The 136,243-nt window shown below is 38.7% G+C and overlaps 7 protein-coding genes, 1 long non-coding RNA gene and 2 pseudogenes across 11 annotated transcripts; 2 read left to right on the top strand and 8 right to left on the bottom strand.

The window, feature by feature from the left end:
* Positions 1 to 3,702: 3,702 nt before the first annotated feature.
* LOC143857610 (ethylene-responsive transcription factor ERF109 pseudogene) lies at positions 3,703 to 4,320 on the bottom strand (annotated as a pseudogene).
* A 4,818-nt stretch (positions 4,321 to 9,138) lies between these two features.
* On the bottom strand, positions 9,139 to 9,684 carry LOC143857609 (ethylene-responsive transcription factor ERF109 pseudogene; annotated as a pseudogene).
* A 26,485-nt stretch (positions 9,685 to 36,169) lies between these two features.
* LOC143858177 (heat shock factor protein HSF24-like) lies at positions 36,170 to 40,745 on the bottom strand. The gene is made up of 2 exons (XM_077368816.1): positions 40,059 to 40,745; positions 36,170 to 37,111 (listed from the first exon to the last, which is right to left on the bottom strand). The coding sequence occupies exons 1-2, from the start codon at positions 40,260 to 40,262 to the stop codon at positions 36,536 to 36,538; spliced, it is 780 nt and encodes a 259-aa protein (XP_077224931.1). The 5' UTR covers positions 40,263 to 40,745; the 3' UTR covers positions 36,170 to 36,535.
* Positions 40,746 to 46,628: 5,883 nt separating this feature from the next.
* LOC143858145 (cold-regulated protein 27-like) lies at positions 46,629 to 64,079 on the bottom strand. The gene is made up of 6 exons (XM_077368777.1): positions 63,857 to 64,079; positions 61,493 to 61,699; positions 61,100 to 61,400; positions 48,391 to 48,512; positions 48,191 to 48,274; positions 46,629 to 46,931 (listed from the first exon to the last, which is right to left on the bottom strand). Exons 1-6 carry the CDS (start codon positions 63,962 to 63,964, stop codon positions 46,644 to 46,646), a joined length of 1,110 nt encoding a protein of 369 aa, XP_077224892.1. The 5' UTR covers positions 63,965 to 64,079; the 3' UTR covers positions 46,629 to 46,643.
* Positions 64,080 to 80,796: 16,717 nt separating this feature from the next.
* LOC143857780 (abscisic acid 8'-hydroxylase 4-like) lies at positions 80,797 to 84,340 on the top strand. Its single transcript, XM_077368262.1, has 9 exons — positions 80,797 to 81,133; positions 81,246 to 81,567; positions 81,991 to 82,140; positions 82,225 to 82,473; positions 82,625 to 82,714; positions 83,100 to 83,178; positions 83,275 to 83,381; positions 83,474 to 83,592; positions 84,086 to 84,340. Exons 1-9 carry the CDS (start codon positions 80,943 to 80,945, stop codon positions 84,213 to 84,215), a joined length of 1,437 nt encoding a protein of 478 aa, XP_077224377.1. The 5' UTR covers positions 80,797 to 80,942; the 3' UTR covers positions 84,216 to 84,340.
* Positions 84,341 to 87,566: 3,226 nt separating this feature from the next.
* Positions 87,567 to 100,097, bottom strand: LOC143857781 (thioredoxin-like 4, chloroplastic). Of its 3 annotated transcripts, XR_013238763.1 has the most exons (5): positions 99,901 to 100,097; positions 96,761 to 97,357; positions 93,675 to 93,728; positions 87,985 to 88,242; positions 87,723 to 87,852 (listed from the first exon to the last, which is right to left on the bottom strand). XR_013238763.1 is itself a non-coding variant. In XM_077368263.1 (4 exons), exons 2-4 carry the CDS (start codon positions 97,232 to 97,234, stop codon positions 87,734 to 87,736), a joined length of 651 nt encoding a protein of 216 aa, XP_077224378.1. In that variant the 5' UTR covers positions 97,235 to 97,357; positions 99,901 to 100,094; the 3' UTR covers positions 87,567 to 87,733. The 3 variants fall into 3 exon arrangements, 2 of the variants coding, with proteins under 2 accessions (XP_077224378.1, XP_077224379.1); XM_077368263.1 differs by lacking the exon at positions 87,985 to 88,242 and having other exon boundaries at positions 87,567 to 87,856; positions 99,901 to 100,094; XM_077368264.1 differs by lacking the exons at positions 87,985 to 88,242; positions 93,675 to 93,728 and having other exon boundaries at positions 87,567 to 87,856; positions 99,901 to 100,095.
* LOC143857782 (uncharacterized) lies at positions 88,758 to 89,729 on the top strand. The gene is made up of 2 exons (XR_013238765.1): positions 88,758 to 89,337; positions 89,480 to 89,729. It is a non-coding gene; the product is annotated as an uncharacterized LOC143857782 (long non-coding RNA).
* Positions 100,098 to 102,149: 2,052 nt separating the features above from the next.
* Positions 102,150 to 109,049, bottom strand: LOC143858327 (putative jasmonic acid carboxyl methyltransferase 1). Of its 2 annotated transcripts, XM_077368981.1 has the most exons (5): positions 108,837 to 108,987; positions 105,862 to 106,050; positions 103,774 to 104,178; positions 102,761 to 103,033; positions 102,150 to 102,621 (listed from the first exon to the last, which is right to left on the bottom strand). In XM_077368981.1, the coding sequence occupies exons 2-5, from the start codon at positions 105,937 to 105,939 to the stop codon at positions 102,310 to 102,312; spliced, it is 1,068 nt and encodes a 355-aa protein (XP_077225096.1). In that variant the 5' UTR covers positions 105,940 to 106,050; positions 108,837 to 108,987; the 3' UTR covers positions 102,150 to 102,309. The 2 variants fall into 2 exon arrangements, with proteins under 2 accessions (XP_077225096.1, XP_077225097.1); XM_077368982.1 differs by lacking the exon at positions 105,862 to 106,050 and having other exon boundaries at positions 108,837 to 109,049.
* A 7,752-nt stretch (positions 109,050 to 116,801) lies between these two features.
* LOC143858031 (putative jasmonic acid carboxyl methyltransferase 1) lies at positions 116,802 to 118,926 on the bottom strand. Its single transcript, XM_077368618.1, has 4 exons — positions 118,338 to 118,926; positions 117,830 to 118,234; positions 117,315 to 117,581; positions 116,802 to 117,199 (listed from the first exon to the last, which is right to left on the bottom strand). Exons 1-4 carry the CDS (start codon positions 118,410 to 118,412, stop codon positions 116,885 to 116,887), a joined length of 1,062 nt encoding a protein of 353 aa, XP_077224733.1. The 5' UTR covers positions 118,413 to 118,926; the 3' UTR covers positions 116,802 to 116,884.
* Positions 118,927 to 120,902: 1,976 nt separating this feature from the next.
* Positions 120,903 to 129,548, bottom strand: LOC143857909 (putative jasmonic acid carboxyl methyltransferase 1). The gene is made up of 4 exons (XM_077368441.1): positions 129,391 to 129,548; positions 127,373 to 127,777; positions 121,490 to 121,762; positions 120,903 to 121,330 (listed from the first exon to the last, which is right to left on the bottom strand). The coding sequence occupies exons 1-4, from the start codon at positions 129,463 to 129,465 to the stop codon at positions 121,010 to 121,012; spliced, it is 1,074 nt and encodes a 357-aa protein (XP_077224556.1). The 5' UTR covers positions 129,466 to 129,548; the 3' UTR covers positions 120,903 to 121,009.
* Between the last annotated feature and the right edge of the window lie 6,695 nt (positions 129,549 to 136,243).

Raw genomic sequence — 136,243 nt, 5'->3', positions numbered from 1 at the left:
CCATTTGGTGAATGTGAAGTTTGTATATGGAAGCAAGAGCAATCAAGACTCTAATGGTAGAAATCCTAGCAACGGGTGCATATGTATCAAAATAATCAATTCCGGGTTTTTGAGTAAACTCTTTGGCAACTAACCTAGCTTTAAACTTTTCTATAGTTCCATCTACTTTGATCTTCTTTTTGAAGATCCACTTACACCCAATAGGTTTAGATCCAGGTGGTAGATCAACTAAATACCAAGTCTTATTACCCATAATAGAATCCATTTCGTCATTAATTGCTTCTTTCCAAAAAGCGACATCCTGTGACTTTATGGCTTCCGTATAGGTTTGAGGGTCACTTTCTACATTTAAATCTAACATTATAGAAGATTTGAGTTTTTCTCTTGTCCCTTCTACTAGGTAAGTAACAAAGTCAGGACCAAAACTCTTTTCACTTCTATCTCTTTTACTTCTTCTTATTTCACTAGGTTCACCATCTTTTGTTTGTGGTTCTAAAGAAAGTTCCACAGTATTACTAGGCTGAACTTCTTTTGGAATTGAAGTGAACCTATTCTCATAGAAGAAGGCATCTCTAGATTCAATTATTGTATTAATTTGTAGAAAATCATTAGGTTCTATAACTAGAAACCTATATGCCTTACTATGGCTAGCATATCCTAAAAAAATACACTCTATACCCTTCTCACCTAATTTTCTTAATTTAGGTTTAGGAACTTTAACAATGGCTCTACAACCCCAAACTTTAAGATAATTCAAGTTTGGTTTTCTTTTCTTCCAAAGCTCATAAGGGGTTACATTATTCTTTTTACTTGGTACCCTATTCAATATGTAACAAGCAGTAAGTAATGCTTCACCCCAAAAACTTTTATTCAAACCAGAATTAACAAGCACAGCATTAACCATTTCAGTTAAAGTTCTATTTTTTCTTTCTGCTACACCATTTTGCTGTGGTGTATAAGGGGCAGAAGTTTCATGAACTATGCCCACTGATTCACAGAAAAGAGGGAAATGGTATTCACCACCCCTATCAGATCTAAGGCATTTAATGCATGTTTCACATTGGTTTTCTACTTCTGTTTTATAAACCTTAAATTTTTCCAACACTTCATCTTTATGACTAAGTAAATATACATAGCAAAATTTAGTAAAATCATCTATAAAAGTAACAAAATACTTTTTACCTCCCTTCGTAGGAACACTATGTATATCGCATACATCGCTATGTACAAGGTCTAACAGATTAGAAGTTCTATCTACTGAGGGAAATGGTTTAGTTATTAATTTAGTTTGCATACATATTTTGCATTTATCTACTAAATCAATTTCACATTTTAGAATTAAATCTAACTTAACCATATCATGCATTTTCCTAGTATTAACATGTCCTAAACGATTATGCCATAAAGATAAAGAGTCAACAACATAAGCAAAGACATTCACTTTATTGATATTGAGTTTAAACATCCCTTCATACATATATCCCTTTCCAACAAAGGTACCCCCCTTAGAAAGAATGAATTTGTCAGATTCAAATACGGACTGGATTTCTTTGAAAAAGTAGTGAACGTGGACTTTCTTGTGGTTGTCAATGTCATTCTTTTACTCTATGGAAAGCTTCTGGAGGGTAAGGTGGGGACATGGCATGTGTTTGTTCCTTTCTCGCCCTGATGTTCTAGACAAAGTTCCTTCACAGACATTATATTATTGTACAATTGATAGCAGTGGATTCTCTGTCATGTAGGGGCATCATAGTCATTCCGATCTAACTTAGGGTCATCTCGGTCTAACTCCAGTTTAACCCAATAGTTCCGGAATGACCTAGTGTTCGACTGGAACGACCGTGAGTTAGTCTAAGATGATGACAATTCAAACCGAGATGATCTCGAGTGAGACTGAGATGACGGTGAGTCAAGCCTAATCAACCCCAACTTTTCCCGAAAGGACCTGACGCTTCAATTGCCAATGTCATTTCTTCTAGATTTTGCAAGACCAAATTTCTTCGCCCAAGTATTTCATCTTCTCAACTTCGATTGCATACATTTCTTAATCCAATTTTGTATTCTACATCTTTTTCGTCGATTTGAAGAGAAAAAAAATTGAAATAAATCACACCTAATCATTTTACTGTAGTGAAGACTCCGACGAACTGTATGATGGTCTAGTAAAGGTGGTGGCAGTCACGGCCATGGTTTAAAATTTCGGTTTCGGTACCGGTTTTGGACCCCTGAAATTTCAAAATTTCGGCCAAGGTGGTGGCAGTCACGGCCATGGTTTAAAATTTCGGTTTCGGTACCGGTTTTGGACCCCTGAAATTTCAAAATTTCGGCCGAAATCCGGCGAAACAAAGGAAAGAATATTTTATTTAATATTAAATTTCGGTGAAATATTAAATTAATTTAAAAATAGGCTTTTTCGGTGAAATTATGGAAAAATCAAAATTTCGGCCTAAATAAAATACCGTTTCGGGTTTTCGTGATTTCGGTGTCGGTCTCCACCGAAATCCAAAATTTTAGATTTCGGTCGAAATTTAAAACCATGGTCACGGCAACAATGGTCTTTTCCAAGGACGATGTCAAACTACTATGGCTAGGGCTAAAGATGAAGCTGGCGCCAATGGAAGAGGAGACATTTGGAGAAGAAGAAGAGTAACCAGTGCACGAGGCTCCCACCATTACGGGGTCTAGGGAGGGCTAGTTGTACGCAACCTTAACCCTAGTTTGCAAAGTGGCTGTTTCCGCGAATCGAAGTTGTGACCACCAGGTCACAATTGAGCACCCTTAACGCTGCGCCAAGGCTCGCAGGCAAAAAAAAAAAAAAAAAAAAAACTTTATTTTTATTCTTTATATGCACTTGACGGCAAAAAAGTCTTTTGGATGGTACCAACTGAATTTCAACCACCATCCGTTGATAATTTTAGAAATTTGAATTGGGTCATTTTCCCACTATTAAAACATGATTGTGGTGATATAATCATTTCCCTTTAAAAAATTACCAAATGCCTTAAACTAAAAGGAAAAAAAAAACAGAACAATCCAGGTGTTACCTGCTAGTGAAAATTCCAAAGCAACACTTTTCCAAAGCATAAACGGCTTCTAAATAGCACGTGATTCAGGCCAGCAAGATTATATTTTAATATATTTGTAGCACACACGGCTTGTACTCGCATTATAGCTCTGTGGTGGACCTGCCTTCTGTCCCCATGACCCAAAACATCTCAACCAAAGATAATTCTGTCATCTTTGGCTCTTTGCAATTGGGTGGACCCCTGTGCCCCAAAACATCCCAACCAGAGATTTTATACGGTGTTCCCACGTGTGTGTGTGAAGTCCAGTATTTTTCAAAACGTACAGTAGGGCCTACATATGATTATCCTAAAAAAAATCTCTCTCTCTCTCTGTTTTTTCAGAAAGGTTTGGCAACTTACATAAATACTTAAAAGAATGAAGAATTGTATTGATTTTATTGTATATATTGAATGAATATTTGTTATCATAGGTGAAACAGTTCTCAAAATGGAAGGTCTAACATGGTCATGGAGGTCGATTGCTCATTCCACAAGTAAAACTATAAAAGCACTAGTTGTAGTGACAGACTGACAGTCGCACTGGAATGAGGAAATTACCCCATTTCCATTATCATCCAATCCTCAGATTCCTCTAATCCAGGCAACTCCCATGGATCATTCTCTTGTTGGTTTTCAACTATCCCCAACTCGGCCTCGCCAAATTCGGAAAATTGGAGTGTTCATGAGACCATTCCTGCTGTTCTGGAGTTGGGTTTTGAGGGAAATCAAAATTGAGCTTGGCACGGGCGCCCCGGAATTCGATTGCCGCCTTGTCATAAGCCCGAGCCGCGTCCTCTGCTGTTTTAAATGTGCCCAACCAAACTCGAGCCGCTCTACGTGGGTCCCTTATTTCTGCTGCCCATTTACCCCACGGCCTCTGTCGGACCCCCCTATACTTCTTCTTTTTCTTACTAGCCTTTGTCTGATTATTTTCCACTTGGGGCACGAAAAAATCGCACCCCAAACAACCTTCTATACCGCAATATTGACAAGTGTAGGAGGGAAAGAGAGAAAGAGTACTAGTCTCTTCTGTGGTGGAGGCAGGGGAAGTAGAAGTAGAATTTCTTGCATTCTCATTCTGAGATGATTGGAATGGGATTCTGTCGGCATCGCCAGAGATTACCTTGATAAAAGCCGATACCATGATCTCCGTTTCGCGCTCGCCGGAATATGGGGAGGGGAGAAGAGTAGGGCTTGATGTGTGCAGTGAAGAACTTATGATTCTTTTGGAGGATTTTGCATTTGTTTCTGCCATGGAGAGCGGTGTGTGGAAGGAGAGGGAATGAGAGGGAATTATAAAGGGGTGCTGATGTGGAGTGCCAGCTGTGTAACTGCGAAGTCGCGCACGTGACGTTTCATTGTGCCAACAGTTTTGGGCTTACTACAATCGATTCTTTTCATTTTCTGCCAAAATAAGTGATTCCGTGTTTTTGGCTTGTTAGGTTTTACTATTATATTGTCTTTTACTATCTAACCAACTGTAAAAGGTTATCAATTCCCCAAAAAATCTCTCTAACCCAATTAAACAAGTAGACAAAAGGTCAAGACATGGTAGTGCCAATTTCAATAGCTTATAGATGTTATAGATATATGGGGTTTCAAGGGGAAAGGAATTTCCAATAAAATTTTTTTGGAAAGAACGTGTACGAAAACGGAAATAATTACAGGGGCAGAGCTACATGTAGCATAAGGGGGGCAGTTGCCCCCGTTGAGTTGGGCCAAATATTTAATAGGCCCAACTCAATTGGGCCCCAGCCCCTTTAAAATTTGAAGGCCTGCCCCCTTTAATGTATAAGCCTGTATAAGCTTGCCGCCTTGCCCTCCTATACATAAATCCTGGCTCCGCCATTGGAAAGAAACATGTTTAGTATATATATTATAGGGGAATTGCTAGCATCCATCGCAAAAAGATTTTCGCGGCTGGTCTGTCGCACTTCAGACTAGTCACCTCTTGAATGGAGACAACAGCTTTTTGTTTTCATTCGCAAGGTGATTTTACTTATTTTTTCCCAACTACCCCCTCCCAACAATTATATTTGGAGGTACTTTAGGGATTACACATGTTTTTACAAAAATAAGCCCCCCAACAACTATATTTTGGGGGTATTTTGGTAACTCATTATATTACAAGTCTTATAAATATCCCTCCCCCTCCCTTCATTTCTTACCCTCAATTACTCTCTTATTACTCTCACTCTTATTGCTCTCTCTTTTATATTACTCTCTCTAATTATATCAAATTATCTAATCATTCCCTCTTATTACTCTCTAATCCTTCTCTCCGTTACTCACTTCGATTAGCGATTAAGATGAAGGAATTAGGGAGGTGCTTAAAAACTTGCGGTAATTAGTATTCAAGAAGGTGCTTAACAACTCCGTGGGCGATTCAAGCAAAGTTGAGGTATTTAGAATTTATTTTTTAAAATTTCTTATAGCCCATCTTTGTAATTTTTTTAAAATGACCGGTTCAAGTGACCACTATTTTCAACCAAATGAAATCATGGGAAATGATGAATTACTGGAGGCTTGTGTAGAACCTTGAAATGATGATACATATACTCTAGAGTCTGAATATCCAATTGCTCCTGAACCTACCGAAGGACCTTGTAGCTAGTGGGAGTCAAGCTCCTAGTACTAAAACGTCTAGAGGTAGGATTTCACAAGTAGGGAAGTTATTTACCATTGAAGAAAAGAAGGATTCTCAGGGAGTTTTAGAAGATAGGGCTATTTGTAACAAGGCACTTGGCAAGGCATTCCGCTGTTTGTAGTGCAAAGCATGGGTCATTAGACCCTAAACAAACCCAATTAAGCCTCACTTCTAGTTCATTAGGAACTTTTTCTTATTCTCAAGATAGGAATAGGAGAGAACTAGCATCATACATCATACAAGATGAGCAACCATTTATTATGTCCGAAAGTAAAAGATTTGAAAAATATATTCCAAAAGCTCTAAATCTAGCTTTTAAAAAAGTGACTAGAAATACTATAAAATCATATTCTTTTAAATTATTTATTGAAAGCAAAGAACAATTGATTTCAAGTTTTGAAAATTTTAATGGAAAAATTGCACTTACTTCTGATATTTGGACTAGTAAACCAAATGAAGGCTATATTTGTGTAACAAGACATTATATTAATTCGAACTGGATGTTTGAAAAAAGAATAATTAGTTTTACTCAATCAAAATTCCCGCATAATGATCATTCTATATCAAAATTTATATTATCTACTATTCACGATTTTAAAATTCAAAATAAAATTTTTTCTATTAGCTTCGATAATGCTAGTAATAATATGAGAGACTTTTGATGTTTTGACATGGTGAAAGAAAATGAAAAAAGTTATCCAATACTATCCGCCATGGTACATGTTCTAGTAACCCCCTAGGTGTCCACAGTAGCATCGGAGTCTGCTTTTAGTGCAGGTAACAGGGTCTTAGATGACACACGGAGCAGAATGTCACAAAAACAGTAGAGGTATGCGCGTGCCTCAAGAACTGGTTGGAAGCAGATGATAGAGGACAAGACAGAAGAGAAGATGACTCAACCGACTCACCTGAAGAAATATGAAGATTCGATTTATTAAGTCGTTAATTTCTACTTGTACTTCACAATGTATTTATACTTCATTTTTTTCTTTTTTCTTGTATGTTGGTGGGTTAGAGGCAACGTTCTATGTCCTCCTCTAATAATTTTCTATATTAATAAAATTTTAAGGTGCCTCCTGGGTTCCTAGATAAATATTCTGGGCACAACCGATCTTTGTTTTTAAATTACTTGCAATTTGACATACAAATTTTTTGTAAATGACTTGCAAATTTTTTCAATTTTTTCCAACAAGTGCATTCTCAGAATTCAGAGAAAAATTTCAGTAGAAAAAAACGTATTCTCTGAATTCCGAGAATTTTCTCCGAATTCCAAGAATGCACTTATTTGAAAAAAAAAAAACCGTTACGTGCCGACACGGCACGGCAAGGCACGCCACTAGTGGGCCGCAGGCCATGCTGTGCCTAACCCCCACCCTTTGGCGTGCCAGCACGGCACGGCCAGTGACCAAATCGTGTCGTGCCGGCACGGCCGACTGGCCACCCTAGGCCGAGAATTTTCGTGCCGTGCCGTCTCGTTTGCCACCTTGAGTATAGCCTATATACAGTCTACCCCAAAAATCGTTTGGGATTTGCTAGCGTCCATCGCACCGCGAAATGCCTTCTGCGATGGTCGCTAGCACTTCCCTTTTGGGCACAATCTATTTACGTTGTTGGTCATAAAATGGACGGTTTATAAATAATTTGGAAACCGAATATTTTGGAAACCTCTATAAATCAATGTTGAGATTATCCTATGGAAATAATTTTTGGGCACAATCTATTTACATAGTTGTCCATCAAATGGACGGTTTAGATCATCCTACGGGGCACAATCTACTTTCGTTGCTGGCCATCAAATGGACGGTTTGGACATCTTACTGGACTATACGGCTTACACTATCCCGTAATTGGAAAAGCGGGGACAAAATTGTCATTTCGTCAATAAAAATGGAGCTGCGGTATAATTGTATAATTGCTTAAAGCAACTTTCCTAAGGAAGGGTGGCATGCTTTTATTGGCCCACATAAAGGGGGTGAATGATCGTCCTCAGACCCCGACTTGAGCGAAGTTTGGTTCTTTCTCGTGGCTGTTAATGTCTACTCTTTCCTTTTCTGTCTATGTAAGTGACTCCCATATTTTGGCTTTTTAAGCTTCTGGATGAGGGGGGGGGGGGAGGGAGACATGTGTTAATTAATTCCTTTCTCTCTTTCTTGCTCTAGATAACTTATAACTTATAACTTTTCATTGCTGTATATTTTATACCGATGAATTCTTTGTCCCATAGTGGGGCATCTATTTGCAAATGGGGACCATTTTTCGTGTAGAAAAATATCACTAGTAGGTGACCCATATGGTCTTGATCCTAAGGACATGTCATCCAAAGCATTCTGGTTGGTTGTACAATTTGTCGGATAAAGTATCTGCCCTCGATAAGTGAAACTATTTCTACGTCTATCTAGCAACCATTCGTCGAACTGTTTTCAAAATCTTTTTTTGTTTGTTTCAATGAAAGTTAGGGTAAACTCAGCTAAGCTCGGGGTCGGTTTGGAGAACTCGAGGTTGTTTCGGTAAAACTCGGGGTCATTCCGGTTTGACTCGGGATCATTACGGTCTGACTCCATACCATCTCAATCTGACTCGGGGTCATTCTAGAGCAACCTCAAGTTCGACTGGAAAGACCCCGAGTTCGATTGAGATGAGCAATGGCCATGAGTTAGACAAAGTTGATGCTAATTCTGACATAGAGGACCCCGAGTCAGGCCGAGATGATCCCAACTTTAAAAAAAGATACCCATTATTAAAACATGGTTTTGCTGAAAATCATTTCCCTTTAAAAAAAATACAAACATGCCTTTAAAGAAAAGAAAATAAAAAACAGAAAAATCCAAGTGTTACCTTCTACCAAATTTCCAAACAAAGCGTCAACGGCTTCTAAATAGCACAAGATTCAGTAACCGAGATTATATTTTTATTTATTATATTTTTAGCACACACGATTTGTACGTGCATTATTGCTCTAGTGGTGCACCAAAGTATGGTGGACCTGCCTTTGACCGGCATCCGTAAGGACCCACTTTGTAAGTTGGTTTAAATTCAGAGATTTTATATGTCGTGCTCGCGTGAAGTCTAGTATTTTTCAAATTGTACATCGGAACCCACTTCAGAGGATGTTCCAAACCGTTCATTTATTGGGCCACCACATAAATAGGCTGCACCTCATATCCATACGATGATCCTAACCCTCTGATCTCTAGAGGGAAAAAAATCACATTATTCTCTCTGGGTTTTAAAAGGTTTCCCACATAAAACCAACTTACAAAAATACTTAAAAAAAAATGAAGAATTCTATTGATTTGATTGTATAAAATAAAATGAATGAAGAATTGTTCCCATAAGTGAAACAGTACTAAAAAATGAAGCTCTGTCATGGAGGTTGATAGCACATTCCTGAACGAAAAACCAGTAGTAGTAGTAGTAGTGACAGTATCATTTGAAGGAGGAAATTCTCCTACTTCCATTACCATGATCATTCTCTTGTTGGTTTTCGAGTATCCCCAACTCAGGCCCCGCCACAAAATTGGAGTGTTCATAATGCCATTGCTGCTGTTCTGGACGTGGGTTTTGAGGGAAATCAAAATTGAGCTTGGCACGGGCGCCCCGGAATTCGATTGCCGCCTTGTCATAAGCCCGAGCAGCGTCCTCCGCTGTGTTAAATGTGCCCAACCAAACTCGAGGCGCTCTACGTGGGTCCCTTATTTCCGCGGCCCATTTTCCCCACGGCCGCTGTCGGACGCCCTTATACTTCTTCTTCTTATTATTATCAGTCTTTGTCTGATTATTTTCAGCGAAAAAATGGCACCCCAAACAACCTTCTATACCGCAAAATTGACAAGTGTAGGAGGGAAAGGAAGAAAGACTAGTCTCTTCTGTGGTGGAGGCAGGGGAAGAAGTAGTTGCAATCTCATTAAGAGGTGATTGGAATGGGATTCCGTCAGCATTGCCGGAGATTACTCGGATAAAGGCGGATACCATGATTTCTGTCTCTCGCGCTCCCCTGAAAATGGGGAGGGGAGAAGAGTAGGGTTTGATGTGTGTAGTGAAGAATTTCTGATCCTTTTGGAGGATTTTGGTTATGTTTCTGCCATGGAGAGGCGTGTGGAATAAGGACGAATAAGTGTCGTGTCTTATAAGGGGGTGCTGATGTGTAGTGCCAGCTGTGTAACTACTGTCCTACGCGGACTGGATTTCTTTGAAAAAGTAGTGCACGTGGACTTTCTTGTGGTTGTCAATGTCATTCTTTTACTCTATGGAAAGCTTCTGGAGGGTAAGGTGGGGACATGGCATGTGTTTGTTCCTTTCTCGCCCTGATGTTCTAGACAAAGTTCCTACACTGACATTTTATTATTGTACAATTGATAGCAGTGGATTCTCTGTCATGTAGGGGCATCATAGTCATTCCGATCTAACTTAGGGTCATCTCAGTCTAACTCCAGTTTAACCCAATAGTTCCGGAATGACCTAGTGTTCAACTGGAACGACCGTGAGTTAGTCTAAGATGATGACAATTCAAACCGAGATGACCTCGAGTGAGACTGAGATGACGGTGAGTCAAGCCTAATCAACCCCAACTTTTCCCGAAAAGACCTGACGCTTCAATTGCAAACGTCATTTCTTCTAGATTTTGCAAGACCAAATTTCTTCGCTCAAGTATTTCATCTTCTCAACTTCGATTGCATACATTTCTTAATCCAATTTTGTATTCTACATCTTTTTCGTCGATTTGAAGAGAAAAAAAATTGAAATAAATCACACCTAATCATTTTACTGTAGTGAAGACTCCGACGAACTGTATGATGGTCTAGTAAAGGTGGTGGCAGTCACTGCCATGGTTTAAAATTTCGGTTTCGGTACCTGTTTTGGACCCCTGAAATTTCAAAATTTCGGCCGAAATCCGGCGAAACAAAGGAAAGAATATTTTATTTAATATTAAATTTCGGTAATTTCGGTTGAAATTTCTGTGAAATATTAAATTAATTTAAAAATAGGTTTTTTCGGTGAAATTATGGAAAAATCAAAAATTCAGCCTAAATAAAATACCGTTTCGGGTTTTCGTGATTTCGGTGTTGGTCTCCACCGAAATCCGAAATTTTAGATTTCGGTCGAAATTTAAAACCATGGGCACGGCAACAATGGTCTTTTCCAAGGACGATGTCAAACTACTATGGCTAGGGCTAAAGATGAAGCTGGCGCCAATGGAAGAGGATACATTTGGAGGAGAAGAAGAGTAACCAGTGCACGAGGCTCCCACCATTACGGGGTCTAGGGAGGGCTAGTTGTACGCAACCTTAACCCTGGTTTGCAAAGTGGCTGTTTCCGCGAATCGAAGTTGTGACCACCAGGTCACAATGGAGCACCCTTAACGCTGCGCCAAGGCTCGCAGGCAAAAAAATAAAAAAAATAAAAAAAACTTTATTTTTATTCTTTATATGCACTTTGACGGCAAAAAAGTCATGTGTTAAACATTTCCCTTAAAAAAATTACCAAATGCCTTAAACTAAAAGGAAAAAAAAACAGAACAATCCAGGTGTTACCTGCTAGTGAAAATTCCAAAGCAACACATTTCCAAAGCATCAACGGCTTCTAAATAGCACGTGATTCAGGCCGCAAGATTATATTTTTATATATTTGTAGTACACACGGCTTGTACTCGCATTATAGCTCTGTAGTGGACCAAAGTATGGTGGACCTGCCTTTGACCGGTATCCTTAAGAGCCCACTTTTGTCCCCATGACCCAAAACATCTCAACCAAAGATAATTCTGTCATCTTTGGCTCTTTGCAATTGGGTGGACCCCTGTGCCCCAAAACATCCCAACCAGAGATTTTATACGGTGTTCCCACGTGTGTGTGTGTGAAGTCCAGTATTTTTCAAAACGTACAGTAGGGCCTACATATGATTATCCTAAAAAAAATCACTCTCTCTCTCTCTCTCTCTCTCTCTCTCTCTCTCTCTCTCTCTGTTTTTTCAGAAAGGTTTGGCAACTTACATAAATACTTAAAAGAATGAAGAATTGTACTGATTTCATTGTATATATTGAATGAATATTTGTTATCATAGGTGAAACAGTTCTCAAAATGGAAGGTCTAACATGGTCATGGAGGTCGATTGCTCATTCCACAAGTAAAACTATAAAAGCACTAGTTGTAGTGACAGACTGACAGTCGCACTGGAATGAGGAAATTACCCCATTTCCATTATCATCCAATCCTCAGATTCCTCTAATCCAGGCAACTCCCATGGATCATTCTCTTGTTGGTTTTCAACTATCCCCAACTCGGCCCCGCCAAATTCAGAAAATTGGAGTGTTCGTGAGACCATTCCTGCTGTTCTGGAGTTGGGTTTTGAGGGAAATCAAAATTGAGCTTGGCACGGGCGCCCCGGAATTCGATTGCCGCCTTGTCATAAGCCCGAGCCGCGTCCTCTGCTGTTTTAAATGTGCCCAACCAAACTCGAGCCGCTCTACGTGGGTCCCTTATTTCCGCTGCCCATTTACCCCACGGCCTCTGTCGGACCCCCCTATACTTCTTCTTTTTCTTATTAGCCTTTGTCTGATTATTTTCCACTTGGGGCGCGAAAAAATCGCACCCCAAACAACCTTCTATACCGCAATATTGACAAGTGTAGGAGGGAAAGAGAGAAAGAGTACTAGTCTCTTCTGTGGTGGAGGCAGGGGAAGTAGAAGTAGAATTTCTTGCATTCTCATTCTGAGATGATTGGAATGGGATTCTGTCGGCATCGCCGGAGATTACCTTGATAAAAGCCGATACCATGATCTCCGTTTCGCGCTCGCCGGAAAATGGGGAGGGGAGAAGAGTAGGGTTTGATGTGTGCAGTGAAGAACTTATGATTCTTTTGGAGGATTTTGCATTTGTTTCTGCCATGGAGAGAGGTGTGTGGAAGGAGAGGGAATGAGAGGGAATTATAAAGGGGTGCTGATGTGGAGTGCCAGCTGTGTAACTGCTATCCTACGCGGACTGGACTTTTTTTCGGTAATGCTTAGAAGAAGTCGCGCACGTGACTTTTCATTGTGCCAACAGTTTTGGGCTTACTACAATCGATTCTTTTCATTTTCCATCAAAATAAGTGATTCCATGTTTTTGGCTTGGTAGGTTTTTGGACGGTTTTTGTGGAACAAGAGGAAATTCCTTTGTCGTATTCATGTTCTAGAAAAAAGTGTCTACATTGATATTTCATGGTGTGGATTTAATAGAGTAGTCATAGTGAAAAGGAAGTATATATGCCCTCCTTTTCTTTCCCTTTCTCGTGCCACGCCCTCTTTTTAGTTTTTACACTGCAAGGGGTGTTCCGGAGAGATAAAGGGTTGTAAATAAATATATGTCACTGATATTCGCAATAACATGTTTTGATAATTACAGTTCATCACCTTGTCTTTTACTATCTAACCAACTGTTAAAGGTTATCAATTCCCCAAAAAATCTCTCTAAGCCAATTAAACAAGTAGACAAAAGGTGAGCTGGTGTAATTATCAAGAGATGGTAGTGCCAATTTCAATAGCTTATATATGTTATAGATATATGGGGTTTCAAGGGGAAAGGATTTTCCAATAAAAAAAATTTGGAAAGAAAGTGGATGAAAACGGAAAGAATTACAGGGCAGAGCTACATGTAGCATAAGGTTGGGCCAAATATTTAATAGGCCCAACTCAATTGGGCTCCAGCCCCTTTAAAATTTGAAGGCCTGCCCCCCTTTAATGTATAAGCCTGTATAAGCTTGCCGCCTTGCCCTCCTATACATAAATCCTGGCTCCGCCATTGGAAAGAAACATGTTTAGTATATATATTATAGGGGAATTGCTAGCATCCATCGCAAAAGGCTTTTCGCGGCTGGTCTGTCGCACTTCAGACTAGTCACCTCTTGAATGGAGACAACAGCTTTTTGTCTTCATTCGCAAGGTGATTTTACTTATTTTTTCCCAAATACCTCCTCCCAACAATTATATTTGGAGGTACTTTAGGGATTACACATGTTTTTCAAAAATAAGCCCCCCAACAACTATATTTTGGGGGTATTTTGGTAACTCATTATATTACAAGTCTTATAAATATCCCTCCCATTCCCTTCATTTCTTACCCTCAATTACTCTCTTATTACTCTCACTCTTATTGCTCTCTCTTTCATATTACTCTCTCTAATTATATCAAATTATCTAATCCTTCCCTCTTATTACTCTCTAATCTTTCTCTCCGTTACTCACTTCGATTAGCGATTAAGATGAAGGAATTAAGGAGGTGCTTAAAAACTTGCGGTAATTAGTATTCAAGAAGGTGCTTAACAACTCCGTGGGCGATTCAAGCAAAGTTGAGGTATTTAGAATTTAGTTTTTAAAATTTCTTATAGCCCATCTTTGTAATTTTTTTAAAATGACCAGTTCAAGTGACCACTATTTTCAACCAAATGAAATCATGGGAAATGATGAATTACTGGAGGCTTGTGTAGAACCTTGAAATGACGATACATATACTCTAGAGTCTGAATATCCAATTGCTCCTGAACCTACCGAAGGACCTTGTAGCTAGTGGGAGTCAAGCTCCTAGTACTAAAACGTCTAGAGGTAGGATTTCACAAGTAGGGAAGTTCTTCACCATTGAAGAAAAGAAGGATTCTCATGGAGTTTTAGAAGATAGGGCTATTTGTAACAGGGCACTTGACAAGGCATTCCGCTGTTTGTAGTGCAAAGCATGGGTCATTAGACCCTAAACAAACCTAATATGAGAGAACTAGCATCATACATCATACAAGATGAGCAACCATTTATTATGTCAGAAAGTAAAAGATTTGAAAAATATATTCCAAAAGCTCTAAATCTAGCTTTTAAAAAAGTGACTAGAAATACTATAAAATCATATTCTTTTAAATTATTTATTGAAAGCAAAGAACAATTGATTTCAAGTTTTGAAAATTTTAATGGAAAAATTGCACTTCTGATATTTGGACTAGTAAACCAAACGAAGGCTATATTTGTGTAACAAGACATTATATTAATTCGAACTGGATGTTTGAAAAAAGAATAATTAATTTCACTCAATTAAAATTCCCGCATAATGATCATTCTATATCAAAATTTATATTATCTACTATTCACGATTTTAAAATTCAAAATAAAATTTTTTCTATTACCTTCGATAATGCTAGTAATAATATGAGAGACTTCTGATGTTTTGACATGGTGGAAAGAAAATGAAAAAAGTTATCAAATACTATCCGCCATGGTACGTGATCTACTAACCCCCCCGGTGTCCACAGTAGCATCAGAGTCTGCTTTTAGTGCAGGTAACAGGGTCTTAGATGAGACACGGAGCAAAATGTCACAAAAACAATAGAGGTATGCGCGTGCCTCAAGAACTGGTTGGAAGCAGATGATAGAGGACAAGGCAGAAGAGAAGATGACTCAACTGACTCACCTGAAGAAATATGAAGATTCGATTTTTTAAGTCGTTAATTTCTACTTGTACTTCACAATGTATTTATACTTCATTTTTTTCTTTTTTTCTTGTATGTTGGTGGGTTAGAGGCAACGTTCTATGTCCTCCTCTAATAATTTTCTATATTAATAAAATTTTAAGGTGCCTCCCGGGTTCCTAGATAAATATTCCGGGCACAACCGATCTTTGTTTTTAAATTACTTGCAATTTGACATGCAAATTTTTTGTAAATGACTTGCAATTTTTTTCAATTTTTTCCAACAAGTGCATTCTCAGAATTCAGAGAAAAATTTCAGTAGAAAAAAACATATTCTCTGAATTCCGAGAATTTTCTCCGAATTCCAAGAATGCACTTATTTGAAAAAAAAAACCGTTACGTGCCGGCACGGCACGGCAAGGCACGCCACGAGTGGGCCGCGGGCCGTGCTGTGCCTAACCCCCACCCTTTGGCGTGCCAGCACGGCACGACCAGTGACCAAATCGTGTCGTGTCGGCACGGCCCACTAGCCACCCTAGGCCGAGAATTTTTGTGCCGTGCCGTCTCGTTTGCCACCTTGAGTATAGCCTATATACATTCTACCCCAAAAATCGTTTGGGATTTGCTAGCGTCCATCGCACCACGAAATGCCTTCTGCGATGGTCGCTAGCACTTCCCTTTTGGGCACAATCTATTTACGTTGTTGGTCATAAAATGGACGGTTTATAAATAATTTGGAAACCGGATATTTTGGAAACCTCTATAAATCAATGTTGAGATTATCCTATGGAAATAATGGAAATAATTTTTGGGCACAATCTATTTACATAGTTGTCCATCAAATGGACGGTTTAGATCATCCTTAGGGGGGGCACAATCTACTTTCGTTGCTGGCCATCAAATGGACGGTTTGGACATCTTACTGGACTATACGGCTTACACTATCCCGTAATTGAACGGCTTGTATCATCCAATAATGTGGGCCCCAATGAATCTTTTGGTGTACTTACATGTAGACATGTAGTGCAGAAACTGTGAAAAAAATTAGTTTTAAATTCAGAGATTTTATACGGTGTTCCCACGTGTGTGTGTGAAGTCCAGTATTTTTCAAAACGTACAGACATCATAGGCTGATTCACACCGATCATTTGTTGGGCCACCACAAAACGTACAGACATCTCCATATGATTATCCTAAAAAAAATCACTCTCTCTCTCTCTCTCTCTCTCTCTCTCTCTCTCTCTCTTTTCTCATAAAGGTTTGGCAACTTACATAAATACTTAAAAGAATGAAGAATTGTACTGATTTCATTGTATATATTGAATGAATATTTGTTATCATAGGTGAAACAGTTCTCAAAATGGAAGGTCTAACATGGTCATGGAGGTCGATTGCTCATTCCACAAGTAAAACTATAAAAGCACTAGTTGTAGTGACAGACTGACAGTCGCACTGGAATGAGGAAATTACCCCATTTCCATTATCATCCAATCCTCAGATTCCTCTAATCCAGGCAACTCCCATGGATCATTCTCTTGTTGGTTTTCAACTATCCCCAACTCGGCCTCGCCAAATTCGGAAAATTGGAGTGTTCATGAGACCATTCCTGCTGTTCTGGAGTTGGGTTTTGAGGGAAATCAAAATTGAGCTTGGCACGGGGGCCCCGGAATTCGATTGCCGCCTTGTCATAAGCCCGAGCCGCGTCCTCTGCTGTTTTAAATGTGCCCAACCAAACTCGAGCCGCTCTACGTGGGTCCCTTATTTCCGCTGCCCATTTACCCCACGGCCTCTGTCGGACCCCCCTATACTTCTTCTTTTTCTTATTAGCCTTTGTCTGATTATTTTCCACTTGGGGCGCGAAAAAATCGCACCCCAAACAACCTTCTATACCGCAAAATTGACAAGTGTAGGAGGGAAAGAGAGAAAGAGTACTAGTCTCTTCTGTGGTGGAGGCAGGGGAAGTAGAAGTAGAATTTCTTGCATTCTCATTCTGAGATGATTGGAATGGGATTCTGTCGGCATCGCCGGAGATTACCTTGATAAAAGCCGATATCATGATCTCCGTTTCGCGCTCGCCGGAAAATGGGGAGGGGAGAAGAGTAGGGTTTGATGTGTGCAGTGAAGAACTTACGATTCTTTTGGAGGATTTTGCATTTGTTTCTGCCATGGAGAGAGGTGTGTGGAAGGAGAGGGAATGAGAGGGAATTATAAAGGGGTGCTGATGTGGAGTGCCAGCTGTGTGACTGCTATCCTACGCGGACTGGACTCTTTTTTGGTAGTGCTTAGAAGAAGTCGCGCACGTGACTTTTCATTGTGCCTAGGGGTGTAAACGGATCGAATTCGAATCGGATAGTGCTATATCCGAATTCGAATTCGTTTACAAAATTCAGTATCCGAATTCGCATCCGAATTCGACGGATAATTAAAATTTGTTACCAAATTCACATCCGACAGATATTATTCGAATACGGATATTATCCGTATCCGTTTATCCGGGGATTCAAATCCAAATTAATAAACAGATATCCGAATTCGAACATATCCCGTTTATCTGGATTCAAATCCAAATTCATAAACAGATATCCAAATTCGAACATATCCGAAATCATAAACGTACATCCGAATTTGAATGTATCCGTTTATCCAGATTGAAATCCATAAACGGATATCCGAATTTAAATCCGCAAAAAATTTTTATAAGGGCAGCAAACAGCTACCACCGTTTGCTTTGTTTTACTTACACATTAGTTTAAGACGATTTTATCATTAAACCCCGGCCCATATTTATACCCACAGCTCCACACAAGTTTTCACCTCTCTCCCGATGTGGGACTAAATTTGCAAAACAGTAGTGTTGTCTGTTGAAGATAACATAATTTTAATAACAGTAGTGTGGGCCATACCATAATTTTAATAAAGTGAGAGTGCGCCCGTATGACAGTAGTGTTGATAACATTTTCATTTTTTTTTATTTTATAATAATTTGCTACCAAGCTTCTCCTCTTGGAAAGTAGCAATGGTGGTGCAAAGATGCGCCGATTGGCAATTCGTGCTAGCAAAAATGTAAAAACGTAATCATTACACACAAAAAAGTAAAATAGTAAAGTATAAAGTTTTAAATGAAACATTACCAATAAAATATTTAAGGTTATGACAATTACTGAAAGAAACACTTACTTAGAATAATTATTACAATCCAATAATCCAATAATCCACAAATAGATTGTGCCTAAACAATCATTCCCATACATATTATAGAATCCTCTAGATCAGAGGGTTGGGACCTAAGATTATTCTATGGAAATGATAAGTTGGGCACAACCCTATTTCCATTGTGGCCCATCAAATGGACGGTTTGGATGGACCGTACAGTACATTTTGATTAATACTGGACTATATGCTTACACCATATAAAATCCATATTTCTTGTTACCAGATGTGACTGTATGGCCAACCAATGGATGGTGTAGATCTGATAGACCCAACAAATGGACTTATTAATGAAGGGAAGGATTTTCTTCAAAAGGAAAAATGTTATCTTTCTTGTCAGTATGGGTGGGATTGCATTTGAAGCGGATATGGCTAGACATCAATTCATAAGCACACAGACTTTGAGAAAAAGTACAGCACCTTAGTTTCTGTTAAATTTACAAAATTTTCCGGGTTACCCGCACCCACCTTTTTGCTCTATAATTCTCTAGAAACTATGCCATCTTCTTTCAATCACCAGCATCCATTTGTTTTTTTCATCCTACAGGCCACATTTGTTGCTTCATAAAGAAGCCATGTCAAACTCCAAGAATGCCCTTAAAATGAGAGATTACTTCCTTTCCTACCTAAAACACTTTTTGTTTTTGTTTTTTTTCTAAAAAGAAAATTTACTCTTCTTTTAGAAACAAAAGATAGTGTGTCATTACTAAAAATAAATATTAATGATATTATTAATAATAAATAAATAAAATTTACTTCTCGGATTCGGATGTTAAACGGATCGGATATACCATTTACCAGATTCGCATCCGCTAAGAGCCGGATATCTCATAAACGGATTCGGATAATATCCGCTTGAAACGGATCCGGATAATATTCGCTTTAAACGGATTCGGATGCGGACGGTAATCGAATTTTCGAATATCCATTTACACCCCTAATTGTGCCAACTGTTTTGGGCTTACTACAATCGATTCTTTTCATTTTCTGCCAAAATAAGTGATTCCGTGTTTTTGGCTTGTTAGGTGTTTGGACGGTTTTTGTGGAACAAGAGGAAATTCCTTTGTCGCATTCATGTTCTAGGAAAAAAGTGTCTACATTGATACTTCATGGTGTGGATTTAATAGAGTCGGTGTAAAGGAAGTGATGTATATGCCCTCCTTTTCACTGATATTCGCAATAACATGTTTTGATAATTACAGTTCATACCTTGTCTTTTACTATCTAACCAACCGTAAAAGGTTATCAATTCCCCAAAAAATCTCTCTAACCCAATTAAACAAGTAGACAAAAGGTGAGCTGGTGTAATTATCAAGACATGGTAGTGCCAATTTCAATATCTTATATATGTTATAGATATATGGGGTTTCAAGGGGAAAGGATTTTCCAATAAAAAAAATTTGGAAAGAAAGTGGATGAAAACGGAAAGAATTACAGGGGCAGAGGTACATGTAGCATAAGGGGGGCAGTTGCCCCTGTTGAGTTGGGCCAAATATTTAATAGGCCCAGTTCAATTGGGCCCCAGCCCCTTTAAAATTTGAAGGCCTGCCCCTTTTAATGTATAAGCTTGTATAAGCTTGCCGCCTCGCCCTCCTATACAAAAATCCTGGCTCCGCCATTGGAAAGAAACATGTTTAGTATATATATTATAGGGGAATTGCTAGCATCCATCGCAAAATGCTTTTCGCGGCTGGTCTGTTTCGCACTTCAGACTAGCCACCTCTTGAATGGAGACAACAGCTTTTTGTCTTCATTCGCAAGGTGGCTGGTCTGACGTGGGACAGACCAGCTGCGAAAAGCCTTTTGCGATGGACCTTAGCAAATCTCATATTATAGATAGATAGATAGATAGATTGGGTTTTTGTGAAATAAGCCTTTTACTTTTGTTTATTTGCAAAAAAAGAGTCTTCTAGTTTGACAATTTGCAAAAAGTTATCATATTAGAAGGAATTTTGCAAATGGGGTTGACGGGCCTACTGTACCTGAAGCTTCTCAAGCTTGAGCATTTACTTTTCTTGTTAAAAAGCAACATATTGGGGCTAACGTGGGATCCTGACCTATTGGTTTTGGTAAATATCTAATTCGCTCTCTCACTAGAAAGGTAATTTTTGGAGGAGAAACTATGCGTTTTTTGGATCTTCGCACTTCCTGGTTGGAACCTCTAAGGGGTCCCAATGGTTTGGACTTGAGTAGACTGAAAAAAAGACATATCATCGTGGCAAGAACGACGTTTGGATGAATATATGACTCATGCTACTTTATGTTCTTTAAATTCTGCGTGTGGCGGAGCTACAAAGATCAATGCAGTTAATTATGTATCTCCTAGAAGTTGGTTAGCTACCTCTCATTTTGTTGTAGATTTCTTCCTATTCGCAGGTCATTCGTGGCATATGTGGTAAGGGCATTCGTGGCATATGTGGTAAGGGCCCGTGCACCTGCAACAAGATTTGAAAAAGGAATCGATCAAGATTTTGAACCTGTTATTTCTATGACCCCTCTTAACCGATATTGGAGATAAAATGCATGATATGAATCAAATTTATTCCATTAGACTTATTAGGTAGGATAAGGTCATACTTAAAAAGTATTCCTTTTTTTTTTCTTTTTTTTTTCTTTTTCAACTCATTTATCTTTATTTATCTATTTTTCTTTTGATTTTTTCCTTTTTTCTGGCTCGACTATCCCACCTAGGCCTGCTATTCCCTTTTATGACACCAGGCGGGGCCAAACCAATAAAGAAACAAATCGATTCAATGAGCAAAATGAGAGAGGGGGATTCAAACCCTCTATAGTTTGTTCAGAACTATATTGGTTTTCAAGACCGGAGCTATCAACCACTCAGCTTCTCTCCGAAGGACATTCTCTATTTTATTCCTCCAAATAGAACATGGCCATATGAGTTGACTTGTAGAAACATCGCAAGTGCGAATCTATCTTTCGATGTATCTATCTGTCTATCGAGATCTATGCATGATGCAGCTCATGCCCATTTTTTAAGTTACACAAAAATTTCCCATCGACTACATGTCTGAATAAAAGCCGATACCATGATCTCCGTTTCGTGCTTGCCGGAAAATGGGGAGGGGAGAAGAGTAGGGAAAATAATCGATTCTTTTCATTTTCTGTCAAAATAAGTGATTCCGTGTTTTGGGTTGCTAGGTTTTTGGACGGTTTGTTGGAAGTTGGAACGAGAGGAAATTCCTTTGTCGTATTCATGTTCTAGAAAAAGTGTCTACATTGATATTTCATGGTGTACATTTAATAGAGTAGTAATAGGGTCGGTGTAAAGGAAGTGATGTATATGCCCTCCTTTTCTTTCCCGTGCCACGTCCTCGTTTTAGTTTTCACACTGCAAGGGGTGTTCCGGAGAAAAAAAAGGTTGTAAATAAAAATATATCACTGATATTCGCAATAACATGTTTTGATAATTGCAGTTGATCACCTTGTCTTTTACTATCTAACCAACTGTAAAAGGTTATCACAATTCCCCAAAAAATCTCTCTAAGCCCATTAAAAAAGTAGACAAAAGGCGAGCTAGTGTAATTATCAAGACATGGTATTGCCAATTTCAATAGCTTATATATGTTATAGATATATGGGGTTCAAGGGGAAAAGATTTTCCAATAAAATTTTTTTGGAAAGAAAGTGGATGAAAAGGAAAGAAACATGTTTAGTATATATATATATATATATATATATATATATATATATATATAGAGAGAGAGAGAGAGAGAGAGATATAGAGAGAGAGAGAGAACATTTCCTACACACTTGTGTAGGTAAGTTACCTACACACTAGCTTAAAATACAGTGGGGGCCCACATTGTTTGGGTGATCCAAACCATTCATTTGAATGGTCCTCACATAGATAGGGTGTCCACAAAAAATCAGATCTATAGGATCATCCCAACCATTCAAACTATGGAGGCAAAAAATGGACTAATTTGTGAAGGTTTATACACGTCCATTTTACCTCCACAAATCGTAGGGTTGGGATGATCCTGTGGATCTGATTTTTTGTGGACACCCTATCTCTGTGAGGACCATTCAAATGAATGGTTTGGATCACCCAAATAATGTGGGCCCCCACTGTATTTTAAGCTAGTGTGTAGGTAACTTATCTACACAAGTGTGTAGGAAATGATCTCTCTCTCTCTCTCTCTCTCTCTCTCTATATATATATATATATATATATATATATATATATATATATAGGAAAAATTATATGGTGCAAGGCCTTACAACAATAAGGCCCTTCTACGGTGGAAGTACCAACCTTGATATTTGATCCAACGGCAGCTTCTCAAAAAGTGAGTTGCGCTGTTGGATCAAATATCAAGGGTGGTACTCCTACCGTATTGTTGTAAGGCCTTACACCATATAAAAAAGTCAGATAGATAGATTGAGCTTTTGTGAAATAAGTCTTTTACTTTCGTTTATTTGCAAAAAGAGTCTACTAATTTGAAAATTTGCAAGAAGTCGTCACATTAGAAGGAATAAATGGGGTTGACGGGCCTACTGTACCTGAAGCTTCTCAAGCGTAAGCATTTACTTTTCTAGGTAGAAACCAACGTATTGGGGCTAACATGGGATCCTCTCAAGGACCTATAGGTTTTGGTAAATATCTAATGCGCCGACAAGAAAGGTAACTTTTGGAGGAGAAACTATGCGTTTTTTGGATCTTTGTGCTCCCTGGTTGAAACCTCTAGGTCCCAATGGTATGGACTTGAGTAGACTGAAAAAAGACATGCAATCTTGGCAAGAATGATGTTCAGATGAATATATGACTCATGCTCCTTTAGGTTTCTGCGGGTGGCATAGCTACAAAGATCAATGCAGTTAATTATGTATCTCCTAGAAGTTGGTTAGCTACCTCTCATTTTGTTCTAGAATTCTTCCTATTCGCGGGTCATTCGTGGCATATGTGGGAAGGGCCCGTGCCGCTGCAACAGGATTTGAAAAAGGAATCGATCAAGATTTCGAGCCTGTTACTATAACCCCTCTTAACTGATAAAGGAGATAAAATGCATGAAGTATGAATCAATTTTATTCCATTAGACTTATTAGGTAGGATCAGGTTATACTTAAAATAGTATTCCTTTTTTCTTTCTTTCTTTTTTCTTTTTCAACTCATTTATCTTTATTTATCTATTTTCCTTTGATTTTTTCTTTTTTCTGGCTTGACTATCCCACCTAGCCCCGCTATTCCCTTTTATGACACCAGGCCGGGCCAAACCAATAACAAAACAAATCGATTCAATGAGCAAAAGGAGAGAGAGAGGGATTCGAACCCTCTGTAGTTTGTTCAGAACTATACTGGTTTTCAAGACCGGAGCTATCAACCACTCGGCCTTATCTTCGAAAGACAATCTCTACTTTATTCCTCCAAATAAAACATGGCCATATGAGTTGATTTGTTGAAACATCGCAGGTGCAAATCTATATTTCGACGTATCTATTTGTCTATCGAGATATATGCATGATGCCGCACATGCTCATTTTTTAAGTTAATAAAAATTTCCCATCGACTATATGTCCGAATAAGTTGAAAGAGTTCACAAAAGGACCTATCAAAGATTTGGATGTTATTTGCAGTGGTGTATGTTAATTGCAAACTAAATATACGCACGTGCCGTGGTGTATGTTATTGCAGATGACATAGTATCAATTGACGAAACCAAAGCAGGAGTTAATGCTAAGTTAGAGTTATGAAGAACTACTTTGGAATCCAAAGGTTTTAGACTGAGCACGACTAAGACAAAGCATATGGAGTGCAACTTTAGTAATGTAAAGAGGCGGGTCGAGGATGTGGTAAATATGACTGGATATGAGTAGAGGTGGTTATTCAGTTATAACCGAACCGAAATAACTGAAATTTGATAACCGAAATAATTTCGGTTGTCAAATTTCGGTAACCGAAACTGAACCAAAAATTTTAAAAACCGAACCGATTAAAAATTCGGTTATAGTGGGAGAAAAAGAGGGAAAAAGCAAAATCTTGGTTCGATCGGAGGGCTAGGATCATCCAATTGAAATGATTTTTTGACCACAACCTAATTAAGTTGTGATCAATCAAATGGACGGTTTTGATCATCCTACGGAGTGCCCATATAGCACTTTTTTTGAAAAAATAATTGGTTTTATCATAATTTCGGTTAACCGAATTTTTTTTGAGATAACCGAAACCGAATAACCGAATTTCAAAAAAAGAAAGAAACCGAAACCGAACCGAAAAGAAAAAAAAACCGAACCGAACCGACCGAACCAATTCGGTTATGTTCGGTTCGGTTATTCGGTTTTAACTGAATAATGAACACCCCGAGACATGAGGTACCTAAGAGGGATATCTTTCGCTATTTTGGTTCAATCCTACATAAGGAAGGAGAGATTGAAGAGGGTGTTAAACACAGAATAAGAGCAGGTTGGTTGAAGTGGAAGAATGCTTCAGGAGTTCTGTGCGACCGTAAAATACCTACCAAGTTGAAGGGAAAGTTTTATAAGACAACTGTGAGCCTAGCCATGTTGTATGGCTCAGAATGTTGGGCCACCAAGAAGCAGCATGTGCATACGATGAGTGTAGAGGAGATGCGAATGCTTAGATGGATGTGCGGCCACATAATGTTAGATCGAATTAAAAATGAAGACATATGTAAAAAGGTGAGGGTGACACCAATTGAGGAGAAGATGAGAGAGCACCGCTTAAGATGGGTTGGGCATATCCAACGTAGGCCTTTAGATGCTCCGGTGAGAAGAAGTGACTTGTGCTAAGTTGATGGAGTAAAAAGAGGTGGGGGCAGACCGAAAACAACTTGGGTAGAAACAGCGAGGAAAGACTTGAGGGCTAGGAACATAACAGAGAACATGATATTGGATAGGATAGAATGGAAGAAAATGACCCATGTAGACGAACCTAACTAGTGTCAGGATTAGACTTAGTCAATTTGAGCCGGGTAGATCCTTTCACCTTCTTCATAATTTTTTTCTAAAAGATTCATTGGCTGACCCCAACTAGTTTGGGACAAAGGCTTAGTTGAGTTAAATTGAGTTGTATTGGGTTGGGGTTGACCATCCTCGACCCGAGGCTTGGGTTGGGTCAAGTTAGGGTCAACCCAATGCTATCTTGGGTTGGGCTAGGGTTGGCAAACCCAACCTAGCATGGCCCGGGATTGCAGCTACAAGTGGGGCCAATGCGCGAGATTTTTTATACGAAACATATTGTAGAGACTGGTGGCAATGGACCGGCAGCATATATTTCCTCCTATTTGAATGATCTAAACCATTCATTTGTTAGTCCCCACCGTAGATACACCATGCCCCAAAATCATTTCCACAGCAAGATCCTAACATTCGGAATATGTTTAGTGTAAAATGGATGGCTCAGAAAGCTCAGTTACGATGGCATATAAGCCTCCACAAATCGAAGGGTTAGGATTAGCCTCTGGAGAAGTTTTTTTGGATGGGAATGCACGCATTTATTCCATTACACAGGTTGAAGCTCGCCATGGATTGGCAATGATCGAAATTCCCGTCAATTGGGCGATCCTGACCCTCCAACGCAGCCATGATACAAAATTTACATCGGGCAATCCTGACCCTCCAACACCAAGCATACATTCCATTATCCACAACAGAATACAAGAAAAACATTTAGAAGTCATTAATGGTTACACTTTGTGAGGTGAAAACACCTCAATCTCATTATCTTGAACACAGAATTACAGAAAGCCATAACACAATTGGGAATTATAACAGAACTGAAAATTCGAAAAGCTAGATGGGGTGGAAGAGAGCAAAACAAGGGGGTCAAAATATCAGTCCCCTGTGCATAAAGCTCATGATTTAAGTCACAGTTCATTTTTTCAATTGCCACATGAACCCAGAAGATGATTTTAACCATTCCATTTGCATGTAAAATTGAAGAAGGAAAAAGAGGCTTGAAGCTTGCTATAACATTGAACCAGAAGAATGTGTTTTCATAAATATTTGATCTTTGAATCCTTCTTACATACTTGAAGTTTAATCAGACTGACTTCTGCCTCAAGAAAAGTGAAGAAAAGTAAAGAAAACAAAATAAAATGAAACTCTGCAACTAAAAGGTTGTGTGAAAGCTTGGTTTTCTTGCTTTCATAGCAAAGTTTACCTCAGAACCTTGATTTCACAGACAAAAAGAATTATACATGGACACCTAATTTACAGATGATTAGTTGGGTTTTGAGGGGAAAAGGGAAAAAAGATATAATTAGATTAGTTAGGCAAATATCAATCCCTGATGATATCAACCTGATAAAATAATCTTCAACTAAATAATCTAAATCTGGGGTCATCAGGCAGGGTATAGAGTGGTTCGATTATCTACCACCTTAATTGTATTTTGTTTCTCTGATGTGTTTTTCTCTTCTTTCTTCTTTCCCTTTGTATTCTGAGGACCATCTCGGTTCCATTTAATTAATATATCTCGCCATTTAAAAAAAAATAAAAAATAAAAAAATCTGAATCCAGATTCGCCTTCCGATGATGAATTTATATCTGCAAATTAGTATTTCCAGACAAAAATTCTGCTCCCAACACTGTTTGGTTGCCGGGTTTTTTTTGTTCCTGGGAGTTATGTGGGAGAGTAAGTTAAATTTTGGTCCCATCCCATGTTTGGTTGCCTTTTAGCACTAGGTTTATTTTAATCCCACTCTTGTAATGATTACTTGTGGGGTGAATTTTTTAATCCCACTTTTGTAATGATTGCCTTTTCATCCCATCCCAAGATAACCCCGGGAACAAAAATAAACTCAGGAACCAAAAATAAGATTGAGAAGAATTTTTTTCTACGCCAACAGTTCAAGCAACCAAACAAAGGTTTTTTTTTTCGCACCATAATCCGGTCAACCAAACATGGGATTTTTATTTTACCAGGATACTTCTAGGACTTTTTTTTTCCCACCTATCTCCCAGGGTATTTTTTTTCTCCCACATAACTCCCAGGAACAAAAAAAACCCGGCAAAATCAATAATATATAAGTTAATAACTAGTCATTCAAAATTTATAGATGTGGCTGAAATGTTTCATTATATAGGCATGCTCATCTCTGATGAATAAGTGCTAACGACAAAATCAAAATTCAAGAAGTTTAGCACATGGTAAGAACAATTATTCGTTAAGAGGATGATCTAAGAAAGGTTGATTTTCACTTATTATCTACAGAAAAAAGTACAGTACCTAATAAAAGGATAATGTAAACATAGTCACAAATATTTGTCTTGGAAATTTCTTGGAAATGGTGTATCTTGAGATATTTTTAGTTTTTTTAACCTTCGGGTTTATATATGGCAAAAAAACTAGGAAAGTAAAATGTTTAAAAGAAGAAAATTATGAAACAAATAATATTGTGAATTTATCGTGATTTTTTGTGATATTTGATTTTTCAGAATCTCGGTAAAATTTCAGGATTTTTCGTTTTATCAAAAAATTACAAAAAATCACAATATTTTCAAAAAATTAGGAGATATTTGTGACTATGAATGTAAATCCAAGACATGGCAGTTGAGGGATATTTGGGCAGTCCTTTGATAGGACTGAAGTTTTGGAAATGTCGTATGAGGACATTTTCATTGTAATTGTAACTGTGCTGGGCCAAATATGCAAACTTCAAAGGAATCGGGTTTTTTTTTTCCTGCAATTTAAAATTTTGAAGGATATAAAACACAACATATTACCTGAAAAAGGTTGTCATGGAGGAACCTGTTCTGGCTCTTCATGACCACACCAAGCCTTATGAAGTACACACGGATGCGTCGGACTTTGCAATAGGAGGAGTTCTAATGCAAGATGGTCATCCCATTGCGTATGAGAGCCGAAAGCTCAACGACGTAGAACGACGGTACACGGTGCAAGAGAAAGAGATGACCGCTGTTGTACATTGCTTAAGAACATGGCGAAATTACTTATTGGGCTCCAAGTTCGTGGTGAAGGCGGACAATGTTGCCACAAGTTACTTTCAGTCCCAGAAGAAGCTAACTCCCAAGCAAGCACGGTGGTAGGACTTCTTAGCAGAATTTGACTACACCCTGGAATACAAGCCAGGGAAAGTGAACTTAGTAGTAGATGCTCTGAGTCGTAAGGCCAAGCTTACTACATTGACTCGTCCCAATTGTCAACTACTAGATCGGGTTGTAGCATGACCCGACGGCCAAGACTATCATCGATTATGCGAAAGAAGGGAAGACGCGACGGTTTTGGCTAAAGGGTGATTTGCTCAACACGAAGGGGGACAGGCTCTATGTTCCTGAATGGGGGAATCTTAGGCGAGACATTCTCAAAGAATGTCATGATACCAAGTGGGTTGGACATCCCGGATTGCACCGGACTGTAGCCCTTGTAGATGACATATTCTATTGGCCTCGGATGCGTGATGATGTGGAGGCCTATGTGAAGACTTGTCATTGGTGCCAACAAGACAAGGTGGAGCACCACTCTCCAGCAGGCTTACTTGAACCACTACCAATACTAGAGTATCCATGGGAAGCATCTCTAAGAACTTCATCACTAAACTGCCAAAGCCAAAGGGTTGTAGTAGCATCATGGTAGTGGTTGACAGATTCTCCAAGTATGGTGTGTTCATACCTGCTCCAACAGAGTGCACAACAGAAAAAGCGGCTAGGCTATTCCTAAAGCACATGATGAAGTATTGGGGAGTTTCTAAATCCATCATTAGTGACCGAGACTCACGCTTCACTGGCCGATTGTGGATGGAACTCTTCAAACTCATGGGAACGAATCTTAAATTCTCTACCAGATACCACCCCCAAACAGATGGGCAAACCGAGTGGGTGAATGCATTGCTGGAGATGTATTTGAGGCACTATGTGAGAGAAAACCAACGAGATTGGACCAAGTTGCTGGATGTTGCCCAATTCTCCTATAACTTGCAGCAAAGCGAATCAACAGGCCATAGTCCGTTCGAGCTTGCCACAGGACAACAACCTCTAACGCCACAAGCGGTTGCTACGGGTTACGCGGGAAGGAGCCCAACTGCTTATAAAATGGCCAAGGGGTGGCATGAACAAGTAGACATCGCACGGTCCTACTTAGAGAAGGCATCTAAGAAAATGAAGAAGTGAGCTGACAAGAAAAGGTGTGTGGTGGAGTACCAAGTGGGTGACCATGTTGTAGTAAAGCTTTTAGCACACCAAAGGTCACATCAGAACCGGCACAAGGGATTGGCAAGGAGATACGAAGGTCCTTATGAGATAACTAAGCGCATAGGCAAAGCCGCTTACCAACTCCAATTGCCGCCTGAGCTAAAGATTCACCCGGTCTTTCATGTTAGTCTTTTAAAACCCTATCATGTCGATGGGGAAGATCCAAGCGGGGTGAGTCTAGGAGATTCCCAACAACCATAGTGGCCTCATATGACAAAGAGGTAGACTACATCCTTGTAGATCGAGAGGTATGAAGATCTGGCATTCCAAAATACAAAGAGTACTTGGTGAAGTGGAAGAACTTACCAGACAGCGAGGCAAGTTGGGAACCTGAGAGCGCGCTACAACAGTTCAAGGATGCGATCAAGAGGTTCAAGGAAGAACGAACGACGAGGGCGTCGCCAGATTAAGTGTGAGAGAATTGTCACAGGAAGAATTCCAAAAACTTTTAGATATATCTAGAATAACGTAGTAGATTCCGGAATGTCCTAGAATGTTCTAAGCATCTCTAGAATTATGTAGAGTGCTCTACAATCTTCTAAACCCTCTAGAATTATGTAGGTTATTCTAGAACCTTCTAGAACTTGGTAAAAGGGTAGAAGGCTCTAGAAGTGAGAATGTGTGAATATTCTAGAAGAGGGTTAGACATTTTGTAAAGAATATACTTGAAATATTCCTAGAATAATCTAGAGAAAGAAGTATGTAGAAAGGGATCTAGAATGATCCCATAAGGCCTATAAAAGGGGAAGAGCCCATCATTTGTGAATAACCTTAGAAAATTGTAAACATTCTTCAACTAATAGAAGCTCTCTTTCTATACTCTTAAGTGTTCTTCTAGCATTCCCCTAGTTGGATAGAAAGCTGACTTGTGCTAAGCATTGGGGTGCTAAGTGCAAGTGCTGCACGGTTTTAGCTAACGAAATTGCTACTCCCGTGACATTCAACAAGATTTTAAAAAAGGAAAGGCAAACCCGAAGACTATTGTGGGAGGACGAGAAACAGTTGGCGATCTTAAGCCTGGAGAATAGGCGCAGAGCTTGGTCGCTGATTCGGATCTGGTGCGAGATAATTTAGAGGTGGAAGATGATCAACGAATTGTGAAGTTAATGAGTCCAGTGGAAATAATAAAAGAAATGGTGTATTGATATCGCCTAATTTAGAGGAATCTGAACACCAAGAGCCAAAGGGCTTTAATGATTTTTTAGCAATTGGAGATGTATTTAAAATCTCATACCAAGAGGATTTAGGAAAGACTAGAGAAATGTTCCTTGCAATGAAGCTAAAGACACAGAGGAGAAAAAAGAAAGAGCCAAGGAGGCTGAAATGGAAGCGGGACTATGAGATTAAAGGACCCTATCTTAAGAGGTGGCTGATTTGATCTGTATCAGTGAGTCCGTGCTTATTGATTTTCGAAGTATCTACTTAAATTGATTTCGTTAGTTGTGGAGCATTGTAATTATTAGTGGAATCCTCTTAGACATGGTTCTTGCTAGGGGTAATTGGTTGGCCTTTGGAGTAATTGGTTATTCCACAAACATAAAAAAAAATGTCACTTCAAGATTCATTCAGAAAAACGGGTTCTCATATCTTTCCTTAGCGGTTTGCGGAGCTCTTTAATGAGATAAGGGGTACTGTAGGCTCCACTAGTGTTTCCTTCTGTCACATTAGCAGATCGTCTAATGGTGTGGCAGATAAGCTTGCTAGGAGTGGAGTTCATTTGGAGTCACCGGAAAAATATGACTGCCTCCCTCTTGAGCTATTTGTTATATTTTCTTTGTTTGTTTGCTTAGCTTTATCTTTTCACTGTATCTTTATCTTGTATTTTTCGACCATCTCGGTTTATTTATTATATCTTTCACTATTAAAAAAAAAAGATTCATTCATAAAAATCAAGTTTTATTTTCTTTGAAAAAAGGATTGATTAAGAAAGAAGAATAGAAGCTATAAATTGTGGACCAAATTAGTGTTTTACAGGTCCAATTTAATACTCATTCACTTATCAACTAAAACACCAATTAAGGATCCAAATCCCTAAACAGTTCAATAACAAAAACCTTGGAAGCTGAAATCCAATCCTTGATAAATCAAATGAATGGTTATAACTGACAAAATCCAGACCTGATAAAACGAAGAAATATATTAAGAATCTCGCGGCAACGAAACCGAACGCGAATAAGATCGCAATGACGGAATCCCGGGTATCGGGGAATTCATTCCGACTCCAGATCGAGTCCATGAAAAATAAAGCGATTTAAGGAGGAGAAGAAACATCAATAACTCAATTGCTGGGAGAGAGAGAGAGAGGGGTTGAAATCGATGGGTGTGTGTAATCAAGAATGTTCCCGGTAATGGATCTGTAGTAGATGTAATCTTAACCTTTTATCTTGTGGGCCCTCTTGTAGATGGACCGTGGCAAAGGGAACGATCCTATCGTTCTCATATTCGACTCTATGCCACCGTTGAAGGGTTAGGATCATTCAATTGTAGAGATTTTTATGTGCAACGTCATAAGGCTTGGGGTACAACTCCGGTCGGGTTTAGCCTAAAAAAAAAGTAAGTTCGGGTTGGGTCGGGTTCGGGTTGATTTTTCCCCACGCAGGTTGAGTTCGGGTAGGGTTCGAGTTCGGGTTGAGGGTTTGCGCAACCCAACCTGAGTGAACCCCGAAATTTCTTATGATTTTTTTGTAGCATAAAAACCCGGGTTGGGTCATTGGGTTCAGGTTGGAAAAAAGGGTTCCTCAGGTTGGGAAAAAAGGTTACTCGGGTCAGGCCGGGTTGGTCAACCGGCACGTTTGGCTATCATGATTTTTTTTCCTTCGAATATTGGCTTATCCAATGGTGAGGGACAGTGGGAGAGGCATAGAAACGAGAGGGACTAAGTGAGGTGAGGGCAAGTAAAAGCCGGAAAAATCAAGAAACAAATACCTTTGCTCAAAATATGATCTACTTTTCCATAATTTTTTAGCCATTTCTCACCCTCATCATATTCATGCCCTCTCAAGTCTCTCCTTCTCCACCTGTCCTACCCTTCTCACTACAAGAAATATGTTTTTCACTGACGTTCATTAAAAATGTCCCTAAATTAGTGTATGCAAGTGGTGAGAGAGGGTAGGGCGGGTCTCCAACGAGAGCCATCACTATTGGGTAAGTCAATATTCGGGCAAAAAAATTCGGCCCGTTTGGTTTGTCGGAAAGATCTTTCCACCAAGCTTTCAAGAGAAAGTTTTTTTTTTCCTTCCTTTCCAGGGAAATCCTTTTCGAAATTAATAGTAAAAAACCAACAATTACTCTAATATAAAAGATCTACTTTACACAAAAATCTTCGAGTTCATACGTAAATAAAAAAAGTACTTTATTAACTATTTTCTTCCTTTATTTTCTGTTTTCTATAGCTTTTGAATGTTGCTTTGTCATTTATTAACAACCCATCCATGCCAAATATTGAAGTGAATTATTAAAATCATATAAGAGATTATTAAATTGTATTGTAGCCAAGATTTTAAATTTTGGTTTCGGAATGCGTTTCGGTCCTCACCGAAACCAAAATTTCATGGAAATCCGACGAAATCTTCCCAACGGCTATTTTATAGGAAATATGATTTAAAATAATGAATTAAAAATCAGATTTCGGGAACATATTAAATAATGAATTAAAATCAGATTTTTTGGAGCTAGTCCTTAAATTTTGGCCCAAAATTTCGGGGAAAATGAAATTTCGACATTTCGGTCGAAATTTTGTAACGTTTCGACTTCACCCAATTTCGGTTTCAGTCTCAACCGAAACCCAAAATTTCCGTCAAAATTTAAAACCTTGATTGTAGCAGATAAACTCATAATACTAATATACTTACAGATACGAATGGTAAGTCTAGGATTTTTTTAGTTTCCTCCAATATATTAAGTCTTTGAGGAACTCTTAGCATGTAAAATTCCTTTGCAAAGAAGTAAAGTAGAAGACTAGAAAGCAGTTTGTAAAAAATTGCTCATAGAATGATAATTTACTCTTTTTTAAAGACGTTGAAGATGATACATTTTCCTCTTACACTTAGAAAATCTGAGAAGAGAAAATAAATTTGAGTTTCTCCTCCTTGAGGTAGAAAATAGGAAGCTTCAATGGCATTCTTATATCTATTCAACTCTATTTTGGCTCGAATGGCACAAATGAACAACAAAGACACATTATTCTCGTGTTTGATTGATCACACTATTAGAGTTTGTTCCATCATGCTAAATTGAAGTGCATGCAATTGTTGCCCCATCCCCTAATTGGTTAAATACATCATGCAATAGGCTATCATATATACGACCAATACAAGTGTGGCTCGCCCGTTGAAGATGACATAACCTAAAATCAGTAGCTTTGTACAATAAGCTCATCTAATAATTGTAGCTTTATACAATATGCCCATTTGATAATTGAACTTAAACGTTGAAAGCTACTAATTTTTTGTAACCATCACTTTGTAAGTCATTGAACGGACAATGGTATCATCAACTTGTACAACTTTCTAGTATTGTCAACTCCATAATAGCCTAGCAAATGAAGGGTTTAGATCACCCTAATGTATTTTGGCAATGTAGTGATATCTTTTGGCCCCTTTCAGAGTCTTGGTTAATTGAGTCATTTCAAGTTTGTTTCATAAGAAGAGATATACGATAACAATGTAATTTTCTGTATCTAACTAACATTTCCTCAAACCATGATGTTAGATCTTCTTTTGGACTTAAGTATATCAAAGATTCACCAAAAAAAAGATTTCTAAATCAAGATTAACGATGGTAGATTCAATCTCAGAACTCCAACATTATGAGTTAACTGTTTATATTGATACACCCAATTATGAAGATAATCCCATATATATACAGTAGATTGGAGATCAAATATGAAAAAAAAAATGCAGACATGTTAAAGAGAAAAAAAGGAGATAAAAATTAACCATATATTCATATGTAGCACAAGCAAAGCAAAAATAACTTGTTTTCCATAAGAATGCAAAATAGCTTACGTGATAGTGTTGTGCTTTTGTAGAAATAATATAATATTTAAGGGAAAGATCAATAGCTTGTTGTGGGACGATAAGTTGCATGCTGATAACAAACTTAGGCATGAAAGAGAACATGCATACGTATAGTAAGACCACAATCCCCTTTTATAAAAATTGTTTTTTTCAACTTGGTTGAACGTGTATTTAAAACTTCTAATGTTAACATGCATATATACAAGAAGACCACAATCCCCATCATCTACTTGTTATTATCCAAGATGTTTTGTGCTACTAGCCTATACTCTAGATTTGATAGTTCAATCTAGAGATTTGCAGTATTTTTTCTACAGTATGCAGTATACAGATGATTTGCAGTCTGTCAAATTTAATATGTCTTCATTCACCACTTGAAAACAAATGATCGCCACAATAGCATCTTTGCAAAGACGGACTCCAAACACACCCACTTAAAAACTAAAATAAAGAAGTGCCGTTACTCCAAAGACAACATGAAAACATCTCCTCTGCAGAGACAATGTGAACATAATTGATCGCAACTTTTTTCTAAGGGGTCTTATTTATTCCGGCAGTGAGAATAGATTTCGTGCAAGATTCAGGCTATAAGTTGGAGATATTGCAATATCCCTTGAGCAGAGTTTGAAAATGGAGGTCCAGACAAGATTCAGGCAATCTTGGAGATTCTTGGCGTTCATAATTACAGGCAACTTCCGGGAGAAAAAACAGATTTCGTTTGAGAGAGGGAGAGAGAGAGAGAGAGAGAGAGAGAGAGAGAGAGAGAGATTGTTATTGACATTGAGAACATGCTAAGTTTGTATTTAGGAAGAAACTGTGCTTGAGTTTGAGTTCTCCAGATATTTCTTTCCGTGGGTTTCTGTTGGTGGAAAGGAAAGTTGCGTCCCACGTTTTGAGAGGGAAAGATATTTGGGATTTATGTTAAGTATATAAAAAAAAAAATGGAAAACTCAATCCGTGATGGATTTGCTTTCCTTCTACAAACAAACAACGGAAAGAGGTGGAAACATGAAAAAGGGTTTCCTTTCCATTACTTTCCACCAATTTCTTGCAAAACAAACAGGCTCTAAAGGTGATAATTCATGATTAGTGCATGGCCCCCACTATTTCTACCAATTCTACCGAGGTGCTCTCCAAAGAGAGAAGTGTTCTTGCTAATTTTTTCATACAACAATCCGACAGGTTTTAGATGTTGTAAGAAGACCCCACATTGAAACATGGGCTTGTGCCTTCTTTAACTACCGAATTACCTCATACTCTTCCTCTATTTCGGTCGACCAATTTTCTGATACATCAGCCTTTGGTATGGCCATTGGATTGCTTTTACTAAGGTAAGTGGGTTTGAATTCCCTACATGCTGGAGTTATATGGACCGTTAAAGCGTATCACAAAACAATGTGAGCATGAAATAATTCAAGAGGGATGATTCCAACTTCACAAGTTGGAAATAGAAGCTCATGTATGCTTATGAGAAATTCTTGACTGATAATCATCATCATAAGCCTAACTGAATGCAAAGAAAAGGGATCATTTTAATCACGCGCAGAAAATATGTTTACTAGATGACTAGGGGCTAGAGGCTCAACCCTGATGACTAAATAACACCTACAAACACCTCATTAAAAACACTTACAAACACATCTTTGATGCTCATTACACAATATAAAGTATGTTATAAACACACCTTTGATGTTCATTAAAAACACAATATAAAGTATGACATATACACATCTTTGATGCTCATTAAAAACACAATATAAAGTATGATGATATAAACAATTGTATGTCTTGAGGTACCAAAGCCCATATGAGCTCTAAGTCCATCAACATCTCCTAAGGCCCATCTAAATGATATATAAGACAATTACACTACCCCAAGCACTTCCTTTCTTCTTGTTTAACCACCAACAAGAGTCTTTACTCTTTGGCCATTTCTTTCCTTTGGCTAACAATAACACTAAAAATAGAACCCACCTGCACCACCTTCATATGCAAACCTCTTGGACACCCATCTTCATCTCCTTCAGTGGGCCCACCACACTCTCCTCCTCACGCCCCCTCTTCTTGTTCTTTCTGTCTCCCCCCTCAAACCCTTTTAAACACACACCAAACAACTTAAATTTCTCTTCTTCTTCAATTTCTTCTTCATGATCCGGGTTCGAATCTCCACCGTCCATCATGATCATGTTAATCTTCTCCTGACCCACTTGTTTCGATAAAAATGTCATGAGTTCCTCACATTGCTTTTTGGTCCGACTCAGCTCTAAGCTGAGGAGAATATTGTCTTTTCTCAGCTTCTCATTCTCGTCCGATAAATCGGACACGTGGGTTGTTGTTGTATCGCCCGAAAAGTTGTTTTTCGAAGGCTCGGGTGACGAGGTGGAGGAGGAGACTGACGTGGACGAAGGAGGGTCGCTTGGTTTTGAGATGGAGAGATCCTGAGCCGTCGATGCTGGTGCCATAGCTTTTCGACGGTGGATTTCACAGAGGAGGGTTTTCTCTCCCCTACGGAAGAATTCGTTTGCGAATTCCCATCTGTCCGGCACGACTTTCCGAAAACCCTGCGTAACGTGTCGGGCGATATGGTTAGGTGATGGTGCGTAGTACGCATAGAAGAGTATTTTAGCATGGGAGAGCCCTTTCACTTGATTTTTTGCAAAGGCTCCCTTCACTCTAGCATTCCTCATATTAATTACATATAATTTATTTTACAGCCCCCAAAATTGAATGCAATAAACTGACGAAAATGGGCAAATAAAAGGACAGAGATGCCCTTAAAAATGAAGGGTGATCCGGTAATTTCACTTTATTTAGAAGAAAAGACAAAAAAAAGTCACTGTATTAAAGATGCCGTAACTAATAAGAATTGGGCCCACATAATCTCTCCAACTACAGGGCCCATTTTTTCAGGCTTTTCGATTGGTCAAAGACTTACGACAAGATTCATATGATATCAGCACTCCTTGTTTTTATTATTGGCACTCTAGGCGTCAACCTAAAAAAAGGGGAGGCAGTGAGAAAGTATTCTTTTTCTTGGGTTAAAATAACGAAATTGTTAGACAACTTTATCATAAGTTGGAAGGCTTTAAATAAATTACCAACACCCAAAATTCTTCTTGAACTTCCTCTTTGCATCCTCTTCTTTTTAAATATGGATCTACTTTCCCGAAAGAACAATTTGCACTACCCTAGGAGTGACTTGATCGGACAACGAATAGCTGTGTTTCCTTCTATATACTAGGGCAGTGGGTGTCTCTTTCTATAAGGGATTGTATGCGTTGTTAAAGGCAAGGTTTTAAATTTCGGCCGAGGGGCTTGAAATTTCATTTTTTTCAATTGGAGGGGCTTGAAATTTCGTTTTTTTAAAGGATTAAAAAATTAATTTTTTTCTGAAATTTCGGCGAAATTACCGAAATTTCCTAATTTTCGACCGAAATTGTTATATTTCGCCCATTTCGGATTTCGCTCATTTTGATTTTGGTCTTGGGCGAAATCCAAATTTTCGGTCCGAAATTTAAAACCTTGGTTAAAGGGTAGAATCAGCATATACTTAAAGGGTATTGTGTTTCTCATTTGGAACAAATGTGTTTCTCATTCCATGATAGTGTCAGTCAATTCCTAAGAAACTTTATTTGTCTTTTGAGGGTAGTTTTTGTACAATTCCAAGGCATTTGTGTGACGACCTAGGGTCAGTCAATTTTCACTACTAGGTGTTTTGACCGGTTTTGGAGATGGCACGTATTTCATGTAGAGTTTCAAACAACTAGAAGACTAATTGGCTTATCTCCTTGTCTGCCCACATGGCATACGAGGAAGCTATTAACAAACTACTAGCAAAAAACTACAAAAAATATGGTTTTTTCTTAGTTGAGTCTCACGCTCGTTCCTTCTCCCCCTCTATTCTCTCTCTATACTAGTAATGACACCTCCTACAATCCGTTTATTTTGGTAATGAGACTATGCACCAAGAAACTACTTTAGTTGAAAACCAAACACTATTTAAAACTACTCTACAAGACAATTAATTACGAGGAGACTACTTGGTTTGTCTCTTCCCTGTTGACCATTTAAGTTTTAATTTACCACTATTTTACCAGGTAACTAGGTGCAACCAAACTAACTATGTTTGGTTACACAAACGCTAGGCATTCATTGGAATTTCAAACGCCAATGAATATCGATTCCTTGTTTAATATCCAAATTGCAATGAAATACACTAGACTCCCGAGCATGGTTTAGACATCAGTATTACTTATTTTCCCCTATGTGGCGCCTATGTGCCACTCATGTCCCCCTAATCATCCTCCGATTAACCAAATTCTACCGAGATTGGAAATTTTTGATAGACGAATAGTGGAACAGGTTGTCTTTCTCCTCTTTTTCTCTCTTCCCTATCTCTCACTCTCTATATTGGTAATAACCCCTTTACTATTTCCAATACTCTTCGAAAGGACTGCCGCGCAACCAAACACTACTTACCACTATTCCGCTATTCTCCAAGTGGCAATGCTAGACATCTTCCCTTTTGACTTCTTATTCCACTAGTAAAACGGAATTTTTTGGAGCTACAAAGGGTCATAGAGAAAACAATCATCATTTCCCTCATTAATTTTAGGAATATTTATTTTTTGCTATTTTTCTCCTGCTTCCCGATTTTTAAGATTTTTTATTAAATATTTTATACATGTTCTTTGCTTCTTTATTTTCTCCAAATTTTATGGGGTTTTCTATTTTTTATTTCTTCTCGTTGTCTAATTCCTATTTTAAATATTTTTTTATTAACTTTTCTTCTTCTTTGTCTTCTTGATCATCTCCTTACCAAAAAAAAAAAAAAAAAACCCCCAAAAAATTGGAAATAAGGAGAAACACACACACACACTATTTTAATCTTTTTACCCACAAAACTTAATGTGTTGATAGTTTTTATTTGATACTGCGCCGTGTTGTAAATAGACTTATCATGCGCCCAATATCCAGATGCATGGTGAATAGAATATCCATGCACCCCACGGCTTACTTTAGCGCCATGCCAAACAACGAAGAAATATAAGAGGGGAAACATATTATATCCACCCCAATTTTCAGCGTTCCACCCCTTTTTTGTCGTATTCTCAGAAAAAAATCTGCCTTTCACCCCCTTTCGTATGCCTGAGTTTTTTTATTTATTTCTGAAAAAGTCCAAACTCAGGATGATCCAGACCGTCCATTGATGGGCTACAACGTAAATAGGCTGCACTTGTGCCCAGAAAATCAATTCCATAAGATGATCCTAGCCCTCCGAACTATAGAGGAACTGCACAATATGGAAACCTCTGTGCAGAGTTGGGACCATCTCATGGAAATGAATTTTTGGGCACAACCTTATTTACGTTATGGCCCATCAAATGGACGGTTTGGATCATCCTATGGTGTGGGCCTCCATTTGCCTTGTCCGGAAAAGACAAACTAAATGAGGTGGAAATATCAATTCTCAAAATACAGAAAGAAAAACAAGGAAGGGTAACTTACGTAAGTATTAAGCTGGCGAACAAAGCTTGAGAAATTGTTGTGTTTGAAGTAATTGGGAAGCAAATCTCTTGCCAACTCAACAGGCTTCCAAACAACAAAACTCAGCCCATTTTCATTCCACGATATAATCGGATCCAGATTCGGATCCTCGACAATCTGATAAGTTTTCATCAGAAAAGGTGCAGGAATACATCTACTCGCCATTCTCTCCTTCTCTTAAAAAACCCAGAAAAAATAATACCAGAAAAAGTTTTTTCCGGGGATTTTTTAGAGAGAAAAAACAGAGAAGAGCAAAAGGGCTGTTAAAAATTCCCAACCCCAACAGTAAAACCCACAAACAACCCCGCAATTCATGATCTCACAGAACAAAAATTTTCTCCAGATAATTTGAACCCACTACCATAATTGATAATTCCACCTCCACAAAAAGAGAGAAAATCCTATGAAGGTTGGGTTTGAGAGATTTTGAGGAAGAAAGTGAGAGAAACGTAATATAGGAGAATAGCCGAAAACAATGCTCTGTTTTTCTTTGAACCCGCTTGTGGTTTCTCATGAAGCTTCGATTGGGTTTTGTTCATCCGACAGGTGAGATCTCTACACGTGTCGTGAATCCGGTTTATCTTCCTTCTTCTGCACGATTCTCTTTTCTTTCTTTTCTCCACCTAACTCTCTTTTTGTGCAGAAAGTTGGAATTTTTTTCATGGGGTGGAATTGACTTTGGCACCCCGCTCTTTATTTTTTGTTGTTGTATACATTTTTAACGGAGAGTGAAGGGAAGAGCTTCACGGGAGACGATTGGAGGTGTGAGGCCTAACCAAAACGTTGACCACAAGAGCCTTTGGAAGAAATACAAAAACTGTTTTTTTTTATTTCCAGAAGCTTTGAAGAGTTCTCTTCAGATTCCACTTAAAGAGGCAGTGGTTTGTGAGTGGGGACAGGATTTGATCAAATGGACCCCACAATCCTGAATGGCCAAAATTTAATTTTGATATGGCTCAAGTTTGGGCAACCCGAATTGGGGGTGTTCTTAGTAACAAAGAAAGTTGTACTAGGTGGTCTTTCTATGGTCAGATTGGCATCAAGGATTCAAAGAAGCATGAGGTAGAGAGAAGTTCTTTAGGATATTAGACTGATGTCGGGTAGAGATTTTGATGATCTTGTAGTGGAAGGGGACTCCCTAAATGTTATCAGATGGCTAGATAGGAGATCAACCTGGTTCTGGAGATTTTCAGAGCTAATTGAAGACATTCTAGATCGACCCGGTTGTCCTGTTTCACCATGTTAGGCGGTCGGCAAATGAAGATGCTGACCGATTGATTAGCAAGGAGGGAGCAACTCATGAGGCTTTAGAGACTTTTGATTTCCTTCCCCCAAGCATTGGGAATTCTACGCGTTTGTTTTGTCTTTGCACTTGGCCTATCTATTCATTTTCTTTTGTATTGTCACAACTTTCTTGGTCTGCTCTTCTTTCAATAAAGCTTCATGGTTCAAGGGACCTTCAATCTTTATTCTTTGATGATACCCCTCTACATGTAAACCGTAGCCATATATCATTTCCCTTAAAAAAATACTTATCCGGCAATCCTAATAGGGCAAAGAGTATTTACGTTGGATGGTATACATTAGGAAAAAAAAATTAGAAAAAAAGGACATCAAATATCACTACAATGTGGGGGTGTCAATGGAACCCTAAGATGGATCCAAAACTTCCGAATATTAAATTTGTTCATAGCAACTGGATCCGTGTCCATTGGATCCATATCCGAAGATCCGAAATTAGTTTGGATCATAACCCTACCCGTACCGTAGCCCCAAAATTTGATGGAGCATCATATTCATAGATCCGAATAAAGAATGCCAATGTACAAAAATTTCCTTCATATTTTTTGTTCATTTATGTCTATTCATGAGAAGTATTCCCATAACATTTAAAAACCCTACTTAAAATGATAGCAAACAACATTTCATTTTCATACTTTTTCTTATAGATGAGGATTCATTTAAAAAAGCTACTCGATCAAAACGACAAGACACAACATTTCCTTTTCACTCGTTTCGTTTCGGTGACGATTCTCCTCTCTAAAGTTTCCTTCCTCTTCTCTCCTCTAACCCTAAGCCCTAACTATATAAAACATAAGTATGACCTAGGATATTCCAACGGATGCTCCAATTCGAAACGGATAATGCCCCAATCTAAGAAGGTAGGATCCTAAAAGAACTCCAAAAGGGTCCGGATCCTATATGTGATCCGAATCGATAATGACAGGAGATGGGTGGATCATCCAAAGTAGATCCGTTAACACCCCTACTAAAATGTTGTACTTTTATGAGAATAATATATATATATATATATATATATATATATATATAATCATTGGTTTAGCATTGCCCACCACGAGAATAATTGGATAAGTTTTTCTTAAAATTATCTTGTCCTCTATTTACAAATTTTACATTGGAAATATTTTATCCTAGAACACAAAGGTAACAAGCCTATGCTAGGATAAAATAAACTCCGACTAGCTTTCCCATGGAGAACATCCCCAATGTTATCATGTGTCCTATAAGATAGGGGTGTTTTAGTCATTTTATAAAAATATAAATTCTTTTTATTGTAAACAATAATTAGTTTTGTATTATTGAGACACACATGAATTAGAGATGTACCTAAACTACGTGGCTCATCCCAACACTTCTCCTTTTTTTTTTTTTTAAAAAAAGAAAAACTCAGATCGATATCTTCCGATGCCACCAAAATTAGCCCTTATATGAACAATAAGATATATAAATTTTATTTAGGGAAATGTTATCAGCACTACTGTATTTTGATGATCGCACGCCTCACTTTATTAAAAGTACGGTATGGCCAGCACCGTAGGATGCTCCAAACCGTCCATTAGATGGGCCACATCCTAAATAGGTTGTGCCCCAAAAATCATTTACATATGTTGATCCTAACCCTCCGATCTGAATGTTAGAGGGTTAATCTTAACCCTCTATAGAATGGAGGGTTAGGATCAACCTATGGAAATAATTTTTGGGGCACAAACTATTGAGTCTATGGCCCATCTAATGGACGGTTTGGAACATCCTATGGTGCTGGCCATACCGTACTTTTAATAAAGTGAGGCGTGCGATCACAAAATACAGTAGGGCTGATAACATTTCCCTTTTATTTAATCTTATAGCAAATGGAATAGGAAGGCCTATTAGAAAGCCATTATTTATAGTATTTCTACATTATTTGAAAATAATCATAATATTCACATATAATATTAGAGAAAACGGTTCCTACACATATATGTAGAGAGTTCTCTACACACTAGCTTAAAATATAGTGGGGGCCCACATTGTTTGGGTGATCCAAGCCATCCATTTTAAAGGCCCTCACATAGATAGGGTGTCTACAAAAAATCAGATCCATAGGATCATCCCAACCCTACGATTTGTGGAGGTAAAATGGATGTCTTTAAATCTTTACAAATTAGTCCATTTTTTGCCTCCACAGTTCGAATGGTTAGGATGATCCTATGGATCTGATTTTTTGTGGACACCCTATCTATGTAAGGGCCTTAAAAATGAATGGTTTGGATCACCCAAATAATGTAGCTTCCACTGTATTTTAAGCTAGTGTGTAGATAACTTATCTACACATATGTGTAGTAACCGTTTTCTCATAATATTATATGCAAATAATTTTTAGGAATAATTACATTTACACCCCCTTTAGTTTCTGACACATCCACTTCAACCCCTATAGTTTAAAAAGTGACAAAGACATCCCCTCTAGTTTCGTTTTGTTTAAGGTTTGCCCTCTCAGCTGAAGGTTCGTCCATAGATTGAAGGGTTAGGATGATCCGATGGAGCTGATTTTTTGGGCACACCCTATCTATGTCAGGACCCATCAAATGAACGCTTTGGATTATCCAAATAATGTGGGCCCATACCCGAATCCAAACACTACCAAACGCTTTGGATTCGGGTATGGACCCACATTATTTGGATGATCCAAAGCGTTCATTTGATGGGTCCTGACATAGATAGGGTGTGCCCAAAAAATCAGCTCCATCGGTTCATCCTAACCCTTCAATCTATGGACGAACCTTCAGCTGAGGGGGCAAACCTTAAACAAAACGAAACTAGAGGGGATGTCTTTGTTAATTTTTAAACTATAGGGGTTGAAGTGGATGTGTCAGAAACTAGATGGGGTGTAAATGTAATTATCCCTAATTTTTATTAGTATCCAAAGGGACCCTTATATTGTGAGTGTGACAATTTGGTTTTCAGGTCCATGCCGTTGAGGTCTTTATATATTGTTTAGGGCTGCATTGAATTCAATTAATTTTTAGGAAAGATCTGCCTAACCTGAATCAATTTTTTTATGGTAGTTATTGACTCAGAATATTCATACATTAGAATGTAAAATTTGCACATTTTGAAAAGAAAAGTATTAGCGTGCAAGATTTTTGAATTCTTTTTCATATTTGGGATTCCATTTATCACCCAGCTTTATTTTTGGGTGATGATAAATTCGCACCCTCTGTAGGATAATTCGCGACCCTTTAAAGGAGGGTATGTGGCAGACTTTAACGCTTTTTAATGTCAATTCACGTTAAAGGGGTATGAATTATCCTACTAGGTGGGGCGTGAATTTATCATTGCCCTTTATTTTTTTCCTCTTCCTTGTACTTCCTTCTTAGTCATGTGATCTCAATTCTCTTCATTAAGCATATGGGCTTGACATGATAGAAGACTCTTAAGTTGAGAAAAATTATTTGGGAGAAATATCCCACATGGAATAATTGTTGATTGGAAATCAAGCATATGAGCTTGATAGGAAGCAAAGGGAAAATGTTTGGGAGAAATGTCCAACGCTGAAAACTTTTGTGTGATATTGAAATATATTGCATGGAATAAATGGAACATAAAAGGAATTCACTCGGCCAATGTGGCCATGGGAGATGTTATGATAGCAACCACATTGCCTCAATGTTACAACAATGGGAGTAATCGTCGCGGAATTTGAGGCGCCGGCGAAGCAAGGATGTCATGATCTGGGTCAATGGTGTATATAAACACATCTATGACCCGCGAAAAATATCTTAATAGAAATACTCCGAAATAGCCAACTGAAGCCCTCCCTTAAATCTTCAATCTTCAATCTTCTTCTCAATCGCCACCCATTTTTTGGTTACTTCCACCCTCTCCTCATTTTACACTCTCTAAGGCTTTGTCAGTTTCTTTATTTTAAGTTCATGTTTGGCAACCTAGAAAAAGATTTCCATGGAATAATTGTAGGGCTAGTTGTAACTTGTAAGAGATGGGATGAAAACTCCTAAAAATCAGGAAATAATTAAAAAATCAATTTTAAGTAATTTTCTTTTTTTCAGTATTTTTAAATTTTTTTATGCTCTCTCCACTACTGACAGTCTGACACCCAAGTCTCTCTCACACACTCACAATTGGGCACAAATAAGTCGAAGAAGACATCAAGACAAAGAAGAAAAACCACACAAAAGGGGGAGAAAATTTCTCTTAGATTATTATATTTCAAAATATTACATCACTTGCCTTCAAGTTTTGCTCTCCCATCCCTTTTATAAACAAAACACACAAGTCGTATTCTAAGTTTCTAACTCAAATCAAAATTCTAGTTTATATATTAACTAGAAGAGGAAGTCTAAACTGAAGGGAGCCCTTGCAAAAAAGAGGTGAAAGGGCTCCCCCATTGGCCGCACATCACCATCATGCATTAATAACAGCTGGTGATGTGCGGCCAATGGGGGAGCCCTTTCACCTCTTTTTTCGCAAGGGCTCCCTCCAGTTTAGACTTCCTCTAACTAGAAGAAGAAGTCTAACTTAGAATTCTACTACAACAACCACTTTTCTACCAACAATAAAACAAAACCAAAACAGCCATTCAAAAAAAAAAAAAACACAACCAACCAACCAAACCAAAACAGTCTTAGTTTAACTATATCTAAATAACCTTCAATACCACGCGTTTCCTTCTTTTCCTTGTAAAACAAAACCACCTACCATAAGTCTTAAATTAACAAGAACTTATTCACATCATTAGAGTCAGCACAGACTCTAACAAAATATTCCATGGTTGTCGAACATGACCTAAGCTTTTTCATTGATTTATCGAGTTATACCGACCAAGGAAATAGCTTAAAAGAAAATGTGTTGGTACTTGGTAGTGACCAAAACAAGATGTGGCCATTTACAAATTATAATAATATTGAATTTTCTGAGATATTTTATAATATTGATTTTCAGAGATACTTTCTTCAAATTACCAAATTAGATTGGAGCCTAAACTCTATATTTTTACCTACCATCGTGGCAGTGGTTAGGCCAACCCACAGCTTGCCTAACCAAAAAAGAAAAATAATAATAATAATAATAGGGAAATGATTTCAGCGCTCCATTGTTTTGATAAACATGAGCTCCACTTGTTTGTCGTGTAATATTTAAAGGTCTTTAAGAGCTTCTTGAAAACCGTAATATTCCACTGATAGCCCTTAAATACTACATGATAAAAATTGGAGCGCTTGTTATCAAAACATTGGAGTGCAGAAATCATTTCCCTAATAATAATAATAATATTTTAAAGGAATTTGCTAGCCACCTTCGCGGAAAGCCATTTCCTGCCCGTCCTTTGCATGTGATGAGTGATGACAGCCACCTAGGTGACCCGTCATTGGTCCTGTGAAGAATGCTTAAGTAGGGTAAGACCTCATCATAATACAATGAGGCATCCGCTATTACTAACTGTTGACGTTTCAAAGGAGTATGGATACACATCTGCAGCATAATCAAAGTACAATCAGTGTTGAGAAAACCAGTTGGGCAAAATCTGATCCGATCCTGCAAAAATAAATGGAAAGTAGAAATAAACACAAACTACAAGAATGTACACTGAGATTTTACAATGATTCGGCCAATATGCCTGGATCTGGGATGAGAACACGATCTTCCATTATGAGAAAATAAAATTACAAGAATTACAAAGGGAAAGTTCTACTCCACATCGGTTGGGAGCACAAACACAAAGGTTTCTATTAGTTTGCGAGGTTTTATATGATGTGTAGGTGTGAAGTCCAGTATTTTCCAAAAAGTACAGTGGGGCCCACTTCATAAGATGATCCAAACCATTCATTTGTTGGGCCACAACGTAAATAGGTTGTACCCATTAATCATCTCCCTAGGATGATCTTAACCCTCGATCTATAGATGGACTGCACATTATAAATCATTGTTTGCTCTTCAACCCAAAATTTCAAGATTGCAACGGAGGACACCACGGGTCCACCTTCACTTGATCTAGAACATCCATCTGACGGCACCCATCAGATGGATGTTCTAGATCAACTGAAGGTGGGCCCTGCTGTTCTATGTTGCAATCTTGAAATTTTGGGTTCAATCCCAACTTACCTACAAAAAAATGAATAGAGAACCAGCAAATGACATTGTACTTGGCTGCCACAATGTGGAAGGGAAAGGGAGTGTTCTGACACCATTCAAACCTAGGATTTGAGCTTTAATTTTGATATCACCACCCATGTTCCCAATTTCTGTATTCTTGACATGAAGAGTGAAGAGACCCAAGCTGTTTGGCTTCAAGCTGTTACTGTGGGAATGTGACTGAAGGCAACAAATCCTTATTGCAAAAAGCTAAAAAGACGGCATTCCACAATACTATGAAGTACACAACATACAACATATAAGGAGTGCAATACATGGCCCAGTAAAAATTATAAACTCTTCCTATGTAGCTGACTAGCCTGTTAGGTTTTTAATAACTACCCATATACACATATTATATATATATATATATATATATATATATATATATATATATATATATATATATCACATCCAAGGATTTATAGGAGGACACCAACTATCAGCATCTCTCACAGTGAGATGATTGATATGAAGCAGTGATCAGTTCAACAGTTTTCCTAATAATAGCTCCCAATTGGATTTGTCTCTTGCAGCTTCTCGTAACAACCACGCTCCCATCTGTCGTTACCTGGTTTATATGTCGACCATATCTTCTTCACGGAGAATGTCATTTTGAGATCAGAAATCAGTTTTATTTATAGTGTTTTCTGATTGCTCACCTCTAAACTCTCATCTTTCCTTCTCTGAGAAGCGTAATTCTCATTGGGATTTTCTTTTATTTGAGACTTCTCAAATGGAACAACCTGAAAACACAGTTTAAAAAATAGCAAAAAGTTAGATTTTCCAACACCCACATGATGAAACAATCTTATATTTGCATGTGATGTGTAGAATACAAGTTGTAATATGAACAAATTACTTGATCTTTGCTCGAAACATCAGAAACTGTAGTCCTCGCCCTTCTCTTCCTGCATGGACTGATCAAGTTTTTCCCTTCACCACAGCCAAAACTTTCATCGACAAAGTTTTGATCTGAAACCTCTGCAGAAGCCCAAATAGTTTACCTATTTTAGCTAAAACTGAGCTAGAATTTGACATGATGTAAAGGTCATAGAAGCCCAAATAGGATATCCATTTCAGCAAAAACTGAGCTAGAATTTGACACGATGTAAAATGGTTATAGACTGATATTCCATTTCCCAATTATTATCACAAGCTTCAACATTTACAGAGGACCATCTATTATGGTGATGTACCATATATCCATAGAATGTACTTCACTGACTTTTGAGGAAGCAAAAAGTAGAAATCAGGGAGGATTTTATTTCTAATGCAGCCAAACACTGCAGAAGTGCTGATGTAGGACTTAGGTTACTCATAATCCATGAGAGTTATTTCAATCCACAGCTGAGTCGCATAAGTATATGTAGTTTAGATACTGCGTGAAAGATTACAAGTGTTTATACTGAACAGAACTTACTATATTAGATTTTATCTATGTTTCTTCTTCCTTTGTCCCTTTTTTTGGACGTGTGTGTGTGTGTGTGTGTGTGTGCACTTATGTCGGGCTGCTATGTAATTTATCAAAACGTGCAACAATCCGTTGTTAAAACCATGTCAAAACAGGTTATGACAGAAGTTCCTAAGCAGTTGCATGAAGTCAAGTAACGGTCCAGTAGATTCTACAGGCAATTATCATGTTTCTAAATAGAAAAAGGCAGAAGTTTCTGAGTAGTTGCATGGAGTTATATCTTCCTGACATCAACTAACGACACAGGAGCTTCTACAGGCAATCCACGGTAAGTAAGATGAAGCTGCATTTCATCTTACGTTCTGTTTCTTTCGGCGTAAAATGGCGCATAAAACAAAATTTATGAACTTTTCCACTTAAAAATGGGTGTAAATTATGTTTTTTGCACATTTTACGTTGAAAGACAGAGAACCTTAGAGACGAGAACAAAAGGCATTTGAAACTTTGGCCCACCATATATGTAAGGAGCACTAGGAAAGGTGGCTAGACCCAAAACGTGTTTGCCAGTCAGAGGTCAACCTAAAGAGGGGACACTGGCTGCAGTTTGGACTTTATTGTTAACCCAGTGATGCCAACCTGCCCAAACCATGAGAAAACCGTAGGAATGACTTCTGTGCATGTGGCACAAACTCAACTCAACTCAACTCAACTCAACAAAGCCTTTGTCCCAAACTAGTTGGGGTTGGCTCATCTATGCATGTGGCACAAAAAAAAAAAAAAAAACTAGTTTATGCGGCTGACAACAATTGTCAGCCATTCTCAGTAAGAAAACAATAATGCGAAACAACTTGTTGGAGGGATGAAATTGTACTAGAAATTAAATTTATTAGCTCATTTTCGATAGCATATAAAGAACTGAAACAGATGTAAAAGTATGAAACTACCAGCAATTATAAATGAATCCAAGGGATTCCTGAACATTATAGATATAAATATATAACAATCAAGATGAAGTTCAAAACATTTAATATTCTAATCTTCAGTGACCCTCCCAATTAGTTTGGTGGGAACATTGCGTAGAAGTTGTCTTTTGAAAATGAAGTTCATAGGAAGTCTTAGACTTCAATATATTTTTTCGTCAATTGGAAGTTATAATTGCCCGTTTTCAGGGTTCAGAAGAATGCACATAGCAGAATACATACATGGAGGTTGTCATGCAATTTGTATCTTCCATAGGTCTCCTTAAAGTATTCCAGTTGCAACATCAATCATTGCCTTTATTTTGAATGTGGAAGTGTATCTTGTTTCTTGCTCTTCCAAAGAATTATATTTTTCCCATATGCATAATATATCGTATAGTAGACACAAGTCATTAGGAGACCTTACCAAACCAGCATAGAACCAACTGATATGCCATTCTTGGAGTTCCTCTTGCACATCTTAGAATAGTGGGCACAATTTAGATTAGTTTCATGAGTTCCTTTGGCACATCTTAGAATGTTCTTTGGCAAGGCTTCTAATACCACCATTCCAATCTGGCATAGTAGTTAAGCGGTTAAGCCCTCAAGACCACTGGTTCCCAAAAACAGACTGCCTGAGCCGTCCAAAGGGAAGTTGGAAAAAAAAAGCGGTCGAATGCATTTTCGTTGGATACGGGGTTGGGGTGTTCTATGGTAAGGCTTCTCTTACCACTATTCCGATCTGGCCTAGTAGTTAGCCCTCAAGATCACTGCTTCCCAAAAAACAGACTCTGCCTAAGCTCTCCAAAGGGAAGTTGGAAAAGAAAGTGGTAAAATGCATTTTCATTGGATAAAACTGAGAATATTAGTCAAAGTACTAACAAAGAGTAAGTTTTACCGAGACTAGGAACTAATATAAAAGGAAAGGGATAGAAATTCAAAGATGAAAGTTACTCTTCAGTCTTCAAAGACCAAAAAAGAAATCAAAGGTGAAAGTCTCTACTATTTGGTGTCTTAGATGTAATAGGTGGAACAAAAGAAGATAAAGATGGGACTGGCTTTTCATTTAATTTGAGGCTTGGTATTGATTACCCAAGAGGGATGAGGGTATAGACATGCATGCAATCTTGCTAATAGTACCTATATGATTAATGGAAGACTGGAGACTCAAATTCTTGATTGCATCATATCAAAGGTTTCCTTTAGGGCCCGTTTGGATACCTCATAATTTGTATTTGGATTTGGCATTGAGTTTTGAATACAAAATGAATAGATCCGCCAGCTCATGCTGAGGGAGACAGAGAGGGAAGTGGGTACTTCCTACAGGAGGGGAGAGGTTGAGGAGCAAAGAGGGTCTAGGAAACTGCCAGATTCGTGGATTTCCAATTACTTATTTCCACAGCATTTTTGGAAATCTGATTTTTTTCACTGTCAGTCGCTGATTTGGGCTGCAAATGTGAGAAATCCAAATCAAAATCTTCTCGGCATCCAAACTGGCGCTTAGATTGTTTTTGAATCTTTTGGTACCCACACTCATCCCCTATGATGATAATTTCGTCAAAGTATACCACGACCAAAACTAACCCTCGCTATACATGCTTGACAAGTAGAAAATTGTCATATTTTCTTCTCCTACACCAAATGTTTATGAGAGATTGATGAAGCTTGTCAAATCCTGCTCTTGGAGCCTTCTTGAGCCTGCACAAATAGTTGCTTCTATCTCAACTTCGAAGCCCTCTTGTTATTCCATCTTAACCTCCTACTTGAGGGATCCTTGAAGAAAAGCCTTCTTCAAATCCATAAATATGTTTGTCAGAGCCAAGATAAACCTCACCATAATACTCATTACCACTGGACTAAAAGTCTCCTAATAATCAAGTCTATGCCTCTGATTATACCTCTCAGCCCCACTAATATAGCCTTGGACCTATTGATTGTCCCATCAGGCTATTACTTGAATTTATATACCTATCTAAAGATAATAATATTCACTTCTACCTGTCTATCTACTATATCCCATTTATTTTAGTTGACGGAGCGGAAGCATACCCCGGTGAAGACCTTGAATACACAAGGGGAAAATAAAAAAAAGAACTAAAATAACAATCTTATTCAATGGAAAAAATTGCTCAATACATCAAACGTCCAATATTTATAGAAATAAATCCCTCCTCCTACTCAAACTCCTCTTCTAATTCTATTCAAACTACACCTCTTCTAACCTAACTAGTACTAGGGCTCCTCATCCCTCACTTAACTATAATTCTAACTAATTTAGTTCAGGACTCTAACTTACCAAACTAACTAGAATTTGAAATAGATCGGGAAGTAGAGGTGGATGAAATGACCTCGGCAACTCGATGATGTGTAGTCTCCCTCCTTTCTCTCAAGCCCAATAGTTGGTAGTTCATAAAACTGAGAATCATCAAAGGATACATAGCGTGAGATTAAAATCTTACTAGTAGACAACAAATAGTATATTGACCCCTTATGGACGTCACTGTTGCCTATGAAATCACAGCCTTTGGGAAAAGCTTCCAGCAAGTAGTGGAAAGAACATGAACATAACAGATGTATCGGAGAGAAGATGAGAATAATTAGGAACCATACAAATAAGGAGATGTGTGGAAGATGGCTGCACAAGCCAATGGGAGCATGCTGATAATGTAAAGGTCTCTACCAATAAGTGCTTTCATGCTATTGAATGTAAAATCCAACTTCAGTTATATGTATGTAATCCCTTTCCATTGTTCCCTTTTTGACGGAGTGTGGTGACAAGAAAATTGTGAGGAAGAAATTCTTGAATCCCAGAGGTACACTCGCCTCCTACATCGCTTCACAAAAAAGAGAATGGGCATCATGATGTTTGGTAGCGAGAGCATATATATTAGAGAAGGCAAAAAGGAAATCGGATTTATTTTTTTTGAGAAAATAAATAGTGAAATAATCAACGAAAATGAAAGAAAAATAGAAGCCAGAATGAAAGACAAATTCTACGAGTCCCCAAACATCAGAATGAATTAATATGGAAAATAAAAGAGGACTTTGTACTATTATGGATTGCATTAGAAGTGCACAATTTTTACGAAGTTTACAACTTGTACACATGTATGGCTTGGCTTTCTTATGACTTGGAAACTAAAAAATTGTAAGATACTAGAATTTGTGTGTGCAAGGCAATGATGCCACAGAAATAAGAAGACATGGACGCGGTGAAGACCTAGAGTCCAGATGCAAACTGTGAAGTGGTATGTGGTATAGCTGTGGAATTAGTTAGCAGACAGTGTTTTCAATGAACTGTACATCTAGCAAAGAGCTTTCCCATTCTAAGATTCTCCCCAAGAACAAAATTTGTTGTAAAGATAAAACAACACTGAAATTGGGAAGTAAATTGTGACACATACAAGAGTACACATTGTATGTTAGGGACAACATAAACTAGTGTTTTAAAAGACGTTTTGAGACATACTCCGCAAGGTGCCCCTCAAGGCTAGGCTTGCCAAAAATGCCTCAAAATGTTAAAAAATGCAATTTTTCCCATAAGGCTTGCATCTTTTGTTTCTGAGGCACCCTTAGGCATGAAAGGGATATGTCTTTCACTTGAGGGGTACAACTCAAAAGTATTTTCCTGTGAGGAGCTGATTTCACAGCGCAAACCCTCATTTTTTTATTTTTCACCCTTCTTTTTTTGTTTTTTCTTCTACTAAAATGCCTTTAATAAGTATGCTAACTTAAGTATTAACTATTAAAACAAATTTTAAGATCAACTATGGAAATTTGAGATATTTAGGCGAGTTTTGGTGTTTTAGGAACTTTTTTCACTATACCTCTTTTTCGCGATTACTCTCCAACAGCGGAGGAGCTACATGTAGCAAAAGGGGGGCAGCTGCCCCTGTTGAGTTGGGCCAAACTCCTTAATAGGCCCAACTCAATTGGGCCCAGCCTTATGTATAACCTGCCTCCCTTATGTATAATGCCCCCCCCCCCCCCCCCCCCCCCCCCCCCCCCCCATATATAACCTGCCCCCCTTATGTATATAAATCCTGGCTCCGCCACTGCTCTCCAAGCATTCAACGGAATCAAAATTCATTGCTTCCGGTGGATTTCTATCATCAAAATGAAGCTTGTGATGGTGTAAATTTTTTTCATCATGCACTCCTTACTGTTTCGAGTGAATATTATCTTAGGTTTTTTCTTTATTTATTTATTCATAGCTGTTTTGATAAATTTTGATTTCCTACTTATTCTTGGATACTTTACAATAATCTCAAGGTGTGCTTATATAGAGCACTTACATGATAAACATGGAATGTAATTAAGATAATTATAGAAGGAAATAATCCTAATCAAATCTACTTTCTTAATCTCTCTTGCTTGCCTCTTCTAATCCACTTGGCTAATTTATCTAGTTGCTTCATTTAACCAACTTACCCAATCTACCTCCAAGATGATCCAACGGTGAGATCTTAACCCAATCCAACCATTGGATCCCACATATTCTAACATGCCCCCTCAAACGTATATGGATTGAAAATCGATATACATTTGACAATAATAATAAAAAATCCCCAATACAATAGAATTCCCTAATTACAAATTAATCAAAATAAACCGATTTGATGCACACTTCCAGAAGTCGATGACGAAGAACCTTTGATGAAGACTGATGTTGATCATTGATGATGGTTGCCGAAGAAGATGCCGCTTGACAATTTGTCACGAAGAGGGCTTAAAAGCCAATAGATCATAGCCTCGATGGGGCTAGATTATACTCAAGCGTTGATGGGCGAGTAGATATGGGTCACTATGGACCAATGCCGCAATGGGCAAGAATTGAGTCACTATGGACCAATGCCGCAATGGGCAAGAAATGGGTCACAATGGACCACCAATCCCGGAATGGGCAAGAATTGGGTCACTACGGACCAATGCTGGAATAGGCAACAAAGAAAAAAAAAACAAAGAGATGGGCGGCAATGAATGACACACGGCAACAAACAACAGAAGATTTTAATGACAAATATCGGCGATAACACTTAACTTTTAAAACATTGGGCACTCCTTGAAAAAGAGTGCGCATATATCAAATGCAGGAACTCTTGTAAGGAGTACAATAAAATATGCAAGGGTCAAGACGATGAGAAATTAGAATGAAGGAGGTGCTCGTATCAATTTTGGGGTAGATATTTTTCAAAGGACAAAGATCAATGGTGTGGTGAAATAAAATTGGGGGTGCTGATTTCACACCTTTCCTTCCTTCCTATCTCCCACGTATAAAGGTATCAAGGCAACACAGACAAGTGTCTTTTCGTAGTTGCTGGAGAATTTTTGGCAGATGAAACTTCAGCAGAAGAGGTCACAGCCCTTGAAAATTTAATAAAAAAAAAACGGTGTGGGTCACTTTAATGATTTTCAGAAGGCACTTAGTTTTCCCTCTAAAGCACTGGAACGGAGATGAAAAAACAAGAGCAAGAAAAAGTGTATTTTTTCCTTGATGGAGATGGAACAACAGTAACTCGGCTACAGCCGGATAGGCAAACTATTGCAAGAGAGAAAAGGAAAAAAGAACTTGGACTAATAAAAGAAAATCTAGAGATTTACCAGTACGGGGCGGGGGGGGGGGGGGGGGGGGGGGGCGGGGCGGCCAGATCGACCATCCGTCGGAGAACGGGAGAGGCTAGGCTTGTGGTCAACCCTGGATAGGTGGCTCTGATACCATGATAAATTTTGATTTCCTACTTATTCTTGGATACTTTACAATAATCTCAAGGTGTGCTTATATAGAGCACTTACATGATAAACATGGAATGTAATTAAGATAATTATAGAAGGAAATAATCCTAATCAAATCTTCCTAGTCAAATCTACTTTCCTAATCTCTCTTGCTTGCCTCTTCTAATCCACTTGGCTAATTTATCTAGTTGCTTCATTTAGCCAACTTACCCAATCTACCTCCAAGATGATCCAACGGTGAGATCTTAACCCAATCCAACTGTTGGATCCCACATATTCTAACATGCCCCCTCAAACGTATATGGATTGAAAATCGATATACGTTTGACAATAATAATAAAAAATCCCCAATACAATAGAATTCACCAAATTACAAATGTAATCAAAATCAACCGATTTGATGCACACTTCTAGAAGTCGATGACGAAGATCCTTTGATGAAGACTGATGTTGATCATTGATGATGGTTGCCGAAGAAGATGCCGCTTGACATTTTGTCACGAAGAGGGCTTAAAAGCCAATAGATCATAGCCTCGATGGGGCTAGATTATACTTAAGCCTTGATGGGCGAGTAGATATGGGTCACTATGGATCAATGCCGGAATGGGCAAGAATTGAGTCACTATGGACCAATGCCGGAATGGGCAAGAAATGGGTCACAATGGACCAATGCCGGAATGGGCAAGAATTGGGTCGCTATGGACCAATGCCGGAATAGGCAACAAAGAAAAAAAAAAACAAAGAGATGGGCGGCAATGAATGGCATGCAGCAACAAACAGCAGAAGCTTTTAATGACAAATATCAGTGATAACACGTAACTTTTAAAACATTGGGCACTCCCTGAAAAAGAGTGCGCATATATCAAATGCAGGGACTCTTGTAAGGAGTTCAATAAAATATGCAAGGGCCAAGAGGATGAGAAATTAGAATGAAGGAGGTGCCCATATCAATTTTTGGGTAGATATTTTTCAAAGGACAAAGATCAATGGTGTGGTGAAATAAAATTGGGGGTGCTGATTTCACACCTTTCCTTCCTTCCTATCTACCACGTATAAAGGTATCAAGGCAACACAGACAAGTGTCCTTTCGTAGTTGCTGGAGAATTTTTGGCGGATGAAACTTCAGCAGAAGAGGTCAAAGCCCTTGAAAATTTAATAAATAAAAAAACGTTGTGGGTCACTTTAATGATTTTCAGAAGGCACTTAGTTTGCCCTCCAAAGCACTGGAACAGAGATGAAAAAACAAGAGCAAGAAAAAGTGTATTTTTTTCCTTGATGGAGATGGAACAACAGTAACTTGGCTACGGCCGGACAGGCAAACTATTGCAAGAGAGAAAAGGAAAAAAGAACTTGGGCTAATAAAAGAAAATATAGAGATTTACCGGTACGGGGGGGACGGCCAGATCGGCCATCCGCCGGAGAACGGGAGAGGCTAGGCTTGTGGTCAACCCTGGATGGGTGGCGCTGATACCATGATAAATTTTGATTTCCTACTTATTCTTGGATACTTTACACTAATCTCAATGTGTGCTTATATAGAGCACTTACATGATAAACATGGAATGTAATTAAGATAATTATAGAAGGAAATAATCCTAATCAAATCTACTTTCCTAATCTCTCTTGCTTGCCTCTTCTAATCCACTTGGCTAATTTATCTAGTTGCTTCATTTAGCCAACTTACCCAATCTACCTCCACGATGATCCAACGGTGAGATCTTAACCCAATCCAACCGTTGGATCCCACATATTCTAACATATTCTTCTAAAAGATTTGGTGTTATTGGAATGCATTTAATCTTTTTTATATTAGCATGGGTGATAAGAAGGATTTTGCATGGAGATATGAAAAAGAAGTCGAGTGAAAGGGGAATAGAGGATATATCATTTTTCTTATTAGCCCTCTAAAAAATCATTTGGTGATGACACATTATGGATTAAAACTGTGCACAAAGTGTCCACCCTAAATTATGCAAGAATGCTTAAATGCTTTGAAAATTCATAAAAGTGATAAAGAAAGAAGAAATGAAATTCTTCCAAACATTGGAAGGGTTTTTTGGAGGGGGATGGCCTAAGAGGCGAAGGGACTCTGATTACCGAGACTCCAGTTAGTATTGGTTCTTGTCAAAGATCTATGCCTTGATTCTTTTGTAACTGTCGAGGCTAAAAAAACTACCCTAAAGTCCAGGTGGAAGAAGGAAGAAAGGGTAGAAGTGTGCAAAAAAAATTGAGAGATTTTTCTTTGCAAGTACCATCCCTTTTAATATTGTAAAATGCCCATAATTTGCAGCTATGGTCGAAACGATAGCAGCATATAGTTATAATACCCCTAACCATGCATGAGATGAGGACATGATCCTCAAGGAATGAAGTTAAAAATAATTCTTTTGAAAGAAGTAATGAACAATACACAAAAAATGGCATGATGGAAGACCACAAGAATGAATGGGATAAGTATAGATGTAGTCTCATTTCAGATGGATGGACAGATGGGAAAAATAAATGTTTGATAAATTTCTTGTTAATAGTCCAGAAGAGACATGGTTTTTAAAATTTGATGGTTCTGTCTGCAATAAGGATGGAAATTTGATTTTCAGTCTTATTTATGATGTCATTGAGGAGATTGGAGAGGACAAAGTGGTGTAGGCTATCATTGATAACCATTCTAGCGATGTGAGTGTGGGAAAGAAGTGAAGAGGGAGAGATTATATTGGACTCCCTACACTGCTCATTGCATAGACTTGATGCTAGAGAGCATTGCTAAGCTCAATGTGCATGTTGTGACCATTTGAAAAGGCAAGGCAAGTGACAAAGTAAGTGTGTGTGTGTGTGTGTGTAGGCATGCATGGGTTCTTAACTTGATGAGAACCTATGCAAAGAACTACGAGCTTCTTTATCCTGCGATTGCTAGATTTGCCACCATCTATTGCACACTACGGAACTTATATAAGCAGACACAACTTCTCATATCATAATTTTCCTTTGAGGCTTAAAACAGTAGTTCTTAAGCTTAAAAAGTTGATGGCGTGAAGGTACATGCCATTATATTATTTAATTCTAGATTTTGGTCACATGTACCTTACTGCATTAAGACTACAACGCCATTAGTTAGTGTTATTAGAGAGGTGGATTCAGAGGAGAATTATGCTATGAGCTTTAGTTAAGGAACTGATGGATTCAGCTGAGGAGAAGATTAAATTTAACTGCGGGGGAACAGAAGAAATTATCTTCCTATTTTGAGGAAGATGATGAGAGATGGACAGATCAGTTGCATCCCATACACTCAGGTGGCTACCTATCTAAATACCTAGCTTAGATATTCGACTGAGTTCTCAGAGGTGGATGGAGGTAAATATGGTCTATATAATGTATTGTGGATAGGCTCTTGGGCAGTGGCACAAGAAGCAAACATTGAGGGATGTAGAGCGAGATTTTTATGACAAGGCCGAGGGGGAGTTTGGCATCCGCATGGACATTACAACAAGAAACAACCATTCTCCAGGTACATTTTAGTACTAAGTTTTTACCTTTTACGTATTTACTATTTAATTATTATTTAAATTGATATCTTGTCTTGATTTTTTTATTCATTTGTGTTATTGTTATCTAATTATAAAAAAATGTCAACTACTTAATGTAGCTGACTGGTGGATCTGTTATGGACCTAAGAAACCAGAGCTAACAGCCTTCGCTATCTTCTGGCTGCGAGAGGAATTGGTGTACCATTGATGCAGTAAGTTATTAAATTTAGTATAGTTGTCAATAACTCAATACTCAATATGTCATTCTTTAATTATGGATAAGATTTTTATTATTATTTTACAATGGTTTTAACTTTTGTTTATAGGTCCATAAAAGAGGAATAGACTGGAGCAAGAAAAGTTAAATGCTCTAGTCTATGTTATGTATAATACAAAGCTACGTGCGAGAAGCTTAAGCAGGAAGCAGAACATTGATCAGATCATGGTGGTTGAAATCGATTCCAACGAGGGTGGGGGGGGGGGGGAGGGGGTGATTAATTGAGAAGGAAAGCCTTACTCTTTCTATTGATCCAAGATGCTTGGAAGATAGTGACATGATGCTTGATGTCACTGCTATAGAAACATTCCAATTGGTTTATACGATCTTCAACATGTATTAGCATGATCTACGAGAATCAAGAGTAGTTCAGATCAGATTCTCACATGGCATCGAATAGAAAAAGGAACGCTCATCAAAGTAAACATTTTACTTTGGGGTTTTTCGAATCTATAATCTACTTATACTTTTGAGTGACTTCTAATAAGTAGTAAATTACACATTAATGCAGGTAAATCGAAAGATAAAGCTATAATGCAGCCTCATCATGTGTTAGTTGATGAGGTTTCTGATGAAAATGATGATGATGAGTGGGCAAATGATTTTAAATTTCCACTGAACCTGACATGAAACAAATGAAATGTTTCTGTTTTCATCCCTACCGAAAGGGCGGCCCAGTGCACGAGGCTCCCGCCATTGCGAGGTCTGGGGAGGGCTAGATGTACGCAGCCTTACCCCTGCTTTGCAGAGAGGCTGTTTCTGTGACTCGAACCTGTGACCACCAGGTCACAATGGAGCAACCTTACCGTTGCGCCAAGGCTCGCCCTCTTATACCGTTTCAGATTTCATCCCTACCGAAACTTATACCAAAATCAAAATGCATACTGAAACCAAAATCATAAGTGTATTAGTAGCATAATCGATCAAGAGGTGTTACATAATTATATTTATTTATATGAATTTCATGTGAAATGTGGTGTATGTATGTATGTATGTATGTATCTATCTATTTATCTACACACACACATATAAAAGAAGGGATTTACTAGGGTCCATCGCAAAAGGCATTTCGTGGAACGTCTGTTGCATGAGCCACCGCATGAATAATGACAAAATCTATTGGAATCTGATAGGATCGTGAGCTACGCGGGGAACTATAAGCGTTCTTAACTGTCAGTTTCACCACCTTTGGAGGATAGTACTATGGCGAGTAGATTATCACTTGGAGAAACGAATAGATCAGAATCAAAATCTGTTGGAAAGTGAGCCTATGTGGCTGCTCTCTCATGCAACAGACGTTCCACGAAATGCCTTTTGCGATGGACCCTAGCAAATCCCTTATAAGAATTATGAGGTAGTACAGAACAGGCTAGTCACATTTGTTTCTCATCTACTCGATTACATGGGCAACTGCAGTCAAAATAATAATAGACTAGTCACATTCGTTTCTCAGAATTATGATTCATTCTGATGGTACTTAATTTGAACAATGTATGAGGTAGTACAGAACAGAACTATTACTAAGCAATTGGATAGTACAGAACAGAACTATTACTAAGCAATTGGATATATGAAAATATAAACTTGAAGGCTAATTGGAGATATGGAAAGGAAAGATATGAATTTCACCAAAGACCTTACCAACTACAAAGTTAGTTGAAAGTTACCTGTAGTGCTACCAACAAAGTCTTGATGATGAATGGTAGAATAAAACGCAGGAAGTTTTTTTGAGCTTGTTGGTAGTCCACAGGTTGTGGCTCCATTATTTTGCGCTCCTAATTGGGTTTCTTCACAATTTTCTTGCAGATCGAGTGATGTCACTTCTACGCCTTTGCCATTGGAAGCTGATCTGAAGTGCTGGATCCACGGGCTTGCTGAAATAACACAAGACTCATTTCCAGTGTCCAACTGAGTCTGAGCCTTGTCAAAGTTCAGTTTCTGCCAGAAGCCACATCGGAGAACCTTAAACTACAAAAAGATAACAAGGCATCTAGTTAAAAGAGGGATTGGTTTGGGAGAAATTGTTGAATGAAAATATAAAAAGGGATTTGATTGCGAGCCTGGCCAGAGGAGGAATGACTGTTGGGATTTGAAGGTGATGACTTTGGAAATAGCAATTTATGTCTTGAAAGCCAACCGTGTGAATCCTTCAACCGGTGATCATAATTGTGTAACTGTTTAACAAAAGATGCTTCTATGGAATTTAGATACAAACTGTGCTTCTCATCTGTCCATTTATTGGGTATAGATTCTACCATCTGAACGCCCTGAGATATGAAGGTTCCATTAGTCAAAAAAAAAAAAAAGGAGAAGAAAATTTAATAAGCATTGAATGAAGCACATAGAACAACAAACTGGGAACCTGAAAAGCGTACCATCCAACTTAAAGAGCCAGTCAACTTTCCATATTAGTTCTAAGAGAATTCTACTATAAGAATTCAAGCAACAATATCATAGACATCAACTATGACTGCAGCACAATTTAATGGACTTGCGATGAAAAGAATGGTGGGTTCCAGAGACAAATTTTTATTGGCACATCAACAAAAAGTCTCAATGAGTGATGCAACCAAGGAAGTAGGATTCTTCCCTGGGAGCCTTCGATTCCCGCTTTCGATTCCCGCTCTAGCAACCTTGAGCAGGATTCTTCCCTGGGAGCCTTCGATTCCCGCTTTCGATTCCCGCTCTGGCAACCTTGGATGCAACACATTAATTTCAAGAAATCCATAGATTTGATCATTTGTCTTATATTTGATCTGTTAAAAATGAATTAATTGAAAAAGTTCAAGAATTGTTCATGTTTACCCATATTACCAAATGATTAGGAGTTGGGCCAGGTCATTTTGGGGCAAGCGGATCATCTATCATAAAGAGGATGAGCTTCAAGAGAATGACTTGGAGTTCCTTTGGAAAAGTTAATTGTCCATGCCCGAGCCGTTGCTTCTGCTGGATCAATGGGATCCCAATCTTGGTTTCCTAGGTATGCTTGCCCTACAAGTACTTTCAGTCAGTAGAAGCAGATATTTCATTTCAACTTTAAGCACAGTTGATCGAGACAGTTGGGGTAGGAATGGAGCATAAGCTTAGGACCTAGGGAAGGGATGGATGGAAGAAGTTCTGGACACGGTAACATGGGGAGACAAATCACCCATTTACACCCCCCTATGGTGGACTAGCAATAGGAGATGGACTCATAATTATCAGTGGTGCGATAAGAGCGCATGAGAAACGTAATCTTTCTTAGTTGTGGAGTAATCTTGTTAAGATGGAGGAGTAGCCAGGGGAGGAAGAAGTCATAGTTTCAAAATTCCCCCACGTCATCATGGACACCCTCAAGTTGACTCCGTTTTACCTTTGCCGCGTTCTTGTCTGATTCCACAGTTTTCCCTACAAAGTCATTCAAAACACCTTTGACTCTCCCAAGTTATGACTGCGCCAACCGAGTACTCGACCGTATTGCGCTGAGTCGAATAGGATCGGCTTCGGTCGCGTTTTGACCTGCATATGCAGTTTCAAATATTGGAAAAAGTAGTGATTCCCTAGCTGCTGGAAGTGGCCATGGCCGATCGATCAGGCCAGTATTTCACTCACTCCTGATTTTCAGGTTAGCATTCATTTCATCTATTCCATGACCGGAACAAAGAGGGATACACACTACACCACAACTTTGAATCAGGAAAGAGATTTCAAGAAATGGCGGATCTATTCACTCTATCAATAACCGAGTCAAATCTGGTGTACCATAAGCTTCCTCATCGTGCAACCATGGGGCTTAGTGAAGTAAAACCGGGGGTCACACTGATTGCACGACGCATTCTTCTTTCAGCCTTATTAGCGCTAGTAGGTAGGACGGGCCAGTTAATTGGGCCTGTGTTGTTGATGCAGTTGCTTGTAGTTTTCTTTGTTTTTTAGAAACACCACAAACAACAGAAAGGATGGTCTTCCCCCTCAATTACTATCACTTCTCGTGTAATTTTCAAAAAAAAAAAAAAACAACAGAAAGGATGGCCTAATTCTCTCCATAAAGAAGCCTTTCTAATAAGCAATCAATTGCTATATTCGAAACAATGTGCACTATAAAGTTCTATAATAATTGGACATAAAGAAATCGATGATAATCGAGCTAAATAAATTCATCTCTCAAATTCCTCTGAAAATTAAATCATACAACTAAACCATTGAACAGAAATTAAAAACTAACAAATTCAGATTCTCAACCCATAACTAGAAAAAACTAACAAATTGCAATAACTAGATAAAATCAACCCACTTCCTATCTTTCAGTTTCCAACCCAAAAAATGTCCCAAAAAGCAAAACCAAGAAAAGAAAAAAGAATTAATACAGAACCCATCAAGATTAGTTCCATTTCATAGCACAAAAATTAAAAAAAAAAGAAAAAGAAAAAAAGGAAATTAATTATTACCAAGTTCCCCTTCTCTTCCTTTCCAACCAAATCTTTCGAATTACTTTCCCTGATGATTCCCAACTTTTCCGAGCTCGACCCATTCGGATTCCTTAGATTTCCATCCATTTCCACAGAAATCTTCTCCAAATTAAGAAAATACTTTTTCCCCAAAATGCTTTCCACTAAAAAACCCAAAACCCAATATCACTTTTTGGGTCTTTTTTCATCTTCTTGAAGAACAAAAAGTGACGTGACAGAGAGGCTTTTGGGCCCGAAAAACTCCCACCTGGCACTGCTTTACATGTGTCATCACGTCAGCTGGATACCACGTAGGCAGTATTCAATAATATCTAGTGCCAACAAAGAAAAGATATTTTCAAAGAGAGAAAAAGATCTAGAAAGGGAATGACGAGGCTGATCTTTTTGGCGCTTTTTCGAACTTTTTTGTTTTGCTTTTACTCTTTTGGTCTTAGTGTGTGAAATGGTCGGGTGAGAAAGATGCCTTTGTCTGGAGTGGGACAAGTGGAAGGTAGAGCTACCTTGATCTGATTTTATCTGACCGTTCATTTTCACTTTTTTTATTAGTTTTTAATTGTAGTTTTCCATCTGTAAGGCATTGATTGGATAAGCCCCATACTAATGACTGTATGACTATACCAGCAACATGCTGGCCATCATGTTCACAACCCGCAATTACACTAAAGCCTCTGCTTATCAAAAGGAAATCCCAAATTGACACATAACCAACCCCTTGCACTTCGGACTCGTGAGCTCTTCCCTTCTTGCTCAATTCATATTGTTGCCTCGTCTGACTTAAGCAGCAGAGGGTTTCTCCGGAGTTCCGACTCTGGGCAATCCTTACCGTGTAATTTGAGGCATGGTTTTAAATTTCGACCGAAATCTGAAATTTTGGATTTCGGTGGGGACCGAAACCTACCGAAATTTTGGATTTCTGTGGGGACTGAAACCGAAATTTACCAAAATTCCGAAATTTCGCCAATTACCAAATTTCGGTGGACCGAAATTTGGTTTTACTGCCATTTTTTTAATAAAAAAAATTCCTACAAAATTTCGTCCGAAATTTCAAATTTTCGAACCCAAATTTTAACGCTTAATACGAAATTTCGGATTTTGCCCAAATTTCGGTTTTCTGTGGGGTCCGAAATGGTTACCGAAACCGAAAGCAAAATTTTAAACCATGATTTGAGCATAGGTCCTCTTGCCCAAGCTGACCGAGCCGTAACAATTAGCATAGTTGGATACTTCCGTTAGTTTGATTTTGAGCCCTTGGTTCACCCACAATTTGCCCAAGGGAAATGATATATCCGTCCTTTTCTTCCTTGGGCCACCCACTTTAGTGTTAAAGGTAGACCTGGCAAAATGGGACCCGTACCGCAGGTACACCCGGCCCGCAGGGGTATGGGTACCAATTTCAATACCCGCGAAAAAAAAAAGACCCGCGGGTTACCCGTCATTCGGTTTTCAACTTTTTATTCTTAAGGCCTAAATACTGAAACTAAAAAATAGACTATGTGGGTGGGCCAACAAAACAAGTCAAAGCAATCACACCATGTGACTGGTATCTTTGGTTGTACCAAAACAAACATTTGTTAAAGTAAATGAAAAATTGTATGATGAATGGGCGTATATACATGTACTCATCATCCCATCCTTGATATTTGATCCAACAGCAGCTGACTTGTTAAGAAGCTGCTGTTGGATTAAATATCAAGGTTTGTACATCCATCGTACCATATTTATGTGTTCATACACCCATTCATCATATAATTTCTTTTCGTAAAAAAAAAAAATATATATATATATATATATATATATATATATATATATATATAATTTCTTCTTTAAATTTGCCAGGGTTACCCGCAGGTATACCCGTACCAACCTGGGTGGGTTCTGGGTTCATGAAAGGCTACCCGTACCTGCGCCGGTATTTCTTACCCGTACCCGCCTGTACCCGTACCCGCCCGGGTTACCTGTTTGCCGGGTCTAGTTAAAGGGTAGTCATAAAAAAATGTGCTCTTTCTACTTCTTTAAGGCATCCGGCGATGGAATGCTCCCAATATCGTTGGACTTCAGTGTAAAAAATTGCCAAGTCTCTTGAATAAGTCGAAGGCTATCACAAATCAAGTAGGAAGTGGTACCCCCTGCTACTTGCCTATCCCTTAAGCTTAGCTTCTTCACATGTTACATGGATTGTTGACAATGGTGCCACTGATCATATGGTTAGTTCAACTTCGTTGCTTACTTCCATTATTGTTCTTGGTAATACCATTGTTAAACTCCTTAATGGTACTCATGCCCCTATCACACATATTGGCTCCCTTCATTTATCATCATCCATCGTTCTTCATGATGTTCTTTGTGTTCGCTCTTTTCATTTTAATCTTATCTCTATTAGTAAGCTCACCCATTCATCTAATTATTCATTTTTTTCCCCTGACGATTGTCTTCTCCAAGATCGGTCTTTGAGGATGATGACTAGAGTGGGTAGAGAACGGGATGGACTATGATAGGGTACAAAAAAACAGCAACTAATGAGCTGTCGACACGTGGCCCCAGAAGGGCCCACCGCAAGCCCAACTGCTGCGCAGGGGTAATCTGGTAATTGCCTAAATAGTGGGTGAACCTAAACCCACAGAGGGTCCGACACCTGTCCTGGGGTAGGTAATCCAACCACCCCAGGTCCCCCTCTATAAAAGGCCTTTCAAGGCTCAGATCGAACGGTAATAACTTATGAACTACCACTCTTAAAAACTCGCTCTGCACTCCTGCTCGTACTGACTTGAGTGTCGAAGGGCCTATCCGGAGTAAAGACTCCGGGTTGGTCTTCTGACCTCGTTTGCTCTTGTGCAGGGCTCACCTCCTTCACTTCGGTTCCTCGGGCCTTCTAGCTCAGCTCTTACGTTACTGTCGTATCTGTTACCGATTTTAGGCCTAACAGATTGGCGCCATCCGTGGGACCCCGAACTAAAAGCTGTTCGAATCCCCTATACAAAATGGCAGGGCGGAAGAGTGCTCGGGTACCAACTGCACGAACTACCCGAGCCGTAGTACATCGCAGGACCCGGAGCGAGCAAATCGCCTCGCAGGTGGTGGCTCCCTCTGCTACAGCAGAGCAGCGCCCAACTCATTCAGAACACCTCAATCCCACTCTCACTCCGGATCAAGTGCAAGCTCTCTTCCAACAGATGACTGCTCTTGTCGATCAATACCAACATCTGATCCAAGCGCCTCCCCAGCATCCCCGAGAGGCCCCACGACCTGTACAGGAAAGGTCAAGTGCCCACAGGGAAGAGCCAGCGCGCCCTAGTGGAAACCGGACCCACTACTCCACAAGGCGAGTCCATCATTCCAGAACCAGGCAGGCCCATACAGAGCCTCGCCACCGCCAGAGGTCACGATCTCGCTCCGCGCAGAAGCACCAAGCGAAGGAAGACCGAGTGCGCAGGAAAAATCCCGGCATCATCGAAGGAGTCTGGAAAGTCACTCCGGCTCCGCCGCGAGCTCCTCAGTAGAGAAAAATAAGTCGTTGGGCCGAACAGACCGGAGGGCTGACCCAATGTTACGGAGGATAGAAGAGATAGACCACCGTATAGAAGAGCTGGCAAAGGATCAAGGCCGGCCCGCTGTGAAGACGTACTCAAGTAAACCTCTGTTCACCGATAGTGTTATGAACTCGCCAACACCTAGAGGGTTCAAAATGCCGACGGTTCCGCAAGATGACGGAACCACAGACCCTGTGGACCACCTGGAGACGTTCAGGACTATGATGCTCCTCCACGGCGCCTCTGACGGATTCCTCTGCAGAGCATTCCCGACCACACTGATGGGCGCTACCCGGAACTGGTACACAAGGATCAAGCCAAACTCCATCAGCAACTTTGAAGACTTTGGGGACGATCTGGTCCGCCATTTCATGAGCAGCCAGAGGCCAAGGAAAACAACAGCATCCTTGATGGCCTTGCGGCAGGAGGATAACGAACCTCTGAAAACATTCGTCAGTTGCTTCAACAGAGAGGCTCTCCAAGTGCCGAATTTGGATCCATCATCAGCCATGAATGCGCGCCTCGCAGGCGCCAAATCCAACGATTTCCGCCGATCAGTTGCTCGCCATAACCCGCACTCACTGGCGGATCTGATGGCAGGGGCTAAGGAATATATATCCGTGGAGAAGACTCTAGCGGCCTTAGACTCAAACCGGAGGAGAACCTCCGAAGAAAAGAACCCTACCAAGCAGCGTAAGGATGATAAGGCCCCAAGAAGAGAGAGGTCCCTTCAGAGGAGGGAAGAAAACTTTACCCCTCTCAACACCTCCCGGAGACACATACTGGCCACAATCAGAGGAGAAGAATTCGTAAGGTGGCCGACCAGAATGATCTCCAAGGAAAATAAGAGAGACAAGTCAACGTATTGTCGGTTCCACAGGGACCACGGGCACAACACAGACGAGTGCTGGCAGCTGAAGGAAGAAATCGAGCTGCTGATTGGTCGAGGATACTTGAAAAAGTATGTCAAAGATGACGGCCACAGAAGAGAGCGCAGGGAGAAGAGTCTCCAGGGCCAGAGCCATCGACCGTCACAGCCGCTCCCTGCGTGGGATCAATCTCCCCCGCCATCCAGTCTACGACCAGAGGCGCGCCGATCCCAGCCAAAGGAGGTCATCAACACGATTATGGGCGGACCGGCCGCTGGGGGCACATCATCCGCCGCTCGAAAAGCCTATGCACGCCGAGTCAATGCCGTGCACATGTGCGGCAAAAAGATGAAGACGGAGAACGAAATCTCCTTTTCATATGCAGATCTCGACAACTTGATACTACCTCACGACGACGCACTGGTCATAATCATGCTCGTCGCAAACTGGGAGCTGAAGAAAATCCTTGTCGACAACGGAAGTTTAGCCGATATCCTATACTATCATGCTTTTAAGTAAATGATGATAGGAGACGACCGGTTGAGGCCAGCAAACTCCGACCTGTTCGGTTTCTCTGGAGAGATCGTGAAAGTGGAAGGGCAGATTGAACTCCCAGTCCTCGTCGGGGAGCCGCCCTGTCAAGCCTTCGCGATAGTCAACTTCTTGGTAGTGAGGGCCACCTTGGTCTACAACGCTATCTTGGAACGATCCGGCCAGGGCCTCATCCGCGCCGTAGCCTCAGCATATCACCAGAAGATGAAGTTTATAACACCAAACGGCATGAGTGAGGTCAGAGGAGATCAACCACAGTCCACGAAGTGCTATGCCATGGATCTCAAGAGGCAAAAATGCATCGGAATTGTTGCCGATTGAGCTACTTGATCTGAAAGACGAAGCCAAGGTAACTGAACCCGCCGAAGACCTCAGAAAATACTATCAATAGCCTGTCGTCCGACACAAAAGCGGATGCCATTGTAGTTACGCTTGTGTAGATAATGAAAAAAATGCTACTGCTTCTTTGCAAAGTTCCGAGTTCCTCAGATCATGCCGCTGCTTAGTTCGCCCCGGCTCGTATCCACAAAGACCGGGAGCACAATCCTGGTCAGGAACGGGCCCGCGCAGAAAAACCAAACCATCTCAGAAACCCAGTTCACTAAAACTTGGGTACTCGCTGCTTGGTTCGCCTCGGCTCGTCTCCACAAAGACCGGGAGCACACTTCTGGTCGGGAACGGGCCCGCGCAGAAAAACCAAACCATCTCAGAAACCCAGTTTACTAAAACTTGGGTACTCGCTGCTTGGTTCGCCCCGGCTCGTCTCCACAAAGACCGAGAGAGCACTCCTGATCGGGAACGGATCCGCGCAGAAAAACCAAACCGTCTCAGAAACCCAGTTCGCTAAAACTTGGGTACTCGCTGCTTGGTTCGCCCCGGCTCGTCTCCACAAAGACCGGGAGCGCACTCTTGGTCGGAAACGGGCCCGGGCAGAAAAATCCAAAACCCAATATCACTTTTTGGGTCTTTTTTCATCTTCTTGAAGAACAAAAAGTGACGTGACAGAGAGGCTTTTGGGCCCGAAAGACTCCCACATGGCACTGCTTTACATGTGTCATCACGTCAGCTGGATACCATGTAGGCAGTATTCAAGAATATCTAGTGCCAACAAAGACAAGATATTTTCAAGAGAGAAAAAGATCTAGAATGGGAATGACGAGGCTGATCTTTGTGGCGCTTTTTGGAACTTTTTTGTTTTGCTTTTACTCCTTTGGTCTTAGTGTGTGAAATGGTTGGGTGAGAAAGATGCCTTTGTCTGGAGTGGGACAAGTGGAAGGTAGAGCTGCCTTGATCTGATTTGATCTGACCGTTCATTTTCACTTTTTTGATTAGTTTTTAATTGTAGTTTTCCATCTGTAAGGCATTGATTGGATAAGCCCCATACTAATGACTATATGAGTATACCAGCAACATGCTGGCCATCATGTTCACAACCCGCAATTACACTAAAGCCTCTGCTTATCAAAGGGAAATCCCAAATTGACACATAACCAACCCCTTGCACTTCGGACTCGTGAGCCCTTCCCTTCTTGCTCAATTTATATTGTTGCCTCGTCTGACTTAAGTAGCAGAGGGTTTCTCCGGAGTTCTGACTCTGGGCATTCCTTACCGTGTAATTTGAGGCATGGTTTTAAATTTCGACCGAAATCCGAAATTTTGGATTTCGGTGGGGACCGAAACCGAAATTTACCGAAATTCCGAAATTTCTCCAATTACCAAATTTCGGCCCAAAACTTCGTCTACAAAATTTCGTCCGAAATTTTGGAATTTCAAACCCAAATTTTGACGCTTAATACGGAATTTTGGATTTCGCCCAAATTTCGGTTTTCTGTGGGGTCTGAAACGGTTACCAAAACTGAAATCGAAATTTTAAACCATGATTTGAGCATAGGTACTCTGGCCCAAGCTGACCGAGCTGTAACAATTAGCATAGTTGGATACTTCCATTAGGTTGATTTTGAGCCCTTGGTTAACCCACAATTTGCCCAAGGGAAATGACATATTCGCCCTTTTCTTCCTTGGGCCACCCACTTTAGTGTAAAAGGTAGTCATAAATACACTAGAAGGGATTGGTCCGGGAAAAAATGGGTAACTATCGCTTTTCCTTTGCCCAATGCACACCCGTTTTCAGTAGGAGCCTATTATTAGGCAAGAAATCCTGCTTGCTGCCAAGATTTGCTATATCTTGGCAGGTACTAAGATTTACCAAATCTCTTTCCACATGTTGTACCAACATCCTTTATTTTTTCTATTAAGGATTTGCAAATATTTCCTTTCCTTTTAATCTTTTATCTCTCCATTGTGTAGATTGTAAAGATTAGGGCTGCAACTCGAGCCGGGTTTTACCCGACCCGCATCGACCCGACCCGAAAATAGCCTGGGTTGGGTTCAGGTTTCATGGGTTTCGGGTCGAGCCGGGTTGAGCATTCAAAAGCCCGCATGAATCTCGGGTCGAGCCGGGTTTGAAGGGGCCCGACCCGACCCGACCCAAGTTACATAAGTTATAGTATGTACATTTTTTTCTATTGTTAGTTAAAAGTTAAAAGTGAAAACCCACGCACCCACTGTTATTGTATGTGAGTGTAATTTCTGCTTCTATGAGTTGAGTCGATTCAAGTGTTTGATTGTAATTACAACATTGTTTGATTACAGCATTGTTTGATTCAAGTGTAATGTGAGTGTAATTACATCATTGTTTGATTCAAGTACACAGTGAGTGTAATTTCTACTTCTATGAGTTGAGTTGCCTTGCCAAACAAGAATTTTCCTTAAAAAATTGCGTCAACGTGAAAAAACCCGACCCGACCCGAGATTTATCATGGGTAGGGCCGGGCTTGGGAATCGTGGGTTTTCCGAAAAAAAACCCGACCCGACCTGACCCGAGATATTTCTCGGGTAGGGTTGGGTTCTCCAAAACCCGACCCGCCCGACCCGAGTTGCAGCCCTAGTAAAGATTGAAATAGATTCTAGTAACTTTATACACACTTATTTACTATAATAATGATAATCAATCAATTTATAGCAATCTCGTTTTTACTATGTTATGAGAGCAAATGTGCTCTTTCTAAAAAAACATTTTCTTCTTTAAGGCATCCGGCGATCATTCCATCGTCCTTTTGAAAGTCCGGCGATGGAATGCTCCCAATATCATTGGACTTCCCTTCACATTAGATCAATGTTAAAAATTGCCAAGTCTCTTGAATAAGTCGAAGGCTATCACAAATCAAGTAGGAAGTGCTACCCCATGCTACTTGCCTATCTGGTATTTCCTTAAGCTTAGCTTCTTCACATGTTACATGGATTGTTGACAATGGTGCCACTGTCATATGGTTAGTTCAACTTCGTTGCTTACTTCCATTACTGTTCTTGGTAATACCATTGTTAAACTCCCTAATGGTACTCATGCCCCTATCACACATATTGGCTCCCTTCATTTATCATCATCCATCGTTCTTCATGATGTTCTTTGTGTTCCCTCTTTTCATTTTAATCTTATCTCTATTAGTAAACTCACCCATTCATCTAATTATTCATTTTTTCCCCTGACGATTGTCTTCTCCAAGACCGGTCTTTGAAGATGATGACTGGAGTGGGTAGAGAACGGGATGGACTATACCACTTTTCACCAAATTAATCTGGAGTATGCAACTCAGCTTCATCTGTTTATTCTTCTGATATTTGGCATAGGTGCCTAGGACACCTTTCAAATAAATAATTACATCTTATTTCTCAAGTTATACTTGACATTTTTATTTCGGATATTCGTTGTTAGGCCTAAAATCGTTAACAGATATGGCAGTGACGTAAGAGCCGAGCTGGAGGGCCCGGGGAGCAGAAGTGAAGGAAGCGTGTCCGGCGGAACTGTGTTCTGCACAGAAGCAAACGAGGTCAGAATGACCAACCCGGAGTGTTACTCCGGACAGGCCCTTTGACACTCAAGTCAGTATGAGCAGGAGTGCAGAGCGAGTTTAAGAGTGGTGGGTGAGAAGTTGTTACCCTGTTTATGAGCTTTGGAAGCTCTTTTATAGAGGGAAAACTGGGGTAGTTGAGGAGTTATTACTCCAGGACAGGTGTCGGCCAGCGATAGGTTCGAGCTCACCTACTCTGCTGTAATTACCAAACTACCCCAGCTGACGCGGGGTCTGCGGTGGCCATGTGTCGACAGCTAATAGGCTGCTGTTTTTATACCCCATCATTCGTCATCACTCTATTTTTCCTATTGCTAAACAATCATGATTACCTTTTCCTTTAAGTAGTATATCTACAAGAGCAATGATAGATACAAAGGAGCCCTTGCATAAAGAGCCAGAAAAGGGCTCTTCATTGGATCCACGTCATTTTCAGTTACAATTTTAAATTGGTTGAAAAAGTAAAATCAATTACATTTGATGACGTGGATCCAATCAATAGCCCTTTTTTGGTTCTTTATGCAAGGGAGCCTTGTATCTATCATTGCTCTATCTTACAAATACTCCTTTTGAGCTTATTTATTGTGATAGGGGGGAGGGGGTATCGTAGTGCTTCTCTTACTGGGGCTAGATATTTTCTAACAATTGTAGATGATTTCTCGTTGCACATGGTTCTATCTTACGGCTTACAAATTAGAAACTTGACATTTATTGCAATCTTTCATTAATCCTGTTCGAACACAATTTGATACCAAAGTAAAGCAAATTTGTACTTCCTTATCATGGGTTTTGCACCAGACAAGCTGTGTTGCTACACCTCAACAAAATGAGGTTGATGAGCACATATACAGACATCTTCTTAATGTGGCCTGAGCGTTGTGTTTCCAAGCCAACCTGCCGATCCAATTTTGGGGTGATTGTGTTCTTATCGCATCGATCTCGATTAATAGGACCCCACCTCTTCTCTATCAGGTAAACCTTAAGAGAAGCTTTTTGAAAAACCTCCGTACTCACTTGAAAGTGTTTGGTTGCCTATGCTGTTTCTACTCATGCTTAATCTCGCCAAAAAAAATTTGCGTACTTGTTTTGAACTAAATTATAGCAAACCGTTTTTCAAAAGAAATTCACGTCCAGCACCTTGGGGAAGACGCCCGAGTTTTTTCTCTTTTAAAGTTTCCAAATATCTTATTTCTGTCCTTGAAAAAGCAAAAGAGATGGTTTTCTAAATTAACTAGGATTGTGGGGAAAGCTTTTGGAAAACTTTAAAAGTGGAAACATAAAATTTACATAAACTAATAGGGACGTTTTCTACAGCACTCTCAGCTGCAAAAAATTGCCCAATTCCTCTTGGAAAACTGCCCAATTCCTCTCTCTCTCTCTCTCTCTCTCTCTCTCTCTCTCTCTTTCTCGTTTTCTACTTTTAGTTTTAATTGTTTTTTGAGAAAGTCCAAAAGCCCACTAGGAATTTTCAAATTCCCAATTAGGGGTTCTGATATTGATCAACACCTAACCAAGAAAAAAATGTTTCTACTTCCCTTTGTGCAAAACAAAAGGAATCCATTGGTTCAACTTGTGAGTCCGCTGCGTTTGGAACGATCATGGTCATTTGAGGAGTAGATCACGCGGACAATTTTCTTCACAGCTGTAATTGAGGTATTTTTTGTATTCTATGTTTTATTTAGATTATCATCAGACCATCTAGACCCTGCGTTCCTAGTATAACGGGTAAAATTGTTATAAAATTTTTATTCTATATTATTTCTAGTTCCGCTGCGTATAGTGATTTTGTCTGGTGGTGAAAACCCTTCTAACAACATCATCTTAGACAACCAGTGTTAGTCATCCGATAACAGAAAGAAATTATCGTCTTCAGCAACATCAGCGACATTTTCAGCATATAGTTTATCAATATTTAATATTGAACATCAATTTTTTGGAAATTTTATTGTAATATCAAGCGTATGTTGATTTTTCACCCCACATACATTTGAAGGGACATGTTAGAGTAGATTTATCTGTAAGTGCCTTTTTATGCACATTTCAATATTAATGAAGACCATATGAAATCAGTAGAAATTAGACCTGGCAAAAGTGACCCGTGCCCGCGGGTCGACCCGGCCCACCCGCAAATTTGCGGGCACAGGTCTAAGTTCCGTGACCCGTCAAAAACCAACCCGCGGGTGACCCAACCCGCAAAAACACGGGTCGGGTCGGGTCAACCCGCGGGCACCGGCATTTTTACAGTATTTTTTAATCTTTTTGAGAATGTTATCATCACTGTTGTTTGTTTTTTATGAGTAACTCCGCAGTCCGCACTTTATAAAAAGTACGGTATGTCCTGCACCGTAGGATTATCCAAAGTTCCAAACCGTCCATTAGATGGGGCATACCCTAAATAGGTTATGCCCCAAAATTATTTTCATCGGTTGATTATAACCCTCCGATCTATAGAGGGTTAGGATCAACTCTTTAACATTCAGATTAGAGGGATAGGATCATCCTATGGAAATGATTTTTGGAGCATAACCTATTTAGGCTATGCCCCAACTAATGGACGGTTTGGATCATCCTATGGTGTGGGCCATACATAAAGTGAGAGTGCTCAGTAGTGTTGATAACATTTAAATGTGGTTTTTATTTTATTAGAATTTGCTATCAAGCTTCTCCTTTGGCAATTTCTCGGCAAGTGGCCTTTGTGTGTGCAAAGATGCGCGCATCCAAATGTTACTAAAATTTTGCTAGAAAATGTAAAAAAGTAATCATTACACCGCAAAAAGTAAATTAGCTAAATTATAAAGTTTTGAATGAAAAATTACGTAGAAAAGGGTTATAAAATTTTAAAATTACGAAAAAAATACCAAATCATATATTGGAGGTTATGACAATTACGGGAAAAATAGAGGCTGTCAAATCAAAATAATTATTACAATCCCATATTTGCGGCATATTTGCGGGTGACCCGCGGGTTGACCCGGCCCACCCGCGGGCCGCGCGGGTCACGTAGATTTTGACCCGCCAAAATGCGGGTCATTTTTTCACCCGACCCGTGGACCCGCACCCGCATCACCCGCGGGTTGACCCGGCCCGACCCACCCGTTTGCCAGGTCTAGTAGAAATCAATACACGTGCAATGTGTAGGCCAACCCTAAAAAGAGGGGCCACGTGTGAGGAAGAGTGTTAAAGTGTAAAAGATTAAGTGGCCATCTCTAATAGCTTAAGCTTTTGGAGTAATTGGTTGTTTGACATGGTACAAGAACAAAGGTCCTAAGTTCAAAAAAGCTCTTTGATATTAAAAATCTACATGTAATGGCAAACCCATAAAGAGGGGCCTCACGTGTCACATGTAGGCCAACCCTAAAAAGAGGGGTCACGCGAGAGGAAGAGTGTTACAGTATAAAAGATTAAATAACGCCATCTCTAACTGCCTAAGCTTTTGGAGTAATTGAGTAATTGATTATTTCAAAGGGCAATTTACTTTTGAGAGGAAATCTTCCCACGTGTGCGTAATCTTCCAACCTTTAAATGATGAAAGGCCTCTTTAGTGTTGGCATGAATGGGCAGCTTTTTTCTTGGACACTGGAAGACCCCCTTGATTACATTTACAGTAATGAGAGTCAGAATCTATCTAAATCTCTTCGATTTGTTTCTCTTGGGCGAGAAGGATTCCCTTGTAGATTAATCTAGATTGAATGCCATGATCAAGGATTTATAGTATAATCACTTATAGAGAAAACCCATTTGACACATTGCTGCCTTTCCCTGATTGTAGGCCTACAATCAGTTGTCACAATCTGAAATTTACTGGTTGTTGATAATTTCTTGGGATATATAATCACTTATAGAGACAACCCATTTTTGACACATTGCCCATATTACCCTCGTGCAGCTGTTGTCATTTCCATCATTAATCAAAGAACAAAATGGCGGTGGAAAAGAGAAATTTCATTTTCATTCCTGAAAGCGTCTTTTTCACCATTTCAAGCGAGTTAAAAGTAAAACAACACGTATGCAACTCTCTAGAAAGTGATCACCACGATTGCGACACGTGTCCAGCCAGCTTTTATTGACGGTGACAACTATCCGATGTCTGGCCTAGGGGAATCAACTGGGTCCCACTTCGGGAAAGCTCCACGTCCGATCTTTTTCACTCCACCACCGACATGGGCCCGACACTCGCGCATGCGATTACGATACGAGCGCCGGTTAGTATCTAGTAGAAACCCGATATGGAAACGAGAAAGCGAATTGACGAAAGTACCGCATCAACTCAACCTTTCCTGTTTTTGGTTTGATTCTTTTGAAGGATTGGGACAGGAAAGCAAAACCCCTGCCAGAAACATCATTTTATTTTTTTTCCATTTTGAATTGTTTTTCTAAATAAGGCCGTGTTTGGATCATGGTTTTTAATTTTGACCGAAATTTCATATGTCAGTGAAGACCGAAACCGAAATCCGCAATACATGAAATGGTATTTGATTTCGCCAAAATTTCAGTAATTTCGCCCTAAATTTCGGATTTTGCCCTAAATGGGCAAAATCTCAAAATTTTAAATCCAAAAATCTAAAATTTCCTAATACTATATATATATATATATATATATATATATATATATATATATATATATATATATATATATGAGGAAAGTGTTTCTAGTCCGGCCGACTAGAGATCATTCTCTAGTCCGCCACCCAAAAACACATGGGTCCCACATATTTGGGTGATGCAAAGCATTCATTTGATGGGCCCTGACATAGAGACGGTGTCCACAAGAATTAGCTTCATAGGATCATCCCAACCCTATGGTTTGTGGAGCTTAAAATGGACGGCTATAAACCGCCACAAATCTGTCCATTTTTTAACTCCACAAATCGAAGGGTTAAGAAGATCCTATGAAGCTGAATTTTTGTGGACATCCTATCTATGATGAGGCCTATCAAATGAATGCTTTAAATCACCCAAATATGTGGGACCCATGTGTTTTTGGGTGGCGGACTAGAGAATGATCTCTAGTCGGCCGGACTAGAAACACTTTTTTTTTCTCTCTCTCTCTCTATATATATATATATATATATATATATATATATATATATATATATATATATATATATATATATAGTATTAGTTCGAAATTTCGGTAACTTAGGCCGAAATTTGCTAATAAATTAAATATTATTTTTTAATGTGAGAAGATTTCGGCCGAAACGCATACCGAAACTGAAATTTAAAACCATGGTTTGGATTGAAAGAAAAACATCTATGAGAGAAAATTTGTTCTTAAGAAATTTTTTTTATTCCACAATTTAGAGAGAAAGAATTTATATGGTGGCTGACCGTCCAAATCACAACGCCAGGGTGGCAAAACCCTGCCCTTTGATTTTTGATCCAAGTCGGAAGTCAAAAAAGGTGGTTTGACTTGGCTAAAAAATCAAGGGGCAGCTGCCCTTGTGATTTAGACGGTCGCCCACCATATAAAAACTCTTAAAGGGAAATGATATAATTATAGTTAATTTAAAGGGATACTATCGTAAAATGAAGATCCCTCTAAGTAAAATGAAGATCCCTCTAACCTCGTTCTTATAATTTTCACCCTCTTTTATTTTTCTTTTTTCTTTTTGAAAAATAAAGAAAAAGACAAATAAAAGGGGGTGAAAATTAGCGGTGCAACTCGGGTCGGGTTCAGGCCAACCCGAGCAACCATTTGCTCAACCCAAACCTGACCCGACCTGAGTTCCAATCCGACGGGGTTCAACCCGACCCAACCCGAGGAACCCTCTTTGCAAACCCGAACCCGACCCGACCCGACCAGAGATTTTAAGCTTAAAAAATAAAAATAAAATTATTAAAAATGTCGGGTTCACTCGGGTCGGGTTGCTCAAGCCCTCAACCCAAACCCAAACCCGAACACGACCCGAACTCAACCCAACCCGACTTTTTTCCGGGTTGAACCCGTCGGGTTTGGGTTGAGCCAGCCCGAGTTGCACCCTTAGTGAAAAATGTAGCAATTTTTAGGAAAATACAACTAAGAGGGGTTAGAAATATTATTATTCTTTTAGTTAGATATAAGTTCAAGAAAGCCTTCTGAAATGAAAACTATGGTTCTAGATCTTGCTCATAACCTCTAAATTCAACAGTCTTGCAACTACACCAAACATTTGGTCATCCAAATTTTTTGATTTTTAATTTTTAACCTTTACCACAAGAAAGAAGTTTTCGTCCCACGACTAGAATAGGCGGAATAGGCTTTACTCCTATGTATATTTGTAGTAAATAATTAAATATGTAATTATATAAAAAATTAGGTTTTTACTAAACTCGAATTAATCTTAGGCCATGTGTTGGCAACCATGAATCTTTTTTCCATGTAATATTAGTTTATCAAGTTGTAAGAGGAGTAGGGAGGGAAGGAGGAGAGACTGGAGAGGGCATGAATGAGGGGTGAGAAGTGGCTAGAAAACAGGGAAAACAAAAATTTTATTTTGAGTGGAGTTTTCCCCCCTTTTATCACCCATTTCTTAGTCCATCCTCCTCACACTGTTACACAGCCTCTCACATGTCTATCCCTCTCCTGTCCTCTCTCATAATTGGGTGAGCTAATATTCCATGGTTGCCAAACATGGCCTTAGATGATCACACATTTCAGGGAACTTTGAGATACACATCGAAAGAGATAATGATGACTGCCGAATATGATTAAATCTCATTTATACTAGGGATTTGTTAGGGACCATACTAATAAGTTATATACAAATTAATGTTTAGCTTGAGATATTTTCCCTCTAGGACATCTAGAATTTACGCGATATTTCAATTCCTCCCTGAAATCCAATTTTGAGTGTTCACAACAGTACTGTGTTTGGCCTCTAGCTCAAGTAGACTTTGTTCTTCAATCTTGAGGTCGGAGGTTCAATCCTAGCTTATCAACCGAAAAAAAAAAAAAAAAAAAAAAAAACTTTGTTTAACAACCGTGGAGAGTTTTTCTTGAAAAATGAGTTTTCTAAGGTTTTTTCTTTTTCTTGATGACGGAGGATGTCCCCACCCCCTTCGGGAGTAGGACTAGTCCCTACGGATACAGGCAACGACTCACTCACCACGTGTATCAGGTAAGTCGAGGGCGGGATTCAAACACTTGTCAACAGGGAGCAAACCCGTGACTTTATGCCGAAGAGCCAACGCCTCGGTGGGTTGAGTTTTCAAAGGTTTGTTGATCCCATATAAGGTAAAGATTATTTCAACAAAAACTTAATACATTTTTTCTCAAGGAAAAGTTTAAGCTGAAATAATTTTTACCTAAGGCCCTATCTGCATGGCAAGAAAAACATTTCTGACAAAAAATTTTCCTTCAGAATTATTTTTTTTTGCACGATTTAGAGGAAAGTGAAATTTATGGTTACTTTAGAGGGATATTATCATTAATTGAAGGTCCCTCTAAGTAAAAATTGAGTAGGGTTGGTTCATTTTTTCTGTAAAAAATTAGAAACTTTTACTAATATTTTTCCTTTCAAACTACTGCAATCCAAACACGGCCTAAAAGAAAGCATTAGCATTGCTTGGGAAATCATTTTTCAAGGAATTTTTTTTTCATCGTTACCAAACTTGTCCTAATTTTTCTTTCCTAATTGCAAATTACTCATAAGATATTTCTAAAATCTTACATGGGTCTGTTCTAACCACGGAAAAGTAAAAGGTTGATTTGGTCTTATTTTGATTAAATCAAAAGGAAAAGCTCAGCAATAATTATATTTATGTGGTCAATATTGGCAGTTCTTCATGAATATTATATGATTTGGTATCAGCAATAAATGGGGAGAAACGATTCAAAGAAGATAGGCGTGTAGGGTTAGAAGCTAAAAAATAGTAAATTCTCTAGAAGCTAGGGTGATATCCATCATTCCTTGGGGGTCCCTATTTTCATTAAGACACCCCTATAAAAACATTCGGTAACGGTCATTTCCGAATAATACTAAAAAAGTATCCAAAGAAATCTTTTGTAGACTTAGTCTATCTACACCCTCGATGTTTCTCCAGCCTTCTATATAAAGCCCTCTTCCAATTGCCAAATGGCCCAACTCCCTCATTTCAAAACTTTCTGCCAACACCATTTACAACAAAAACTAAAACCAGAGCTACCTCCAAAACTGCAACAAAAGCAGCAAAACACACACACACACACACACACAAAATTTCCTATCTCCATTCATTTTTTTGAGAGATGGAGATAGGTTTTGTTCCAGTCTACATCCTCCTCCTTATCCCAATTCTTATTTGCTTTCTCTTCATAAGAAAAAATCCAACCACAAGAGCTAAGCTTCCACCAGGTTCAATGGGTTGGCCTTGCATAGGAGAGACCCATCACCTCTACTCTCAAAACCCAAATGTCTTCTTTGCAACTAAACAGGAGAGGTACTTTTATCTCTCCCATGCTGAATACAACTCTAGATTTTTCTTCTTCTTTCTTCTTCCTAGATGGGTTCAAGTGTGCTGTGTGAATGGATTGAATGTGATGGTTTTGTAGGTATGGAGAGATTTTCAAGACCCATATTCTTGGTTGCCCTTGTGTTATGTTGGCTAGCCCAGAAGCTGCCAAGTTTGTGTTGGTCACACAAGCCCACTTGTTCAAACCTACATACCCCAGGAGCAAAGAAGAGATGATAGGCCCATCTGCTTTGTTTTTCCACCAAGGGGATTACCATATCCGATTAAGGAAGTTAGTGCAGAGCTCCTTGTCGCTGGACGCCATTCGAAATCTTGTCCCCGATGTCGAAGCCGCTGTGATCTCTGCATTGGAGTCTTGGGATGGTGGGCATGTCGTTAACACATTCCATGAAATGAAGAAGGTTTGTTACTTCTTCATGTTTTCTCTCAATATGACAAAAACCCCGTAGGGACCAGGATAGAACTCACCCTTAAAAGCTAGCCTATAGGAGGAGGGTGTATAAGTGCTTATTAGCCCATCCACATCTCTTTCGCTTTTCTGACGAGGGACTTTTGCTTTCACGTGGAACCCCCAACAAGCTCTGATACCACTTGTTGGGATCCGGGTGGAACTCACCCTCAATAGTTAGCGGTTAAGGCGAGGGTGTCCAAGCCTTGCCACATCTCTTTCACTTTTCTGATGTGAGATCTTTGCTTTCGTGGGGAACCCCCAACGAAACACATGTAGGATTTCGTTTTTAGTGATGTGTTTTCGGGATTTTTTTCACTTGTTTTAGATTGTTTGACATATATCTTAATTGGGACTGTTTCTTATGTTCGTGCAGTTCTCATTTGATATGGGTATTCTTGCTATCTTCGGTCGATTGGATGACAGATATAAAGAAGAGCTTAGGAAAAATTACTCCATAGTAGATAAAGGCTACAATTCCTTTCCTACAAACATACCAGGAACTCCATACAGCAAAGCAATCCTGGTAAGCAAGATTCAAATCAAACTACTCTGATATTTCTTCGCTGTAACTTCTCTGACTCAATATCTTTTCTTTATTTTCCAAAAGGCGAGGAAAAGGCTAAGCAAGATTCTGAGTGAGATTGTTTATAAGAGGAGGGAAAGGAGACTAGTTGAGAAGGATTTATTGGGATCTCTCATAGATTCAAAAGGCGAAAAGGGTGACCTTCTGACCAATGATCAAATTGCAGATAACATCATAGGTGTGCTATTCGCTGCACAAGACACTACTGCCAGTGTCCTAACATGGATTGTCAAATACCTCCATGATGATCCAAAACTTCTAGAAGCTGCAAGGGTAAGAACTAAAAACACCTAATCCCTAAGGTCACTTCAATTTTGCTTACAACTGTCACTAAATCTACGTAGTATTGATGATAATCACTTCAATTTCGCTTATAACTGTCATTAAATCTACGTAGTATTGATGATAATATACTCTTGGGCAGGATGAACATAGAGTAATATATGAATCAAATGAGGAAGGAAAACAACCCTTAACATGGGCTCAGACAAGAAACATGCGCATTACTTATAAGGTATGTAGATTAGCTTCCAACACCTGTGTTATACGTATAAAAGTAGATTTCTTTTGATCCTCATTAGTAGAAGGGTCTCTATACTAAAGAAGCACAAAATAGGAGTACTTTTGGTATGTGAAAATTGTATATTTTCCATATTTTTGTGAAACTATTATATTGGGATTAGGATTGTAATTTTACATAAGGTCTTGGTTGTAGAACTTTAGGGTATCTTGTACTTGTAATCTTTACACAAACTACTTGTATTATTTGTTTGTGTTTTTCAGCCTAATTTCTCTATTTGTTGTGTTTTTACATAACACTACTAGTCCACAGATTTTTACAAAAGATTTTTCTCCTTTTTCCAGTTTGCATGGTTGACTAAGGGAAATGAGAATTGCAGGTTATATTAGAGAGTTTGAGGATGGCAAGTATCATATCTTTCACGTATAGGGAAGCAGTTGCTGATGTTGAATACAAAGGTAAGATATATGATGGTGTTGATGAAAGTATCAAATGGGGTTGTTGGGCTTTTGTTTTTCAGTTTCTAAAATAAAAGGCACTGGGAATTGTGGCAGGATATTTGATCCCCAAAGGGTGGAAGGTTTTGCCTTTGTTCCGGAACATTCATCACAACCCTGAATTCTTCCCGGATCCTCACAAGTTTGACCCTTCAAGATTCGAGGTATGTAGAATAAAAGGTTGGACTTTTTTTTTCTTTTTTGACTTCTGAGGTTTGGGTTTGACTTATTTTGTAACTTTATATGGTGAGTGTAGGTGGCACCAAAACCCAATACATTTATGCCATTTGGAAATGGAGTGCATGCATGCCCTGGAAATGAGCTTGCCAAGCTGGAGATGCTCATCTTGGTACATCATCTAGTGACCAAGTTCAGGTAAGAGAGAGATTTGAAATGGGTAGTACTGATTTTTTTCATAGGATAAATGGGTAGTAAAAACTACTTGAATGGAGAATGCAAAAATAAAAATATTTGGAGAAAACTCTTGGGAGAGATTTCATTTTCAAGCTAGAAAATAAAGAACAAAACTTGGTTCAGGTCGGGGTCGACCCCCTATAATAGAAAAGGGTGTGGGGGTCTGGAAATATCAATTCCATGCTTACTTTTTATTTTCAGAAGTAATTGATATTTCCACACTTCTTGCTATTAGACTATTAGCAAGGGGTCTGAGGAAAGTTCCTCAGACCCCGACCTGAGCCAAGTTTTGTTCGAAACTAATGAGAGAAAAGGAGTGAATATAGGAAAATAATTGAATATGATTTTTTTTTTTAAAAGTAATAAATGAATAGAATCTTAGTACCATAGAGAGGGTATTGGCAGTGTTGAATAACATTGAAATGACTTATTTTTTGTTGCTGATTTTTTGCAGGTGGGAGGTGGTGGGATCCCAAAGTGGGATTCAGTATAGCCCATTCCCAGTCCCTCAGCATGGCCTCCCTGCTAGGTTTTGGAAGGAGTCCCAGCAGCCAAAAGACAAGGGTGTGCATGAATTCCCATGAAACCCCACAATCACATTAGGTCTTGTGACAACGAAAGAGAGCAGCAGAGAAATAACCCTTTCTTTTCCTTTGCCTATTATTCTCATGTTTAATCAAAATGGGGTCTAGTGTCGTTTTTGCTCTTACTCAAAAAGGTCTAGTGTTGTTTTTGCTCTCTCTCTCTCTCTCTCTCTCACCAATGGTGCCCCATCTTGCCTACCAACTTGTAGTTGTATTTTTCATGAGGAAAATGATTGTGAGCTTGAAGCTCATATAGCTTATATGAGCTTAAGGGCCCAAAAACATGGGTCCCACTTTTTTTGTGGTGATCCAAACCATTCATTTGCAAGGCCCTAGCATAGATAGGGTGTGTACCAAAAATCAGCTCCATTGGATTATCCTAACCCCTCCAAAAGCGGAGGGCAAAAATGGGCAGATTTGTGGCAAACGGTGTCTGTCCATTTTGCCCTCCACTTTTTGGATGGGTTAGGATGATCTAAGGAGTTGATTTTTTTTTACACACCCTATCTATGTAAGGGCCTTTCAAATGAATGCTTTGGATCATCCTAACAATGTGGGCCCACATGTGTTTGGGCCCTCAAGCTCATATAAGCTATATGAGCTTCAAGCTCACAAACATTTTCCTCATTTTTCATATATTTAAGATATGAGAAACAATACGGTCTAACTTAAGCTTTGACTCCAAAAAATTAGATGATGTCATCTACTGTTTCAGCATTGACACGTAGGTCTCTGGATGAGAGAGAGAGAGTGACCTAAGCCGGAAGGCACCCTATAAAGGACACAACAATTGTTGATGTTTAGGTTTGGTTGGTGCCACTTGAAAGTACACCACAGTTGGTGCCTACCCTGTCGGTCATACCAAGATGTGGCTACTAGGGTTTCACAGTCCCTATCTCCATTCTACATGAGATGTGTGTGCTTTGGCCGGTGCCTACATGAGATGTGTGTGCTTTGGCCGGTGCCTGTTTTTCTGATTTTTTTTTTTTGACCCAAAACCCGAAGGGTGCCATTAACAAAGGGCAACCGACTACTATATGCTACCCATCAATATTTCACTGCCTAAGTCGAGAACCCTCCAGAGAATAACCAAGAGGGCTGCTTGGTTCATGGATAGGCTATATGGGTTTAGTGTTTTTTTTCAGGATTATCCATATCCACTTTGGAACTGGGATCTTTTTTGTGTAAATAATGAGTTGATTTACATTCCCACTCTCCTAGTGCAACTAGACAATCAATAAGTACAGATCCAAGAATTGGCTTCATTCATGTTTTATTATCAGCTTATGAAACAGCCCGTTAAGGCAATGGGCATGGGTTTATTTTATCCTTGGATAGACTTGCATCTTCTGATCATGTCAACCTTTGTTCTTGGGTGAAAATATTACCAGAACAATATTGGTCTAACAGCTGACAAGAAAATTCCATAATAAACTTATCCTAGTAGGATAGTCAATCCCATAAACAGCTTATCGAAGGAATTCCATCCCCATAGTGAACAGCTCTAATGAGCCCGTTAATAATGGCATTAGAAAATCCAAGGATAGCTGGATTCTCGCCCGTTTTACCAATGAAATTTCTCCAAAAACAACTCCAAAACTACGGCCTCATACATTCCCCCACCTCTTCGGCAATCAACAGTCTCTAGGGGTGGCGGGTGGAGAGGAGGTACAGTTCTCAAGGTGGAAATGAGATTTCAATACACTATTACTACCGTGAGTGGGGGCATCTACCTATGTGTGAGACGAGGTAGGACCCAGCCTGATACAGGTTTAAGGGGCCTAGCCTATCGAGTTTCATGGAGCTTTTGGTGTATTGATTAGGTATCTAACATTTAGTATTAGAGCAAACATCACATCACGGAAGAGATAACCCGTGGAAAGGAAGCACCCCTAGAAAGGGCTACCTCGAAAAAAAAGAAGGAAGAAAAGCCACTGCAGAGTGGGCTGCCAAGGATATTAGATGGGGAAGCGTAGTTAAATATTACAATCCTAAGTGGGGGCCTGCCTAGGTATGGGACGTGGTAGCACCCATCGACAGGTTTAAAGGGCTTAGCCTAATGAGTTCCTTTAGCTCTGAAGCTTTTGACATATTGGTTAGGTATCTAACGGGTTATAAGTACAGAAACCTTTATTAAGAGGAAAACAAAAATATAAGCACTAATCAGGGGGCAGAGATGAATCTGGTGTGCTTTCCTTCATTGATCTAGATTGCCCAAGGCCAATGTTGGGTCCAAGGATAAGATGCATTTATTCATACAGCAAGAACAAGCACCAGTTTTAGCTGAGAGTTTGGTGATTAGGAAATGATATCTGCACTCCCCTCTTTCAATAATGGCACCCCTCTCTTTACACTGACAATCTCAACTCAACTAAGCCTTTGTCCCAAACTAGTTGGGGTCAGCTGAGGGTTTGGTGATTAGGAAATGACATCTGCACTCCCCTCTTTCAATAATGGCACCCCTCTCTTTTTCTTTTTCTTTTTGAAATAGCTTGGCACCCCCCTCTTTACCCTAACAATAAATTCCAAAAAGTTATCAACAGCTATTAAGAAAAGCTTTTAATAAAAATAAGTAGTGCACTGTCAAACAAAGGGAGTACAGATATCATTACCGTTGGTAGAATTTTTCTTGTGAACAGAAAATCTTTTTTGGTCCATTGAATTCACGCATTGACAATCCATGTGACTAACAATAAAACTGAAAGGTATCTTTGCTCCAAGCCCATATTTCAATGACTAGCAATGTAATGTTTTCTTCTGTTTCCCATGTGAATGGATGTAAAAGAGGGCGGCCATGTCAAGTATCAATCAAGTAAAATGCCAGTGAAGTATCTTCCAGAAAAAAAAAAATCAAATTATCTGTAGAATGGGTCAGTTCTTTCCAGAAAAATGTATGAATAACTTGCATTCATCTGGGTTAATTCTAAGAATCCAAACATACAAAATCAAGTTATCTGTAAAATGAGTCAGTTCTATCCCGAAAATTGTACGATTTAATTGCATTCATCTGGGTTACTTTTCCCAATCCAAACATAAAACCTTACACAACATCAAGTTGTATATCACTGCAATTTTCTTTTGCTTTGGCCACTGGAATGAAATACTAATCAAGACCATTTTGCAACACAGAAGAGTTCTAAAATACTTAAACAAGAGGAGGGGATATTAAAATGCATATCAGAGTACTTTATTTTTTATAATTTGTATCTGCCTACATCAAATTATATCAGGTTTCACTCTACCTCAACTTGAGCACAATGTATGAATAAGAATTTAATCAAATGGATGACTATTTGACATTATTCATAGAGAAATGGAATTGAAGATGCAAATACAAAAACTGTATACCAATTTAGCAACAAAATAAAAAAACCATTGAAATGAAATATTTTATGTTACAAACAGAGATTCAAGTACATTGACTTTACTAAAGGGGGTCAATCAATCATCACCCTCTGTATAAATACAATTATTAGATGAACAGTTATAATACATCTAGTATATAAACATGGTCTTATCTACAGATTCTGAGACGTGGGTTCTGTATACTTGAGGATGGCGGCCAAAATCCTATCCTTGTCTCTAGTTGGAAATGCTTCCAACAGGACTCCATTTTTATAGAAGTGGAAGAGGGGTACTGCCTGCATCAGTTAAATTTATCTGCTTTAGTAGCACGTAGTGAAATACATGGATTTTCTATCCATCGACAAACATTTGCATAAAAGCTGAAGAAATAATAAAGTTACTCTTATAATGGTTCTGTTTTAACTTGCCTCATCACAGACAATCTTGTGAAAGAAATAGTTCCAACCAGAACGCATATTTTGACAAAGTAATGAAAGACTAGCTAGTTGTAGGATTTTAACAAGAGTAACACTTCTGTGGGAGGACAATTTAGAGACCTCCGTGGATCCCACTTGCTGTGTGGGAACTTATAACAAAAGGAGAGAGAGCGAGGGGGGGGGGGGGGGGTAGTAACCAAAAGGGCAATAGTATATCCTTCTTTAGAGAGCTGAACTTTGTGCCCCTAAACAAATGCAAACATGCAAAAATTATAACCATAAAAATGACCAACAGAAAGAGGCCTTTAAGTGCAATTCTGCATTAAACACTTCAAACAGCATGCATTTTGTTACTCATGGAGGATGAGTTTAGTGAGGACAAGTAAAATTCAATTGCCTAGGGTGTTAGTGTATTCCCTAAAAGCCAGTTGTTGTTGTATTGAAACCATTATTATTAATGAGAATATATTGTGTCATGAGTCATGACATTTATTGGGTACTATACAGGAGTGTGTGATGTGCTTCATGACACACATTTGTCCTTACGCAGCATCATAGGATTGGTCATGCACATAGAGCTTATGTGGCAGGGAGATATGACCTTTCGGCTCTTTGCAGATCTAGAAGTTCGGTTGGGGTTGAGATTAGACATCTCGTACCGGTACACAACTAGCATCAAGCCTGCCTCCATACACGCATTCAGGTGGCTTATCTCAGTCGTTGGGGTAGTTGACCCTAAGCAGGTAGAATGAGTGCAATGAATGGTTCATGTACTGATCGGATCAATTTACAGAATAGCCTGTGATCGGAGTGTTTGGATTATCTTAATATAGAAGATTTTTGGGACGCAGCGTATATATGGCAAACAAATGAATGGTTTAGATTATCCAATTGCGTGGACCCCATTACATGCTTGCACCAAAATCGCAAACAAAATCTTTTGGATTGCTGTCTGACTGTATGCATGTCTGCAAACAATAACTAAAGATCAGCTTTCAGATTTTCTACCTAATATTAGCCTTCACCAATTCCATGTGTCTAGCAAATATTAACTTGAAGATACGAAAAACATAAAGATATCCTAATTTTAGAGGAAGAAACTTTTTCATAAGCTTATATATAGAGGCACATAGGGACAGTGCAAGACACAAGCTTAGTAACCCGTCATCCACACAAGCAATAGTAGTTTACCTTCAAAGTTGTAATGGGTTCTTTGAAATTCTTCCTGGTGGCACTCCTTTTGGCAGGCATTGCAACAAAAGAGGTTGCTGAAGCAACTAATCGCCTTCCATTTCTCAACGAGCTCAACGGTGTCACGCCTACTATTGTCAATCCAAACAGTAAACAATCTATCCCAATCTTATTTTCTATTGTCATCTACATGATAGGCTTAAAGAGTGCCTTTTACTAATGTTTTTGTAGTTAATTTGTATGTTTTGTGAAATGATAAGGAGGGTTTATGATTAGATATTTTGTTTTCAGGTTGTGATACATGCGGACCTTCGGGGTGCTGCCTATGCACAATCCTTCAGCATAGGCTGATATGCAACCACTGCTGCGGAGAAGGCGAAAAACCCAAGTATCCTTGAGTATTTAGGACATGTAAATGGAGGTTGTGGACAAGCAGCAGTACTTTTTCAGTCCATTAACCTTCCTTGATTACTATGGAACTGGGATTATCATATAATAAAATTGAAGAATAAATGAGAAGGTTTTGTTCTTTGGGCTTTTCTTATTTGTGTTGGTGGTTTTGTTTTCTTGCTCTTTAAATTTCATTTTCATTTGTTCTGTTTGTGTGTGTGTGTGTGTGTGTGTGTGTGTGTGTGAGAGAGAGAGAGAGAGAGAGAGAGAGAGAGAGAGAGAGAGAGAGAGAGAGAGAGAGAGAGAGATATTTCAAAGGTTTGTGAAAGGACGAGGAGGAGGGAATTGGATTTTTGCCTGAGAATTGGAGCCTTTTACCAATACCGCTATTCAAAAGACACAATGAAGATTAAAGCTTTTATTAAAAGAAAATATAGTGAAATGAATTGAATATTGCATCTATTGATTGTAGAATATCAGCTCTGAATAGATCTGACCGTTGGATTGTGTGTGGTAGATCAAGTATTTTGGATAGATTAAGCAACTCAGTTGGATTAGGATGATCTTAGATTAGGATAATAGCTTTCCCATGCTCACCCTAAGTGCACCATAAAAGCACAGTTTAAGGTTAACTGTAATCGTCCAAAATATCAATGAAATCTTTGTAATTTATCACATGCACCCCCTGTTTCGTATACTGTATCCATCAGTACATATCACACACCTCCCTCTTAATTTTATACATAAATCTTATCATATAAAGATGACAGATTTGTAACGGTTGGTTGCATGCCAGGACAGTCCCCCTTCTGCCAATGTGGCATCTAAATATATGTGGCACCTGTAATTCGAAAGATTGTCTGTCTCCCTGCGAATGCAGCATTCACTCTCTTCGTAAGCCCCTACATTTCGTAATCAAGGCCTTCTCCTTTCCAAACGCCCGCTATAAATGACACGAGCCACCAACAAAATACCTAGCATTCTCTTCCTCTCTATTTATCTTCTTCCCTCTTTCAGGAGGTAACTCTAGCATAATATTTTTCTCTCCAAAATCATGGCTCTCACAAGGGCGTTGGCGATCGAGCGGGACGGAAATGTTTTCGTCTTCCTGTCAGCTACGACCTGCTGCTTTTCCAGGTCGGATTTGGGTTTCTGGAGGGAAGAATGGTTGCATTAGGTTTTCTGATGGGAGGCGAGAGTAAAGCTAGAAATGAGGCTATGGAGTGGCATTGGTTATTCTGTTAATCAGGACCCTTTAATATGTCCATAAACCTGAGGGGTTGTTTTGGTCTATGGGCACGCCATATAGCTTTGGTCAATCTCAGAGTAGTCCCCGGTCTGCGATTACTTACGGGTAGTGCTGGGTCATCGGGTAACCCATGGGATCAATAGTCATGCTCACCAAGGAATCCTCCACCACTCTTGTAGAGGAAAGTCATTTACGGTTTCAATCTCAGCTGGGCCTTTAAATAATGGGTGGCCAACTGGTTTGATAAATTGTTTATCAAAAGATTTTTCGAAAAACAAAAGAGCGGCTGCTATTCACTCTTGACAAGTTGGACATAGTTGACATTTTTACCCTTACATGAAGTGGAGTATTGTAAATTGTAATATAGGGTGGCGTGGCCCATTTACATTAAAACTCCCCTCTGGTAAATGTCATTTGCTTTAAGTTGGAGGGAGTTTTTTTTCCCTCTTTCACGACTTGAATAAAAGAGGAAAAGTTGTGGGTCGTGAGAGACACAACCACGTGACTTCTTGCCCTAGTCTCCTCTCTCTCTCTCTCTCTCTCTCTCTCTCTCTCTCCCGCCTTTCCTCCTTTCTCTTTCTTTCTTCTCGTTTTTAGATCTCTCTAACCTAATTCAACTGGATTAAAAGTGGGTTTTTAGGTTGGTTAGATAGTATAAATTTTATGTTTTAAGGAAGTTTTGGACAATCTTCCGATATCATTTTAAAATTGAAGAATTGGGATCTCTTGGTCTTCATTCGTGATAGGTGATCACTTGTTTTTCTTCCTTTCTCCACTTGATTTCTAATTGAACCCCATAAATTTTCATTAAAAAACTATTGTTTGTAGTCAAAACTAAAAAGAGAATAAGAAATTGGATTGCACATATAGCATTTTTATTCTATTGTTAGCACAAACCATATTCATTGTGGAATAAATCCCTAAACAAAGCACAAACTATATAGTATATACATCATACAATAACTCATCATATAATTTATCACAACGGTAAACAAAGGGCGTACTCAATTCTATAATAATCATCATACAAAGAAATGCCAACAATAAACAAAGTATATTGAAATGAATTTCATATTGAAATTGCAAACCACTTCTCAAAATCCAAAACAAACAGAATCGTAAAATTGGTGAAAGGAATCGTAAAAATCGCATGATTCAAAGTCGGAACGTACTTGAATCGTACGATTTTTACGAAAAAACGATTCTTCCTTCCGATTTGAATCGTTCAACCCACGATTCGATTTGAATCGTATGATTCAAATCGTAAATCGTATGATTTTAACAACAAATGGGTGTATATATGTTCCTTAGGACACTTTAGTCTTTGTACTCTTCTCTTTTATATAAATACACAAGTGAGGGGGAGAGATCCCTAACTCACACATTCTCTTCACTCTCTTCACTCTCAACATGGTACAGAGACTGAAATTTCATTTTCCTGAAATTTCGGTCCAAAATTTAAGGGATTTCATCCAAAAATATGGATTTTTTGATAATTATTTGATATTATCCTGAAATTTCAGCTGAAATTACCGAAATAAAGGAAATTTCAATCGAAATAAATTGGGAGAAAAAATAGCCGTTTTGGCTTTCGTCTAATTTCGGCTGAAATTTTGGTTTCGGTGAGGACCGAAACACATTCTGAAACCGAAATTAAAACCTTGGTAGGAATACAAAAGCTAAAGACCTTCTTGCAGAAAGAGTTTTCCACAAAAGACCTTGGTCATCTTAGGTATTTTCTGGGCATTGAGGTAGCCTTTTCCAGTAGAGGACTCTCTCTCATAGAGGAAGTATGTCTTGGATTTACTAGATGAAACAGGCTATCTTGGAGTGAATCTTACTTCTGTTCCCATGGACCCGAATGTGAAACTTCGTCCAGACGAAGGGGATTTATTAGATGACCCTAGCAGGTATAAGAGGTTATTTGGCAAACTCATATATCTCACAGTCACTCACCCAGATATCTCATTTGTTGTTGGAGTTGTCAGCAAGTATATGAGCTCACCACGTACTTCGCACTGGGCAACAATGCTTCAAATTGTTAGGTACTTGAAAGGGACTCCAGGGAGAGGCTTGTTGTTGAAGAAACAAGGTCATGAGAAGATAGAGGGGTTCACGGATGCCGATTGGGAAGGATCTCCGGCTCTCAGGAGATCAGCCACTGGATATTGCACCTTCATAGGAGGTAACTAGGTGTCATGGCGAAGCAAGAAACAAGATGTTATAGCTTAATCAAGTGCCGAAGCCGAATACAAAGCCATGGCTCACACGAGTGGAGAACTCATCTGGTTGCGTTCCCTTTAGTCAAAGATCCGCTTCCCTCCTTCCTCTTCTTCTCAGTTGTATTGTGACAATAAGGTTGCAATCCATATTGCTACAAATCCTGTCTCCCATGAGAGGACTAAGCATATTGAGGTAGATTGCCACTTCATATGTCAGAGAATCCAGAAGGGTGAGATATGCACAGTGTTTAATCGATCAGTGGATCAATTGGCTGATATGTTGACCAAGCCATTAATCAAAGCTAAGTTGAGTAACATTTTTAACAAGCTACGAATGCTTGATATATACATTCCAGCTTGAGGGGGAGTGTTAGCAGGTGTATATGTGTGCCTAAGGGCACTTTAGTCTTTATACTCTTCTCTTTTATATAAATACACAAGTGAGGGGGAGAGATTTCTAACTCACGCATTCTCTTCACTCTCTTCACTCTCAACATCTATAATGCAACGCACATAACTAAAACCAAATGTTCAGTCTTTCATTTCCAAAGTTAGATATACAATTCTATGTATTGCTATTTATTAAATTTCTAGTTCCAAGTGAAATCCATTCAAGAAAAATTACTCTAATTCTTAGTCGGTCAGCCACCTCAGACTCCTCATCATACTCATCAATAACCTGTAGTAATACACAAAACCAAAATTCATGTTTAGTTATTAAAATGGATAACTATAATCAAATGATACTCAAGCTTGATGTAGGACAATACCTAATCAAGGGAAAATCCTACACTCCTAATGGGATAAAGGCTTTAGGAACTATCTAGGGTTGAATTAACACATGACTATTCTACGTGCAGCAACAATAATGAGAATTAAATTGCAGCTAATAATTAGAAAACTAACAATTAACAAGAATTAATTTTATGCAAATCAATCAAATGATAAAGATTCGTAGGATGATTTGTTAATAGTAAAATTAGTCCTAAACTAGGTTTTACGCATGCAACCAAATAACTAAAAGCTAATGCAAATACCGATGAATTACATATAAACAAGCATGGAAATAGTAATAATCAATGAAGAACATCAAAAAAATTATCAACTGCAGTAATGGGTTAGCAGTGATGGGTTCAAAGCAGTCCAGATTTAGACTAAATGGGTATTTCGGTAATTTTACAGATCTGGAATTTTGGGTTTATACTGTTGTCTATATTACAGCTATGATCTAGAAAGGTAAATGGAAATAAATCTAGGGTTTAGGTAGAAGTTTTGATGGTAGGTTTAGGCTAGGGATCTCAAAAACTAGTTTTAGGGCTTGAAAAGGGTGAAAATCTCAACTACGCTCAAAAGGGGTTTAGGGTAATGGATCTTGAATGTTTTAGATGAGGTTTAATCACAAAAGCAATCCCTCAAAATCTCAGATTGAGATCTTGAAGAACAAACTCCTATCAAATAACTTGCTCATCAAACATCAAAACATTATCTCTTGTTGAAATGTATAGTTTAGTAATTAAAATGGATAACTATAATCAAATGATACTAAAAAGGATAACTATAATAAAATGATACTCAAGCTCCTATCAAATAACTTGCTCATTAAACTTCAAAACATTATCTCTTGTTCAAATGTATAAAAACTATAGCATTTGATGCGCGTATAAAAGTGCCAAACTGACATGATTTTAGAGAGATGATCAACTCTAAGAACCAAAACTAGTTTCTGATCCATTCCACCATTTAACCATGAATACAGGAAATTGTTGTGATTTTATGGATGGAAATGAGAAAGCAATGTCATGGATTAAGTAACATAAAATGGTGGCGGAACAACTAGCGAGATGAAAAGGAGATGCAAATATCAAAAAAGAAAATTAGACATAGTGCATGGTTATGATTGTGGATTTATGGAGACAAGGAACTTTGGGTGGGGTAAGCCTTTTTGCAAGGGGCCGTGAGGAGAATAATTGTTATATGAAACAAAAAGGCGGGCAGATGTGTAGAAAAACGGGTGAATTTGGTATCTAAGGGTTCACCTTGGTGGAGGAACAATTCCAATAGGTACGAACTTCAATCTTGCGATCCGCAAGAGATTGTGAGCAATAATGGAGGAAGTAATATTTGGTCAAGTCCTCCTACTTAGTTAAACAGAGGAGGGCTTAACTTCTCGGGATTTGTGATTCATAAAGATCTCATTAAGCTAACTCTAAGTAGTACAAAAAGGTGATCTTGATTGGAATTGCAGAGAGATAGAGAGAGAGAGTTTGGTTCTGGAATTGCACACACACACACACACACACAGAGAGAGAGAGAGAGAGAGAGAGAGAGAGAGAGAGAGAGAGAGAGAGAGAGAGAGAGAGAGAGAGAGTTCTCCTACCTTTTGTTGTAGATTCTCTTCCAAATTTAATAGTCAACCTATTATTGACAAAGCAAATGGGGCCGAAATCCCATCACCAGATGATCTTGATTGGATAATGAAAACCTCATGAGTAACGAATTCCCTATGGGTGTTTAACACCGAATCATTTCCCTTATTCTCCAACCAAAGCAAGCCTGTCCAAACCTTATGTCAATTGCCTCATTTGGACCACTTTGCCCTTTTTTCATTTTACATTCGTATATATAAAATGTAGATTAGTCCAGCTGACTTTTTCCACACTTATGATTCACCACTACTCCTGGAGAACTTCTGCATATTTTCAAATCATTTCAGTTAATGCACAAAACTCCCACATCTCTAGGAAACCTTGAGTAAATGCTTGAACCTACGGTTATGTTAACTCTCACATCAGCTTAAAAAAAAACTAGTCAATGACGCGTTTGAAAGCTCCTATTTGGCTAGAAATAGCTGATTGCGACTCTTGCACATTTGAACATGTGTTCCATGATTTCAAACAACCAGATACTACAAACTTTCTATAACAACTAATGGAGGGATCATCACAAGTGGAGATTTTTTATTCTCCCTCCATGAGGGCTCTGAATAGCTTTTGTTTGTTTTCTCTTTCTTTTCTTTGTTTTCTTTTGTACTGACCATCTCGGTAGCGGGGTTCTTCCATGTTTTACTTTATTATAATCCAGCATTTCCAGAAAAAAACAACAACTAATGGAGTAATAGGCATCGTCTGTTAATTCAAACACATGAAATACACTAATACAGCAGTCACGAATCCATGAATGGGTGTACCTTTTCCCTCATAGCTAGCACACACAGGTTATCAGCCTCTTTGTGGGATGGTGGAATTCCTTGAATTTTGCACCCAAAAAATCTTGGATTTACCCTTGACAACAATAGCATGCTTTTTTTTTGAAATCAACTCCCTCAAACAAATGGGTAAATGTTTACAAGAGTATACCAGTGGTCAGGGGTGACACTTGAGCAAGTTCTCCAAACAAAACAGGCATGACAAAAGCTACAGCCAAATGTGCATGCAAGGGATAATTAAAAGAAAAAGAAACACATGTGATTGTGGGACCTTGCACTGGTTTTCCCATGTATAGGTCAAGGAATCATTATCTTTGGAACTACAGAATGTTTAAAAAAATAGTAGAAACCATGTAAAATTCAAAGTTCAGAATGCTAGGAAATTCATGAAACCAAAATTATTTCAAAGCTGAGTTGTCAAAAAGTGGATTTCATAAATTTGCATAAATATACTAAATTTACATCCAGAAAGTCCAAATTAATCAGAAGTAATGAACCATACTTACATTATGCTTTAAGAATATAACCGGTGCCCCTTCATCACCAGATCCCTTGCATAGTTTTGCGAACCCGTGTTCTATATACTTGCAGCTTCCACAGGAAGTACGATAAAAATCTACCACAACTAAGGAATTAGTTTCCTTAGCTCTATCCAAAATTTTAAGAAATTCCTCATCAGTCTTAAATTCTCTTACACATTCAACAGGACAAAGCCCATCATCCTCATCAATATCGGAGAGTTCTCCTTGATTTTCACCCAACTTGTCTTTGTATTCTGTAGCTTGAACGCCATTATTAAGTTTTACTGTGTCCAGATTTGCATTCTTTAAGATGGAAGGAATGTTTGCTTTTAATAGCCAAAATTTACTCTGATTTCGGAACCCTGCATGAAGTGACCCAGGAACTCCACAAGGAAGTCCATCAAGGATTTTCACAGGATTAAAAGAGGCCCTTGGCTGGAGCAAACTCTGCCTTGGCATTGCAAAAATAGCAAAGCACCTCAACAACAGGATGAAATTTCCAACAAATGAGATTTGTTGATAGTCTCCACAATAAATAAAATGCCTTCTAAATTGATTGTTCACTTACCCTGTAACTGTTAGCTGTAAAACAAAACCATAACCATCAGAATAGAAAATATTAGTTTGTCATGAAATTATTGATATTTTCATGTCTTCAAGAATAAGAACGAGTGTGAAATATCAGAATACAAGATGAGAAGGATGCAAACAGAATAAGTAAAGGAGATGGGCAGTGAACAATGATGGTCAGCAGTGGCAAAATACGAGATTTGTTTAATTTAAGAAGTAATACTCTTTGCTTTTCAAAATAAAGACAGAGAAACATCAATTGCCTCAAGTAAAAAGAATTTATGCTCTTAAACTGGCAATAGGATTAGGATGTATTCACAAGATACAAGCAAAATGATGAACTGGAGATGCTCATTAAGCATGGATGGTACGAACCATAGGACTAAATTAATTTATTAAACAAGTATTATTTTTTGTAGTATTTCAAAATTAAAGCCAGATCCATCAAATGTTCCAGGTAAGAATATGCCTGCATCTGAAACTATCAATGGGAGCATATATACACACTGAATCCAGGAAGAAGTTATTACAATTGATATACTTTATTGTATAGCATGAGCGGAATTTTTTCATTTATCTTATAATTAGATTGTTTAGCCACTACACACCAAAATTTTTATTTCTGTAATTATACTAATTCTAATTAGAATGTAATGAGTTAGATAAACCATGAGTATTACATTAATCCAAAATCTTTTAAGGGTTTGCACGGTAGATGAGGTGCGATGCTCCTATAGCAGAAACATGTGTTTTAAGGGGATTGCCAGAAAATCATTGAAGTAGATAACATTAAAGATTTATATCCCTTCAACATTGTCCATTTGCAACGGATATTAAAAGGCTGAGTACTATGGTAATGCCACACTCCTAAACCAAGCTTTGGATTGTGCATGACACCTTTGTCAACTAACTTGTAAATGTAACAACTTAGTTAAAAATAGCCAAGATACGGTAGCTGACTTGATCAATAAGAAAACCATTGGGATTCATCCAGGAATAGCAACTTACGGTTCTCTGGGATAGCCAATACCATCCTATACTATGATACCTGGATCCTTTAGAAATCTAGAGTATCCAAGAATCGGATAAGGATACTCGGCAAGGGTAAGGGACACACCTCGGATACTCCTGACCCATATTCTATTATGTTTCCCTTTTTTCTGACAAGTTGATGATGCTCAATTAACGATCCTCGCCTATATTACAAAAGCATATCATAGATTTGGCCACTCAGGTACTCCTGATGCGTATCATGTTTTAGCTTTCAATGATCTTTACCCATAATGAAAAAAGCATATCTAATTCTCGTCGTACCCATATCCTAAGACTTTGGGCTTTAAGCGGTCCTTGTGCTTGATCCCTAATCGTATTGTATATGCTTACCAATATCTCGGTAACATAGATCGTATCCATTCCCTTGCCATTGTTTCCTCAAAAAGATAGAAACATTTTAAAAGCCAATAATTCCAGAAGCTTCTCTTCCAAATGGTGATCCAATTGATCAACTCCGAAAATCTACTATTCCCATCATTAATCCTGACATAAATAATTGAATTCTGAAAATTATTAGGAGAAGCCCTTGGCTTTTCAAAATCTGGTGCTTGCTATTTTTCTTTGATACGGGATCCACAACTTTTTTTTTTCTTTTGAACTGATAAAAGAAGAATAAAAAAGATATGCTAGGGGCAGCCTGAAAGTAAAATTGACACAAGAAGACAAAGCAAAAGAGAAGAAAAAGTAAAAACAAAAAAGACTACAACTTAAGCATGTTGTACCAAACAACTAGTGTTTCCTTCACGATGTGTATGAGTGAAGGAACACTCATCAAAACTAATAAAAATGTCACTTATCTCTCGAAAGTGTCTCCTCATTCATAACCCTATTCTCACTATGGACTTGTTATTTAGTAGAAAAATTATGTCCAAAACCTTCCCCCACCCCCCGTGTGAACATTGACTTGATTGAAACCATGTTCAAATATCATGCCTCTTTTCTCAACTAATAAAGAGAATCATGTTCTCCTTTCTTTCCCAATTAAATCAAAGCACCTAACATTCCTCAAGCCTTCTCTAAATTGTTGTAAAGTGAAGCTTCATGATAATCTTCTAACACCATACTCTTAGAAACCACCCCATTTACCCTCTGGGCTATCTAGCTGAAAAGTAATTATTGGGTAGTCAATAAAATTAAGGCACTTTTGTTTTGGATTTTGAGGAGTCAGTCCAAAACTAGGAATTCCCTTGGTTCACATTCTAAAAACTTTGCCTACTTCTTTTGATCTCCATAGGAATTGACTTGGCCAATAAATTAGCTTTCCTATTCTTTTCCTTTGGCCAACATTTATGCAGTTCAAATTGCTGTATTAGAAGAACAAGAACAAAGATCTTGCAAGAACCGAAATAAACAGGAATTATTTATACAAGGGAAAGAAATGAGAAAAGAAAATGGTCCTTTGTATCTTCTTCTACTATATGGGTTCGAAAAATAAAAACTAAAAAACAGGGTTTTAGTAAGAGATGAAAACATAGAACATCTCTATGGAGGAAAATGCTTACCTGTTTGTGTCGAGATGAGAAGAAGATACGGATTGAGAAAGAAAAAAAATCTAAGTCTAGCAGTTGAGAGAAACCCTCCCGAAAATTGAAAAATCAACGAGCGTTTTGCATTTTCTTGGTGGTTTTCTTTGGTGGCCTACAGGCTCCATCCTTACCACACAAATTTCTGCAACTGTTCACGTGTTTTGAAAGGGGAAAAAAACAAACCCTCTAGAAAGAGACCGAAACCAAAATCATATATACCCGAAACGGTACAATATTTTGACCGACATTTCGGTCAAAATTTCGTTTATCCCGAAATTTTGTCTGAAATTTAAGGATTTCACTCAAAAATCTCGATTTTTATTCATTATTTAATATTATCCCGTAATTTCGGCTGATATTACCTAAATTTCGCTAATTTCAGCCGAAATTTTGTACGAGATAAAATATGAGTTTATTTGAATTCATCGAATTTCTGCCAAAATTTTGAAATTTTGGTTTCGATGAGGTGAGAAACCTGTACTGAAACCGAAATTTAAAACCATGGCTTTATCCATGGTGAGAGACCATGGGAGAGGGATTGTTGCTAGAAGGGACTGAGTTATATGGTGGCCAACCATCAAGTCCCTTGTAGGTGGTACGATGGAAGTACCATCCTTGATATTTGATCCAGCAGCAGCCTCTTAAAAAGTGGTCTGCTTTTGGATCAAATATCCAAAAGTTTGATCCAAAAGCAGACCACTTTTTAAGAGGCTGCTGTTGGATCAAATATCAAGGGCGGTACTGCTAGCACAGTACATGACAGTCGAGCACCATATAAAAACTCAGAAACATTCTGGGGTGGTTTGTGACTATATGAATGTTTTGACCTGATGCCATGTTGGATCGAATGCTAGATGGGGGGACTATCCACATCAGTGTTGACCATAGTTAGCAAAACTCTGTTTTAAACGGTGTTTTTTTGAAAATAAATACTCGTTCTATTGGTGTGCCGTCTAATACTCGTTTGAAACTTTCACAGTGCAAAAAAACTCCGTTTTTATTAGGCAAACGTTTGAAACACTTTTAAAATGTATTTTAAACACGTTTTTTTGCCGGCTTTCCAATTTTACCCCCACCATATTTTGTAAATGACGAAATTTTAAACTCATTTTCTTGTGTTTATGTTCTTTTGAACCGATACCGTTTTAAACTCGAAGTTTTTTTCCGAATCACGATTTGCTAACTATGATCTAGGTATATAATAATAGATAGATACTAATCAAGTTTTTTCCATTGTCATTGTTTTCTTTCCAATAAAATTTTTTATTGAAAAACTTTTTTCCTTTAGAAATTTGGTTTAGTATTAATTTAGTAGGGTTTGGCCTACCATTTTACACCACGTGTTATTGATGGGATGGGGGGCCACCCTTTACACCTCATGTTTTTTATGGGGAGGGGCTGCCATTTTACACCTACGATCTTGATGGGGTGGGACTGTTAAGTTTTGAAGAGAAGATAGGGACACACTATTTTTAGCCCAAATTTTATTGGTGAGGCGGGAACCACCATCTCTACCCAAACCTGTGAATTACGGTGGGACCCACCATTTTAAGCCTCATGTTTTCATGTGGTGGAGCCCGCCATTTTTCACCATTCATAGCATGGGTCCGGAATACTAATTGTATTAAGATTAAAGAAATTCCGGTATGCTGTATAGAAAAAGTAACGATGTGTATACATGCAATTTATACCTCTTAATAGCATTAATATAAAAAGGAGTAATTTGTGACCCTTGTTGTTCACTATACCAGTCACATAAGTGTCTAAAGTACTGTACCATGATCCAAACCACAATATAATGCTAGCTAACTTTAAGGACAATAAAACCAAAGGAAATGATCCCAACTCACAAATTTTTCTTTTTTTTTTTGTAGGTCTACCAGATATATTTAAAAAGAAGAGATTACAAATTCAAGGGGGCTTAAAGGCCAAGCAAGGGGGAACAGGCTCCCCAAGGCATCGAAGGAAAAGAGAGAGGGCCTTTATAGAGGCTTTAAACATGGAAAACAAAAATTACAATCTATAATGAGGAGCTCCTGAGGAGTCGTGAGCAATAAGATCCAGCACTTGAGGCGGGATGTCTTGAACTTGAATATCATCTCCTTTGCAGAGGCAATCCGGCTTTGAGAGAAAATCAGCAGGCTGATTTCCTTCCTCAACTCACAATTTAAAGACTATAAAAACAATTGATTTTAGTTTTTTTTTTTTTTTCTAACATGAATTGGTTTAGAATCAAATACAACTCACTTTATTTTAATGGTGCTTACATCTTTCTAGACAAAAAGCATAAAATGCTATCGAAATATGGAAGTAGGATACAAAACTTTAAAATATAGAAATACTAATATCATTTGTTCGTGTTGAGGCAGAGCTATATGTTGATTTTCATCCTTTTCTAGTCATAGAAAGGACCAAACTGATATGGTTGGATTTATTATTTGATAGATACTCAACATACTTCTGTTCATATGTTCGAAATAAATCATCCATTATCGCCGCTCCAAACTGATCAACAAGCATGGATTCTGTAACAGCTCTTATACCCTTTGCACTACTTGTGGAGATATCAATTTCCATTATTTCGATTCGATCAACACTAAAGGATCCTTCTATCTCAACGATAGCCTCCAATTCTTGAATTGAAGGTGCATAATAGGGTATATTAAATGAATCCACTTTGTCCTGTTCCATCACTCCCTAAATTTGACAAACTTATCAGCAAAACATAAAGAACAATAATATATGAAAATGTAAGTATGTAACTGTGTTTAAAAGAGGGGGGGGGGGGGGGGGGGGGGGGGGGGTTTAAATGGTTACAATGTGGTGCTGCCTCTACCTGTGAGACCATGTCATTGAGAGTCTGAGTAATCAGTTCCCATTGGAAATAACATTCTGTACTAGATGCGTCTGAGCTTCTTCTGCCAGAAAATGTAAGGACCATACGCCCTCCACCAATTACTTCTTCCGAGCGTGACTTGAGAAACAAATAGAAATCTCTCTGAAATTGCGCCAAGTATGCTCTAAACACGTTGGGAGGGCTTGTCTTTTCTATATGAATTTTTCCCTTGTTTAGTGAGATACCCATTTCGTTTTGAAGCCCTTGAGGAACCTGGCATATCTCAATGCTTAAATTAGGATATTCTTCAAAACACGACATGCTTACATGAAGTATTGAACAAATTTGAGTGTACATAAATTTATGTTCATGCATGAGTTTCCTTATATGAGGAATGCTAAACTCATGGGATCCCGTGTAAGCATGTATACACAAGGAAAGAGAGTATCCACATATATAGCCCAGATCCTTTTCTCCATTTCCGATGTGGGATCTTACAGGGGTGCCCTTTCAACTGATTTTTGCAAGGGCACCCCTTAGTTTAGCATTCCTTATACACATGTGTGTGTTGGCGTGCCCCGGGGGGGCATTTGCTAGGGAGAACAGCTACACAGGTTGACTTACTCATATACACGGATGGCCCGTTATATGTCAGAGCATCCACACAGGCTCAGATTTTGTCTTATTTATTTAATTCACCTGATGTGGCTGCTCTCACATGCAACAACCCATCTGTGAAATTCTTATTCGATGACCTTAGCAAATCGAAATCCATATGTGTGTGTGCGCGCGTGTGTAACTTTTTGGAACAAAAATAATAAAGCCACCCTCCCTGAGCAGCCACTGTATCTCGCCAAGTGCCCCATTGTTTTTTGTTTTGAATTTTGAGAACCGGTTCTGAGTCTAAAACTAATTATTGGACTTAAAGTCCCTGTTTGTTTTGGATTTTGAGAACCGATTATTTTGTCTAAAACTAATATACCAATGACAGCTGATTGGGTGAAAGTACTGACCTGGGAGAGCCAATGGAGACTATTAGAAGAATGAATAAAGTGTAGACTTTCGCTTGGGAAAAGCCTCCCATAAAAGGAACCAGCCACTCCTGCCACGAAACACTGTCCCAAACCGACCTGTTTTTCTTCGTTAAGCCTTTCATAGAAACCAGGTAGATAACTGAAAACGGTGTTAAAATCGTTCCCTGGAAGGTCATTCAAGAACATTTGGAACTCCGGCAACGGATGGTTCAGCTCACGGCATTTCATCTTGATAGTATCTATAATATGAGATATCACAAAGAGGGTGTTGGGTCCCGAAGAACAACCCAAGTCTGCTATGCTCAACTTCTTAGGAAAGGTAGTGCAATAAAGATCTAGGATTGCATCTTCTAGTATGGGCATCCCTTTGGTTAGTATTGTTTTCTATAAGAAAAGAAAAAGAAAAAGAATATCATAATCAAATCATGTAGAAGACCATTGGAATGTACATGTGTGTGTGTCTATGTTTTCTATAAGAAAAGAAAAAGAAAAAAAATATCATAATCAAATCATGTAGAAGACCATTGGAATGTACATGTGTGTGTGTCTATATATATATACTAGTAAAAAACCCCGTGCGATGCACTGGCCGACAAAGAACTGTACGGACCACATCATAGGTTGATCCAAACAGTCCATGTGATGGAACACAACAGAAATATGTTGTGCTCGTAAAATCATTTCCATAGGCTGATCCTAGCCCTCCAATCTATAGAGGTTTCAATAATATGTTGTTCCTCTTAGGTGCTCGGAATTTGTCAATATTTTGAAAGGTGTCCGAGTCAGTAGTATTATGTAATATGTTTACAAAAATCCACAGTATTATGTAAGATATGCACTCAATCCGTAATTTTTCTAAGAAAAAACGCCGTTGACTTTGTGGACAAAATGTATAATAAAAAATTCATAAAGAAGGGTAAAATAGGTATTGCGAAGGCGTAGAATTGAAAATATGGGGCTTTAATGGGGGCCTTTGTTAACAAAAGCAAAAAAAAGTGATGGGTAATTCTATTAGAATTTTGGAAGAAATTCAATATATATATATAAAGAGAGAGAGAGAGAGAGAGAGAGAGAGAGAGAGAGAGAGAGAGAGAGAGAGAGAGAGAGAGAGAGAGAGAGAGAGAGAGAGAGAGAGAGAAGATTTTTGGACACGCATAGCGTGGGTATAAAATAATGTGCCCCAGCCCATCAAAACATGGATTAAAATGGTGAGCCCCACCTTATGTGGAGATCGGGACCCACCCCATCAAAACATAAGTTAAAACTGATGTGCCCCACATGTGGCATGTGTTTGAATGGCATTGGTGGGTACCCCTACCCAAATATGATGGAAAATGGTGGGCCCCACCCTAATACATGGATTTGGGTGGAGATATAGTGGGCCTAACCATGGGTGTAAAATTGTGGGGCTCACCATATGTATTGGTTTGGGTAGAGATGGTGCACCCTACGATATCAAAACATGAGATGTAAAATAGTAGGTCCCACTCATGCTATACATGGGTGTAAAATAATGGCGCTCACCTTACCCAAAAATGTGTTTAAGGTGTTGGGCCCCACCATTGCATGCATGAGGTATAAAAAGTCATCACATAGAAAAAATTCCAGTAAAATTTTCCAAGGGAAAAGGTTTTCTGGAAATTAACAATTAATGAAAACAGAAAGAAACATGGTTAGTATAAATTATAGGAGTTTTTATGCAGTGTGTGGCCGGTATTTTTCAAAAAATAATGAAAGCGCACTCCATAGGATGATTCAAACCGTTTATTTGTTGGGCCACAACTTATATGAATAGGTTTAGCCCCCAAAATGATTTCCGCAGGATGATCGTATCCCTTGATATAATGAGGTTTTCGTAATGTGCAATCCCTCAATAGATCGGAGCGTTAGGATCTTCCTATGGAAATGATTTTTTGGGGAACAATATTCTATTTATGTGTTGGCCCTACTAATGAACGGTTTGGATCATCCTATGGAGTGGGCTGTACAAAAAAATACAGGGTTATATAGCAGAGAGAGAGAGAGAGAGAGAGAGAGAGAGAGAGAGAGAGAGAGAGAGAGAGAGACCTGCACGACTGAATTATTAGCATAGCTGGTATCTCCCACTCCACCATTCATGTGAAGAACTTGTTTCACTTCCATCATGGTTCTCTTTTAATGGCCTCCTCCAAATTAGACGAGAGTGATCACACCTTATATTTCTCTCCTATGCCAATATGATTGAGGTAGGATATATATAGCTGGAAAATGTTTGACCTAATCACGGGAATTGAGCTTACCATGTGACATGAACTGTATGAACTTAGTTTTTAATTGAGGGTTGCCCCAAAAACGGAAATCTGTTTTGTTAAAAAACGAAAAGCATGTGCACCTTATCGTGACGAGTCCCGTAGTTTTCAAATAGTACTGTATTGACCACACTCTATGATGATCCAAACCATCCATGTGATGGGACACAACGTAAACAGGTAGTGACTTGTGCCCAAAAAACATTTCTATAGGATGATCCTAGCCCTCTAATCTACAGAAGTTTCCATAATACGCAGTTCCTCTATAGATCGGAGGGTTGGGATCATCCTATAGAAATGACTTTTTGGGCACAACCTGTTTACGTTGTGTCCCATCATATGGATGGTTTGGATCATCCTCTAGTGTGGTCCGTACAGTACTTTTTGAAAAATACAGGACTATAAGGGCTTACACTGTATAAAAACTCATTTCCAAACCGAGTTTCATTTTAGAATGTTTTCCAATTTAATTTCTGGCCATGCACAGGTCAAGAGTTTAACGCAAACCGGCCGTCCGGCCAATAAATTTTGCCGTTCACGAAATCATAGTTAAAGAGCAGAATTTCATTTCCTGGCATTAATTGGTACCAGCAGCCAAAATAAATAATTGGCTGCCAATATCAAAACGAGAGAGTGTGAAGACCCACTCCCTAGAATAAGTCCAAGCACCTACGAAAGCAATAATATTAACACTAAAGTAGTTTATGGGGATTGCCATTTAAAAAAAAAAAAAAAAAATTTATGGGGATTTGCTGGCGACCACCCATAAAGCAGTTCGTGGACCGGCTCGAAAAAAAAAAAAGATTGTTATCATCAGGTTGCATGTTATTTAAACTCATAACATTACACATCCAAATCCAAAGAACCTTACGCAACAACGACTTCAGTTAAAAAAAAAAAAACAATAACAAATTTCAATAACATTTAGAGAAAATTGTCAATTGGTGACACAAAAATGATAAAATAGTGAATGGGTGACATCCTTTTGAAAGCTTGTGAACGGAGGTTAAAACACCTTTTACGTACATGGCCTTTTACCTAAATACCCCTCAGGAAGAAAAAAATCCATCGTTTTAACTTCTCTTTGTTTTTAACTGTTTGGAAGCTTTTTTTCACTTTTTCTCTCTCATTTTTTTTATTTTTAACCACTTGCAACTCATCTTCTCTGGCGTTAGGTGGTGGCCGGCGTGAAGATCAACCCATTTTCTCCAGCGTGGGGCGGCTTCTTACGCTAATCCGAACCTCTCTTCTTTGTAGTGGACCGTATTCCGGTGAGGGCGTCATTTTTTCCGGCATCTTCCCCATCGTCTTAGGTATGGTAGGGTATCATGTTTTTTTTTTTTTTTGTTACTTTTATTTTCCTTCTATTAAGTTACTTTTGTGGTTTAGGATTTTATTTTCACTATTGGGAAGCCTTTACACATATAGGGTTTCATTTTTTATTTTTTCCCTAGTAAGTTGGCTTTGATGAGAAACCGTTGACATCTACTGTTTCATTTTCACTGTGGAGAACTCCCTTTTGATAATCTCCCATTTTCAGTGTTGAGAACCCCCTTTTGAGATTGATAATCCCCCACTTCCATTGTTGATAACCCCATTTTCACTGTTGACAACCCCCTTTGAAATTGATAATCTCCCTTTTCCAGTGTTGAGAACCCCTCTATGTAGTTCATAATCCCCCCATTTCCAGTGTTGAGAACCCCCTGTTGAGGTTGATAATCCCCCATTTTCAGTGTTGAAAACCCCATCTAGGTAGTTGATAAACCACATATTTGTAGTGTTGAGAAGCCCCTCTAGGTAGTTATGATAACCCCCATGTAGAGTGTTTTGTTTGAACCCCCATTCAGTGTTATGAAGAGTGTGATAGGGAAACCTTTTAATGTTCATTTTAAGTTACATGTTTTGATGATCATGGTAAAAACTGTGTTTTTTCATGGAGATTGGTAGAAACTATGAGAGGGGAATTTGTATGCATTTTTTTAAATGGCAGGAGAACTTATTTGTGAATGAGGCAACTTGGTTCTGAATGGCAGGGGAACTTGTTTGTGAATTGCTGGGGAACTTATAAAATTTAAACTGGTTTTATCGTGTCTCTTTGTTTATTAAGGGCGTGTTCGGCAACCATCTCCAGAATGGTTTTGTGTTTTTGTAGGTGCAGAGAATGCACAAAGCAAAGAAAAAGGAGAAAATCTCCGCCGGTATGCACAGCCCACTAGGCCCGTTTCTTCCGATTGTCATTTTTCATGCGTATAAGCATGAGATTTTGTGGAGCGAGTCGCTTCCACAGTTCCTCATCTACCCATTTTTGTCCAATAAAATCAGATGAAATGAGAAGCCTTGCCAAACACACCCTAACGTACTCTATAAGAAAATAAAATAAAAAAGGAAGTGATATATCTGCCACTTTGATCAGTTGGTAGTACAAGCAGCAATGTATCAATGGCTGCAGATGGGCTGATGTACTTCATGTGGGAGGGGTGTTGATGCCTCCCCGGCTATGAAGTCAGTTTCCCAGATGCCTACGATGGACACCCGCCGCCCCTTTCGATTACTTGGGACACCCAACAGAAGTGTACGTGGCAATCAACCCCATTGAATCTTTCTGTACATCAACCCCTCTGCACTTGATACACTGCTGCTGGTTGTACCAGGCGATCAAAGGGGGGGATATATCACTTCCCATAGAAAAAATATCCTAATCAAATCATCTAGAAGACCATTGGATTGGAGAGAGAGAGAGAGAGAGAGAGAGACCTGCACTACTGAATTATTAGCGTAGCTGGTATCTCCAACTCCCCCGTTCATGTGAAGAACTTGTTGCACCTCCATGGCTAGCTCTCCTTTAATGGCCTCTTTCAACTACAAGAGATACAACACACCTTATATTTCTCTCCTCTATCAATGGATTTGAAGTAGGATTTATAATGGAGATATTTTTGAGCTAAATCCTGTGAATTGGGCTTTAGATGAGCTAAACCACCTGAATTTAGCCACGTGAATTTAGCTTTAGAAAAGACATGGAACTCTATTTATTTATTTCATTGTCGACCACGTGAATTTATGCCATGTCGATTTAGATGCATTAATTATTTAGTTTGGACTGAATAATTATCTATATATTCTAACATCAGGAACCATAATTATCTAAAGATGGGGTACCAAGTCCAAAAAAATTATTTAACAATGCTCACCAGTGAGATCTTATCTATTATAAAATTAGAAAGTTAGGTTAGATGGGACTCCTTTTGATAACCTTGATCAAGATATTCTTTATTTGTTCTTATCCTACGAGTTAAGTGTTAATAAGAGTTTTCATGAGTCTACAGCAAATTTTCCCAGCCGTCCCAAACTTTTACCTAGTAGCCCCCAACTTTGACCTAATTGAGCCCAATTCTAAAAGTTTTAACGGAATAGATTGTTTTCACCGGTTTTTTGTAGTGGTAAAACTTTATATTTACCTTTGGGTAACTGATATTTCTCAAAACAAATCACTAAGATAAAGAAGTTTCAATGGTTTCTTACCATTCAAGGTTACAACAGTTCTTTTCGAGTGCGCGACTAAAATGCATTAAACGGTAAAAATGGCATGCATTTTGTTCTTATGTATCTTTCTTTAAGAGTTGAAGTGTTATTAAGAGTTTTGGTGATTCTACAACAAATTTTCCCAGCCGTCCCAAACTTTTATCTAGCAGCCCCCAACTTTGACCTAATTGAGCCCAATTCTAACAGTTTTTACGGAATAGATTGTTTTGACCGGTTTTTTGTAGTGGTAAAATTTTATAGGGAAAATTCTCAAAAAAATGTGATTTTTATCTGGAAATCTGAAAAAAGGGTGAGGTTGGCTAATTTCTCAAGAAGGCGTGAAACGCATCACAAGGATTGTTTTAGGACCAAAATGCCCTTGTGTTGGTTTTCCCCCAAGAAAATAAGTAACGGATCCCAATGCATTTCACCTAACATTTTGACATTTTTACCTTTTTCTGCCCCATGCCAAAATGAAACTCCATTGTCTAGGAAATGTTGTAAAAATCCATTCAAATTCCATTGCAGAGAGGTGACAGTCCCTTTTCCTAAAATCAAGATTTTATAGGATCTCTTTATTTTTCTTTGGCTATGAAACCTAAGCTTATCTTCTAGGTCCATTGTGATACAATTGCATAGTTTTAACATGTTCCTTACAATACTATGATGTATTGTCATCATCTTGTGTATTTATTAGGGATTTGTTATGATTTTGTTAGGCATTTGTTATTGTTATCATCCTTTTTACAATGCTATGGTGTATTGTCATAATCTCTCTATCTCTTTATTGCCCTCTATGTTTCTATTTAGAGTAAACCTGGATGACAATCATGTCTATACAATTACAACCACTATTTAAATGTGTAGAAGCAATATTTTGTTCTTAGAACCACTGTTGATATCTGGGAACCAATATTTAAACACTCAGAAGCACCAGTTATACCTAGGAACCACTATTTACTAATGTGTAGTGGTTCTGAGGTATAAGTAGTGGTTCCAAGGTATAAATAGTGGTTCCAAAGTAGAGATATTGCTTCACACAATATAATAGTATTTCAGAGGGTGCCAAAGTTGCAATGAATGAACAATGTGTTAAATAGTTGTCTAAACAGTCAGATCTTATGGTGGTTCATAGTTTAGATGGCCTAATACTTGTTCCGAGAGTTTAAATTGTAAGATTGAAAAGTTAAGGACTCAAAACCACTATAATAAGTGAGAATGATTGTATTTATAGGATTTTAACCACTCAGAAGCACTCATTATACCTATGAACCACTATTTACCACTATATAGTGGTTCCGATGTATAAATAGTGGTTCCAAGGTATTAATAGTTGTTCCAGAGTAGAAATATTGCTTCACGCAATCTAATAGTACTTCATTGGGTGTCAATCTTGCAATGAATTATGTAGTGGTTCCTAAGAAACTAATTATACCTAGGAACCAGTATTTACCATTATGTAGTGGTTCTGAGGTACAAATAGTGGTTCCATAGTAGAAATATTACTTCATTAGGTGTCAATGATGCAATGAATTTATGAACAATGAGTTAAATAAGTGTCTAAACAGTCAGATCTTATGGTGGTTCATAGTTAAGATGGCCTAATACTTGTTCAGAGAGTTTAAATTATGATTACAAGAAGTTATGCAGTCAAAACCACTATAAAAAGTGAGAATTGCTATATTTATAGGATTTCAATTACCTAGGAACAATTAATTATACCTATGAACCATTATTTACCATTAGGTAGTGGTTCCAAGGTATAAATAGTGGTTCCAAGGTATAAATAGCGGATCTAAGGTATAAATAGTGGTTCCAAGGTTTAAATAGTGGTTCCAAGGTTTAAATATTGCGTCACCCAATCTAATAGTATTTTATTGGGAGTGAAAGTTGTCATGAATTTATGTACAGTTGTAAAATATTAACTTAAACCCTCAGATGTTATGGTGGAGGGAGGGGGGTGGAGGGATTTAGGGTTTGGGGAGTAAATGCACGGTTGTAATGGGAGGGGAGGTGTGGAAGTGGTCTTTATGGGGAGTGGTTTCCGCAAATGACGTTTGGTTTTAAAAGAAAATCGCCAAAAACAGGTCAACCTGCAGGTCGACCTTATCATATGTCTTAAACCTGTCTGACAGGATGGTGAAAAGGTCGACTAGTTTTTTTGCGATTTTTTTTTACGTTCTTCTTCCCCATGATGACAATAACAAATGCCTAACAAAATCATAACAAATAAACAAGATGATGGCAATACACCATAGCATTGTAAGGAACTTGTTAAACCTATGCAAAATGTTTCGCAATGTACCTACCTGAGAAGCTTAGCTTTGATAGTCAAAGAAAAATTAAGAGATCTAATAAAATCTAGATTTTAGGAGATGGGAGTTTCACCTCTGCAATGGATTTTCAATGGATTTTTACAACAGAGAATGGAGTTTCATTTTGGCATGGGGAAGAAGAAGGTAAAAAGGTAAAAATGTTAGGTGAAATACATTGGGATCCGTTGCTTACTTTCTTAGAGGGAAAACCAACACAAAGGCATTTTTGTCCTCAAACACTTCTTGGGATGCGTTTGACCCTTTTTTGAGAAATTAGCCAACTCCACCTTTTTTGAGAATTTCATATAAAAAACACATTTTTTTGAGAATTTTCCCAAATTTATATTTACCTTTGGGTAACTGACATTTCTCAAAACAAATAACTAAAATGAAGAAGTTTCAATGGTTTTTTACCATTCAAGGTGACTAACACTTCTTTCGAGTGGGTGACTAAAATGCATTAAACGGTAAAAATGGAATGCATTTTGGTCGACACTTGAAATCAACTAATAATGTGTCATCCACCAGTCATTTCAGATTAAGACACCGTTCCAATTGTGAACTTGCATTGGGGACATATTTATAAGGGCCCGTTTGGATGCTGAGAAGATTTTGATTTGGATTTCTCACATTTGCAGCCCTTTTTGCATTGTAATTTGGATCGGATCAAATTTTGGATTTCTAATTCAGCAGCTGACAATGAAAAAAATTAGATTTCTAAATTTGCTGTGAAAATAGGAAATTGGAAATCCTGGCAGTTTCCTTCACCCTCTTTGCTCCTCAACCTCTCCCCTCCACTAGGAAGTACCCCCTTCTCTTTCTGTCTCCCTCTACATGAGCTGCCGGATCTATTCATTTTGTATTCAAAACTCAATTCCAAATCCAAATACAAAATGGGATGTATCCAAATGGGCCCTTAGGGAAATGATTTCAATACAATCATGTTTTGATGCGTGCCCACTATAGCTTGTAGTTTAGTATTTAATTGGCTTGTAAGTGCTTTTTGGAATAGTAATAACATTTTATAGATCTTTCGAATACTAAAAGAGTTAAAGTATAAAATATTAAATAACACCATCTCCATTAGCTTAAGCTTTTGGCGTAACTGGTTGTTTCACATGGTATCAGAGTTGAAGGTCCCGAGTTCAAACCTCCTCGATAGCAAAAATCCACACCATCTACAAACTTAAGCTTTTGGAGTTACTGGTTGTTTCACAAGCGCATGTATTAAAACTTATTCGTGCTAAAATCATTTCCCTTCTTTAAATGGCAAAGGTATCTTGGGGAAAACAGGATTTTAGGGGATTGTGGGGTATTTTGGTAAGTTTAAGAAGGAAAAATGTCTAATTTGGTGATTTTGGATATAATTTGAAGTAGGATAGCATCCTAATTCGTGTATAGAACTGATTTAGGTCGACCATTTAGTCATATCTCTATCGGTATTGTTGGATTGTTCTGTTGAAATTCCCAATCGGGAGCGTAATTGCCTGCGATTAGGGGTGGCAAAATATGCCGAAACCGAAACCGATTCAAATTTTCGGTTTGGGGGTCAAACCGAACCGAAAATTCGGTATCGGTTTGGTTAAACCAGACCGATTCAAATTTCTGTTCGGTAGAACCAAATCGATTCAAATATCGGTTCGGTTCGGTTCAGTTTGGGGGTCAAACCGAACCGTTGCCACCTCTACCTACGATTCTGGGAAGGGAAAAGAAATATTTGCATCGTTTTCTTACTTTGGACAGCCCCCTCTAGTATAAAAAAGTGGTTATAAGTTAGTGTTGCAACTCAGGTCGGGTCGGGTCGGGTCGGGTCAGGTCGAGTTTGGTTAGGGTTGAGTTTTCCCAACCCGGCCGGTTGAGTTCGGGTCGGGTTCAGGTTGAGGGCTTGGGCGACCCGAACCGAGTTAAACCCGACATTTTTTTTTCGATATTCTTTGGGGTTTTTACAAAAGGAGTCTCTAAGTATGGTACATCTGCAATTCAACGTGGTCACATTGTGCAAATCACGTTGGTTTTGGCGGTACACAAACCGCAGTCCATTTTAGATCATAAAAAGATGAAAATACCCTTAATTTGCCCAAAAAAATCTTCTCCATGGGATGATCTAACATTCTAATCCATAGAGGTTTCTATATTGTGCCATCCATTTTAAACCTCTACAAATCGGAGGGTTAGATAATTCTATGAAGAATATTTTCTGGCAACACCCTATCAGCTGTGTCAAGGCTCAACAAATGAATGGTTTGGATCACCCAATTAATGTGGGACCCACTCTATTCTTGAGTTCGACTGCCCACCGTATAATTTCAAATTTATTTGATTTACCAAAAACTAATACGACCAGAGACTAAGACTTGGAGACGCAAAGAGAGAGAAGGAAAGTGCTTAGTCATTCACGGCAAGGTCACACCAATCTTCATTTCTGAACCTGCCCGGAGATAGGTATGTAGAGGCTTTTGGTTTTATTATTTTATTTTTGTTTTGATCTTACAATCCTAAACCATTGATTTTAGTAGGGTCTAATGCTTTGAGCTTTCCATGTTTTGTTAAAAAAGGAAAAGCATGTGCACCTTATCGTGACGAGTACCGTAGATTTCAAAAAGTACTAATGACCACACTCTACGATGATCCAAATCATCCATGTGATGGGACACAACGTAAGCAGGTAGTGACTTGTGCGCAAAGAAACATTTCTATAGGATGATCCTAGCCCTCTAATCTACAGAAGTTTCTATAATATGCAGTTCCTCTATAGATCGGAGGGTTGGCATCCTATAGAAATGACTTTTTGGGCACAACCTGCTTATGTTGTGTCCCATCATATGGATGGTTTGGATCATCCTATAGTGTGGTCCGTACAGTACTTTTTGAAAAATCGGGACTCTAAGGGCTTACACCATATAAAAATTCATTTCCAAACCGAGTTTCATTTTAGAATATTTTCCAATTTAATTTGTGGCCATGCACAGGTCAAGAGTTTAACGCAAGCCGGCCGTCCGGCCAATAAATCTTGTCGTTTACGAAATCATAGTTAAAGAACAGAATTTCATTTCCTCGCATTAATTGATAAGAGGAGCCAAAATAAATAATTGGCTGCCAATATCAAAACAAGGGAGTGTGAAAACCCACTCCCTAGAATAAATCCAAGCACCTACCAAAGCAATATTATTAACACTAAAAATAGTTTAATAATTTATGGGGATTTGCTGGGGACCACCGCATAAAGCAGTTCGGGACCGGCTCGAAAAAAACACAGTATTATCATCAAGTTGCATGTTATTTAAACTTATAACATTACATATCCAAATCCAAAGAACCTTACGCAACAACGACTTCAGTAAAAAAAAAAAAAAAAAAAACATTTACAAATTTCAATAACATTTATAACCTAGTATTTGCTAGGGAATTTCCTTCAAAGGCAATTCCCGGCCGAATGTAGTGTCCTGGAGGGTCCCCAAAGATTTGGTCATTTGATCTCCTTATTTTTTGAAATGATTTGAAATTCCGAAGTTCTATAGAAAACTTTTGGAAAATCAAATCAAGATCCTCATCAGAACTAAATTTGACAAGGACTATAGAGTCGCCACCTAGGATTGGTCCGAGACCTTTAATTGACTCTGTGAAAGACTTAGGCCTAACCAAAATTTTAGTTTTGTACTAGGTTTGGTTTGTACTAGGTTATGCGAGTCGAAGGTGTTAGGCACTACTCCTGCCCAAGAAATCTTGGTCTTATGAATCAGATTTCGCAAAAGAATTCAAAGCTTTTCATTAGCTAGATATTCCTTCTAAAATTTCTTATAAAATTATTATTTTTTTATAATTTCGTACAGAATAGAAAAATGATTCTTTATGCCATTTTGAATATTAAATATTCCCAGGAATACTGAATTTTCATACGTATTTAAAATTTTTGTACAAAAAAGTTCGTTCGAAAATTGTTAATTAATTCAAATGAAATTCCAAAACTTCGGGAATTTTCATCCAATCTTCTGGGAAATTTAGAGATCCAACCTCTAAGTGGATTTCCACCAAATGTAGAGTAGCACCAGTGATGATCGGCATTTCACAAGGTTTAATTTGCATCCTAGCAAAACAACTTTGTGAAGGAGGTCTATTGCATACTTCGTTTGTGTAAGACGAAGGGAATTAGGATTGCGAGATACTTCAAGGCCAAGGAAAAACTCATATTTCCAAAATATTAGTATCAAATGTAGTTGGGGGCCAATTCATAAAGGCACTGAGTAAGCTTGGATTATCTCCTGAAAGTATAATATCATCGACGTACAGTAGAATATCATCGGCGTACAGCAGAATACAAATCGTGTTACCCTTAAAATGTCTCATGAAGAGAGAGAGGGATATGCCAAGCTCCCTTTAAATCCAAGGGAAAGAAGGAAGGACCTGAGAAGTTGGAACCATGCCCTTGGTACCTGTTTAAGGCCATAGATGGCTTTATAAAGTCTGCAGACACAATGAGGAAGTTTGGGATCTACAAACCCAGCTGGCTGTTTCATATAGACCTCTTCCCGAAGGAAACCATGTACAAACGCATTTCAGACATCCAATTGATGTAGTTGCCACCCCCGAGAAGCAATAGATAACATTGTACGTGCCTTTGGAGTAATTGGTTGTTTCACATGGTATCATAGCTATTTCTTCATAGAAGTTCTTTTGTTCAAAACCCAACAACTCCTTGATATTAAAAAAGAGGGGCCACATGTGCCACATGTATCACCAACCCAAAAAAGAGGGGCCACACGTGATTGATAGTGTAGAAGTACAAATGATTAAATAACATCAACTCTAAAAGCTCAAGCTTCTGGAGTAATTGGTTGTTTCACAATTACGACGTCTTTCCAAAAAGCATAAATACTATAAAAAATATGGAAGCTGGATACAAAACATCAAAGTATAGAATTGCTGCAAATCATTTGCTCTCCTTAAGGCAGAGTTATATGTTGATTTTCATCCTTTTCTAGTCATAGAAAGGGCCAAATGATTTACTTTCTTATTTGATAGATGTTCATCAACTTTCTGTTCATATATTCTAAACAAATCATCCATTATCACCGCTCCAAACTGATCAGCAAGCAGGGATTCTGTAACAGCTCTTATACACTTTGCACCATTCCTTCCACTTGTAAAGATATCAAATTCAATTATTTCAAGTCGATCAAGACTAAAGGATCCTTCTATCTCAACAATAGCCTCCAATTCATGAATTGAGGGTGCATAACATGGTATATTAAATGAATCCACTTTCTCCTGTTCAATCACTCCCTAAATTGGACAAACTTATCAGCAAAACATAAAAAATAATAATATGTCAAAATTTGATCATATTTAGAAGAGAAAGAGAGCGGTTTAAATGGTTATATTGCGATGTTGCCTCTACCTGTGAGACCATGTCATTGAGAGTTTGAGTCATAAGTTCCCATTGGGAATAACATTCTGGTGGATCCAAGCTTCCTCTGCCAGTAACTGTAAGGACCATACGCCCTCCGCCAATTACTTCTTCGGAGCGTGACTTAAGAAACAGATAGAAATCTCTCTGAAATTGCGCCAAGTATGCTCTAAACACGCTGGGAGGGCTTGTCTTTGCTATGTAAATATTGCCCTTGTTTAATGAGATACCCATTTCATTTTGAAGCCCTTGAGGAACCTGGAATATTTTAATGCTGAAATTAAGATTCACTTTAGAACATGACATGCTTACATGAAAATTTTCCTATATGACCTTTGAAGTTAGAATAAGTTTGAGTGTTCATAAATTTGCTGATTAAGACTCAAAATTAATTGTTATTGTAGGTCTATTAATCAGTTTTGGACACACAATCGGTTCTAAAAATCTGAAACAAATAGTGCCTAAATTTGCAGCAGACTGACAACTGAGTGGGTGAAAGTGCTGACCTGAGAGAGCCAGTGGAGACTATTAGAAGAATGAATGAAGTCTAGACTTTTGCTTGGGAAAAGCCTCCCATAAAAGGAACCAGCCACTCCTGCCATGAAACACTGCGCCAAACTGGCATGCTTCTCTTCCTTAAGCTTCTCATAGAAATCTGGTAGGTAACTGAAAAGGGTGTTAAAATCGTTCCCTGGAAGGTCATTCAAGAACATTTGGAACTCCGGCAGCGGATGGTTCAGCTGGCAACATTTCATCTCGATAGTATCTATAATATGAGATATCACAAAGAGGGTGTTGGGTCCTGAAGAACAACCCAAGTCTGCTATGCTCAACTTCTTAGGGTAGGACATACAATAAAGATCTAGTATTGCATCTTCTACTATGTGCATCTCCTTGGTTATGATCGTTCTCTATATATGGAAGAACAAAAAAATCATAATCAAATCATGTAGAACAAATCGTGTAGAAGAGAGAGAGAGAGAGAGAGAGAGAGAGAGAGAGAGAGAGAGAGACCTGTACTACTGAATTATTAGCATAGCTGGTATCTCCCACTCCCCCATTCATGTGAAGAACTTGTTGCACTTCCATGGCTCTCGTTTAATGGCCTCTGTCAAATAGACAAGATAGATCACACCTTATATTTCCCTCCTGTGTCAATAGCCTTGAAGTATGATTTATAAAGGGGGAAATGTTTGAGATAAACAACGTGAATTGAGCTTTAGATGAGAAATTAACTGTATTTATTTATTTTGTTAATTTGTTGTCTTGAACTGATCAAAAGTTTAATGCATCTAAACAAACAAATTTTTTTTTTTCATTTCTTGGCAGTATTTGGTTGCCATTTCCATTTAGATGCATTTTTTATTTACTTTAGATTGATGATCTCCTAATCTCGTTCTATATTTATTTCTGTTTGGTTGCAAGCATTTACTTCATAGAGTAGTGCTAGGGAATGTCATGAACAATATAGAGGGAGTGTAGAGAGAGGGAAGAGAGAGAAAGAGAAGATGCATCATTCCAATGAAATCGAAGCAATCATCACCAACAAAGTGATTTGAAAGTTCAACAAGGACATAGAGAACACTATGTGGACCAAACAAAGATGGAAAACCTTGGGCTGTGATTGGTGAGCGAAACAAGTAAAAAGAGAGGAACAAACAACACAGTATGTGGATTACCCAAGAACAATAGCAAAGATTAATAGAGGGGTGGTCGCATGGATCCAACTTAGAAGAAGTTAAATCAATCTTAAACCATGACAAATAGTCAAAGTTAGGTGGAGAGGATCTATCCTTATTGATGGTTGATATTGGAGTGCTAAAATAAACACATCAATATATCCAAGAAGATCATAAATTCTAAGCACCTAACAAAGCAATAATACTAACAATAAAAATAGTTTAATAATAATATAATAATAAAGACATCTAAAGTAATAATTAAGGAGCATGATCATCAAGTTGCGTGTTATTTAAGCATAGAATAATATTATGCCACCAAATCCAAAGAACATTTACATATTACGACAACAATGTCAGCATAAAAACAACAACAAATTACAATAACCTCAGATGCTTTCAAATGAATAGCCAAGCAGGCTTACTTTGAAATACCCCAAAACATTCCCTAAACGAAATCCGTCCCCCTCTTATGAAAGCGGGCATTTTTGTCTTTGAAGAGACCTTTATCATTAGGACTTCTTTTAGTGATGCAGGTGCCTCGCCCGATGACAAAGATCAACGGTCAAGATCGTCAGAACCTTGTTCAACGGTCAGATCAGAAGATATAAGATGGCATCTAGATCAATGGTCCACGTTGATTACTACTCTTCAATAGAGTCCTATTTTAGTTTGGATTTGTTTTAATTATTTTTAGATATTTTCTTTAATTGAGACGTCCAAGGTGAGAATGTATTTAGGGAGGTTTACTTTTACGTGGATTGAGTTGAGAGAATTTAGGAGTTTTACTTTTGGTAGGATTTTATTTGAGTAAAATTAGGAAGTAGTAGAGAAACTTTAGGATTCTAAAATTTGGCTTTCACTGTTGAACGCCCAAGTAAGGAGATATCCTAGGGATTTGTTTTATTTCTTAATTATAGTGAAGTTATAGTTTATTTAGGATTCTTCTTTATGTTGGCCATAGAAAATCTAAATCTATAAAAGGCCATCCATTGTAATTGTTTTCAGATATCTAATTGTGAATAAAATTTTAGTTGCCTTTTGTTGTGTCCCGACGTGATAGCCACCCGCTGTTATCATTGAAAACAAGTCAACTGCTACTTGTTGTCGCCCTTCGCAAGCCATCTGCTGCTTGCTTATCATTGTTGCCGCTCACCGGAGTAGAACAAGCAATCCGTTGCTTGTCTAGAGAAGAGGGAGCCATATGTTGCTTGCCTCTATCTATTTACAAGGTATGTTTTACACCTTCCCTTGGCTGCCATTACCCCTAGTCGTTGTCTTGTTTTGACAGACCATAGAACCTTTAGCCTTGCAGCCAATCGAACCACCGACCATCACTTTCCATCCCTCAATTCCGTCCTTCAACTGACAAGTGACAACCTATCTACCCACATATTTCAATCGACCACCTACATTGAAGCCTACATTCCTCTGAAAACCTGTCCCTATTTTAGAAGTGGAGAAACCAATTTCTACATAACCATCGCAAAAAACATTTATAACGATGGCTATGTAGAAATTGGTGACTCAACAACAAAGCCTAGGAGGCCGGAAAAGATTGGAAATCTGACATCTACAGCAAATGGTGCGTGTTTTCACCATTACATTGCAAAAGGGAAGTGATAAATCCACCCCTTATTTTTTATTACTTGGGACACCCGGCAAAAGAGTATCAATGACTATAGAGGGGCTGATGTACTTCATGCCAGAAGGATTCAATGGGGCTGATTGCCGCGTACACTGCTGCTGGGTGTCCCAAGTAATCAAAAGGGGCGGATATATATATATATATATATATATATATATATCACTTCCCAAATTAAAATATCACATGTTTTGTCAAAGTTAATCGCCCAAGATCTGATTCTAAGTGTACGTCCTAATAGAATGCTAAAACATCTTTCTAGAATACTAGCCACGAAGCATAAAATGCTATTGAAATATGGAAGCAGGATACAAAGCTTCAAAATACAGAACTATTACATATCATTTGTTATATGTTGATTTTCATTCTTTTCTAGTCATAGAAAGAACCAAATTGATAATGATTGCTTTCTCATTTGATAGATACACATCAACATTATGTTCATATCTTCGGAACAGGTCATCCAGTATCCCGGCTCCAAACTGATCAGCTAGCATAGATTCTGTAATAGCTCTTATCAACTTTGCAACGTTCTGCCCACTTGTGAAGTTCACAATTTCAATTACTTCATGTCGATCAAGACTAAAGGATCCTTCTCTGTTAACAATAGCCTCTAGTTCTTGAATTGAAGGAGCATAGAAGGGTAGATTAAATGAATCCACTTTATCCTGTTCAATCACTCCCTAAATTGGACAAACTTATCATTAAAGCATAAAAACCAATAACATAAGAAACTGTAAACTGTTTTTGAAAAAAGAGGGGGGAGGGGGCGGGGGGGAGAGCGGGGGAGTGGGGAGGGGAGAATGCGGGCTTTGAAAGGTTACAATGTGATGTTTCCCTACCTGTGAGACCATGTCATTGAGAGTTTGAGCCAACAGTTCCCAGTGGAAAAAACATTCTTTAATAGATGGATCCGAGCTTCTTCCGGTACAAAGTGTAAGGACCATTCGCCCTCCACCAATTACTTCTTCGGAACGTGACTTTAGGAACAAATAGAAATCTCTCTGAAATTGCGCTAAGTATGCTTTGAACACGCTGGGAGGGCTTGTCTTCCCTATGTAAATTTTTCCCTTGTTTAATGAGATGCCCATTTCGTTTTGAAGCCCTTGAGGAACCTGGCATACTTTCATGCTTCAATTAGGATTTACTTTAAGACACAACATGTAGTGTGTATATATATATATATATATATATATATATATATATATATATATATATATGACAAAAGTGTAGCTACACATACGTGTAGCTAACTTAGCTACACCGACGCCTTAAAATACAGTGGACCCCACATTGTTTGGGCGATGCAAACCATTCATTTGATGGGCCCTCACATAGATAGGGTGTGCCCAAAAAATCAGCTCCATAGGATCATCCCAACCCTACGATTTGTGGAGGAAAAAATGGACGTGTAAAAACCTTCACAAATATGTCAATTTTTTCCTCCACAGTTTGAAGGGTTGGGATGATCCTATGGAGCTGAATTTTTTGGCACAGCCTATCAATGTGAGGGTCTATCAGATGAATGGTTTGGATCACCCAAACAATGTGGGCCCACTGTATTTTAAGCTGTCGGTGTAGCTACACCTCTCTCTCTCTCTCTCTGTATATATATATGAGAAAAGTGTTTCTAAGCACGTGCTTAGGGAGCTCTCTAAGCACAAGTAGCTTAAAAAGCCACCGATTGGTTCGTATGGCGGCTCCACCTCTACAGGGTCCACAAAAAGCGACCAATCGGTGGCTTTTTAAGCCACTTGTTCTTAGGGAGCTCCCTAAGCACGTGCTTAGAAACACTTTTTTCTCTCTCTCTCTCTCTCTCTCTCTCTCTCTCTCTATATATATATATATATATATATTTCCTACACATATGTGTAGATAAGTTATCTACACACTAGCTGAAAATACATTGGGGGCCACATTATTTGGGTGATCCAAACCATTCATTTTTAAGGCCCTCACATAGATAGGGTGTCCACAAAAAATCAGATCCATAGGATCATCCTAACCATTCGAACTTTGGAGGCAAAAAATGAACTAATTTGTGAAGGTTTAAAGACATCCATTTTACCTCCACAAATCGTAGGGTTGGGATGATCCTATGGATCTGATTTTTTGTAGACGCCCTATCTATGTGAGGGCCTTTAAAATGGATGGCTTGGATCACCCAAATAATGTGGGCCCCCACTGTATTTTAAGCTAGTGTGTAGAGAACTCTCTACACATATGTGTAGGAACCGTTTTCTCATATATATATATATATATATATATATATATATATATATATATATATATATATAGAGAGAGAGAGAGAGAGAGAGAGAGAGAGAGAGTTAAGTAGACTTGGCAAATGCGACCCGTGCCCGTGGGTGGACCCGACCCACCCGCAAATTTGCGGGCACGGGTCTAAGTTTTAGTGACCCGTAAAAACTGACCCGCGGGTGACCCAACCCGCAAAAACACGAGTCGGGTCGGGTCAACCTGCGGGTCATTTGGCTTTTTTAAGGGTGGTGATTTTGTCATGCTAATCTAGTTAGATGACTTTTTTTTCTAATGCAAAGGATGCTGATTTTGTCATGCTAATCTATTTTTTAAGGGATTGATGCCTGAATAAGTTATGACTGGCACCATAGAATATAAATAGGTTGTTGCTAGCACCATAGGTTGATCCCAAGCGTTCTATGTGAATGTTAGAGGGTTGATCACTTGATCCTAACCCTCTATAGGTCGGAGGGTTTGGATCAACCTATTGAAATGATGTTTGGGGCACAACCTATTTAGGCTGTGGGCCATCTAATGGACGGTTTGGATCATCCCACGGTGCCGGCCATACTGCCCTCATCAAAATCCAGTGATAACATTTCCCAAAATAAACGACTGTTTGAATTTGCGGGTTGACCCGACCCACCCACGGGCCTCGTGGGTCGCCTAAATCCTGACCCTAAAAAATGCGGGTCATTTCCTGACCCGACCCGTGTGACCCGCACCCGCATCACTCACGCGTTGACCCGGCCCGGCCCACCCGTTTGCTAGGTCTAGAGTTAAGTGAAGCTACACATACGTGTAGCTAAGTTAGCTACACCGACGACTTAAAATACAGTGGGCCCACATTGTTTGGGTGATGCATACCATTCATTTCATATATAGGCCCTCACATTGATAGGGTGTGCCCAAAAAATCAGCTCCATTGGATGATCCCAGCCCTTCAAATTGTGGAGGAAAAAATGGACAGATTTGTGAAGGTTTTTAGGGCACATCAAATGAATGGTTTGCATCACCCAAAAAATGTGGGGCCCACTGTATTTTAAGCCTTCGGTGTAGCTAAGTTAGCTACACGTATGTGTAGCTACACTTTTCTCATATATATATATATATATATATATATATATATATATATATATATATATATAGAGAGAGAGAGAGAGAGAGAGAGAGAGAGAGAGAGAGAGAGATGAAAGTGTTTCTAGTCTGCCGACTAGAGATCATTCTCTAGTCCGGCGAGCAAAAAACATGGGTCCCACCTTATTTGGGTTATGCAAAGCATTCATTTGATGGGCCCTGACATAGAGAGGGTGTCCACAAAAAATCAGCTCCATAGGATCATCCCAACCCTGTGATTTGTGGAGCCTAAAATGGACGGCTATAAATCGGCACAAGTCTGTCCATTTTTTAGCTCCACAAATGGAAGGGTTAAGATGATCCTATGAAGCTGATTTTTTGTGGACACCCTATCTATGATGGGACCTATCAAATGAATGCTTTAGATCACCACAAAAAATGTGAGACCCAAGTGTTTTTGGTCGCAGGACTAGAGAATGATCTCTAATCGACAGACTTGAAACACTTTTCTCTCTCTCTCTCTCTCTCTCTCTCTCTCTCTCTCTCACACACACACACACACACACACACACACACACATATAAGGTAAATGATTGTGCGCTCGAGCGCACCTAAGCTTAGGTGCACTCGAGTGCCAAATCACATGGGTCTCACATTTTTTGTGCTGATCCAAACCATTCATTTGCAAGACCCCATCATAGATAGGGTGTGTACCAAAAATCAGGTCTATTGAATCATCCTAACCCCTCCAAAAGTGAAGGGAAAAAATGGGCAGATTTGTGGACAAACAGAGTCTGTCCATTTTGACCTCCACAAATGGATGGGTTAGGATGATCCTATGGAGCTAATTTTTGGTACATACCCCATCTATGTAAGGGCCTTTCAAATGAATGCTTTGGATCATCCTAACAAAGGGTTTCTGCGCTCGAGTTCAAAAACAGGGTGGGCCCACATTGTTGGGGGGATCCATATCATTCATTTGGAAGGCCCTTTCATGGATAGGGTGTCCACCAAAAATCAGCTCCATTGGATCACCTTATGGTGTTCATTTGTGGGGTGAAAAAAAAGGGCAGATTAGTGGACAAACAGTATCTGTCTATTTTCACCCCCACAAATGGACACCCTATGATGATCCAATGAAGCTGATTTTTGGTACACACCCCATCCATGATGGGGCCCTTCAAATGAATGCTTAGGATCACCCCAACAATGAGGTCCCATTTAGGGGTGTAAACGGATCGAATTCGAATTAGATATTGCTATATCCGAATTCGAATTCGTTTACAATATTCAGTATCCGTATCCGTATCCGAATTCGATGGATAATTATTATTTGTTACCGAATTCGCATCCAACGGATATTATTCGAATTCGGATATTATCCGGATTCAAATCCGAATACGAATTCATATCCGAATGTCTGAATTCATATCCGAATTCGAATAAATCATATCCGAATGTCCGAATTCGTATCCGAATACTTATTGCTCAAACATTTCACCAACACAGAAAGAGTTAAGAGTATTACCTGAATACTTGAAATTAACAAGAGGGAGCCGATTGGAGAACAGATCTTGGTTTTGATGAGATCAACGAAGAAGATGACCAAGCTCCACTCCAACAACTTTCGGATCTAGGTTGATAGTAAGTAGATTCGACCCAAAATGCCCTAGATCTAAGGTCTGATGGTGGAGATGAAGTTAGAAGATGAGAATGGAGAGAGCTGATGGTGGAGGAAATGGTAGCAGGAATAGAGGTGGTTTTCAAAGAGGAGTAGAAGTAGGGTTTGATGGTAGTAGTAATGGAGATTAAGCAATCGGAGATGAAATCCGACGAGGGTTTTGATCTTGACGAAGGTGGAAGATGATGGAGATACCGGAGAAATGGGGTCTTTGCCGGATTTGATTGGAGTGATGGTGGCGAGGTTTGGGATTAAAGCTCACAACAAGGAAGATAATGGGGATATGATGATGTGAGGAATAAAAGGGTTTAGCAACGAAGGAAATTAGGGGAAAATGATGGTGGAAAAGAAGGTGGAGATGATGGTGGGGCCGGAGCTCGAGTTGATCTGAGAAGAAGACCCAAATCTCTTCATACCCTCTCTCCCTTTGCTCTCATTTCTCGCCTGTTTCTGTTCTTTCTTCCCCAAAAAAAAAAAGAACCCCCCTCTTTGAGCACCCTAATCGGTGGCATATGAAGGGCATTATATTTGCCCACCCTTTCTTCTTACTTGGACAGCCCCTGCTAGTGTATTTGAGAGTTGAGACTTGAGACTACTTTTTCACAACCAAGGGGTGGCTTGGGCAAGAAAAAAAATAGAAATGATATATTCGACCCCTTTTTTATCTGGGACAACCTCCATTTAGGATAAACCACTCCCCTATGTGCTATTAGAGATAGTGTGTTATGCCCTTTTCATCCTTTGGATAACTCCAAGATGGATAACTCACCCCTCTTTTCATTAGGAAAATAATATTCTCACTCACTTGGTTCGTCTTATTTGTCAAATTTCGTCTAATTCCTACAAGATTTTGCGAGGACCTTCCTGGGGTTACTAACAACTTCTCGGATGATTTGCACATACTAACATGCGTAATAAACTGGTACAAATTCGGGTTTTCTCCTCATTTGGGTTTACTTCGAGAATTTCAATTTCGAGGTTTCAATTCAACTTCGGAATTTTATTCGAATTTGATATTTAGGCTCCGGTCAAAATGAGGTGTCTACATATACGCGTACGGATATTCAGGATATTCGGATACAGATGCGGATACGGATTCGGATATACGGATCCGGATCCGGATATTCGGGATAAACGGATGTACTTCTTGGATTCGGATGTTAAACGGATCGGATGTACCATTTACCAAATTCGTATCCGCTAAGAGCCGGATATCTCATAAACGGATTCGGATAATATCGGCTTGAAACAGATTCGTATAATATTCGCTTTAAACGGATTCGGATGTGGACGGTAATCGGATTTTCGAATGTCCATTTACAGGCCTAGTCCCATTCTTGTTTCCTGCACTCAAGCGCAGCTAAGCTATCTGCGTTGGAACCCTTTTCTTACCCTGAACGGCCACTATATCTCGCCACGTATATATATATATATATACCTTGAACGGTCACTCAAAATTAAGAACCAATTGTGTGTCTATTGGACTCAAAATTATATATAGTCACTGTTTGTTTAGGATCTTGAGAACCGATTGTGAGTCCAAAACTGATTATTAGACTAAAAATTGAATGCTATCTTGAGTCCAATAATCTGTTTGGGACTCACAGTCGGCTCTCAAAATCTGATTCAAACAATACCTAAATTTGTAGCCAAATGACAACTGAGTGCTGATGGGCGAAAGTGAGTGCTGATGGGCGAAAGTGCTGACCTGACAGAGCCAATGGAGACTATTAGCAGAATGAATAAAATGTAGACTTTTGCTTGGGAAAAGCCTCCCATGAAAGGAACCAGCCACTCCTGCCACGAAACACTGCTCCAAACTGACATGCTTCTCTTCCTTAAGCTTCTCATAGAAATCTGGTAGATAACTAAAAAGGTTGTTAAAATCATTCCCTAAAAGGTCATTCAAGAACATTTGGAATTCTGGCAATGGAATGTTCAGCTGGTGGCATTTCTTCTTGATAGTATCTATAATATGAGATATCACAAAGAGGGTGTTGGGTCCCGAAGAACAACCCAAGTCTGCTATGCTCAACTTCTCAGGGAAGGATGTGCAATAAAGATCCAGTATTGCATCTTCTAGCATCGGCATTCCTTTGCTTATTATATTTCTCTATAAGAAAAGAGAAAAAAAAAATATTAGAATCACATCATGTAGAAGGCCATTGGAATGAATAGAGAGAGAGACTAGCATTCTTGGACCATGCTATTTTTGGATATATACACGCGCGCACACACACACACACATGAGGAAGTGGTTTGTGAGCAGCTACTCAGATAAGCTTATGTGAACAGAGCTCATGAACCATGGGGCCTTCCAAATGTATGCTTAGGATCACCCCCAAAATGTGCCCCCCCTATGGTTTGTGAGCTCTGCTCAGATAAGCTTATCTGAGCTGCTCACAAACCATTTCCTATATATATATAATGGGCCCCAACCGATCAAATCATGGTGTAAAATGGCGGGTCACACCTTATGTGTGGAGATCGAGGGACCAACCCCATCAAAACAAGAGTTAAAAATGATAGGCACCACCTGGGGCATGACAGCCTGTATAGGTTATACCGGCAGTTTTTATTACTTTTACCGGAGGTCAAGACCGTAGGTAAAGCCCAATTTTCTTATAGGGATATATATCCGGTCCTTTTTTTTAACTTGGGACTGCCACCTGCAATGTATCTATGACCGTAGAGGGCCTAATTGCCACGGACACTGCTGGTGGCTGTCCCATGTTAAAAAAGGGACGAATTTGTCATTTCACTTATAGTGTCTTTGTTTCTTCCGAAATATACTGGCATTTTTTGTTACTTTACAAAGGTCAAGACCGCAGGTAAAACCCAGTTTTCTTGTAGGGAAGTGATAAATCCGCTCCTTCTTTTTTTTACTTGGGACAGCCACCTACGGTGTATCTATGACTGCAGAGAGACTGGTTTACTATGTAGGAAAGTGTTCAACTGGCCTGATTGCCATGTACACTGCAGGTGGCTGTCCCATGTAAAAAAGGGGCAAATTTATCATTTCCCATATCGTGTCTCTTTGTTTATTAAGGGCGTGTTCGGCAACCATCTCCAGAATGGTTTTGTGTTTTTGTAGGTGCAGAGAATGCACAAAGCAAAGAAAAAGGAGAAAATCTCCTTGGGTATGCACAGCCCACTAGGCCCGTTTCTTCCGATTCTTATTTTCATGCGTATAAGCATGAGATTTTGTGGAGTGAGTCGATTCCGCGGTTCATCATCTACCCATTTTTGTCCAATAAAATCAGATGAAATGAGAAGCCTTGCCAAACACACCCTAACGTACTCTATAACAAAATAAAATAAAAAAGGAAGTGATATATCTGCCACTTTGATCAGTTGGTAGTACAAGCAGCAATGTATCAATGGCTGCAGATGGGCTGATGTACTTCATGTGGGAGGGGTGTTGATGCCTCCCCGGCTATGAAGTCAGTTTCCCAGATGCCTACGATGGACACCCGCCGCCCCTTTCGATTACTTGGGACACCCAACAGAAGTGTACGTGGCAATCAACCCCATTGAATCTTTCTGTACATCAACCCCTCTGCAGTTGATACACTGCTGCTGGTTGTACCAGGTGATCTAGGGGCGGATATATCACTTCCCATAGAAAAAATATCCTAATCAAATCATCTAGAAGACCATTGGATTGGAGAGAGAGAGAGAGAGAGAGAGAGAGAGAGAGAGAGAGAGAGAGAGAGAGAGAGAGACCTGCACTAATGAATTATTAGCATAGCTGGTATCTCCAACTCCCCCGTTCATGTGAAGAACTTGTTGCACTTCCATGGCTAGCTCTCCTTTAATGGCCTGTGTCAACTACAAGAGATACAACACACCTTATATTTCTCTCCTATATCAATGGATTTGAAGTAGGATTTATAATGGAGATATTTTTGACCTAAATCACGTGAATTGGGCTTTAGATGAGCTAAACCACTTGAATTTACCTTAACCACGTGAATTTAGCTTTAGAAGACACATGAATTTTTTTTTTTTTTTTTTCAGTGTCGCCTCGAACTGGTCAAATTAAAGGACAATTTTTTTAATTACCTGGCAGTATTTAGTTGCCATGTCCATTTAGATCATTACCTGGCAGTATTTAGTTGCCCTCCAATCTGTAGAGGTTTCTACATTATGCCGTCCATTTAAAACAAATCGGAGGGTTAGATCATTCTATAAAGAATATTTTCCAGCAACACCCTATCTGCAACAGGGCTCAACAGCTGAATGGTTTGGAACTTTGGATCACTCAAATAATGTGGGACCCACTCTATTTTTGAGTTGCAGGTGCAAGCTCGACTCTCCACTGTATAATTTTAAATCTATTTGATTTACCAAATACTAAGACTTGGAGACGCGAAGACAGAGAAGGAAAGCGCTTAGTCATTTGAGCAAGGTCACACCAATCTTGATTTCTAGATTTGCCCGTAGATAGGTAAGTAGAGGCTTTTGGTTTTATTTGTTTTATTTATTTATTTGACGATCCTAAACCCTTGATTTTAGTAGGGTCTAATGCTTTGTCCATTTGGCCTATGAACATGACCATGTGAGTCGCCTTCTATTCGCCCACCTGATTTACCGTCTAAATTAAACACAAATCACGTTTCTATGTAGTTAGCACAAATGGTTGAACAGCTCGGATCATTTCATTTCAAGATATATGAGTTTCCAAGAACGGTACATCAAAAAGTACAGTACGACCCACTCCATAGGATGATCCAAATCGTCCAAAGTGTAAATAAGTTGTGCCCCAAAAATCATTTCCATAGGATGATCATCATAACCCTCCGATTTATGGAAGTTTCCATAATGTTCAATCCCTCTATAGATCGGACGGTTAAGATCATCCTATGAAAATGATTTTTGGGGCACAACCAATTTACATTGTAGCCCAACCAATGGATGATTTGAATCAACCTACGGAATGGGAATGGGCCGTACCGTATTTTAAAATATACGTGTTTGAACGGCCGCACATTATATAATTTCTCATTATCACAGTACCAAAACTATACAAAGAGGTTTTTTTTCTTACTTTTAACAAATAAAGGGTATTCTTATCTATCTTAGAATTAAAAATACCACCACCGTGTATTCTGTGAAGGGTTTTCCACGTGACCTGATTTGCAAAATATTGCCAAATGACATGACTTGATTTGCAAATTAGCAAGTAATGAGACTCTTCTTGCAAACAGTTCATAGTTGGAGTCTATTTTTGCAAAAAAAAAAAAAAAAACCCAATTTGGTTTTAAGCTAAAAAGCTTGGGTTAGGTTGGGTTGGGTTGAACTCGGGTAAGTCGGGTTCAAGTTGAGTAAATGGTTCCTCAGGTCGGGTTGGGGTTGGCCTCAACCCAACCCAACCCAACCGGACCCAAGTTGCACTCCTATTAGAAGTACACTGGATGTGGTTGGTTGTCCCAGGGGAAGAGAAGAGTACGGATATACCCTTCTTGCAACCACTAAGCCTACCTCATCAAACAAAAGTTAGAGAGTTAGGGACTTAAGAAACGGAGAAATTATATGGTGTAAGGCCTTATGACAATAAGGCTTTTGTACGGTGGAAGTACCACCCTTGACATTTGATCCAACAGCAGCTCCTCAAAAAGTGAGCTGCTGTTGGACCAAATATCAAGGGCGGTACCCCTACCGTATTGTTGTAAGGCCTTACACCATATAAAATCTCAAAGAAACAAGGATGTCCTTTCTAACACGTGGCAATCCATATTTTTCAAAAACAATTGAAATTGATATCCACTCACCCGCCTTTTCACTAATTGATATCCACCTCGCCAACCAAAAGTTCTGGGAAGTTTTGGATCTTAACCCAATATAAAATCCTAACATTATGAAATGGGGTTTGACTTTCTATTCAACTCTAAAAAAAAAAAAAAAAAGGTGACTGATATTTGCACTACCATATCTTGATAATGAGGCAAAATCATATTGTCTTTTCCATTTCAATAGGCTGCTAGGAGCTTTTTGGGAAGGGAAGTGATATATCCGCCCCTTTTGATTACTAAGGACACAAAGAGCTATTTTATCAATGACTAAAGTGGGACTGATGTACTTGACGTCAAAAGAATTCAATGGGCCTGATTGCCACGTACACTGGCATTGGGTTGCCCTAGTAATCAAAAGGGGCGGATATATGACTTCCCTTTCAGGAATTGTAATAGCTTTGAGAGCTTGTTAGTAATAAAAGACAAGATGCATGTGTCATTGCCAAAACACGGTAGTGGGACTATCAGTCTCCTTAAAATATATATAAATATTAGATGGGAAATGATATCAGCACCCACCATGTTTTAATAATTGCACAGTGTTCATGTGGCCGGAGATAGAGAGTGCCCATGGTGGATTATAATATTTATACGCAATTTTTTCTTATTGTAGGTAAGCTGCGGGATTAATCTCCCACCTATACAAAATGTTAGCCTTCTTTGTGTACATATAATTTTAAATTTTAATAATCCTAGACTAAAATAGGGGTTAAACCGAACCGAAACCGAACAGTTGCCACCTCTACCTACGATTCTGGGAAGGGAAATGAAATATTTGCCTCGATTTCTTACTTGGGACACCCCCCTCTAGTATAAAAAAGTGGTTATAAGTTAGTGTTGCAACTCGGGTCGGGTTCAACCTGGAAAAAAAAAGGCTGGGCCGGGTTCGGGTTGAGTTTTCCCAATCCAGGTTGAGTTCGGGTCGGGTTCAGGTTGAGGGCTTGGGCAACCCGAACCGAGTTAAACCCGACATTTTTTTTCCGATATTCTTTGGGGTTTTTGCAAAAGGAGTCTCCAAGTATGGTACATCTGCATAAAGAGTCTTCTGGTTTGCAAATTTGCAATTCAACGTGGTGACATTGTGCAAATCACGTTGGTTTTGGCAGTACATAAACCGCAGTCCATTTTAGATCATAAAAAGATGAAAATACCCTGAATTCCAAAAAAGAAAACCAAGTTACAATGGGGCCACATTGTTTGGGTCACCATTCATTTGTTGGACCCAAAAAAATCTTCTCCATAGGATGATCCTAACCCTCTAATCCGTAGAGGTTTCTATATTGTGCCTTCCATTTTAAACCTCTACAAATCGGAGGGTTAGATAATTCTATGAAGAATATTTTCTAGCAACACCCTATCAGCTGTGTCAAGGCTCAACAAATGAATGGTTTGGATCACTCAATTAATGTGGGACCCACTCTATTCTTGAGTTGCACGTGCAAGCACGACTGCCCACCGTATAATTTCAAATTTATTTGATTTACCAAAAACTAATACGACAAGAGACTAAGACTTGGAGACGCAAAGAGAGAGAAGGAAAGTGCTTAGTCATTCACGGGAAGGTCACACCAATCTTCATTTCTAATCCTGCCCGGAGATAGGTATGTAGAGGCTTTTGGTTTTATTATTTTATTTTTGTTTTGATCTTACAATCCTAAACCCTCGATTTTAGTAGGGTCTAATGTTTTGAGCTTTCCATGTTTTGTTAAAAAAGGAAAAGCATCTGCACCTTATTCTTTAGTTCGACTGCCCACCGTATAATTTCAAATTTATTTGATTTACCAAAAACTAATACGACCAGAGACTAAGACTTGGAGACGCAAAGAGAGAGAAGGAAAGTGCTTAGTCATTCACGGCAAGGTCACACCAATCTTCATTTCTAAACCTACCCGGAGATAGGTATGTAGAGGCTTTTGGTTTTATTATTTTATTTTTGTTTTGATCTTACAATCCTAAACCCTTGATTTTAGTAGGGTCTAATGTTTTGAGCTTTCCATGTTTGTTAAAAAAGGAAAAGCATGTGCACCTTATTCTTGAGTTCGACTGCCCACCGTATAATTTCAAATTTATTTGATTTACCAAAAACTAATACGACCAGAGACTAAGACTTGGGGACGCAAAGAGAGAGAAGGAAAGTGCTTAGTCATTCACGGCAAGGTCACACCAATCTTCATTTCTAAACCTGCCCGGAGATAGGTATGTAGAGGCTTTTGGTTTTATTATTTTATTTTTGTTTTGATCTTACAATCCTAAACCCTTGATTTTAGTAGGGTCTAATGTTTTGAGCTTTCCATGTTTTGTTAAAAAAGGAAAAGCATGTGCACCTTATTCTTGAGTTCGACTGCCCACCGTATAATTTCAAATTTATTTGATTTACCAAAATCTAATACGACCAGAGACTAAGACTTGGAGACGCAAAGAGAGAGAAGGAAAGTGCTTAGTCATTCACGGCAAGGTCACACCAATCTTCATTTCTAAACCTGCCCGGAGATAGGTATGTAGAGGCTTTTGGTTTTATTATTTTATTTTTGTTTTGATCTTACAATCCTAAACCCTTGATTTTAGTAGGGTCTAATGTTTTGAGCTTTCCATGTTTTGTTAAAAAAGGAAAAGCATGTGCACCTTATTCTTGAGTTCGACTGCCCACCGTATAATTTCAAATTTATTTGATTTACCAAAAACTAATACGACAAGAGACTAAGACTTGGAGACGCAAAGAGAGAGAAGGAAAGTGCTTAGTCATTCACGGCAAGGTCACACCAATCTTCATTTCTAATCCTGCCCGGAGATAGGTATGTAGAGGCTTTTGGTTTTATTATTTTATTTTTGTTTTGATCTTACAATCCTAAACCCTTGATTTTAGTAGGGTCTAATGTTTTGAGCTTTCCATGTTTTGTTAAAAAAGGAAAAGCATCTGCACCTTATTCTTGAGTTCGACTGCCCACCGTATAATTTCAAATTTATTTGATTTACCAAAAACTAATACGACCAGAGACTAAGACTTGGAGACGCAAAGAGAGAGAAGGAAAGTGCTTAGTCATTCACGGCAAGGTCACACCAATCTTCATTTCTAAACCTACCCGGAGATAGGTATGTAGAGGCTTTTGGTTTTATTATTTTATTTTTGTTTTGATCTTACAATCCTAAACCCTTGATTTTAGTAGGGTCTAATGTTTTGAGCTTTCCATGTTTGTTAAAAAAGGAAAAGCATGTGCACCTTATTCTTGAGTTCGACTGCCCACCGTATAATTTCAAATTTATTTGATTTACCAAAAACTAATACGACCAGAGACTAAGACTTGGGGACGCAAAGAGAGAGAAGGAAAGTGCTTAGTCATTCACGGCAAGGTCACACCAATCTTCATTTCTAAACCTGCCCGGAGATAGGTATGTAGAGGCTTTTGGTTTTATTATTTTATTTTTGTTTTGATCTTACAATCCTAAACCCTTGATTTTAGTAGGGTCTAATGTTTTGAGCTTTCCATGTTTTGTTAAAAAAGGAAAAGCATGTGCACCTTATTCTTGAGTTCGACTGCCCACCGTATAATTTCAAATTTATTTGATTTACCAAAAACTAATACGACCAGAGACTAAGACTTGGAGACGCAAAGAGAGAGAAGGAAAGTGCTTAGTCATTCACGGCAAGGTCACACCAATCTTCATTTCTAAACCTGCCCGGAGATAGGTATGTAGAGGCTTTTGGTTTTATTATTTTATTTTTGTTTCGATCTTACAATCCTAAACCCTTGATTTTAGTAGGGTCTAATGTTTTGAGCTTTCCATGTTTTGTTAAAAAAGGAAAAGAATGTGCACCTTATTCTTGAGTTCGACTGCCCACCGTATAATTTCAAATTTATTTGATTTACCAAAAACTAATACGACCAGAGAATAAGACTTGGAGACGCAAAGAGAGAGAAGGAAAGTGCTTAGTCATTCATGGCAAGGTCACACCAATCTTCATTTCTAAACCTGCCCGGAGATAGGTATGTAGAGGCTTTTGGTTTTATTATTTTATTTTTGTTTTGATCTTACAATCCTAAACCCTTGATTTTAGTAGGGTCTAATGTTTTGAGCTTTCCATGTTTTGTTAAAAAAGGAAAAGCATGTGCACCTTATTCTTGAGTTCGACTGCCCACCGTATAATTTCAAATTTATTTGATTTACCAAAAACTAATACGACCAGAGACTAAGACTTGGAGACGCAAAGAGAGAGAAGGAAAGTGCTTTGTCATTTACGGCAAGGTCACACCAATCTTCATTTCTAAACCTGCCCGGAGATAGGTATGTAGAGGCTTTTGGTTTTATTATTTTATTTTTGTTTTGATCTTACAATCCTAAACCCTTGATTTTAGTAGGGTCTAATTCTTTGTCCATTTGGCATGTGAACATGACCATGTGAGGCGCCTTGTAATGGCCAACCAGATCAACCGTCTAAATTAAACACAAATCTCGTTTCTATGTTGTTAGCGCAAATGATTGAACAACTCGGATCATTTCATCTCAAGATATATGAGTTTCCAATCACGGCTCATCAAAAAGTACAGTAAGGCCCACTCCATAGGATGATCCAAACCGTCCATTTGTTGGGCTACAATGTAAGTATGTTGTGCCCCAAAAATCATTTCAATAGGATGATCCTAACCCTCCGATTTATTGAAGTTTCCATAATGTGCAATCCCTCAATAGATCAGACGGTTAGGAGGATCTTATAGAAATGATTTTTCAGGCACCACCTATTTACGTTGTAGCCCAACAAAGGGACGGTTTGAATCATACTACGGAGT

Source organism: Tasmannia lanceolata, unplaced genomic scaffold, assembly GCF_043159265.1.
Source record: "Tasmannia lanceolata isolate RefF3 unplaced genomic scaffold, GAP_Taslan_0.1 ptg000025l, whole genome shotgun sequence".
Lineage (NCBI taxonomy): Eukaryota > Viridiplantae > Streptophyta > Magnoliopsida > Canellales > Winteraceae > Tasmannia > Tasmannia lanceolata.
This window is presented reverse-complemented; position numbering and strand designations above follow the sequence as displayed.

Coding starts and splice junctions, on each gene's coding strand:
- LOC143858177 (XM_077368816.1), bottom strand. CDS start 40,262: ATGGCGAGTAGATGTATTCCTGCACCTTTTCTGATGAAAACTTATCAG. Junction 37,112..40,058: donor TTCGCCAGCTTAATACTTAC/GTAAGTTACCCT, acceptor CACGTTACGCAG/GGTTTTCGGAAAGTCGTGCC.
- LOC143858145 (XM_077368777.1), bottom strand. CDS start 63,964: ATGGATGGAAATCTAAGGAATCCGAATGGGTCGAGCTCGGAAAAGTTG. Junction 48,513..61,099: donor CTTTGTTGGTAGCACTACAG/GTAACTTTCAAC, acceptor GGGCTTCTGCAG/AGGTTTCAGATCAAAACTTT. Junction 48,275..48,390: donor ATGTTTCGAGCAAAGATCAA/GTAATTTGTTCA, acceptor CTGTGTTTTCAG/GTTGTTCCATTTGAGAAGTC.
- LOC143857780 (XM_077368262.1), top strand. CDS start 80,943: ATGGAGATAGGTTTTGTTCCAGTCTACATCCTCCTCCTTATCCCAATT. Junction 82,141..82,224: donor CATACAGCAAAGCAATCCTG/GTAAGCAAGATT, acceptor ATTTTCCAAAAG/GCGAGGAAAAGGCTAAGCAA. Junction 82,715..83,099: donor ACATGCGCATTACTTATAAG/GTATGTAGATTA, acceptor TGAGAATTGCAG/GTTATATTAGAGAGTTTGAG.
- LOC143857781 (XM_077368263.1), bottom strand. CDS start 97,234: ATGCCAAGGCAGAGTTTGCTCCAGCCAAGGGCCTCTTTTAATCCTGTG. Junction 93,729..96,760: donor TTATATTCTTAAAGCATAAT/GTAAGTATGGTT, acceptor GTATTACTACAG/GTTATTGATGAGTATGATGA. Junction 87,857..93,674: donor CTGACCGACTAAGAATTAGA/GTAATTTTTCTT, acceptor TAACTGATGCAG/GCAGTACCCCTCTTCCACTT.
- LOC143858327 (XM_077368981.1), bottom strand. CDS start 105,939: ATGATGGAAGTGAAACAAGTTCTTCACATGAATGGTGGAGTGGGAGAT. Junction 104,179..105,861: donor CTAATAATTCAGTCGTGCAG/GTCTCTCTCTCT, acceptor CTTTTCTTATAG/AAAACAATACTAACCAAAGG. Junction 102,622..102,760: donor TCAATGACATGGTCTCACAG/GTAGAGGCAGCA, acceptor TGTCAAATTTAG/GGAGTGATGGAACAGGACAA.
- LOC143858031 (XM_077368618.1), bottom strand. CDS start 118,412: ATGGAAGTGCAACAAGTTCTTCACATGAATGGGGGAGTGGGAGATACC. Junction 118,235..118,337: donor CTAATAATTCAGTAGTACAG/GTCTCTCTCTCT, acceptor TTCCATATATAG/AGAACGATCATAACCAAGGA. Junction 117,582..117,829: donor GTCTCCACTGGCTCTCTCAG/GTCAGCACTTTC, acceptor AAAATATTCCAG/GTTCCTCAAGGGCTTCAAAA.
- LOC143857909 (XM_077368441.1), bottom strand. CDS start 129,465: ATGGAAGTGCAACAAGTTCTTCACATGAACGGGGGAGTTGGAGATACC. Junction 121,763..127,372: donor GTCTCCATTGGCTCTGTCAG/GTCAGCACTTTC, acceptor AAAGTATGCCAG/GTTCCTCAAGGGCTTCAAAA. Junction 121,331..121,489: donor TCAATGACATGGTCTCACAG/GTAGGGAAACAT, acceptor TGTCCAATTTAG/GGAGTGATTGAACAGGATAA.